Source organism: Gossypium raimondii, chromosome 13 (genome assembly GCF_025698545.1).
Source record: "Gossypium raimondii isolate GPD5lz chromosome 13, ASM2569854v1, whole genome shotgun sequence".
Classification (NCBI taxonomy): domain Eukaryota; kingdom Viridiplantae; phylum Streptophyta; class Magnoliopsida; order Malvales; family Malvaceae; genus Gossypium; species Gossypium raimondii.
The window spans coordinates 46,769,788-46,913,259 of record NC_068577.1 but is presented as its reverse complement, the minus strand read 5'-3'; the positions used below and the strand labels follow the sequence as shown (position 1 = coordinate 46,913,259).

The following is a 143,472-nucleotide window of genomic DNA, read 5'->3' as shown; positions in this document are numbered from 1 at the left end:
GATGGTAACCATGTGGATTGAATTTTGTTTGGCTATTTCCATTTGTGGCAATTATAGTGATGATATCTTGGTATGGGGTCATGCAGTACTGAATGAGGTTTACCCGATTAGGTTTGGTTATAATTAGGCTCGTTCTTAATTTGTTGGGGGCATGACACACATGGGGCTTACTATAAGGAAATTTGTACCCTACCCAAGATCAAGTTATTTGGATGGATAGAGCCATGAGATTCTTTTGGCAGCTGTGAAGTGCGTCCCTTTCTCTTTGGCTAATGAACACCAGTGTAGGAGATGTGGTGGCTTGAAAGAGGATCTTATTCATGCCATTTGTGATTGTCCTTTTATTAAATGCCTCTTTTTGCAGAGCGATGATAGGTTGGAGTTTGCTATGAGAAAGCTCGACAAGGAGGCTTTCAAAAGCCTTTTGGTGGTTCTATGGCAGCTATAGGGGGCGAGGAACTTGGAGATCATCCAAGGAAAGACTATAACCTGGCAAGATGCTTTGATTCTCGCTTGGACCCTCCATAGAGACTTCAAGGTTCACAACCTCTTATGTGTACCCTTTTTGCCTAGGGGATCGAGGATCGAGAGGTGAGAGGCCCCGTACGGTGTGCAATTGAAGATCAATATTGATGCGGCATGGCAAGCTAGAGAACGATTGAGGACCTTCGAAATAGTGGTTCGTGACTCGATGGAGGCACATGCTATTGTTAATGTCCTCAAGATGGCTAGGGAGTTGGACTTTCACACATGATTGTTGAGTCAAATTGTTTAGCAATTGTTAACAAACTTAATAGTAGTAGTTTGGATTTGTTTGTTTATACCCAAAACATTGAGGCACGTACTTTGTGATATTAATTTGCAGTTATTTCCTTTCATTGTGCTCATTGATTATTGAAAATGTGAATATTTCGTCTGATTTGGATTATTCAAAAATTATCCACCAAATTGTGTTAGATACGCTTTAGTTTGGGTTATGATATTTCACTCTTACGGTTTTTCTCTTTAAAAATATCATTTAAAGAGGGAAAAACAAAACATAAAAAAAATACCAACTCTTCCTATCCTTTGACTCTGGTTTTTATGTCAATTCACCACTAAAAATAGTTTGATTGGTATCGACATTATTGTCAGTGTAGGAGAGTGTGGGTTCAACTGCGTTGAAGCGCATTATCCTCCTATTTAAGGGTTGGGAGGGACTATAAGTAATTTTAAGCATTGTATAAAAAAAGAACAAATATAATAAAAACCTACAATGAGATTAATTTTAAAAAAATAATTTTATTTTTTTATATTGCATAAATAAATAATTATGTGATTTCTAATATACACTTGAGAAATTAAAAAATTAAAAATATATATTTGATTTATTTTTAAAAATTTGAATAAAATCTTTTATTAATTTGAAAATTTTCAAACTATACATGCGCAATATGTCGAATTAAAAGGTACGGTTTATCATATTCTTTTTCATCCATGATTAGATAAAATTAAGATAATGGTGACTAAACTTTCACGAGTTTCATTTTGAGCATCAAAACTAAAAATTTTCATTTTAAATATTCCGGTAAAATTTGTTTTTATTTTAGGTATTATCGTTAAAAAATATTTTCATTTTAATTATCTGCGTGACTTCATTGTTATTGTATACTCATTTTAGTCACCTAACTTTAATAAATATTTTTATTTTGATCACTCATTTTTAAAATTAATTATAAAGAATTGAGTTATTCAACTGAAGAGATCAAACCTAAGTTTTTCCTATAACTCAATTCCTTATAAAAGCTCAGGCTTTTTCATGTAAAAACTAGTATTTTTCCGGTAAAAGCCTATAATTTTCCATGTTTTTGGAAAAAAACTAAAATTATTTTTAAAATAGGGATAAAAGAAAATGAAAAAGATAAAATGCTTTTCATGTAAAAACCCAATTTTTCCCTATAAAACAAAGATAATTCCTTATAAACCCTCCCCAAAATTTTCCTTTTACCGGGAAAAGTTTAAAATTAATTCTAGAAAATGAAAAAATTAAATAATTTTAAAAATAAAATTATTTTTCTTGTAAAGATCCAAGTTTTCTATAAAACCCTATTAACACCCTGTACAATCGTAAGTTTTTTTCTTTTATTGGAAAAAAAACTAAAACTAATTTTGAAAAAGGAAAAATGAAGGAAATTAAAGGTAAATAAAATTTTAATGTAAAATCAAGTTTTTCCATGTAAATAAACTCAAGTTTTTTACTAAATAAACTAAAATTAATTCTAAAATGATAAGTAACTTAAAAGTTAAAAAAAAGTGACCAAAATAAAAACTTGCTAAGTGAATGTACAATAACATTGAATTAACGACATGTAACTGAAATGAAAATTGACTTTAACATTGAATTAACGACATGTAACTGAAATGAAAATTGACTTTAATAGCATAGTAATGCCTAAAATGAAAATAGTTTTTAACGATAGTGTTTAAAGTGAAAATTTTTATTTTTTGACACCCAAAATGAAAATTTTTGAAAATTGAGTAACCAACTATGCAATTTACCCATGGTAAAAACGTAGCCTTTTAATGATCAAAAGAAAATTATTAAATGAAAAAGGAAAACACACTAACACCCATGCCCCCATGGGGAACCAGAAAGAGAACCCAACACAACACTCTGCAAAAGACAAAACAACATTTCGTCATCTTCCATTAAACCCTCTCTTCCTTCATTTCATTTCATTTGCTTTGCTTTCATCTCTCTCTCTCTTCCATTAATCTTTTCTATCTGTCAAGCTTTGCAGTTTGCAGCCCACCACTTCGACTATCAAACAACCAAATAACTCCCCCCTTTCTCCTAATTCATTGACCATCCACCCACACACACACACCAGAAAAGGAATCTGTAGATCAAGCAAAAAAGTAATAATGGATCCTGAGAGGCCCCATCGAAGTACTAGCATCAACAACAGTAGCACTAGTGGCAACAACACAACAAGTGAGCTCTTCATTTGTTTCACTTCACGCCTTTCTTCTTCTTCATCCATGAAAATCTCTTCCAAGTCCATCCTTAGTCCTGGTCGCTCTAGGGAATCTTCTTCACATATCTCTCTCTCTTCATCACTCAGTAGGAGGTTGAGAAATAATGGTAGCATGAAAGGTGGTCAAGCTTCACCAATGTTCGCTACAAATAGTGGCAAAAAGAGAGGCTCCGGTTTTGACAACCCTGAGCCTTCTTCACCTAAGGTTACTTGCATAGGTCAAGTTAGAGTGAAGACCAAGAAACAGGGCAAAAAGTTTAGAGCTTGTAGATCTAAAAGAAGGGGAGAAGTTAGTTTCAGAAAAGTGGATCATAACAATGGAGGCAACAGTCTTGATTCAAGTAGCTCTCAGGATTACAACATGGGTCATTTTTTGAGCAGTAATAGCAGCCATCATCAGCAGCAGCAAGAGTGCAAGAAATGGGTGCATTTGCCATTGACTATTTGTGAAGCATTGAGGGCATTTGGGGCTGAGTTTAATTGTTTTCTACCTTGCAGGTCTTCTTGTATGGCTAACCAAAGGGATAAAGAAGGGAAAACAAGAGGATCTAGTGCTAATGTTGGGAATGGGAATAAGAATGGAAATGGGAGGTCTTCTTGTGGGGCTGTTTTTACAAGGTGGCTTGTGGCAGTTCAAGAAGGGGAAGGGAAAGAGAGGGAGATTGAGTTGGTTGTTGGTGGTGGGGAAGATGATGAGAGAAGGGAAAGTAGTGAGATGATGATGATGCGAAGTAGTCAAAGGAGACATGTCTTTGAAGATATTGAAATAAATGATTTTGCTAATGAAAATAAGGGTGGTGATGATGATGATGAAGCAGCTGCTAGAGTGAGCATATGTATACCACCTAAGAATGCATTGTTGTTGATGAGATGTAGATCTGATCCTGTTAAAATGGCTGCCCTTGCTAATAAGTTTTGGGAAACTCCAGTGCCTAAAGATGAACATGACGATGAAGGAGAGGAGGATGGAAATGAAAGGGAAGGGGAGGTGGAAGAACATGAGCTGGTCCAAGAGGATACTTTGGAAGTTGAAAGAGAAGAAAGGGAAGTAAAATTTGAGCAAGAAATTGAACATCAAGTAAGTGAAGTTAGTGACATGTATGTGTATTGTGAAGCAAATGAAGAACAAGAAGAAATCCCAGAAACTGAAGCAGCAGCAGAAGCTGAAACAGAGGTTGAATCCGTTTTGGTGAAGAATGGAAGTACTGGAGTTGCAGAAGAAACAAGTATAGAGTATCAAGATCAAGAACATGAACATGAAGATGAACATGAAGTGGAAGAAGACCCGCAAGAATCAACATCAAAAGAACAAACTTTGACTGAAGTTCCATTGAGTCTTGAGAATGAAGCTGCCATTGAAGAGCTGCACCTAGCTGAAGAGGAAAATGTTAATGGAAATGGAGAGGAAGAAAGGGAAGAACAAACAAAAGCTGAAGAGGATGAAGAAGAGGATTCAACAGTGGAGGAGGAAGAAGAAGGTGAGACAAGCCAAGAAAGATCCGAACTTGAATACCCGGAAACCGACCCGGAAAACGAGTCAAAGGAGAGTGAGAGTCAAGATAAGTTATTGCCAGATTGTTTACTATTAATGATGTGCGAACCAAAGCTGTCAATGGAGGTATCCAAGGAGACTTGGGTGTGCAGCACAGATTTCATCAGATGGTTACCAGAGAAGAGAAAGCAACAAGTAGTCAAACCAAAGGACAGTGGAGATGAGCCCAAAAGAAGAATCAGCGTTGACTCCAATCCTCTCCCTATTTTTTTACAGCCACCTCGCTCTTCTTGCTCTTTCCCGGCTGCTCCGCCTATGGATACGGCGGGTGCAGAAGCTGTCAATGGAGCTGGCAGCGGCGGATCAAAGACTACAATGATGGAGCACAAGCTTGTTGGAGGTAAAGGGTATGAGCCGTTTCCGCTCACGCGCTGCAAGTCTGAGCCGAGGAGGTCATCGGCTAAGCTAGCACCTGATGCTTGCTTTTGGAAGAATAGGAAGCTGGAGCCGACTTCAGTTGGAGTTGGCGGGGTTTTGATGAGCCGAGTTGGGTAAAAAGTAGTCAAAGGTTAAAAAAGTGTTTGTGGTAAACTGGTAAGTTGTAGGAGTAAATGATGTAGGGGTTTTTTGTCCAATTTGAACAGTATCTTCTATGCTCTGTAAATAAGTTGTATTTGTTTGTTTTCCATAGTATTTAATTGATCCCAATTTGGGTAGCACAGTAAGTATGATTTTGGTTTTTGATGAATTATTGGCAACCTGAAGATGATGGATGAAAGAATTGCATGTTACCAATAGGCTGGCAGAGGCTCCACCAGATGTCAATTTTGAGCCGTTACATTGCTTTCATGGTGGAGGCAATGAAAATAATGGTTTAACAGATGATTTGACAGTCCAATTCATGACTTCTTTGTAATTTGGGTTTGTTTAAAAGATGTCAATCTTGGTCCTTCAAGCTCCACAATTGCTCTAATCAAGAAATTAAAATTAACCCCTTCAAAATCAACTTGAGAAATGATGAAAACTAGAAAATTGCTTTGAAATTCACTATCATTAAGCTAAGGAGCACATGATTTCTCATAAAAAACTTCAACAACTACTTAAAAAAAGTAAGGTATCTCACATGTTAATCATGCCATGCATTGTCATCATCATCAAATTTCAAGACAACGAAGTTAGTGGCTTAGTGCTTACCTTTTTCTTTTTTTTTTTGGTTAGTAACAGAGATTTTCAGCCTTTTCACAGACCATGTTTTTCATCTCACCATGGGCCTCCCTACTTATTCTTTTTAAGGTAAAGACAATGACAAAGTTTTATTAAAGAAAACCCAAAAAGAAGTTAAAAGTGAAACTACCGCATTTTATTTTACCTGGGTATTGAAGAAGTTGTGAACTGCAATCATGTTAATTGTGCTTGGAATTGCCTGACTGCAGTAGCCAAGGCTCCCTCGACAGTTGTGATTATTGGTGAATGCTTGTAAGCAAGAGTCATTCTCCTCAATTACCGGCCATGGGTTTGATCAAACTTGTGATAACCATCAAGTGTATCTGACCGCTAGCAATCATATCAGCCGCATGTGGTTGCCCTTGGTACAATTTCAGCGCCCCTTCCACTGGGATACCCTTTGAGTTCAACCAAATGAGCTGTCCTAATTGTTAGAAACAATTTTAAATCCCAGTCTCAAGAATGAATTCGCTATTCTTTCAAGATGGGATTTGGTTAAGTCACTGAAGCTGAGGGCCTAATACATGTTTCGGTGTCACCTCTTTTGTAAAACCTAAATCATTGAGCGACTTCCCAGGCATAACAAGAGCAGCATATTTATCCAATGGGTACCCAATTGCCTTGGAAACAAATGTTACAGTACGAGAAGCTAGGGGATTTTCCTGAAAACCCCACCAGATGCTGGGATCGCATAGTGGCAGTTCATGAGCCCAGATACATTTAGACTCTTAGCCAATTTTGTAGTCGATGACCTTATGGTATCTAAGCAAGAAGGTGGGATAGTTTGAGTGGGAATCGAGTAGGCAGAGTCACCAGAATAGACACTGGCCTGCTTCATGTCGTCCATTATCCCTCCAATCACTACGTTACCATGTGAATCAGCAAGCTACATCAATCCCGGTTGCATCAGATAAATTGGTGGGTCCAAGTCTAATAAAAATAAACTTTTACTTAAAAATATTAAATTTGTATGTAGTAATCAGCATGGTTGAATTCAGATAGAGGTTTGGTAATTATATTTCTTTGGTAAAACAAGTTAGTAAAAATGAAAGGGGATTTTAAAATTAAAATTTAAAACTAAAACTTCAAAAGGTTGCAAATAGAATTTATAAAATAAAAAAAAAACAATACGATGAGAATCTAATCACATGAGTTTGATCATCAATGTAAAAATAAGTTCCATACTCTTTGATAAATCAATTAGATACCAACATCACACATAACGTGGAGGCAAATATTTTCTTTTTTGGTGGATTTGAGGCAAGTTTTTTACGTGACCTGTTAAGTGTCAATCAAAAGTGATCATTTTCATCACTACGATAGGATGTCACTTGTCATATTTGAAGTTACAATTTATTGAAACCAAATAATATGTATGGAACCTCGACTTTGAAGACTAATTCATTTAAAGCAATTGCCCTTGAAGATTGGATTGGTTCAAAATCAAGTAATTAAACCCTTTGGATTGTGGAGAACAAATCGATATCGCATTGAAGATATCATTGAAGAAAGAATCTACAACAATCCACTTTTCTTATGTATTTATTAGTGTATTGTTTTTGACTATTTTGTAGTTTCTATAATTAAGAGGTTCTATTGTAATTGGTCTCTAATATGTTAGCAAGTCTCAAAAAAAATTTTCTATTGAAAGACTTGTATAGGTTTTAGATAAGAGCATAGAGAACACTTCAATATTCATTGATGAACATATTTATGTGAGTGCATTTGAGAGTAAGCAGTTTGTGTTTACAACCTAAATTCTTAGGGGGTGAGTGTTCTAGTCTTTATTTTTGGAGAGTAAAAAAACATGGGTTCACTTGTTGTATTTTGGATTAAAGATAATGGCATCCAAAGTAGCCATTAGAGCCTAGCACTTCCGTTCAACACATAAGTTTAAACCAATTAGCAACTATGTGTTTCAACACATACCACCCAGTCTCTCATTACCTTTTTAATAATCAAGCTTGTCGAAATTATTTCCTTTATTAACAAAATAACTCTATAACAAAGTGCTTAAAATTAATTTATTAATAGCATTAGAAATTAGAGAGATCTAATTATAACCAACAAACACACGCACATGGGGTTTATTTAGGCTAAGATTACATATCCACACAACATGGATTGCATATATAGCCTATACTCATTAATGCTATTTGCCACAAGTATTAGAATAATTAAACAATTACAATTTTAAAAATCCTAATTGACAAGGTAAATATTCTAAATCGAGTCAAGTTCAGGCCGAGCCTAAGCATGATATTAATATAATTTATGCTTGCCCAAGCCCGGCTCGACCCAAAATATGGGCCTAAAATTTAGCCCAAGTCCACCCTGTAATAGCCCGATTTTAGGCCTAGTCGGAACAGTGGTTTCGGGACCACAAATCCGACGAGAGAAAAAAAACTGTAATGGCCTGAATTTTCAGAGGTGTCGGAACGGTGATTCGAGATCACTAAATTCGACAAATGAGTAGAAAATATTATTAATTTAGTAAGTATAAGTTAAATATGAAGTTAGGAAAATTTTTGAAATAGTGAATAGTGCATTAGAAATAAATATTAAAATAATTAGAATCGAAATGAGGTATCAAGACCTCGGGGATTTTAAACTGAGCCACAAATATTTTTATAAATATTTATGGAGTGTTAAAAAGTTAGTATTAAAGTTTCGTTAAGAAATTTTAAAGTTCCGATAATTAATTGAACAAAAAGGACTAAATTGTAACAAATGCAAAATTTTGGGAAATGATTAAATAGCTTAAATGATAAAAGAAAGAGGGCTTAAAAGGAAAATAGACCCAAGGTCTATTTGGGCTGGACGGCAGAGGCATGAAATCAGCAAGAAAGTAAGGAGAATTAAGGGCAAAATTGGAAAATTGCAAAATTTGCTTAATAAAGTTAGGACCCAAGTGGAATTATCTAGATTTCTCTTCATTTTTCTGAATTCTCATCAGCTAAAACACCATGGAAGGGCTTCTTCAAGCTGGTTATTCATATTTTTACTACAAGTAAGTTCAATTCTTGACTATTTCTTGAAATTTTTGTATTTTTATGACTTTTACAACTAGGCTCACTTGTTAAATTCATTAGTTTTTGATTTTATGAAAGAAGTTGAAAGTTGATATGAATATGTGCTGAAAGTATATGATGATTTAGCATGGATTAGAGCTTTAAATTGTTCATATGCTGATTTTATCGAAAGAATTGAATAGAAAGTGAATGTTTGGGACCTAATAGTAAAAGAGTTTTAAGATAGAGTTGTATGTGGAAATTCTGAATTTCAATAGTTGTGTAACAACTTATAATGTCTAGGTAAAGTATTAATTGAGAAAATTAGATTAATTTAGGGGTTAATTGAGAAAGGACCGAATTGTATAAACTGTGAAATTTGGGGCAAAATGGAAATCTACATTTTGCACTAAAGCAGTTTTGGACAGCAGCAGTAGTGTAACTTTGAAAAATCACAAAAAATTGTAGAGATTGAATTAGAGTATGAATAAAATATGAAATTAAAGCTTATTGAGTCTAGTTTCTTATAAAAGAAACGGTGTGAGCAATGGAATTGTAAATCATGAGATATAATAGATTTTGTGAGACAAGGTCAGAATGAATTCGGGTTCCCCTGTTCTGACTTTGGAAAATCATTAAAAATTGTAAAAAAATGATTATGAGTTATAATTTATATGGTTATAATCCTTAATGAGTCTATTTTTAGAAGAAACAAACGAAAATATCATCTGAATTCTGTACAATGAGATAATTAATTTTTAGTGAAGAGTGGTCGAAACTGTCAGACAGCGAAACAGGGGAAACTTTAAAGAATAAACTGTATTATTTGGCTCAACCAAAAATTCTGAAAATTTTATTCTATGAATATATGTGAGTCTAGTTTCAGGGAAAATTAACGGATCTTAATTTGGAGCTCTGTAGCTCTGGGTAAAAATAATTTAGTGACTCTGACTCGGATAAATAGCTTTGAATATACATGTTAGTGAATATTGAAATTATGGTTAATGTTGTTTAAGTGTGTTATACACATTAAGGATGTGGAATGGAGAGGAGGAGGAGGAAAATTGGGAAATATATGAATGATTCGTGTATAAATGGTCATATGTTTGATTATAACTGATAAACGATGAAATATGAATGATGCTTATTTTTGTGCATTATTGGTCATGGTTTAAGCTCATGTGTGAAAATAAAGTTTCATAGTATGTGTGTATGGTATATTCAGTATATGATTTGGCATGAAATAATACCATGAATGGTTTATGAATTAACACATGTTGGTAAGCCTGATATATGAATAAATGATCAAATTGAGCGGAACGCCGGATTTGAGTACTTCTGATCAAGTGACAAAGTGATAAGTGGTAGCTTTAGCTACACTTATCTGATCAAGTGACAAGTGGAAAGTGATAAGTAATAGCTTCGGCTATACTTATCTGATCAAGTGACAAAGTGATAAGTGATAGCTTCGGCTATACTTATCTGATCAAGTGACAAAGTGATAAGTGATAGCTTCGGCTATACTTATCTGATCAAGAGACAAAGTGATAAGTGGCTACACTTATCTGATCAAGAAACAAAGTGATAAGTGGCTACACTTATCTGATCAGGGACAAGTGATAAGTGATCATACGTAAGACCATAGTTATACTATGGCAAAGTGAAAGTGAAGTACTCAATTTTCCGTAACCGTTCCCTAATTTGACTAAGGATGGTAAGTGACAAATGGGCCCAAAAGAATTAAAGCAATTGGATAAGTGGTAGTGTATTTATACCAGGATGATGTTGTTATTTAAGTTAAAGTGATATCTTCATTGCAAAATTCAGAATTTCATAAATGTGTTAGTGAATGGTATAATCGATAAACGTTGAGTTAAATGGTAAATACGTATTAGTGTTAAACTTAGTGACATTGAATTGTACGTGAATTAAATGGAAATTGCTAGTGATATGATCTAAATTGTGAGTATGAGAAATTGCGAATTGAATGAAATGGAAATGAAGCATTGAATTGCATGAGTATGTGACGGGTCTCGTAGGCCCTAATTATTATGATTATAATATTTCGAGGATATATTGTGAAAAGTTATAGAAGCATGTTAATTATTTTGAAAGTTTTTATTTAGATGAAATTTTATAACTCGGTTAAATACGCTTACAAGTGTATGTGTTTTGGTGATACCTCGTACCCTATTCCGGTGTTGGATACAGGTAAGGGGTGTTACACACCCATATTTGTAAAAGACTAACTCAAGCCCATTTTAAGCCTGCCCGTATTATTTTTATTATTTTTTTAAAAATATTTATATTATTTTAATTTAATATTTAATATTTGTTTATTTATTGACATTTTTATATAGTCATCTTAACATTATTTTAATATTTACATTAGAGTAGTATTATATATTTAGTAGATGTTTATTTTTTTAATGTGTTATAAATTACATAATATATAAAAATAATATAATATAAAGTATTATAAACTTAAAAACGGGCCTATTTTTATTGCCTATTTTTTAGGCCTAATATTTTTACTCAAACCCTCTCAAATTTCAAGCGGGCCCTCGAGCCTAGGCGAGTAATTCAGCCCATGAATAGGTCTCACTATGACCTATTAAAATTTTCTTCTAATATAAGTTGTATTATGCATTACAAAATAAATTTTGTTACGAAACTTTATATTAATTAAACTTTAAGTAATTAATGAGCCATTCCCTTTTCATGTAAAACCAGTGAGGACGTGAAACAAAGAGTAATGATAAACATGTAAAATTTTTATTAATTAATTAATCTGTACAAACTTCCCACTCTTAAGACTTCCTCAAGGACTTGCAGGATTTGAATTACTCAAAACAACCTCGTACCTATCAATGGTTTGCAAGTTGGGGCAGTCGAGTAATCAGATTCACAAGCTTGGCCGATGGCAATTGGATTGGGCCAATTATTGTTAGCAGTAATAATATTTTATTAGGTAAAAAGATTTAATAAATTATAATTGTTGATATGTAAAGTTATTTTATAAAACAAACGATATAAAGAATTTTTGTATTAGTCATTTTTTAAGTTTGGTTTGAAATATTGAAGTTGGAAGTATTTTAAAAATTTAAAGCAATCATATTTTAGTAACTTCCCTTTGTTTCAAATTTTATTTTTTATTTGTCTACCAAGTATCATGTTCGTTCTTTTATCCTTTTCTTCTACGTTTGGAGTAGAATAGGCTTCAATAAGACGATGCTGTCTCACTGTCGTATGAGAGAGTTGCCATTGCAAAGGCCAAGAGATGAAATTGGAATATTTGTGGTTTGGTTCTGGGGTGGAATCAAAACAGAAGAAAGAAGGGAAGCTGAAGGATTTGGAAAGCAAAGAAATGAGAAGTGGAAGGAAAAGAGAAGGTTTTGCATGAAGTCATCGTTGAGTTTTCGTGTTTGTTTTTTTAGAGAAATATAGTAATTCAATTAATTCAAATGGAGATAAAATGTGGTATGACAATGCAACCACCTAAACAATAACAGTAAAGTACAAACAAGAAAATAAATCAAACTAAAAATAACATTTAGAACAACTTGTTTCCATTGTTTTAACAGTTGTTGAATGAGAGATATACACAATAAAGACCATCAAACTAGCAACATCAAAAAACCGCCAGAGACGCACCATCATGATCAACCACTAATTCTAGCATTTTAGTCTCGCCACCGTTAGAGTACACCAATAATGAACTCCGACTAAAAACAACAATGCTAGTGGTCCCCAAGAGACTTTTCAATATTAGCAATATCCTAAAACTAAATCAACAGATGTTAGGTTAGTCCAACCTCCTTTCAAACTTCTCGAAAATAAAACTAAAACTATAATTAAGAAAATCACTAAAAACTACAATTGCTAACACCATCACCATTTTCAAAGAAAACAGAATAGGCTATTATCATCGCCACCACTTTAAAAGAAAACGAAACGAATATTATTCATTCACAACCTTTTATACATGAGCTCAATTAACATATCATTACTATTAATCATTCAATTAACATCATTGTTATTGCAATAATTTGATAGTTGTGAATTTGAATGCTTTTAAATATGCAATATCTTTCCATTTAAGGTTCAAAATTATAAATAATTTAGAAATTGTAAATAAAAAATTCCATTAAAACATTTGGCATGTATGATTGTATATTAATTTTTATTTTATAAACTTTTTACATGATGCATGAGATATTTATCGATATTTTAAAATATTTTTCATATATATTTATAATAAAATATTAGTTTTTAATAACATATATGTTAATATACAAATGCAAATATTAAAATTTCTAATGTAACTTGATAAGTGCTAAAAGTAGCATGTTTTAACCTTATTCTTAACGCGCTTTTGAATGATTATTCAATGTTAATCGTGAATTTTGGATGATTATCCGATGCTAATTGTGAATTTTATACTCTTAATCCTTTAAATTCATGTTTTAATGCTTAATAGAGCACTTAGGGGCAAAAGGAGCGAAAATCGGAGCGTCGTAGCAAGTTGAAGGAGCCACACGGGCTACACTTTTTTACATGGTTGTATGACCCACACGGGCATGTGGTAGGCCATGTCAATTTCATGGGATTGTGCACTTAACAGCAGAAAATCGTGATTTTTAGGTTTTTTGGGCATTATAAGACGTATATATGACAAAAATAAGAAGATTGGAGGGAGCCGTCACAAAATATTGAAGAAAACAACTCGAAAAACACCATTGAAGCGGATTTTGAAGTAGAGTTTCGTCAAGATTGAAGATTTCCAGTTGATTTCTTAAGAAATTATCATGAGTTTCTTTATTTTTTTCGGTTATACTATATCTTGGATGTTTCTATTTTCGAGCATGAACTAATTTTCTAAATACCTAGGGGAGATGAACCCTATGATGGATTCTGTCGTTTGATTTTTATTTTACGCAAGAAATACTTAGTTTCTTGTTCTCAATTATGTATGCTTAATTCATGGTTTCATATTTCTAAAGTATTGACCCATGTTCGAAGTGCTTAAATCGGTGGTTAAATAGACCCTATTTAAGATTAGATTTTGCGTAATTGAGTGGAGTTGCATGCAACCCTAGAAATAGGATGACATAAATCTACCGAATTAGAGTCAAATCTAATAGTGGAATCCATAACACGAGTTAATGTGATAATAGGGGTTTTAATTAGAAAGAAATTTCAATTAATCAACCTAGAGTCAGTTGCTCTTATGCTCAAAAGAGATATTAACATAATTTAGGGATTTCTACGGGCCAAGGTGCTAAGTAAAGAAATTGCGTAATTTAGATTAATAGTGGCAGATGAAATCTAGATGGATTCTTTCCTGAGTATTGTTTTGTTTCTTGGTTGTTATTCGATTATTTTCGTAATTTGTTCTTTGTCACGTTCGTTAGTTAATTTTAGGTGTTAGTCAATCACTTGAATTATTTTGTTAAATAATAGAAAGATGGTAATTACTAGCACTTGTAGTCCTTGAGGGAACAATAAATTTGCTCACCGTAGCTATACTATTAATTAATAAGTGCACTTGCCTTAGTCAAATTTTTAGTTAGTTTTGTAACCATAATAATTATAAAAAAATAGAAATATTTAAAGAAATTAAAACTTATTTAAAATATCAAAAATTTGATATTTTAAATATCAAAATTAAAATTATTTAAAATATCAAGATATTGGTGAAAATACACTAAAACCCAAAAATAGTCAAAATGGATTGAAATTTTAACCAACACAGCTCAAATGATTTGATACTAATTAAAAACGGAAATGATATGTACTAACTGTTATTGATATAGTATTGGCTACCAACTTTTTGTCTTGGTTAGGGTAGATTGTTGTAACAACTACAGTAAAATTACAAATACAGGTCAAAGTAATCGTAAACATCAAACTATTACAAACGGGTTATGTTCCAAACTAAAGAAAACTACCATGCATGATGTGTAGGGTTGGTATTTTTTGCTGGAGAATTTATTAAAATAAATTAAAGTAGTTTAAACAAAAGTGTAGCAGAAAATTAAAAAAAAAAACAACTCCAGCTTAGATATGGATACACGTGTAGACCGTGGGAGGCTCCAAACAATAGGAGCAGTTTAATCCCTACTCTAAAAAAATCCAATCGTCCTTTTCACCCTCAGAAAAATCCCCCTTCACCAAAATCCCTTTTGAAGCCATTGCAACACTTGCTTCATCGTCTTCGCTAACGCCTCTACAGTTCAGAGCTACCATCTCTTCCAGGTAACTATGCTCTAGATTTAGACCATCTCCCCTACTCCATCCCTCTTGCACTAGTAAATAAGTCGATTTGTTCGCCTCTTGGGAGACATAAACAAACTCACACTCTCTGAGCCTCCGTTGTTCAGTTCTAATGTCTTGAATATACGCCTCGATGGCCAATCTATCTACACAACTCAAGTTTGCTTTATTTATCACAGAAAGATAATCCCCTTCCACCACCACCCTTTTAAAATTGAGATCTACCCCTAATCTGAGAGCTTGAAGGCATGCAATGGCTTCAACCGTAAAAGCCGACAATATGCTTTCATTAACAGTTACTTTTTCAGCAATAGTTCTAGATCTACCATATCTAACGATTATCCCTGAACAAGATTTTGAAATATGAACATAAAACGCCGTATCAACATTTATCTTGATGTAAGGTTCTTCCGGTGGCCTCCACCTTTCAAAACCTACCTTTCAAATCTTACTTGCAATATGTTGTGGCGAGGCAAATGATCTGTCATGCACCCATTTATTCCTCTCTGACCAAAGGAACTAGATCGTACATGCAATCTGCCTATAGGTATATTCTGATGAATTATAAAACATGTTGTGCAGCTAATCTTGAAAACTTTTTCCACCTTCCTCACCATCCCATTTAATGTTCAACAGATCCTAAACTACAACAACAAATGGACAGTCCTCAAATCCATGCTCCAAATCCTCCACTCCCTTTATGCACTTTGGGCAAATCACGGATCCCACTAAACAGCTGTTATAAAGATTGTGTGAATTAGAGATTAGGTTCTTAAAAAAAATGCCAGACTGTGATTTTGACCTTTTCTGGGAATTTTTGTTTCCACAACTTCTTGTAAAAAAGATTGTCACTATCCACTTCATTGTCATTTATCTCTCTATTTCCCTGTAATAATCTGTAATTGCTCCAAACGGTATACTCACCTGAGGGTTCAACCTGCCAAACCACTTTATCCGGCTATGGGTGCAAGGCTAGAAGAGTACATTAAATCCTACTTGCCATATTAGGATCAAAACTACTAGTAATTTTTACCACACCCTACACCCGTTCATGATGTACAATTAAATCACAGATTGTTTTATAATGCACATTAGCATTAGAAGCCTGAATTTTTCGCGTAGGAAGACTAAAGACCCAGATATCCTCCCAGATGTCAATACTTGTGCCCGTGCCCACCTGCCAGCTTAGACCCTCCAGAAGCAAACCTTTTGTTGACCATATACTCCTCTAGGTATAAGATGGGTAGGCTTCTAAACTTGTTCGCAAGAAATCTGAATTTGGATAATATTTAGCTTTTAGCGATCTCGCCAATAACGAACTCTGATATTTCATTAAATGCCATCCCTACTTGGCCAAAAGAGCAATATTAAATTTACTAAGATCTTAGAAGCCCATCCACCGTGGTCTTTCAATGTGCACAACATAGACCATGCATACCAATGAATCCCTCACTTACCCCTAAATTTTTGCCACCAATAACGAGAGATAATATGTTCTAATTCCTTACATAACGAAGTTGGTAATAAAAAACAAGACGTCGTAAAAATGGGAATAGCTTGTAGGTAACTTTTTATAAAAACTTCATTTCCCCCTTGGGACAACGGTTTCACGTACCAACTGTTAATGCAACACCGCATTCAGTCATTCAACCCCTGAAACTCCCTCCTTTTGCTCCTTCAACCATATTAGGTAAGCCCAAATAGCGTTCAGGATCTGTTGAAATATGAACCCCTAAACACATTGATATCCCATGCCTTACATCATCCCCTACATTCGAACTGAAATAGATAACAAATTTTTCATAATTTACACATTGGCCTAACGACTTTTCATACTCCTTAAGAATCTATTTTAGAATCGTTGCTTCCTTCACCGTAGCCCCCCGAATAGGATACAATCATCAGCAAATAGAAGATGAGAAATTTTTGGTCCCTCTACAGATTCTTGCACCCTTAATTGATCTACTCTAGCTTACCATACGCATCAATGAGGATAAACCTTCACTATATATTAATAACAAATACGGGCTAAGTGGATCTCCTTGACGAAGCACTCATCCAAGTGAGAACCTTTGTCCCGCCTCTCCGTTGAGAATTACAGAATAGGTTACTGAGCTCACATAATAATGAATAAAATTGACCCATTTTTCCACAAAACCCATATTTAAAAACATATTTTTCAAGAAATCCCATTCCACCCTATCATATGCTTTACTCATATAAAGTTTAAGGGCAAAGTGACCCTTCTTACCATTCCTTTTCCGTTTAAACACCTCCAAGGTCTCATAAGCAAGCAAAATATTATTTGTAATTAACCTTCTAGGAACGAAAGCGCTTTGTGCTTCATCAATACAACAACTTAAAACTTTTTGGAAACAGTTAACCACTATTTTTGAGATAATCTTATACAAAACCGAACAGAGGCTTATAGGACGAAAATTTTTCATATTATTCAGATTTGACATTTTCGTATTAACACAATATGAGTAAAGTTTATATCTGCTAAGGACATACCTTCATTTAACACCTCAAGACAGTAAGTTTCGACCTCCTCCTCTAAGATATGCTAGTAATTCTGAAAGAATAGAGCAGGAACACCATTCGATCCCAATGCCTTTGTGGGCGCCATTGCTTTCAGTGATACAAGAATCTCATCTCTTTCATATCAAGCCGTGAAGCGTCTATTCATGTCCTCCGAAATACACCCGTTAACACCCCTCAAAATATAGTCAGAATCACACAAGCTCTGAGAGGTAAATAACTCCATAAAATACTCCCTAACAATTTTATTTACCTCTCCTGCATCACTATTACATGTTCATCACCCTTATCTAACCCTTTCACCCTGTTTGTCCTTTTATTTTGAAACGTTATACGATGAAAGAAACTCGTATTTCGACCACCCTACTTTAACTAATTCACACGCTCTTTGCTCTCAATTCATCTTTCCTTCTCCAATTCCAAAGTCAAATCAATTTTACTTTCCATAGGATTGAAAATATTCTCATCATCCCGTTCACCCAAATTAAATTCCTCGATCTTTTTAAATAAATGCCTCTATTTTCTGCCCTTCTCCTTTCTAAACCTATCTGCCCAAGATTTCAAACCCTGCCCTAACAACTCTAGCCGCTGTGGAATAGTACCCCTACTCTGCTCCCAGAGTCGATGAACTTCAATTTCACACGAATCTTCTAGCATCCAAGATGCTTCAAACCGAAAACGATTGCTCCGAAGACACCCATCCCCTTTATCCGTTACCAGCATTAGAGGACAGTGGTCCCAAAACGAGTGAGGCAAAAGGAGCACCACAAAATTTGGAAAATTTACCCACCATGCAGAATTGGTAACTCCATATCCAACCTTTTCTTAATGTTATTATGCTCAAAGTTACCCCGCTCCCAGGTAAACCAAGGGCCTTCAAAACCTAAATCCTCCAATTGGCAATCCTCCATAACCCTTTGAAATTCTTCCATCCTTCTATCATCATGCAAAATACTCATTTCTTCTCAAAAGAGTAAAGAATCTCATTAAAATCCCTACATACCAACCACAGCAAGTTCTGATCTCTCCCTAAGCTTCGAAGGAGACGCCAAGATTCACTACGATTTTCTAGATCAGGGAACCATAAAACCCTGTCAGCCTCCAATTTATACCATCATCAGGCCCACGTATATCCAAATCAACATGGCTACTCGAATAACTCTGCAAATTAACATCAATATCAATCTTCCACCCAAACTAAAATCTCCCATTGTACCCTCGGCTGAAACATCAATATCATGCACAAACCTACCCCATCAACGCACTCTCTCCATTTTAACTGAATCCAACTTTGTCTCCATAAAGAAGACAACTTGGGGATTGTGAAGTTTCAACATCTGTTGAAGCCTCCTTAATGCTCGTGGACTCTCCAATCCACGAACATTCCAACTCATGATCTTCATTGCTGCCAGCCAACCTGCCCTCTAGCGGTCGCCGATAAATTGGTTTGGGAAGCTAGACACTGCTCACCTCCTTTTTACTCAGAATCCAAAGTCTCAGAAACTTTACTAGAGAAAACATTCGTTCTTTGTCTTTTTTTACCATCCACTCCTCCAATCGGTTCTTCTTCCAAGTCATGTATCATCGGATCTTGATCCAACCCTACAAAGGAACTTCCCTCCCAACCAAAACCAACCTTTGATTTTCCATCCAGATTAACACCCAGCACTCGATTTAAATTGTTTAAAGCATCAAATCCTCGATCCTCAATACAACTGTTTCTTAGCCAAACACTCACTATCATAGTGGCACGCCTTCCTGGAAGAGCCCTTAATGATATATCCCATCCCAACTCCACCAAATCCACATCCATTCGTAAATGGATCGGGCAAAACTGTCACTGTGCTCCAGACAGCCGCACATGAAACAAAACAAGGTCAACTTTTCATATTTAAATCGTGTTGATTTTGCTATTTGTCTTATGTTAATGTTTAAATAATTATAATTATGTTTAACTAATTCAAGTCGTGGTAGCCCAAATTCTAAATATCTTTTCCCGAATTAAACAGTTATGGATCGTCGATTTTGTTTAGTTTGTCCCTACTGGGCTTATCATTTAAAATTTTGGGTTGTGTAGAATCGATTTATTAAGCTATTCTTCCAACAAGTTTCCTATAAATTCTTGTTTTTGAGGAGTCAAATTTGGTTGATTTTAAGTTAGGTAAAATAAAACTGCAATTTTTAATGCAGAAAAGCTGCATTTTAATCCAAATAAAGACAATGTCCCACAGAAGCAGAGCTTTATTAGTTGAACTAATCCATTGTGAAATTAATAGCAAAAGCTTATTAATACTCAACCTGGATTTGATTTGAATGACAAAAAAGAAATTATGGGTTGGAGCAAGGAATACTTGGATATAGTTTTGGTCCCAGCTGGTTTATTCATCTTGTCTATTTACCATGTTTTTCTTCTTTATAAATACCTCAAATTCCCTGAAACTACTGCCATTGGCTTTGAAAACCATTTCAGGAAAGCTTGGGTCGAAAGGATGTTGCAGGTCGAGGCTAAAGATAGAGGATTATCATTGACAACGATCAACAGCACAATATCAGCATCAACTTTCTTGGCAACAACATCGCTAGCATTGAGTTCGCTAATCGGAACATTGTTAGCGGATTCATCACACCAAAAGCTCTTCAAAAACAGTCTTATATATGGCAACACAAGCTCATATATCAATTCGGTCAAATACATAACACTTCTCATATGTTTCTTGGTGGCTTTCGGCTCTTTTCTTCAATGTGTACGCAGCTTTGTTCATGCTTGTTTCTTGATTAGCATGCCCAATGCAGTTATCCCAATGAGTTACGCCCAGAAAGCGGTGATAAGAGGCAGTGCTTGCTGGTCCATTGGCTTACGAGCTATTTATTATGCCACTGTTTTGCTGCTTTGGATATTTGGGCCAATCCCAATGTTTGCTGGCTCTTTGATTATGGTGCTGGTTTTGCATTTGCTTGATACAAATGTGACCCCTTTGCATCAGTTTGAAGAAGATAACAAGTCTTGTAACGTGGTTACCGAGACCAATTAAGAAGTTTCATGCAATAGTTGGTCCAGTTATTGTGCATCATGATATATCAAACTCCATTGCAATGTGATGTTACGATAGTTATTGAAGTAATAACTTTGGATCATCTTTTGAAAATAAAGCTTCTAATTTTTTTTTTATTTGGTATGCATTATTGTTAAAAATTACTGGATTAAAACTCCCATATATGACTTCACACTTTATTATTACTAGCCTTTAATGTCATATGTATTGCATGTAATTTTGAATTACAGTAATTAATGTAAAACAATATCTTTTATTTGAATATAATTAAATTATATTAATTTATCAATTCAAATATTATCTTATGAATACATAATAAAAAATTAAAATCATAATTAAAATATTTTAACTTATTCAACATAAAATATAAATAATGCAAAAGTAAAATTATTCCAAAAAAATAGTTTATTAATATAATTAACTCTAATATATTAATTAAGTGATAATTAATATGCTTAGAATTTTATTCAAGTAATAGCTCCAGTTTAATTTTAAATTATCACAACTTCAATTCAATTATAATTATTTTAAAACGTGAATTTAATAATATAATGAAAAATAAAGAAATATTTTTATCCTTCGTACTTATATATTATAGATTATAGATAGATAAGAATGGTGAATACAAACCCATTGATACATCACCAAATAAAACAATTATGGGAACCTAAACAAAATTATTTGACAAAGCGATGGGGAAGTTGATTCTCTAATATTTGAAACACCACTTTATCAAAATAAGCACATTAAAACTTGATCTCATTTATTAGATTCTCCAAGTTGACATAATCAGACCATTGTTTGTAAGGTATCCAACAATCAGACAAGAATCACTTTCAATCTCCACGAAATTCACATTTAACCCCGAACACCACCGCCCATTGCAAAAATATCCATGCTATCCTCTTTTATCCAGCGTCTCTCTCATGCCAACCCTGGCTCCTTCATTAAAGCCAATATAGAGGCGGAGTTTGCAAGTAAACTATATTAAGTTAGCTTATATATAAGCTTTCTAGACGTGGGGTTGCTACTTGGTAGAGGAATTGTTTTTTATTTAGTGCAAACTTTGTAAGTAAATTAAATTGAGTCAGCTTCCAAGGAAAAAAGTTTTAGAGGGAGAATTATCTAAAGTGAGTATAGTTGATGAGTGAGTGAAACTTAGATCATAATTTGTATTTTGAGCATAGTAGATTAATTTTCTAGGCAATACCCCTATAGATGTGGGAAGTTTTCGAACTACATGAACAAACTTTTGGTGTCCGTCTCTATTTTTCCTACACTAGTTACTTAATCTAGTTGCAATTGAATGTATACCTAGACTAATATTTGACCGGCAAAAATCAACATTATTTCAATTAGTATTAAAACTAGATACTTGACTCACTAAATGGTGATATTGCATTGATTTTTGTTTGAGATACAAAGTTTTTCAATAACTAGACCCTTGGGTGTTGGATGACTTCAATTATACTTATTGGAAAGCCAAGATGAAAGTTTTAGTAAGCCCATGGATGAAAAGGCTTGGCATTCAATTTTTACTAGTTAAAAACCTCCTCCTGTTGATGTTTTAGGCATGAAGACTCCCAAACATGCGACAACCTAGAGGAGTGAAGATGAGAAGCTTGGAAGTGGTAATTCCAAGGCCCTAAATGCTTATTTTCTGTGGAATTGGTGAACAAAAATTCAAGAAAACTTCAAAGTGCACCACGTATAACAATCAAAACTTCAAATGCTGACTACTAAATTTAAGACTTTAAAAATATAGGAATATAAAACCTTTAAAAGAGTTTGATATTTCAGATCAAATCTGTGCATTAGGAAGGGAGTATTCAAACTCCAATATTGGAAGAAAAATTCTTCGTTTTTTTGTGATCAAAATGAAAACACCCTAAAAATGAGGTGACTAACTAGGTAGTTTATCCCAATAATTTTACAGATTCTAAGTCAACATTCTTAATAAATAAAAAAATGGTTATAAATATTTAAATCTGTTTTGTGATTATGAGTAAACCAGGTTAAAAAAAATGAAAATGAAGGAACCCAACAATGTTAACGTTGCGTATCCAATGAGATGACAGAAATTAAGTTCAAGTGGTACAAGTATTTTCTAACAAGATTTCTTTCAGGTACACGTAGGGTAATAAATAAAGACAAAATCCATCACGTGGGTTACATTTGTTGGTCAATTGTAATCCAATGAATTTCTTTTCTTTTCTCCTCTCCAATAAATTTAAAAATTAACTAAAAAGGATTAATAAAATCCATTTTGATTAGATCGTATCAATGAATTGATTAAATTGAAAATTGATGATAAAATTAATTAAAACTGGATTGAATCCATAAAAAATCTAATTGAATCCAAATAAAATTTGTTTAAATATTTAATTTGTTATAATTTATAAAATAATTTATTTATATTTCTATTATTATTTTTTATATTTTTGAATTTTTTATTTTATCATGATGAACCAACTGAATTTTGAATTACTGGTTTGAATTGATCCTTAGTTTGATTTTTACAACATTATAACAAATATTAGTTTGGATGATATGAATATTAATTCAATTATAAAACCTGTAAGTTTCAAAAAGATTGAAATTAATTAAGTCTTAGCTTGATTAATATTAATATTATTGTCAATGCAACAGGATGTGAGTTCGAATGTGAAGAAGTATATTTGTCCCATTAATTACTATTGTTATAAAACAAGCTCATATTTTATGTCCGTTACCCTTTCTTAATAATGAGAAACAGTTTGAAAGAAGCGAATCGACCACCAGAACTACTGTTCTTAGAATCAGAAATAAACAGGCTTACTCCTTCAAAAGAATCGAATCCGGTTGGGGAAGAAAAAGAATTTTTTTTATTGAGCGTCTTCGCTCATCTTGTTTTGATAACCTATTCAGAATCTTCTATTTAAGGGTTGGAAAGATGTTATGGATAATTCTAAGCATTATATATAGGCTTTTTTACCCAAATATTATAAAATAAAATAAAAAATTCGAAAATGGCATCCACCCTGATTAATTACAGGAATGGGTTATTTGGGGGGTGGAGGGTGGTGCAGAGGCGGCACCACCCATTTTTTTTATAGTAACCAAAATCAGTCAACCAAAAAAAATATTATATTGATGGAGGATAACTAATAGGCGGCACCAAAAAAAATTAGTGGTGTCTACCTGATAGGCGACACCAAAGGCACCAAAAGTGCTTTGTATTTTTTTTGTTCTTTTTTTTAAATAAAAAATATTGTTGTTTGGCTTCTACGGTTTCCTCTTACTATATTTTAAGACTTTCTCTATATTCGGTTTCAGTATCTCTCTTCAATATTCGGGTTAGTTTTCTTTCTTTTTCCCCTTTGATTTTCATTTTTTTGGTGCATTACTGATAATTTTGTTACTCCGGAGAAATAATGAAATCGGATTTTTTTCTGTTTTCATTTAATTTTAATATTTTGGGATACATATTTTAAACCAAAAATTAACCTCTGTAGTAGACCTTTCTCGCAAAATTGGATGTTTCCTCAAAATCCGAATATTACTATTATTTGCTCTACAGCAGTTTTAAGACACTGATTTGTAGCTCAAAAAATACAAAAAAAAAATACAAAGCACTTTTGGAGCCTTTGGTGCTACCTGTCAGGTAGGCACTTTTGGTGCCGCTTTTCAGGTAGACATCACCAAATTTTTTTGGTGCCACCTATTAGTTATTCTCCATCAATATAATTTTTTTAATTAACTGATTTTTGTCACTGTCAGAAAAAATGGGTGGTGCCGCCTCTGCACCACCCTCCACCCCCAAACAACCCATTCCTGTAATTAAACGGGGTGGGATACCATTTTCAAATTTTTTATTTTATTTTATAATATTTGGGTAAAAAAGCCCATTGTATATAAAAAAAAATTGAAACTTAATTTTATTTTTCAAAGGGGAAGGACATTGGTGTAAAACTATTTGAGTTTTACACACTTCCATAACTTTTTGTATAATTAATATTTTAACAATTCGACAATCATATTTCACAATTCATCCATATTGTACAGGCCCATTTTGACCTAACCCAAACTGGGCCCAATTAACCTAAACCTACCTAACAGACCCAATACACCAAAACTAAAGCCCAAATCAGCAACCCAATTAAGCCCAACAACAACAATTTCACAAACTAAAAAGTCACAAGAAACCCTAGCCCTCCTAAGCCTCCTAGTGCCGTACGCCCCTATCATGCCTGGCTACCACCGCCGTTTTCCCCATACGTCACATCGGCCACTTGCTCTGCCACCGCCGCGCCTCACGTCCCCTCACCCACTTGCGCTTGCCACCTGCAATAAGGAACCAAACACGCAAAGCAGAAAAAAATAGCGCAACAGTGGAAAATACAAGAAATTTTTGTAACATTAGCTATAAAAAGTCGAATCTAATACTTGTAAGGGGTCTTCTTTTCACGATTTAAAAAAAAAACAGAACTAATAAAAAAGGTTGAACATTTTTTTACTCAGTTTTCTCTTTTCTTTTGCTTACTGTTTTTATTGTTTTTTTAAGTTTATTTTTTTTCTTTTCTTTAACTCGAAAGCACAAAAAAAAAATAAAAAGGAGAAGTCTTTTTACCCTTTTTTTACCTGCGTCGCTCCGGAAGAGGAGGAGGCGAAAGGTTTCGTCTAGTTTTCGGGCCTTTGGCTTTGCCTTTCGAGGGATTCGGCCTTGGATCCGTGTCTTAGAGGTGACCGGCTTTAAAAGGGACCAAAAAGGGTCCGATTTTGTGCCTCCGACCACCGTGTGCTGTGGCCGACGGACGGCGACCGACGGCCAGCCTCCTTGGTCGGACGTTGGTCTTTCATCGACCGAGAGAGTGAGGAGAGAGAGTTTCTCTGCTTTTAAAAAATGATGTTGATCTTGTTTTTTAGTTTATTTTTTAGTATTTATATTAAGTTTAAAACGGCGCCGTTTTAGCCTCTTCGACCCGCGCGGTGACCCGACCCAGGGGGAGGATCCGCGTGTTTCTTTGAAGGGTATAATTGCGCTCGCAGTCCTTCGACTCTGTAGCACGCTTCAATCAAGCCCTTTTCGCTATTTTCTTTTATTTTAATCTAGCCCCATAGTTTTATTTTGTATTAATTTAATCCACTGCAAAGGTCTTTGCGTTTTGGGAGTCTTAGTTTATTTACTCTTTTGGTCCCTCTCCTTTTGGCTCTTGTTGCAATCTAATCCTTTTTAATTTTAAATTTGCTCTACAGCAGTTTTAAGACACTGATTTGTAGCTCAAAAAATACAAAAAAAAAATACAAAGCACTTTTGGAGCCTTTGGTGCTGCCTGTCAGGTAGGCACTTTTGGTGCCGCTTGTCAGGTAAACATCACCAAATTTTTTTGGTGCCACCTATTAGTTATTCTCCATCAATATAATTTTTTTTAATTAACTGATTTTTGTCACTGTCAGAAAAAATGGGTGGTGCCGCCTCGCACCACCCTCCACCCCAAACAACCCATTCTCGTAATTAAACGGGTGGGATACCATTTTCAAATTTTTATTTCATTTTATAATATTTGGGTAAAAAAGCCCATTGTATATAAAAAATTTGAAACTTAATTTTATTTTTCAAAGGGAAGGACATTGGTGTAAAACTATTTGAGTTTTACACACTTCCATAACTTTTGTATAATTAATATTTTAACAATTCGACAATCATATTTTACTTTTCATCCATATAAATCATGCATGTCAAGTTTTGAATAAATTAAAGACACAATGTCAAATTTAGCCTTTGGCGTTTACATTTTTGGTATTTTGGCCCTTATTTTGTTTAACTAAATTTGACCCTCAACTTTTTAGAAAGAGTTAAATTTGACCATTAATCTTTTGAAAAAAAGAGGTCAAAATGATTTTTTTAACAAGAATACTAACTAAAATGTTAAATTTTAAACATGACAATCCACATATACTCCATGCTAAGTTTTTTGAACTTGTATATTTTAAATTTTTAATTTTATAATTTTGAATTATTTGTTAACGTAACATATAAAACAAATGGTGTTATGCAAGCACTATGTGCACATAGATTGCCATGTGAGTTGTCACACTAACAAGATTAAAATTAATGTTCTAGTTAGCATTTCAGCTAAAAAATTATTTGATTCTTTTTGAAAGGTTAAGGGCGATTTAATTCAAAAAGAACAAGGATCAAATTGATAGAAATGTAAACGTTAAGAGTTAATTTTATCATTATGCCTAAATAAAAATATCTAACTATTTAATTTTGATAGATCAGAAAAAGAATAGCCTTAAATTTTAATAACACTATTTAATTGGTGTTCACATATTAAAAATTTATGTAGGTATTTTAAATATATTATAAAATCAATTTAAGTTGATATTTAATGTTAAAATCATGATAGGCTGATATAAAAAGTCAATTAATATAATATTAATACTTGAATGACTCAATTAAAATATTTTAAAATTTAGAGATGTGTTTAGTAAAATTTACCTTAATGTCAATTTTATTTTTGCCTAAAAATGTCTTAAAATTGAATTCAAGCTATAATTATGTAAAGAAGCACCGATTTTGGCTTACAAATAGCTATGCTGGCAATGCTATCTGAAAAGAGAAGAAAAACACAAACAAACTTGGATTCATCTTTTATATTCATTGATAAGGACCCTCTTCCCATCATTTATTTTTTATAGAAAAAAATATCAAAAGGTTTATTGCTTGCTGCAAATAATTAGGTTCCCATACAATTCACCATTAATTTATTTTCTCAACAAATTCTTTCAAATCTTATTTCTAAAATTCTTGAGTGAGTTAGTGTCACAGGTTAACCAGATGCCAACCCGGTTAGGAAAACACAGAAAAATATGCATATGGTGGGGTTTGAACTCATGTCAATTAGATTAGTAAAATTTTAAGTTTACCACTTAACCAAAGTATTAATAATATTATTAGTTGAGTTGATGTAATAAGTTAACTCAACAGTAGCTTCCAATTGATGACAAAATCATAATAAATAATTATAGTGCATTTAGTATCGGTTATCGATATATTTATGCTTAAATTTCGCTTTACTTATAATTTAATAATCTTTTTTAATATAGTACATATTTAATGTGCTATTATGATTAATTAGTTTCAAACTATACGTTTCATTGTTTATTTATATTACTTTTAAACACACATTTATATTTTAAATCTATAATAGTATATAGGGTTTCTAATTTTAATAAAAAAGTAGGCAAGATTAATAAAATATAATTAATTTAGGCCTATTTTATTAATCATGTCCACGACCACACCCTGTACATCATAAAATCTTGAATGAAGAAATTAGGTATTGCTAACTTTGATTTCAGCCCAAGCTAAAATATAAAATCTAATGCCCAAATTAACCTTTCAAGTCGCATAGCTTTATTCAACAGAAGATGAGATGAATTGATGGTAAAGGCTGAGCTCTTGACGGAGCTCGCAGAGGTGGGGTTTGAACTTGGTAGGAAATTGAGTAGCGTTGAAGAAGATGGGGATAGAGTCAGGAATTTGGCGATGGTTTGATTGTTTTAGTGGATGATTTTGGTTTGGACTTGGAATGAGAGGTGAGGACACCCATTACCAATTCACTTGTTGTTTTCGTTTGCCCATGTTTCAGAAAACCTATCCACGAAAACTCTCTGGCCACAATAATTTTTGAATAAATGTAGTCAAGCAATAGGGGTAAAGCTCACGCTTGCCACATATACACGGTATTAGCGGAGGTGGAGAAAAAAGGAGTGGGTTGTAATCAGTTCACCCATTCTAAGGTTGAAAGCCAGACAAATAGAGGGACTCAATATAAATACTTAACATATTAGGTTTTTAATGGAAATAAGTCCCCTTACAATGTGAATACCTTTGAATATTTATAGAATGAAAGTTCATATATAATTATTCCTCTAAGTGAGGCTTTCAATGACCCAACGATGAGCTCAATTGAGTTGATGTCGAATTGATTCATGATACCAACTCAATCAATCACTTTATATATGGTATAAATATATAATTTATGGAGATAATAAATTGTACATATTAAAATAAAATTATATAAAATACATTAAAATAATACTTTGGTATTAATCGGTTTAAATTCTATCATAAACATATTATCTTATTTATTTAGTAGTATATATAATTACTTTATGTTTCATGCAAAGGACCATATGAGTTTTAACGTGTGGTGAAGGAACTGAGCGATTCTTCTATTACCTATCTTCATCTCTAAAATCGTGTCTCTCCCTCTCTCCCTTTATGTGTCTCCATCTCTCTGACTTTCTGCAATTCCCTTAGTTCCATTGAAGAACCCAAAACAAAGTGTTCTTTATTTTTATTTTTTTTAAAAAAAAGAGGGTATTTTAAAGATTTGAAAAACAATGGAGAATGGAAGTGTGAACCATGAAATGGAAACAGCTTCAACAATCACAATCAAAGGCATCCTTAGTTTATTAATGCAAAATCTTGATGAAAACAATTGCAAGAGGTTGATTCCTTTGGGTATGGGTGACCCTACCCTTTATTCTTGTTTTCATACTACTCATGTTGCTGGACAAGCTGTTGTTGAAGCTCTTCAATCTGATAAGTTCAATGGCTATTCACCCACTGTTGGTCTTCCCCAAACCAGAAGGTTCAAAAACTTCCCATCTTTTGTTAATTATTTTCTTTGCTTAATGCCTGAATTTCTTCAATTTTAGTATGAATATCTTCAGCTCCATCAAAATCTGCTTCTTCTTCTTCTTCTTCTTTTTAATGTTTCATTCACTCTGAAAGTTATCTGAAATCCTGTTGATGCTTCGTATTTCAGCTTTTATGGTCAAAGAAGGTTTTTTTTTAATAATCTAATAATTTATTTTAAATTTTCATGGTTACTCAAAATAATTTATTTCTTTTAGTTCGTCAAATCCTGCAATTGATGAAGTTGAGGACTTGGAAATTATCGATTTGTTTTCTTAAGTTTTGGCTTTATTTTGTCTTCTTTTGCTCTCATGGTTTCAGGTAACATGGTGGTTCATTAAATCTAGATTTCATTTCTACATTTAAAAATCTAAGTGACCCAAAGTAGAAATCTGGGGTTTCTGCAATCCTAAGTTCTTTGTTTTAAACATTTACAGTAAAAAAAGAAATTACGATAGATTGATAATTTCAACTTTCAAGTACTTACCTGGATATAGGCATAATGAAGTCTAGCTTTAGTTCGTATTGTTTTGGATTTAATGCGATATAGAGCATTTATTTATGTCAAATTCAGTATTTCCTTTTTCCTCCCCTAAGTTGGAGTTTCCTAAACAAATCAAAAAGTTTATATTTGATATGTGCTCGGACTCGGGTGTGATTGTTCATACGGTTATGCTTCGGATACCATTACTTCCAACAAAATAAAAGTGGGATCAACAGAGATTTTCTCTACTCATTTTTGCATTTTTTTAAAACTTTTTAACAGGGCAATTGCAGAATATCTATCATGTGATCTTCCCTACAAACTATCATGTGATGATGTTTTCATCACATCTGGCTGCACACAGGCTATTGATGTTGCATTGGCAATGCTAGCTCGACCCGGAGCAAACGTCTTGATTCCAAGGCCAGGGTTCCCAATTTATGAACTCTGTGCTACCTTTAGACGTCTAGAAATTCGATATTACGATCTTCTCCCTGAGAATGGCTGGGAAGTTGATCTTGATTCTGTTGAAGCACTAGCAGATCAGAACACTGTCGGTTTCGTAATCATAAACCCTGGTAATCCTTGTGGCAATGTGTACTCCTATCAGCATTTGAAAAAGGTTGGTAGCATCAGTAAAATGGAACTTTTTATATGACTATGTCTGTGAGCCGAGACTCGAGTGCACAGACTGTGCCATGCAGTAGTCTAGTGGGGAACCGGGCGTAATTTAATTGTTTGTTTATTGTAATTAGATTGCAGAAACTGCAGAGAAGCTTAAAATTCCTGTTATTGCTGATGAAGTCTACGGGCACCTTGTTTTCGGGGACAATCCATTTGTACCAATGGGAGTTTTTGGATCAATGGTTCCAGTTCTAACTCTTGGCTCTCTATCAAAGAGATGGATCGTGCCTGGTTGGCGACTCGGTTGGTTTGTAATAAATGACCCCTCTTACATGTTTAAGAATCCTAAGGTCATTTTCTTTCTCTTGGACATTGTCTGTGGTACTAGTCTATTTCGAAAATAATGATGCACATGAAGTCTGCAAGCATTGTCTATTTCAACAATAATGATGCTATACAAAAGGTGTGCTATGCATGTTTATATTCACCTTCAACATTTGCCAACTACTTAATTCCAAACTCAAGTTGTGCGGACTTTTGTTCTATGGATAATAGCTTTCTTGAGCTCTATTTTGCTTGTTCTGCGGATTTGCTTTTCTTACGTCTTATATGCTTATATTTTCATGTATTTTCATTTTTACCAGATTATCGAGCGTATCAAGAAGTATTTTGATATTTTAGGAGGACCTGCAACTTTTATCCAGGTATGTATTTATGGTGCCGGCTTGTTTACTAACTAATGAAATGTGAGCATCCTATTGTTGTTCATAAGTATAGGTACCAACTGGTCCTTGAAAAAGACCTGGATTTGAAAGTTTCCATTTCTGATTCAAATCTTTATGCCATTACCAAACGTATTGAGTGCATTGTTTTCATGGCTTTCTGGTGGGTGTCATAGGCAGCAGTTCCCCGTATAATCGAGCAAACTGACAACGTTTTCTTCAAGAAAACTATCAACACACTGAAGCAGACATCGGATATTTGTTGGGATATGATAAAGGAAATCCCTTGCCTTACTTGTCCCCAAAAGCCTCAGGGGTCAATGGCTGCAATGGTAATGGAGCAATATAATTCGCAATCTCTGTTTGAAACTCGGACGGATTCATAAACATGTTTGAGTTTATATTGTTCATGTATTTCACAGATTAAACTAAATATTTCCAGTCTGGAAGACATCAGCGACGACATCGACTTCTGTTTCAGGCTAGCCAAAGAAGAATCCGTTATTATTCTTCCTGGTAACTAACAAATCAAATCAAACATTTATGAACATTATATGTTATCATAAGCATGATTCCTCTTGTTAGATTAGGGAACAATGACAAGCAAAGTCGAATACCGTCTTATCCTAGAAGACTAAGCAATCACTCTTAAGAAGTAGCACCAACTAGGTTTAGGGTTCGAATCATGGCATCTATGGCCCCTTCTATGCACCTGAGAAGCAAATTTCTGATGCAGGTACCGCGGTGGGGTTAAAAAATTGGCTCCGAATCACTTTTGCTGCAGATCCACAGTCTCTGAAGGAAGCATTAGGGAGGTTAAAATCATTCTGCAAAAGGCACACCAAGCTAATGCTGCAGCAGCAGCAGTAGCAATATTAGAAAAGTTGAAGCTATACAAACATGGCGTCAAGCCTCATACAGTATACCAGCAACCCTTACTGCTGCTCCACATCTTCGATGCTTTTTAATATATTGTAAACAACACTTAAAAGATGTTAGATATGGTTCGTTTAATGGAAAATACAATGTTCTTAGATCCATCTGCAAAGTAGTCTTCCGTATGTGATAAAATGTCCCCAAGAATCGAAGTATATGTCCGACACGGGTAGTTATGTTTCAATTTTTTTAAAAGTTTTTCACGGTGATACGAGCATGTATCTCTTAAAGACAACTATATAATTTCGACAAGTGGACCTGCTTGTAGACAGTCTTAAATGGTGAAACTTCAGAACACAGTCTTAAAACATGTTTCTGTAGCTAAAATCCAGTCTGAGGATGAAGGATATTTTGAATAGCATCAATTTGTTGTTGAGATTCTTTTTTGTCACAGTAATCTTCTTAGAGCTACCTTTGTCCCATATAGATTCCAAGCCAAATATAATATATACTAGAAAATTTCCCTTTCAAGTAAGTAAAAGAGACAAGCGATAGGATAATAGAGTGGGAAGTATGTATTATTTTTTCATCAATAACATATTGATAAACATAAGATTAATGAATAATATAAAATTCTAAACCCACGTCTTTCTGATGGTTGAATAAAAAACTTTTTCTTTCCCTTTTCAGCCGTCTGATTTGTGATTGACGACCAAAGGCCAATTAGCCTGCAATCATTTGTAGCAATACTGACCTTTAAAGATGAGTTCTCAAGGATTGTCCAATGTGGGAGTTAGTGCTGATACGGGGGATCTGGGGCAGGAGAATCGGGTCACGTTTAAGGACATGCTTCTTGGTGATGGTAGGACCAGGAAGGAGGCCTAGGAAGACGGCGAGATGGTGATGTAATAACTGCGGTCGTAGATGGTATTCCGTCTATATGCTTTTAGGAGAGGGTGCATTCGTTGATTGAAAAAGTATGTGCTTCACCCTGATCATTAAGTTGATAGGAAGAAGAGTAGGTTTAATGCTTTATTGAGTAAGGTGTATGCCTTTTGGAAACCAAAATCCTCGAAAATTTGCTCGCATGGTGGATCTTGGGAAACCACTAATTCGAAGATTCGAGTTGATGGCGTCTTGCAACATGTAAAGTATGAAGCCCTTCCCAGTGTTGGTTTTGGATGCGGGAGGTATGGACACATCCAAGACTTGTGCCCATCGCGGGAAGAAAACGGTAATGCTCTTGAACCAAGAGATAAAGAAGAAGTTCCGACGCCACATAGATCGGAGAGTGGAGTCAGAGCGTTCTGGTGGCTTAAGATTTATTGTTTTATTGGACAGCCATGAATTAATAGAGAATCGTACGTGCGTTTCGATAGATCAAAATCCATCCATTCCATTGAATTCTGGTTCAACTTTTGGCGCTAGGAATAATGGTCAACATAAGGAACCCACTAGCAATTTAAAAGGGAAAGAAAAAGCAATGGGGCCAAATGGGCCAAGGTTTCGGTCAAGGCTTTAAGGAATGTGGCTGCCAATGATGCGGCTAATTTGGTGGGCGGGGTTTGACCTGGGTTGATGATGGGTCTAAGATGGGGGTCCAGTTGGCACCCAGGAAAATGAATTGGATAGGTATCGGTCGGTTCTCTTGGATACTACTGTAGACAAGGGTAATAATCGGGTTATTGGATTTGATGAAAACTTGGACCCGTTGGGGACAGCAATACATTCTGGGATAAGCTGTAACGCAGCATCGTCGTCCAATGAGCGTATTCCTGCAACAAAACCAATGAAGTCGGGAGCTCAAGTATGGAGGAAGGTGGTGCCTGTGTCAGTTGCTATGGATGTAATAATCTCAGGCATTGAACCATATTCTGATGATGGAGGCTCGAACCCATTGTCATGGGAGGTGAGCAGGCACATTCAATGGAGGACTTTGCATGATGCGGGTCTCCCTTCTCCATTTTCTCTTAATGGTAAGGCTTCTTGTATGGAATTTCCAAAGGTGTGGGTTTAATAAGATATTGAAAGAGATGGAGTTTAATCTTGTTGCGCTTCAGGATAAAGTAATTAGGAAGCGTAATTGAGGCTAGCGGATATTCATTTTAATCAGACACAGTTTGCTCACTTGCAGCTGAAGTGGGGGATTGTTCCAAGGAGGTACTTTGTACAATTGTTTAGGCTCGTAAAATTCTGTGGGATTATCTGATTGCTGCTGTGGATCATCATGGGGGATTTTAACTCAATTATTGCGATTAATGAAAGAAGGGGTGTTGTTTTCGTTAGGCCGTCTTGTTTTTGCCAGATAATCCAAGCAAATGATAGAATTTTTTTCAATGAAAACTGTGAAAAATATTGAGTAGATAATGAATTATTTATCACTTAATACACTTTTTTTTTTAAAATTTTTATTTTATTTTTTTAAAATCATCTTTATTTTTTTAAAGTTACATTTATGAAACAATTTAATTGTATTGTACTTCATTTTAAGAAATATACCGAACACATTTATAACTTAAATTTGGTACTTAAATTTTCAGTTTATTATATTTATATATGAAAGTAGTTATCGATTTATTGGAGCTAGAAGAGATAAATGAAGTGAAGTATGATTTAAACAAGTATTCATATTATATTAACATATTCATATTTTATATTATAAAAAATTATTATTAGATATTTATAAAGTGTAGTGTGTTTTTATTATTGAAATTTTAATATAAATATTTTTCAATGAAATATTAAGAATATTATTTAAATTTTTAAATTATTACTAATGCTAAAATTTATTATTAAAATATTAGATAAATTTTTAAATTAATGAAGTATATTAATAATTCATTATATTATTAAATATAAATATATATATGTTTAATAATATTGAAATTATAATATTTGATATCAATATTTTAATATTCTTATTTAAAAATAAAAATTTATTATTACAATATTAGGTTTGATTCAAGTTAAATTTTTATATAAAAATCAAGTTAATTGTAAGGATTTTTTCCTAAAAATGATTTATGTTTTTCAAAAGGAGAATTTAATGTTCATAAATTATTTTTCGTTAATCAAGTTATTTTTACAAAATAAATATAAAAAGTATTCTTCGTGATTGTTTTAAACAAACGCATCCTCAATAATAATAAAAGATTACATTTAACAGTTGGTGACAAAAAAAATATCGAATAATTAAATTACTATTTTATAATATTTTATAGTGAAGGTAGTAAAAAATAACTTAAACTATAAATATATAAAATAATGATTAGTAAATTATTGTAAATTCTGGTGTAATTATAATGGGAAAAAGGTTTGGACATTGGTTTATTGGAATTTACATAAAATATGCTAAAGGAGAAACATAGGGGCAGTGATTGGTTTGGATTTCAAAGAAGATTAGAGGAGGAGCCGTAAACGCCAACACCTGAAGCTACCTACTTAGCTCAGCTACCTACGTCCTACGCCTCACGTTTTCCTCCTCCCAATGGGTATTTGTACTTCATTCCATTAACTTTTTTAGTAGTAAAAATAATTGACCATTGCAATATCATATTCAAAACATAATAACATATTTATTACTAGAAAATGAAGTATTTTCTGGGTTCTTTTTATATAAGGGAAGAAAATAGAGAATGTATATACAGAAACAGTAGTGAAAAGCTTGTGAGGATGGCCAAAAATGGGATTCTCTTAAAACTTGGTGACTGTTTTTTGGGTAAAGTAGTGTTGAAGAAGCCTTGACAACTACAACCAAGAAAGCTTACAATTGGATATCATAAATGAAAACATGAATAACAATCTTTTTGAAGGAACAAAAACAAAAACAAAAACAAAAGGAAGACCTAAGCATGCAGCATGCAGCATGCAGCATGCAGATTGAAGAGATGATTTGATGTAAAGGCTGTTAACAATCTCAAAATCCGATAATGACGCGTCAAAATCTCATTACATCGACGCCTTCTTTCCCATTGGTGATGGATGGATGGGATTGCTTGAATTGATGCATGCATGTTCTTTATCTAATCATCCATCATATATATATTTTTGCTTTTCTAATTAAAAAGTTTATTTTCTTTTTCAAGTTCCTTTTAGTTTAAATCACATCAAAATTCATTATACTGACATTATTTTTTAAATATGTAAACATGTTTTTAAATAAAGTAGTAGGTTTTTGGGGAGATTATAAGTATAAATAAATAATTATAACAAGAATTAAATCAATATCAAATATAGTCATAATGGCTTATTTCACCTTCTAATTGTACTAAAAAAGTCATTTTAGTTCTTCTTTTAACACTTAAATTTGTATTGTTTATCAAATCATGCACCCAAAAATAATGGAAAAGTTAACGTTAAAATTTTGCAGATATGACATCCATGTGGTAGTTCACATATATGTCACATTAGTCATTAATTAATTTTTAAAGATTAAAAGTCTTTTAATTTTTAATTTTAAAATTTTAAAATTAATTAATTGTTTATGTGATATCCACATTAACAAACGTTAACTTTTTGTCATTTCAAAGTGATTAACAAATAATTCAAGTTTAAAAGTTAAAAGAGGTGAAAAGAATAAATGACTAAAATAATTTTTTATAAAATTGAAGAGCCAAATAAATCATTATGTCAAAAATATAATTAAACTGAAAATTGAAATATATTCAACGTTAGACTTGAATAAATTTGTACATAAACAACTCACATGGTGAGTGCAATCCTTGATAATCCTCTACACCTATACTTTATAAATTAGTATTTTTTAAGGATAGTTATTTGTTAAAATCTAAAAAAAAAGTTTAAATGTATATTTTGAAGGAAAAAGTTATAAATGAGTAACAATGGGTGGAAAGTTATAGAAAACCCAAAAATGTTTGAAATGAAGGTTTTAAAGAGTTATAAAATATTATATTTAGAAAAAACTAACGAAAAACGAAAAGGAAATAAAGTTTCAAAATAAATTCATTGGTATTAGGAATTAACTTGGGAAACGGCTTGTTAGTTGAGAGAATTTTTTTTCTTTTGAGTTTTATAAATTTATAGATGGAAATGTCTCTATTTTAAAAGGTAAAAGCTTTTATTAGGAATTTTGAGGATTAAATTAATAGAATTTGTAAATGTAGTGGGTTAAATTTATTTAATTGTTCAGAATTAGGATCAAATTGATAAAATGAGTAAGTGTTGAGGACTAAATGTGTTATTATACCAGTTAGAAAAGGTTTTCCGTTATGAATTTAATTGCGAGTGGCCAAAACAAAAACGACTTCAAATGTTAGTGCCTAAATTTAAAAAAAATTAAAATTGGGTGACCAAAATAAAAACGCAAAGATAATTGAGTGATATTTATATAATTAATTTTTTATTATTTTGAATAAGAGCATGGTTAATTTTTTACTAGTATCAATATCAGATGAGGTTGAGTATCGATACCTGTTGTAGAATAATTTATTAGTTGATGACTTTTAAGTGGAAAGCGAAAATAATAAATAATAAAGAGAAAGGGGGAAAAAAGGACTGTCTGAATATGAAATGTCGTCTGCCTATAATATCAACATGTCTAATTCACCAACGACTCTCAGCTTTATTTAGTTTCTCTTTATTATTAATTTTTTAAATTATTAACTTTCAACCAACTTTATTATTATTATTATTATTATAATGGGATTTGGCGAAAAAGCTAAGAATTTGGAGGGGGGAGTTGGCACGTTTTTTCTTATTATTTTTATTGAAAAATATTATAAAAATTTAAATTCTAATTTTTCATTAATTGAATTTGATAATTTTTTATTTGTGCAAGAAGTAGGGTGTAATGGTGTTGAGGAGGATTGTTCACCTTGAGAGGCTGATAGTTGAGAAATGCAAGAGGATAAAGAGAAAGGTGGAAAGTAGGCCGTGGAGGATAAATGTTTAATGGCTCAAAATATCCCTTTCTTGTTGTTTGGAAGGGTATTTATTAAAGAGGTTCTCCTATTTACTAATGTGACGTGGCAGATACTAGCAAAAAGGTTGTTATGTTTAGATGAGACCCAATGATCTTCAAGACTTACAAGTATGTTCAAAGCTTGTGGCTAGCAAGGATGTTTGCCTAAGCAGGTGGATTGTCTCTAGAAGCGGGAGGTTTAGGTCTTTCAAGAAGACGCATGCAGTCCAAGTCTCTTGCTGAGATAGAGGGTCAAACGAAGAGTAAGAATCTGGGAGAGACAGCCACCAAGGCGTTCGAGTAGAGTCAAAGGATTGGTTTCGATTATTTCTCAGATGGCTTGTCACGCTGGCACATGTCCACCTGTACTGGAAGTATAATAATTTACGGTTTATTTTTTTTCTGATTATCTAACCTTTTAATAAATACATATTGATCAGATCGAGTGTTATTAATGTTATTCAATGGTTATTATTGCAGAAATAAATAACTTGCATTACTTAAAACCTGATTGGTGTTGGATTTCAAGTTTAAGAATTTAATTCGAGTCTAAATTTAATTAATGTTTAATGTAATTATTTTTTTGTTGGTAGCTTTCATGTTTATTTCACGGTTCATATTCAACAAACAAAAGATGATTTTTTCTAGCACCGAAATATCGAAAAAAAATAAGGAGCCTACTTTTTCGTATTTTTGGGCATGACTAGTTTGAACCATTTTGAACATTTCGCGTTGCCCACGTCGTACAATGCACCCCAACCCCGATAGATTTGGACTTGCACCCCGCTATGCAAGAGGTAAGGTTCCAAACTTAGTCATTCAATTATTTTTCAAGAGGGTTCCCATATATAAACACATCTCACACTTGGTGTTTAACCAATGTGGGATCTAAGCTTTTCTTTTCCTCAACAAATATTTTCTACTAGCTTACTTTAAGCATCAATTTCTCATTCATCGCTAAACCATTTTGAGCATATAATATACCGTTGTAAAGGTCTCATGGAGTATAATATGAAACCATAATTTTATGATTCAACTCTGTACCTTTACCTATTGAGAATATGCCTCAAAGTTCCGTAAAATGCAATTTTTCCAACAACGGGTATGTTCAAAGCTTGTGGATAGCAAGGATGTTTGCCAAGCAGATAAATTGTCTCTAAAAGCGGGAGGTTTAGGTCTTTCAAGAAGACGCGTGCAGTCCAAGTCCCTTGCTGAGATAGAGGGTCAAACGGAGAGTAAGAATATGGGAGAGACAGTCACCAAGGCGTCCGAGTAGAGCCGAAGGATTGGTTACGATTATTTCTCAGATGGCTTGTCACGCTAGCACGTGTCCACCTGTAGTGGAAGTATAATAATTTACGATTTATTTTTTGTCTAATTATCTAACCTTTTAATAAATACATATTAATCAAATCGAGTGTTATTAATGCTATTCAATGGTTATTATTGCAGAAATAGATAACTTGCGTTACTTAAAACCTGATTGGTGTTGGATTTCGAGTTTAAGAATTTGATTCGAGTCTAAATTTAATTTATGTTTAATGTAATTATTTTTTTGTTAGTAGCTTTCATGTTTATTTCACGGTTCATATTCAACGAACAAAAAATGATTTTTTCTATCACCGAAATATCGAAAAAAAAATAAGGAGCCTACTTTTTCGTATTTTTGGGCATGACTAGTTTGAACATTCTAAACATTTCGCGTTGCGCACGTCGTACAAGTGCACCCCAACCCCGATAGATTTGGACTTGCACCCCCTATGCAAGAGGTAAGGTTCCAAACTTAGTCATTCAATTATTTTTCAAGAGGGTTCCCATATATAAACACATCTCACACTTGGTGTTTAACCAATGTGGGATCTAAGCTTTTCTTTTTCCTCAACAAATATTTTCAACTAGCTTACTTTAAGCATCAATTTCTCATTCATCGCTAAACCATTTTTAGCATATAATATACCGTTGTAAAGGTCTCATGGAGTAGAATATGAAACCATAATTTTATGATTCAACTCTGTACCTTTACCTATTGAGAATATGCCTTAAAGTTCCGTAAAATGCAATTTTTCCAACAACGGGTATGTTCAAAGCTTGTGGCTAGCAAGAATGTTTGCCAAGCAGGTAGATTGTCTCTAAAAGCGGGAGGTTTAGGTCTTTCAAGAAGACGCGTGCAGTCCAAGTCCCTTGCTAAGATAGAGGGTCAAATGGAGAGTAAGAATACGGGAGCGACAGTCACCAAGGCGTTCGAGTAGAGTCAAAGGATTGGTTACGATTATTTCTCAGATGGCTTGTCACGCTGGCACGTGTCCACCTGCAGTGGAAGTATAATAATTTACGGTTTATTTTTTGTCTGATTATCTAACCTTTTAACAAAAACATATTAATCAAATCGAGTGTTATTAATGCTATTCAATGGTTATTATTGCAGAAATAAATAACTTGCGTTACTTAAAACTTGATTGGTGTTGGATTTCGAGTTTAAGAATTTGATTCGAGTCTAAATTTAATTTATGTTTAATGTAATTATTTTTTTGTTGGTAGCTTTCATGTTTATTTCACGGTTCATATTCAACAAACAAAAGATGATTTTTTCTATCACCGAAATATCGAAAAAAAATTAAGAGCCTACTTTTTCGTATTTTTGGGCATGACTAGTTTGAACATTTTGAACATTTCGCGTTGCCCACGTTGTACAAGTGCACCCCAACCCCGATAGATTTGGACTTGCACCCTCTATGCAAGAGGTAAGGTTCCAAACTTAGTCATTCAATTATTTTTCAAGAGGGTTCCCATATATAAACACATCTCACACTTGGTATTTAACCAATGTGAGATCTAAGCTTTTCTTTTCCTCAACAAATATTTTCAACTAGCTTACTTTAAGTATCAATTTCTCATTCATCGCTAAACCATTTTGAGCATATAATATACCGTTGTAAAGGTCTCATGGAGTATAATATGAAACCATAATTTTATGATTCAACTCTGTACCTTCACCTGTTGAGAATATGCCTCAAATTTCCGTAAAATGTAATTTTTCCAACAACGGGTATGTTCAAAGCTTGTGGCTAGCAAGGATGCTTGCCAAGCAGGTAGATTGTCTCTAAAAGAGAGAGGTTTAGGTCTTTCAAGAAGACGCGTGCAGTCCAAGTCCCTTGCTAAGATAGAGGGTCAAACGGAGAGTAAGAATATAGGAGAGACAATCACCAAGGCGTTCGAGTAGAGCCGAAGGATTGGTTACGATTATTTCTCAGATGGCTTGTCATGCTGGCACGTGTCCACCTGTAGTGGAAGTATAATAATTTACGGTTTATTTTTTGTCTGATTATCTAACCTTTTAATAAATACATATTAATCAAATCGAGTGTTATTAATGCTATTCAATGGTTATTATTGCAGAAATAAATAACTTGCGTTACTTAAAACCTGATTGGTGTTGGATTTCGAGTTTAAGAATTTGATTCGAGTCTAAATTTAATTTATGTTTAATGTAATTATTTTTTTGTTAGTAGCTTTCATGTTTATTTCACGGTTCATATTCAACGAACAAAAAATGATTTTTTCTATCACCGAAATATCGAAAAAAAATAAGGAGCCTACTTTTTCAAATTTTTGGGCATGACTAGTTTGAACATTCTAAACATTTCGCGTTGCGCACGTCGTACAAGTGCACCCCAACCCTGATAGATTTGGACTTGCACCCCCTATGCAAGAGGTAAGGTTCCAAACTTAGTCATTCAATTATCTTTCAAGAGGGTTCCCATATATAAACACATATCACACTTGGTGTTTAACCAATGTGAGATCTGAGCTTTTCTTTTCCTCAACAAATATTTTCAACTAGCTTACTTTAAGCATCAATTTCTCATTCATCGCTAAACCATTTTTAGCATATAATATACCGTTCTAAAGGTCTCATGGAGTAGAATATGAAACCATAATTTTATGATTCAACTCTGTACCTTTACCTATTGAGAATATGCCTCAAAGTTCCGTAAAATGTAATTTTTCTAACAATGGGTATGTTCAAAGCTTGTGGCTAGCAAGGATGTTTGCCAAGCAGGTAGATTGTCTCTAAAAGAGGGAGGTTTAGGTCTTTCAAGAAAACGCATGCAGTCCAAGTCCCTTGCTGAGATAGAGGGTCAAACAGAGAGTAAGAATATGGGAGAGACAGTCACCAAGGCGTTCGAGGAGAGCCGAATGATTGGTTACGGTTATTTCTCAGATGGCTTATCACGCTAGCACGTGTCCACCTGTAGTGGAAGTATAATAATTTACGGTTTATTTTTTGTTTGATTATCTAACCTTTTAATAAATACATATTGATCAAATCGAGTGTTATTAATGCTATTCAATGGTTATTATTGCAGAAATAAATAACTTGCGTTACTTAAAATCTGATTGGTGTTGGATTTTGGGTTTAAGAATTTGATTCGAGTCTATATTTAATTGATGTTTAATGTAATCATTTTTTTGTTGGTAGCTTTCATGTTTCTTTCACGGTCCATATTCAACGAACAAAAATGTTTTTTTCTATCACCGAAATGTTGAAAAAAAAGGAGCCCATTTTTTAGTGTTGGGCTAAAATATCTACAAGCCCATTTTGAGCATGACCAGTTTAAACATTCCAAATATTTTTCGCGTTGCAGACGTAGTGCGGGTGCACCCCAACCCTAACGAGTTTGGACTTGCACCCCTGTGCGCAAGGCAAGGTTCCAAACTTAGTCATTCAATCATTTTTCAAAAGGATTCACATATAGAAACACATCTCACACTTGGTATTTAACCAATGTGAGATTTAAGCTTTTCTTTTCCTCAACAAATATTTCCAAGTAGCTTACTTTGAGCATCAATTTCTCATTCATCAGTCAGCCATTTTGAGCATATGATATACCGTTATAAAGGTCTTATGGAGTAGAATATGAAAACATAGTTTTATGATTCAACTCTTCACCTTTACCTATTGAGATTATGCCTCAAAGTTCCTATAAAATACATTTTTTCCAACAACGGTATGTTCAAAACTTGTGGCTAGCAAGGATGTTTGCCAAGCAAGTGGATTATCTCTAGAAGCGGGAGGTTTAACTCTTTCAAGAAGACGCATGCAGTCCAAGTCTCTTGCTGAGATAGAGGGTCAAACGGAGAGTAAGAATCTGGGAGAGACAGTCACCAAGGCGTTCTAGTAGAGCCAAATGATTGGTTACGATTATTTCTCAGATGGTTTGTCACGCTGGCACGTGTCCACCTGTAGTGGAAGTATAATAATTTACGGTTTATTTTTTGTCCGATTGTCTAACATTCTAATAAATACATATTGATCAAATCGAGTGTTATTAATGCTATTCAATGGTTATTATTGCAGAAGTAAATAACTTGCATTACTTAAAATTTGATTGGTGTTGGATTTCAAGTTTAAGAATTTGATTTGAGTCTAAATTTAATTGATGGTTAATGTAATTATTTTTTTGTTGGTAGCTTTCATGTCTATTTAACGGTTCATATTTAAGCTTCATGACCGCTACTTCCAATAATATCATTTATAAAGTTTAAGTTTGCAATCTTTTTTTAAAAGTATGATGCATTTTACAATTGCATCCAAGACTCACAAGAATTGCACAATCTCAAACTCATACACCTACTTAAACTACCACATAATTAATCTTACAACCTTAAAAACATATTAAACATCCTTAATGAATGAATAGATGTAATATTGAAAAATCTGGTATAAAAAAACGAAACTTAGCAAGACTAGTTGAATAATTTGCGTTACTTAAAATTTGTTTTTTTTTTTGGTTAAAAAGAAAAAGGAATGGAGGAGAAGAAGGCTTAGGTAATTACAACGTCACTGTCAAGTGCTGACAATGGAGATATGAAACAGCTTTATCGATTCATGGTGAAAAATCTTTTCTTTCTTTTCCCTTTTCCTCCCTCCTCTTTAAAATCCCCCCTCCTAAAGACTTTACTCTCATAAAAGTTTCTTTCTGTTTCCTACCCTTTCATTTTCTCCCTTCACTGACAGTGAGAAACCTGCACTGCACTGCACTGCACTGCACCCTTTTCTCACGCACGCACGCATACTCAAAAACTCAACCCTTTTTCCCTTCACACACAAGGGAAAGGCAATTTGAGAGATTTCAGAACACTTCTGAGCCTCTGATAAAAACAAACACACATCTCATCACCTTCAGATCATGCCCTTCCTTACTATATAATTGTTTGCCCTTTTGGCCCCTCTCTCCATTCTTCAAATCCACCCCAATATAACACCCTCTCTTCATTCCTTTCCTCTTCAGTTTCAAACCCTTTTTTTCTTCACTTCTTGCTGATCAACTTTGTCTTTTGAAGTCCAGGGTTTTCGGCTATGGATAGTTACCATCATTTTGACAATGGTGAAACGCATTTACCTCCAGGTTTTCGTTTCCATCCAACTGATGAAGAGCTCATTACATACTATCTGGTGAAGAAAGTTCTTGATAGGAGCTTTACTGGTAGAGCCATAGCTGAAGTTGACCTCAACAAGTGTGAGCCTTGGGAACTTCCTGGTCAGTAATCATTAACATTTTCTGCAACTGCCCTTCTCTTTGTTGCACATAAACCGATGTAATGATGATGTTGTTATTTAAACTCTTTATGTTTTTTGTATTGTTCATGGGATTGTTTTTGCAGACAGGGCAAAGATGGGAGAGAAAGAGTGGTACTTTTTTAGCCTAAGAGATAGGAAGTACCCAACTGGGTTGAGAACTAACCGAGCTACTGAAGCTGGTTACTGGAAAGCTACTGGGAAAGATAGGGAGATTTATAGTTCAAAGACTTGTGCACTTGTTGGAATGAAGAAAACTCTGGTTTTCTATAGAGGAAGAGCTCCTAAAGGAGAGAAAAGCAACTGGGTCATGCATGAATATCGCCTTGAAGGCAAATTTGCTTACCATTATCTCTCTAGAAGCTCCAAGGTTTCTCTCTATCCTTCCCTTTTCCTCTCACTTGACTGCTTCTTTTAGTATGATAAACTTGTTGATCAGTCTAATGTTTTGTTGAAGTTTTTCATCTAACTGATCAATCTTTGGATAGTACTCTAACCTAAATGAGGAATGATAAGATGAGGTTAGCCTTATTATAAGGCAATTGTGTGTGGATTGTAAGTTAATTGTAGTCATGGTTTTGCTTACAAAGGCAAACTATTAATCTGGCATATGAAATTATAAACTTCAAGTTTTTTCTCACTCATTCCAATCGTGAAAACCTTTGCCATTTCCCATTTTGCTGCTGAAAATCTAGGTTTTTTCAGTAACATTGCCTGTTAAAGCAATGGTTCTTTGAACAATGAACTGAAACTCATTAATCTGTGTCATAGCCAACCCTTGTTACTGTTCTTTTCTTCTTTTTTTCCCATAAAAAGCTTTCTAGCCTTGCTTTTCAGATTAACACTGAAAATGTAAGATTAACAGTAATATGGTCTCTTAAAAAGGTGTTTTTAGTCTTTGGACTTCTAGCAGTGAACTGAATCTCTCTAATCTGTAAGTTAAAAAGCAAATGTTATCTTTCTGATTTTCACGTTTTTACAATTGAATGGCTTTCCCTGAATCCATGTTAAGATTACCATTTAACACGCAAGAACTCAGTACCATACAGTTTCCCATTTTCACTCTTCTTTTAACACGAAATCCAATGAAAAACACCCCCTCAAATCTCGTTTATGAAGTATTTGGCCATTGTACCATTATCTTCCATTTTCATGGTAATTTGGAACCTCTAGATGTTGTTTCACTGTTGCGTTAACTTCTAGTTGCTTGGATGAAAAGAGAACTATTAACTATTTGATGCAACACTAAGGTTTTTTTTTTAAAGTTATTCCAGGATGAGTGGGTAATATCCAGGGTCTTTCAGAAGAGCAGCGGAGGAGCCAAGAAGGCCCCCATGAGCGCCGCTTCCATGGTGCTCTACCAAGAACCAAGCTCACCTTCCTCGGTCTCTCTTCCACCGCTCCTGGATACCACCAATGCTACTGGCAGTGGTACCGCTACCGGTGCTTCCCTCACTGACCGTGACAGCTGCTCTTACGACAGCCATAACCAATCCGAGCACGTGTCCTGTTTCTCCACCATTGCTGCCACCTCGTCAGCCACCCTTCCTGGCTACCACAGCGGATTCGACCTTGCATTGCCAACCCCACCCCAGATGAATAACAGTTTTGATTCAATTGCAAGGTACACAAGAAATGTGGGTGTTCCAGTGTTTCCAAGCTTGAGGTCTCTCGAGGAGAATTTGCAGCTCCCTTTCTATTTCTCGGAGCCAACATTGGCGGGGGCGGCACCACCACTTGACGGTGGTTCATCAGCGAACTGGGGAGCTGTTTCTGAGGAAGGAAACAGTGGTTCTGTTGCTGATGGCAAGATGTCCAATATAGGTCCTACTGAGCTTGATTGCATGTGGACTTACTAAGTAGGAAGTTGAGGAAGGAATTTCCATTTATGTGTTTGAAAAAGACTGCTGTCTAATGCTAGCTATAATGTAGTTAGATTTCAATTTCATGACTCTTTACTTTTAATGAATCCTAGTATTTGCTGCCTAATGTTTTACATCTTTTTCCTTTAACAAATTATTCAATGCATTTGTAAGTCAAATTATATTCATTTCTCTTATGCCTCTGTCATTTTGGGATGAAACAAGTAAAACCCTTAAATAACCTAATCCCATTTCCATATGCAAAAGATCATTAAATGGGCTGTTTGAATCAAGTGTTTTTGTGTGAAAATTATGCCATTATATATAAAATATTACTACAACATGATATAAAAATTTGAAAATTAAATTTAATAATAATAAATTAATATTAACATGATATAAATATAAAAATTATCAAATTTCAGTTTTTTTATTTTAATTTTAACATAAATTAATTTTTATTTTTATAATATTATTAATTAATTCCAGTAATTAATGTCCTCATTTTTTGTTAATTTATTATGTGATTATATATAATTTGAATATACTAAGAGATTTGCTGAAATTTGATATTTAATTTATATGCTTTAATTTTTATTTTGGTTCTATAACATCATAAATTAGTCTAAATAGTGATTGCTAACTATTTCAATCAAAATGTTAATATCAATTTTTCTTAAAACACTACTTCAATGAAAAAATATTTTATCATGAGTTTGAATGAGTGTTTTAAGAAAAAAATCATTATTTAGTATTTTCATCATTATTTTATTATTAAATGATTTTCTTTTTAAAAATTCAAATGCAAACCAATGAATTTAATAAAAGAATCTTAACAACGGTGACAATTGAACCTAAATTTTGAAATTCAAAAGTAGATGGATCTGTATTCTTGAAAATAGAAGTAGGAGACTAAATTAATTTTAAATGTACAAAATTTAAAGAGACTTAAAAGATATTTTAACCTTTAATTTAATACAAATAAATAATCCATGTGAGTAAAACCATACTAGTAATTTATAAATATAAATATTTAAATAAAAATAAAATTAGATACAAACATTTAAATAAAGAAAATTAACTCACTTCATGATTTGGTAAAACTTTAAACATTTAAACACCAACAAGATTTGATACAGAATTTTATTGAAATTATTTTCACTGATTGAATATAATTTTACTATTCCAAAAACTTTTCCCAATTTTTTTAGGCTATCTATTCTCTATCTTTTTCCTGCTATTACCAATCAGAATTTTCTTTTGGTCACAAGTGGTACTTAATTTTCTTTTCAACTTGGTACTTTTATTACTTAAACCGTTACATCTAATTTTTAAAAAAAAGTTTAATCTACAAATTGATACCTAAATTATTTTTTTCCCACTTTAATACCCAAAACTTATTTTTTTTATCACAAGTGGTACCTAAACCACCTTTTTTTACCCAAGTTGGTACATCTGTTAGCTTTTGAGAAGTTTAACCAGTTCTTTCTTGCTTTTGAGAAGTGCTTTTGAGAAATTTGAGTGTTTGACATTGCTGTCAAAAAGTGCTTTTGAAGAATAAAATGTCCATTAATATTATGATATTTTAGCAAAAATATAAAAAAATAATTTATTATAACTTATTGTTAATATTTTAATATATAATACTAATTTTAAAAATTTCTAAGTAATTAATATTAATTATTTATAAAATTAATTAGAATATATAAACTATATTTAAATATAAAAATTAAATATTTGTAATTAGATATTGACACGATTATATTATTATAAAATTATTTTTTATTTTTAATTAATGTTTTAACACATTTTATTATTTTATTTTAAAGTGTATTTGAATATATACCTCATATATATACTAACATAACATAGAAAACATAAATCTAACGAATTAAAATATTATATATATTTGGATAAAAGTTTTAAAAAGGGATAATATTTATATATCAAATATAAATACTAAAAATTTTACAATAACATTTACAATTTAAAGTGAATTTATTAAACTAGAAGCTATAGCATCTCTTGTTAATTCCATTTTAAAACCACTTGAATTGTTTAATTCACTGTCATCATCACCATCGTCGTCGTCGTCGTCGTCATCATCACTTTTTCGACCATGCGCATTTTCTGAATCAATAATATTCTCATATGCCCAGTTAATATCTTCGTATTCCATAAAATCTGCATCATTTCGACCAACATGTTTTCGGATAAAATTGTGTATCGTCATTGTAGCAACAACGATCATCGTTTGCTTCTCAAAACTATAACTTGGCATATCCCTTAAAATGGCCCATTTTTTTTTCAAAACACCAAAAGTTCGTTCAATCACGCTACGTAATGATGAATGTGAATGATTGAATATATCTTCTTTACCAGATACCGGTCTACCTCTACGAAAGTCAGGTAAATGATATCGCTGACCTCTATATGGTCCAAGATAACCTTTCATTTGAGGATATCCAGAATCAATAAGATAATATTTTCTTAGAAGTCATAATATAACAAACAATTAATCATATTACTTTATTAACAAACTGAATTAAAGAACTTATACTTTATTATTTAAAAAATCACATATAAAAAAATATCTAACCATTTGGTGGGTGCGGAAATTTATATTTCGGATCTCGAATTACATCAAGAAATATTCTAGTGTCATGTGTCGATCCTTCCCATCCAGCCATGACAAAGGTGAAACACATATTAAAATCACATACTGCCATAACATTTTGAGTCGGGATACCTTTTCTTCCAATATAGGGAATTTTTTCATTTGGTGGAAGAATAGCGGCAATGTGAGTACCATCAATTACACCAATGCAATCCTGAACAAATAATCATATTACTCTCGTGAATATTTTTAATCAACCAAAAATATTAAAATATAATAATATAAAATTAAATTTTAACCTTAAAATGCGGTACATATCTAGAATCATTACGTATTTGTTCGGGTATTGAGCTAAAAAAAGGATCTTCGGGTGCAATTAGATCAGTGGCCATCCTTGAAACTTTCTCAAGCACAGTTGCAAAGTGTCGACTTATTGTTGATCCATACCTCTGAAATCTTTCTCGACATTGGGAAACTTTTGCGGCGGTGCCCAAGATGTATAAAAAAATTCCCAACATTTCAGTAGAAGATATGTTTCTTGAAGTTTGCAAGTTGTATCTTGTCTCCAAAACTCTCAACAAACTTGTGAATACCGTTTTAGACATCCTAAAATTAATCATACAACGTGATTCATGACCGTCGAGGATCTCTCGGATCCATGTCTCACCTGACTATTTTGAATCCATGCATGGTTGCCTCGATATATACTTCTCGTAATATAATTGCACGGAAGAAGATGCAGCAACAAATAATCGATTAAAACATTCCATGCGTTGTAAAATCTCTTTCTTTTCCCTTTCATCATCATTTTCATCACCGCTGTAATTCTCAACTATACTCATTACCTGTGAATAAATTTTATATCCAAAATCATATTTAAACAACTATTGATAAAACTAATTTAGTATAAATTAAGTAGAACATAAATTCAATATCCAAAGACCTAAACAACTATTAATAAAGCTACATTACACATAAATAAATAGAACATAAATTCAATATCCGAAAACCAAACATAAATAACTATTGATAAAACTAGTTTAGCATTGTTGTTTAGTCACATAATAGATATCTCTGAACCCTAGAAGATCAGAAAATGTTCAACTATCCTCCATTTCTGAATTAAACCACAAAGCTCTAATCTTGGGATTAATTGATAAAAACATAATTTGCTTGTCCTTATTGAGCAATAATTTAAGTGCGAAAAAGTATAGCGGACTAGCTTTTGGAACTTCCTCCGACATGCTGTCAAGCACTTTGACTGCTTGCGGAATATCATATGGATCCATACCAGGAGTCAAACTAGATGTGGCTTGACTCATATTATCAGTTGCATTGCATAATTTTTCTATTTGACTGGACAATTTTGCAGCCCCTCCAATTTGCTTTGAGGATTTCTTTCTTCCAGTTTTAAAATGTGAACTTGATATCTCCGGGTTTTTTCTTTTTTGACCGTTCCCATCAATTTGAACATCATTTGACATGTGAACATCATTTGAAATGTAAACATCATTCAAAATGTGAACATCATTTCTCATATTCTCTTCTTCATTCTCTTTAGGTATTTCGTTGGTAACATCCTCAAAAAAATCACTCCGGAGTGTACCAGAAGAAGGTGCCCATGCTTTATCTCCTGTTGCAACTATCTCCATGAACATTTGATCTAACTTCCCTTCAAATTCGGGATCAATGCCCGAAGTTCGAAATTTTTGAGCTTTAGGCACAACCTACATATAAAATGATAGTTTAATAACAGTAATTATCAATAACCTCATAAATAAGAAAAAAACAAAAATATTCAGAATTATTAATGTACCTGTAGCCTACTCTCCCACCAATCATCCGATGCATCAACAGTTCTTTTTATAGGATTCCACCCTAGACCAGTATCTTCGCCTTTAAGTTTCTTCCAAGCTTTCGATTCTTTTTTAAGGGCATCCCACCTATTTTTAAGTTGTCTTTGTGAAAAACCTTTTCCCGTTTCTTTCTCAAAGTTGGTCATTATTTTCAACCATCCATCTTTTATAAAATGAGTACCAGGCCTATTGCCTTTCAATATCTCTTTAATACAAATATCACAAAATATTTCTGTCAATCTCTTATCCCACATTGCTTTCACCTTTTCACCACTAACTTCAACCGCCGAAGTACTCATCTATTGTGTATACGAACATATTCATTGAAGGCAGTAAAGCAATCAAGAAAATCAAATGTCACATAAGTATATTTGTTTACATGTGTATGAAAATACATATTCTAATATTAATTTTACCAAAAAATGGACCCGGCCGTAAATATTTTCCTCTAATATTAATTTTACATGTTAAATGTGTATGAAAATATTTTCCTCTAATAGAATTTTGCAAAATGATACATCAATGTTAACTGCATCCAACTATTCAGAATCCAAGGCAAAAGCAATAAAAGAAACGTAATAAGCTCACAAACTTGGGATTTACTTTGTCAAGCCCAAGAACCAAGGAATTCCAGAATAGGTTGATTGAGAATAAGCTGAAAATAGTGAAGGGGAAATAAATTTAAAAATAATATATTGTAAATCAATCATATTAAACTTAAATATATTGTAAATCATTTACAAAATATATTGTAAACCATATTAAACTTTTTTAACCTTAAGAGAAAACTTTGATAAAACTTTAACTTATTGCATAATAAACCAAGAATTCAAGAATTTTAACAGATGAAATTAACCTTTTTTTAACTATGCAAACAACAATGCCAAATAATGAAGCTTTTCATGCTACAATAATTTACTGCGAAAAAGGGAAGATAAATAAATAAACTTAAAGCATGCAGTCATCATGCTACCATATTTGTCATACTACAGTGATCCTTTCTGGCCATCAGGATATCTATAAATTTCTTTGTAGGCACATTATTTCTAAAACTTATTTCTGGTTAGAACAAAACCTAGTACAGCATGCCACAACACCAGTCCTAGGCTAGAACCCACATGGATGCCAAACTCATTTCAATATAAGATTAATTGAAACAACTTTAACCACATTGTTTTCAGTCAAAAGATAACCTCATAAACTAACGAAAAATAGTTTGAATAAACCACGCATCAAAAAAATTCAAAATTTACAGTAATATCAAGCATTCAACATTAATCATAAAAATTCAGTCACAAAATTTGTCCTAATGGATACATGGGAAGCGAAACTTGCTACTTTTCATAAAAATTATACCAGTTAAAGTTAGTAGTTTTGAATGTATTACTTAAGGTAGTTTTGGTTGTTTTAAGCATTAGGGTTATAATTATCATCTTGTTCTTGCCCTCGTACATTTGTAATTAAGTTAGAACGTGTGGGGTAATAGTATAATTGGTTTGAAGTTTGGGTAGGTGAGTTTACTCTTGGGACAAAATTAATGGCCAGGAAGAAAAAGCTTTACAATCTTCTTTCTTATTTTCTCCATTTATAATTTCTACCTTAAGAATTCCATTCATTCTATTCAGAAGAAAAGCTTCAGAAAAAAGACGGAATATTTTATAATGTATATCATCCACTCAGGCATTTATACAAAATCACAATATCACAAGGCATATTTCTAATTTTTTTTCATTCGACACTGTAATGCAACATAAATTCATGCAGAAACTGAACCATTGAGACTTGAAAACAGCTCATACAGGGACAAGATATTTAGGAAATCAGAGTCACAGGCCAGGAAGGACCCCCATTAATAACCAAATCAACAGACCACCACAAAATAGGGAAACCTTTTAAGATTAAATGACATAAAACTTAAAGAGGCCATTCAAAACAATCTCAATGTATAAATTTTTTGCAGACAATTAAAATATATTGCATCATAGAACTTATTTAACATGAATGAGTTAGCCAAGCGCTAGAACTTTTACTAGTACGTACGCCAACATTGCTAAAGAACTGGATTAAAACAGATTAGGAGGAAAAAAAATTAGAACTTGGTATCCCATGAGTAATGACCGTATATTCTAGCAATAGATTCCAAGGAGTATGACTTAAGCTGTTGTTGCCTATATAAATCTATAATTATAAAATTCAAGAATTGTTCACCTTTAACACTTGTATTAATCTTCAAATTTAAAAAAAAAAAAAAAGGAAAAGAAAAGAAAAGAAATATCCAAGTTCCAAAGAACAACTACTAGGAAATTTGAATGTAAGAATTTTCATCTTGTTGAGGTCATAAGTTTTTGCTGTCATCGTTTCTGAATTTTTGCAAATAAGTGAATCCTTATGCCAGCCACTTCCTCAAGCATGATATAACAAACATAGAGGTACAAAAATGGGTCATGTTGAGTATGCATCGCTTCATAATAAAATTTAAGAACAGGTAAATGAAAGACAGTTAAACAAGACAGGTAAATGAAAGAAACAAAACATCAACAGCAACAGACCCTTTATGCTAACCGCAAAAGACAAGCTTTTTCTCTTATCAGGGTACACAACAAACATTCCCACATTTCTTAAGAAAAAAGAAGAAGCAACAAATGGAATTGATTATTGGGGAAGATCAACAAACAGAAGGAGAGCAAAATAAGACAATGAGAGAAAGGAAGATTGAAACAAGAAAAGAAGCCATAGGTGAAATCATTTGTCTCAAGAAATACCAGCAAATCAACAGCTTCAAACTCTTAATCAACAGCAAATCAACAGCTTCAAAATATTAAACAGAAGAGGAACTAATTAAACAAAAGAAGAAATATAAAAGAAACTCTCACCTGCTGCGGAAGAGGAACAACAGAAAATATATCTTTGAAAGTCAAAAATGGGGAAAAGAAATCGGGTATAAAGCTCCAATTTCACCAGCAGAGGGGAAAGAACATTTGGGGAACCAGCAGAGGGGAAAAACGTTTGGGGGAGAAGACAGGTTAATTTGGTCAATTTTCATCCAAAAACAGTTCCAGCAGAAGGGGAGAATTTTTTAGCTTCTCCATCTAGCGAGAAGCACTTTTCTGATGGAGAAATTTTAAGAGAAAAGGAGGTTGTTCTTGGTTCCTTTTAAGAGAAAAGCACTTTTGGGTGAAAAAGTCATTCTTCAAACGGGATAAAGAACGGGGCCTAACCATTAGTTAAACAATTAAGTCTATTAAAAATATATAAACAATTAAAATTGCCAAGTGGCCAAATAAAAGATAAAATATTAATTTTCACTTATATATATTCTTTTTATTTTTTATTTTTTCATAATCAAATCAATAGTTGAATCAGTTAGGCCACTAGTTCTTAGTTTGACCAGTTCGTTCGATCAAATAAATTATTAAAAAAGTTCATAAATATTAAAAAAAATAGAGAAAATCGGTCCAACGATCTGTATTGGATCGATTCAACCACTATCTTTGAACTAGTACCCCGATTGATTCTCGATCTGATCAACTGATTCGATTTGGTTCTGAAAACATTTGTTTTGATTGATGGAATAACTTATAAATCTTGTTAAGCAGGCAGTGAAGTTCGAAAACAAAACTAACCATCAGTGTCTTGACCTTGGGAGGATGAATTTGTAGCATTGTTGGTATTACTAGACATTATAAAGGAAGAAAAAAAGGAAACATTATAAGCAATCATTATGATAAGTAAACATTTTCGAGTCTTATACAAGCTTACAAATGCTATAATATTAACTCGAGGTTGAATTAGGACTAAATTGAAAATTTTCAAAATATAGCAAGTGGGAATTGCAATATCCAGGGCTTGGTATCGCGATTTCAAAGATAATGGCCAAACTTCCCAACCTGAGTACTAAATTGCAAAGTTTTCAAAATAACTCAGGGCTGATATCATAATATCAAGGGTGTGGTATCGTGATACCAGAAACAAACCACTAGGTCCTTATTTTTGGCAAAAATGCACACTTCAAAACCTTAATATTTCATATCAATTTCAAGTCACCTATCCATACCAAATCAAGACCAATTCAATATGATGACAAAGTAACATAAATCATTCATTTAGAACTTACATATTCATACCAATTTCACCAAACCCTAAAAATTCAACCTTTCATTACATATAGAACTTATATGCAAAAGATTTAAAGACATACCATAATTATATTGCCATTACATGTATCATACTCAAATCAATCTAAGTTGCATATATAAATACTAACAAGCATATAACATCTTTAAAACACCAATTTCATCAAGACTCAATCTATTAGGTACATGCCAACTAACAACGGAAATCAAAATGAACAAACATTGCCAAGTCCAGGACCATTGATTCGAATGCTGAAGTCAATGCTCGAGATTCACGAATTGAACCTAACTTGTGCACGAAAAACGAATCGCATGCTGAGCAAATCACTCAATGATAAATCTATGATCCAAGACAATGTAAGTTAACTTATGAAACATGCATACATTCAATATTTAATCTAATACTATACAATTCTATAAAAACACTTCCATTTTCACATGGCAAGTATATACTAATATCATTTGCTAACTCATTAGATTTACATATAACTTATCACTTTCTTAACAATTTTATATACTATTTGGTTCATTTCAATTGCTATATCTAGTTACAAATATACTCATCATTTTTCTCATCTTTAGCATGCATATATATACTTCTCATCACATACCACATTTTATGCTATTACCGAGCTTATTGGCTCATTAATACCCAATCGACCCCAAGGCTCACTTTTGATTCATTTTGAATATTGTATTTTCATTACATTTCATATTATTTCCATTTAACCAATTCAGGTATTTTAACCCTATTAACCAGACACAATCTCGATACGGATATGCTGATCCGTCACCCCTGGTTGCCCGGCAACGATGACATTATAACGATGTATCATCCCAGATTAGCCAGAAACAATGGTTTTCTCAACTTAATCAATTTTTCAGCTCAGATTTTTTGGCAACGATGGTTTTACTTAATACTCTGACCCTATGGCATGCCAACTATATCTGACACAGTTTAAACTGCTAATAGGGTAACCAATTTTCGCTTCATTATATATAGATCAATTCAGATTCTTTTATCCTCAATTCATCATCAAAATATCAATTTATCATATATTACAACATGCTTTGATTCAACTTCATACCAACTATCTAATATCAATCAAGTCAAGAAATTTTTATTCTATTAAATTTAATCCTTATCTAGATAATCATTAGCAAATATACCAAATCAACCCAAATAGTCATCAATGACTTACCTCAAAAATATATAATGCAATATGACATGAAAATACAGTAAATAAACTGGTCCTGATTCATAGAAATACAAACCGAAAATTCTGAGCTATTCGTCGATGACTTTGGATTTTCCTTTCCCTCTCAATGAATCTGAGTCGGCGTTAGCTACGGATTAACATAAAACATATAGTACTATTAAAAATCATCCAATTTTCAATCAATAATCAATTTATAAAAAAAATCAATTTATTCAATTTAGTCCCTAAAATCGGGACTAACCTAACTTTCAATTTAAAGCTCCAATTTCAAATCTGATTTCACTATTATTCATTAGGGACCTCCTATTTACTATTATTACTTTAAATTTTAAAATTTATTCAATTTAATCCATAATGTATGAAACTATCAATTAAGATTTATAATTTAGTCCTTTTTCACATCTAAGCTTAAAATCTATCAATTTAACACCTAAAACTTCAAGAACACAACAACAACATCTTTCAAAAATTTATCATTTTCACAAATTGGTAAATGGGCTAGCTAAATCAGACTCCCATGACCTTAAAAACATAAAAATTATATAAATGACTTAATTGCATTAACCAATTTGTTAATTAAAAGCGTGAATATTCGACCATGGAGTTTCTTATTCTTCTTCTTTCTTTGGCTGGATGGAGAGGATGATAATTCCCTCTTTCCATCCTCCAATTTAGTATTTATAGCTAGATTATGTGTTAATTAATAAGTTAATCATGTTTTATGCTAATTAAATCAAGATTTGTTTAATCAATCTTTTACAATTTCCATGGTCTAATTTCTATCTTAGACCTCTATTTAATTACAATTTAAGCCTTCAATTCATTTTTTAATTAAAAATCTATAACGATTGGAGTTTACAATTAAATGTAGTTACGGCATAGGAAATCAAAGTTGTTCCATGTTTCGACAATGTTAAAGGTGGTAATAGCATCCTCCTCATTCTCTCTAAAAATAGGAGGATCATTCTTCAGAAATTGTCATATTCAACATGGTCAAATAGAACAATATTTTCTATTGCCATGTTTTAAAATTCTCTCTAGTGATATTCGTGTGCTTTTCATTGTGACTCATAGTCACAGGTAACGTTTGGCTCGTAGCCTGAGCTTGAGTAGCGGCAATCGGCTCAGCCTTTGAATTGGATGAGTTGTTTTACGTATAAGACATTTTTCTGTATTCAGAATGAAGAACCAAAATCCGTAAATAAATTAAAAATTGAAACAAAAGTATAAATCAACCTAAATAAGTTACAATGGTAATCTGTACGCCTTAGATTAAAATTACAACAAATCATCTATCTTAAGATTGTAAGAAAATATAATATTGTATGTAGTATTAATATGCCAGTAACAATAATAGTGCAATACAATGCAGTAGTAGTAACTCAACAGCATACCTGTAATCGGACAGGGTTGAAAATTAGAAGAAGAATTTTGTTGAGGCCTGTATAAACAATTTTCTTAATACAGATTCGACCTTTCCTCGGTGTTTTGAGTAACGTTGGACGTCTGTCTCCCAGGATACAACAACACATGATCACAGTTGTATCACAACAACAGTGATCAATCGAACACAATCTTACCTTTCTCTATCACCAGGAGGAATGAACTTAGAAAGAATTTTTGATATTGATGGTTTTTGATGATGTGTTTTAGTAGTCTCCTAACTTGGCTTTATATAGAGGAGAGGAAATGAATGAATAGATTTAGACCGATTCATGACGAGTTTTGTTGAAAAGTTAATAGATATAAGTGAATAGACACAATGACTGAAAAGATGCAATATTAAACCAAAAGTAATGAATCTATTCACCAAGAGATACAATTGTTCAAAAGATACAACTATTCATTAAGAGACAGAACTATTGTTTAATTTAAGCATCAATTTATCATCCACCACTCAACAATTTTGAGCATATTATATAGAACATAAATCCATAATTTATTATTCAAACCTTCAATTTTATCAATAAAATAATATGCCTTAAAGTTCCAAAATATCCATTATTTTCCAACAAAGATGCCATCCAATTTCTTTAGGGGCCCTTTCTGGCTAATAGCAATAATAATGCATGTCATAGTGTAACAAGATGCCAACACGAAGGAGAAAGGATTATATGAAACTGTGATTCCATATCATCCCTATCCCTTTCCAATAGGAGAATGATAAATTAGATTTTTCCTCTTATTTTCAACTTATTTTTCTCCTGCAAAAATTCAAATTCAACTAAAAAAGGATAAAAATCAAGAGGAAAATTCTGATTTGTCATTCTCTTGTTCGAAATGAATAGAGATGAGTGGAATCACAGTATCATAAAGATTACTGTCCACCAGGTTCAAACCATTTATTACTCTTTATATTGTTTCTAATTATAAGATGTTTTTTCTTGTCGGAAGATCTCCATTTGTACTTGTGAATTACCGCAATGAATAAGAGGGTGAGCAACACCAAGAGATCAACAGCAGAAGACACCCCCTTGAGAACGTGCAGTGTGGACAATGAATCTCAGCCATTGGAAGATAACAAGACTAGATGTTATCTCCTCCGAGGACTCAATCATGGAATTTGAATATGAAAAACAAGTTAACCAAGACATATTCACTCACATTTAACGTCAAATCATACACATATACTTATATATGATATTTAATCAATAAAATAAGGAGTTTAAATAAGATAATGAAAGGAAATAGCAATGACGATTTGGTGCAAATACTGTGCGAGGATTGAATTGAACCCAAAAGCAAAATGGTGATATCCCAAAAGGAACGGTGAAATAAATAGTGAGCAAATACCATCAAAGACACCAAATTAATCACACCAAAAATATAACTTTGAGCTTGAATAATAAATCCCAAAAACCAAAAAAAAATGTAAAAATAAAGAATTCAGCTAAAATAACATACCGTTATACTAAAAAGGCCCATTTTCTACTTTATTTAAGGAAATGGGTCACTTTAAATTTTATTTATTGGAATTGGTTAAAAAAACCAAAACGTGCCTATGTGGAAGCGTTTTAGGAGAAATTTCATAAAAGCGCGTTGACGGGGACTGCTTTACCCTGTGTTAACAAAAACACGCTGACATGGATGCGTTTTTGCCTGTTCTCAGACTAAATTTTCAAAAAAGGTCAATTTTTTTAAAATATTATAAAAATAGACCAATTTTTTTAAAATTTATAAGAATAAGCCTTTATAAAGACCCAAAGTGACAAAACCAATTTTTTTTTATTTTAAGGTGACACCAATTAATATGGAAATAAAACTTACAAAATAGATTTTTATATAGATCCAAAGTCTCATTTCCCTTGTTTTCTTAAGTAATATTGTAACAAACAGTTTTTTAAGTAGTGTCAGAAATAGTGATATCAGGGCCACCAAATCCGACGAGTAAATTCGTAAATATTATCATTTAATATTTACGAGTCAAATGTGATTTTTAAAAAGGTTTTTGATTTGATAATTTATGTTATATAAGTGATTTATTAAGTTCAAGTGGTTTTAGAAAATAAGGTATCGGGACCTTGTTTTTATAAACTGAGCCGTAAATATTTTTATAAATATTTACGGAGTGTCATTAAGGTGGTATTAAAGTTTCGTTAAGAAATTTTAATATTTCGATAGTTAATTAATTAAAATGGATCAAATTAAAAAAAAGTGCATTCCCAGGACTCCATTCCCGTAAATCGAACTCGTAAATATTTATTAATTAGGTTTCGATTAAGTTAATTTGCTTGAATTAAAAATAATTAGGTATAAGGACTAAATTGCATATAGGTTGAAAGTTGAATTATAAATTAAAGAAAAATTTAAGGGACTAAATAAGCAATCATGCCATTGGCATTAAATGAGACGGCATAAGGATGAAGATATTTATAAAATTTAATTCTATGTTTAAGTGTTCATGAACTAGGCAAATTGATTTAGATCTGGTATGTTTATAATTGGGATTAAAATAATGCTTTGATCATTTGTTTTGATGATATGAAATGTTTGAAATTTCTGTTTGTTTGATCTGTAAACTCCGGTAATGCTCCGTAATCCGGTTTCGACGATGGATACGGGTTGGGGGTTTTACATTTAGTGGTATCAAAGCTTTATAGGTTTAGCCGATTCTCAGACTAAATCGAGCTCAGAATTGAGTCTAAAGGTACATACCATAATTGAGTCGAATTGAGTTGGGATTTAGATGTTGATATATTTGTTTTTGTTTTATAGTTGAAAATGTTGAATAATTATAATGATTATGTTGATGATAAATGTTATGTTATACGTGTGTATATATGAGAGTCAAATTTTGAGGCTTTACGACCTTCACCCCCTCACTTGTAAAGTATTATACAATGGAATTTACAATATTTATATTCATTAAGCTTACAAGTGTGAAACTGAAGAGTTCAATAGCTGAATGAATAATAATGCGACCAGAGCTGAGGATGGGTTAGCAAGTAAAGAGAGTTCTAAAAGAGATATCAGATTTTTCTGAAGATTATTCGAGATACGCAATGTCACTATTAAGGAAAAAGTTATTCACGAGTAATCGACTTATTCAGGTATGGTATTTAAAGAACGGGTTAACTAGAATTTCTTCTGAATTGGTTTTTTTAGTGATTTGGATAATGTGGGATCATTGATGACTGTAGTGGTCAATGGGATAGTGTTGAAATTGCAAAGATATCTGAATGCAACTGTTATAGTCAAGTATCTTATAGTGATCTCTTCTGGGTATTTTATATGTTCTTTTATTCTCAGAGATATATGTAACTGTTCATTTTCAAACGTGATTCTTATCGTAAGAAAACGTTAGCTAATCATAATGTTAGCTGGAATTCTTATTAGTCTGGTTGATTCATGATCGGCATTGCTCTATCTTTCTTTAGTTTTCTAATCCATTATGTTTGATAGAAGATTTGATGATAAGACTCATATGATGCTATTTTCTATTTCTACTGGTTGATGTCCTGAATTACATATAAGCAATTTACATTATCTCTATCACAACTGAGTGATATTCTTCTTCTGGACTTTCTCCGGGATATCATCGATCTATTTATCATTCAATGTGGTTTTTATTATCAGAAATTCAATATAGCTTCACATCTTGGATTTTATTATCTCGGGTTTTCTTATCATTCTTATTGTTTAATTTATCAAACACGATTATCTGTAAAAGGTATTCATTGGTCGGAGGTAATTATATTTATTACTGTTATAAATCCTGGTTCGATCATGGGAGCTTGGTGATATAGATATCAGATTATAAAAGTTGTATTACTGCACTGATTGTTATTGGGACTACTTTCGATTTTCCTCTTCTATTTTGGAGTGCACTATTGATGTTGAGGTATTGTTCTATCTATACAGTTGAAACGTTGGTCCTATTATAGCACTATGGTTTTTAACCTATCTGATAGTTGTGGCTTTGGTATAGTTCAAAGCTTTGATGTTAATAATTAAAATAGCTTTATTATATATAATCACTTTCTAGCTTTTGTGAAAGGGTTGACATTGGCAAAAGAGTAGACTGTGGAAGATTGAGCTCAAACTTGTATATTGGTTTTTATTCCTCAAGTAATCTTGATTAATGTCAACAAGTTAAAACAAGATGTTATGTTTTGTTTAAGTTAATGCAATTTTTAAGGATCATTGATTAGTATTCTGAGGGAATTGTGATAAATTGTATGTCTGGGTTGTATTGACAATAAGAAGAAGGGATTATTCTGAAATGTTATTTTCTGATAGAAAAAATCGATTCAGTTGTTTTAATCAAAGTGGGTTATTTATTGAAAAGTTAATTAGTTATACTCATTTGAGTCTATCCTCAGGTCTGGGAATAAATTTTGTGCATTTATAGGTAAATAGACGGACGGTTAGAATAAGAACTTCAGATTCTAGAATACTTGATACAGAAATATATCTATCAGGTCAGTTCTAATCGGAAAATGTTATTATAGGTTAAAGCCATCCCGATTGTTGAAGTTATTGCAGTTGTGTAAAATGATATTGTTTGCCACTTTCCTGGAAAAAGGGGAACAAATATCAGTTGAAAGTTACAGATGCAACCATGTCAGAAACATCAGTTAGAGTTTGATAATCCGAGTTTCTCAATTATGTTTCGACAGACGATTACTGGGAATTTCTCGGTAGTTATACTACTAGTGATAAAGTGATGACAGGAGAACATCAGAGCTACTTAGTTAAGTTCAGGTCTAGTATCAAGTTCTAAAATGAGTTTTGATATAAGTTCGGAAATGATATGAGTTATGATTGATTTTTATGGACTTCGATTGAAAAGGTGGAAGGAACACTTGACTTAATAGCTTGTACCAAGTAAGAAATTTCGAGGACGAAATTTTTGTAAGGGGGAAGAGTTGTAACATCCCGATTTTTAGTGGTGTCAGAAACTGTGGTTTCAGGGCCATCAAATCTAACGAGTAAGTTCGTAAATATTATTATTTAATATTTACGAGTCAAAAGTGATTTTAAAAAAAGATTTTTGATTTGATAATTTATATTATATAAGTGATTTATTAAGTTCAAGTGGTTTTAGAAAATAAGGTATCGAGACCTTGTTTTTATAAATATTTATGGGTAAATAGACGGAGAGTCAGAATGAGAAATTTAGATTCTAGAAGACTTGATACAAAAATATATCTATCAGGTCAGTTCTAATCGGGAAATGTTATTATGGGTTAAAGTTGTCTCAATTGTTGAAGTTATCGCAGTTGTGTAAAATGATATTGCTTGACGCTTTCTTGGAAAAAAGGGAACAAATATCAGTTGAAAGTTACAGATGCAACCACTTCAGAAACATCAGTCAGAGTTTGATAATCCGAGTTTCTCGGTTATGTTTCAACAGACGATTACTGGGAATTTCTCGGTAGTTATACTACTAGTGATAAAGTGATGACAGGAGAACATCAGAGCTACTTAGTTAAGTTCAGGTCTAGTATCAAGTTCTAAAATGAGTACTGATATGAGTTCGGAAATGATATGAGTTATGATTGATTTTTATGGACTTCGATTGAAAATGTGGAAGGAATACTTGACTTAATAGCTTGTACCAAGTAAGAAATTTCGAGGACGAAATTTTTGTAAGGGGGCAGAGTTGTAACAGCCCTTTTTTTAGTAGTGTCGAAAATAGTGATTTCGGGGCCACCAAATCTTACGAGTAAGTTCGTAAATATTATTATTTAATATTTACGAGTCAAAAGTAATTTTTAAAAAGATTTTTAATTTGATAATTTATGTTATATAAGTGATTTATTAAGTTCAAGTGGTTTTAGAAAATAAAGTATCGGGACATTATTTTTATAAACTGAGCCGTAAATATTTTTATAAATATTTACAGAATGTCATTAAGGTGGTATTAAAGTTTTGTTAAGAAATTTTAACGTTTCGATGGTTAATTAATTAAAAAGGATCAAATTAAAAAAAATTTGCATTCCCGGGACTCTGTTCCCGTAAATCAGACTTGACGAAGCTAGTTGTGTAGTTAATTAGGTTTCGATTAAGTGAATTTGCTTGAATTAAAAGTAATTAAATATAAAGACTAAATTGCATATAGGGTGAAAGTTGAATTATAGATTAAAAAAAAATTTAAGAGACTAAATAAGCAATATATGTCATTGGCATTAAATGAAGCGACATAAGGATGAAGATATTTATAAAATTTAAAGTTAAAATATATATATAAATATTATAATAATAAACCTTAATGTTTAAGCATATATATTATATTATATTATATTATATTATAATAAAAAATAAAGAAAAAGAGAAAGAAATAGACGAAGGGCCTTAGGGTTTCAAAAGTTCTAAATTCAATTGCTAACGTCCACTACACCAAAACAGGCTTTTAGCGGCACTTTTAGCGGCGTTTGGACAAAAAACGCCGGTAAAAATCAAGCATTAGCGGCGCTTTATGGAAATCGCCACTAAAGATTGAGCATTAGTGGCGTTTTTAAAAAAATGCCGCTAAAAATAAGCATTAGCGGCGTTTTTCAAAAAAACGCCGCAAAAAACCTAAGCCCAACGGCTTCGTTTTCTGACATTTCGTGGCTTTAGCGGCGATTTTCGAAAAGCGCCGCTAATGCGTGGGTCTTTAGCGGCGTTTTTGGAAAAGCGCCGCTAATGGTAGGGGCTTTAGCGGCGTTTTTGATAAAGCGCCGCTAAAAACATTTTATCTTACTTGGTTTATTTATATTAATTAAATAAAATTCAATTTATTTCTAATTGAATATTTAAAATCTTCAGAAAAAAATAATAACACGTAGAAATAATTTGAAAATAGAACACATGGAACAATTAAAATACCATTATTTAAAATAATTTTAAAGTTTTTTGGGTATATGATTAATTTAAGATTTAAGGCCGGTTTAGGAGTTACTGTTTTAAGGTTTAGGGAGTATGGATTTAAGGATTATGGATTAGGGATTGTGGTTTAAGGGTTGAGATTTAAGGTTTAGGGGGTTAGTGGTTAGGGGTTTAGGGGTTAGATGTTATGGGGTTAAGAGTTAGGGATTTAGGGTTTATGAGTTCATGGGTCAGGTTAGGGTTTTGGGTTTAGATTAATTATTTTTTAATTTATTTTTAAATATTTTTTTTAATTTATATATTAAATAATTTCATATATAATTGAAAAAGATAAGATAGTATTAATTTTAAAATAATTAATTAATTATTATTATAGTTTAGGGTTGATATGGTTTACGGTATATGGTTAATTTAATATTTAAGGCAAGTTTAGGAGTTACTATTTTAAGGTTTGGGGATTATATATGGATTTAGGGATTATAGTTTAAGTGTTAGGATTTAAGGTTTAGGGATTAAGAGTTAGGGTTAGGGGTTAAGAGTTAGGATTTAGGGTTTCAAGGATCAAATTAAGGTTTAAGGTTTAGATTAATTAGTTTTTAATTTATATATTAAATATGTTATTATATAATTGTAAAAGAGATAATAATAAATTTAATATATAGAAATTATGAGTATAGTTTATATTATTTAAGAGATATATAATAGATAGACTTTATATATATTGAATGGTTAATTTAGGGTTTAAGGTTTATTTGAGATTTGTTAAATGATACAATTTTATACAATTAATTAATGTTTTTATATTTAAAATATTTAATTTAAACCATTTGATATATTTGATATGGATATATAGGTAATTATTTAATTTGGATAGGACCAAATTATAAGAAAAAATACAAAAATAAAAATGAAATAAAAAACTAAAATTTATAATATTATCTAATTCTTGTAAATATTACTTAAAATTTTAATAATTCTTTATGTAAAATTTATATAAAAGATACACTAATTGAATATAAAAAATATACGAGCTTTAGCGGCGTTTTCAACAAAAAAATGCCATTACTATGTATTAAAATTTCCCAACTTTTCAATAGAATAATTTAAATTTTTTAGTGGCGTTTTCAAGAAAAACGCCGGAAAATGTAAACATTACCTGCGTTTTGATAAAAAACGCCGCAAACATGTATTGTAATTTTTCAATACAGTGTCGTTTTGATAAATTTTTTAGTGGAGTTTTTTCTTAAAACGCCGCAAATGTGGAAGGAAATAAAAGGTAAAATCCCGCTCACTCCCAAAAAATGATTTTTGGTTACCCGCTCATTACTCCCTCTTCTTCTCATCTCTGTCGGTCGCCCTAAATCCCCCAAATAAGAGTTTGTTTTTCTTCAGCTGAAATCCCCCAAATAGAAATCGGACCGAGCAGCTTTGCATCAAGGAAGAAGAAGAGTCGGGAAAGCACAAGCAGTTAAGTTGCCCTCATGGCTTGTGAAGGCGAGTATTTTTGGCATGTAATTCAGCTACAAAATTTTCAGTATTATGGAACCATTTATGTTGGGTTGATTTATTGGGATTAACTCTTGCGCTTCACGGTGGTCGTAGGTAAGCAGGCAGTAAACAGGAAAAATTATTTTGAGTCCCGCGGTTCCCGTCAAAGGTCCTCAAGCTTTAAGCTTTGTTAATCTTTTCCTTCTCTCGCGCAAGAATAAATAAATAAATATATTGCTACAGTATAGTCGTTTTAGATGTTATGTGTAGCAGTGTTCTCTATATATAGATATTTACATTTTGTGATTCCTAGCAGCTCAAGCTAAAGGATAAAGTGTAGTCCTAAAGCTTCTTGGTGTATCCTTGTGTGTTCCTTATTCAGCTAAAGGCTAAACCCTCTTCTTGATTATTTAAGGAGGATTTCTGCTTCTTCCCTAGTTATGATGACATAAAATTCCCAAACAAACTTGAAGGTGATTTATATATCCTCACTTTTGCAGCATCTACTTCGACTGCATTCCATCCAAAGCATGTCTGGAGAATCTTCTAAGCAGCTGAAGAAAAGAGGTCGACCAAATCATTTTCCAACCGGCAACCAAAAGACGAACAAGAGAATCACGGATCAAAAAGCTCGACTGGAAAACAGGGTTAGAGCCTTTTGCTTTCAGGTTTCAGCTATGAATAAATGTATGACTAAAAAATCTTTACTCTCAGGAAATTGTAGTGAAACTTACAGAAGCAGGCCCAATTGTTAAGCAGCTCTTGGAACCCTTTAGCAGCATCAATGAAGGCAACTTGCTGCAGACAGTTACATATATACGGGTAAGTCATGATGCCTTATAGGTTTCTATATGTTACTGAATTTGCAGCTTGGTAATATTATTTTTGATGAACCATACAATACAACAACATCAAGTTTCAAGTATGGGATTTAGGAAAGTTATCGTTAATAAATCTGAAATAGCAGCTGATGTAGTTTATACAAATGGAGTTCAATTTAATTTATTGAATCATTGAAATTTGCCTTAATCCTTTTACTTAAAATTGAATCATTGAATTTCATTTTTGATCCTATAGTTATCTGGTTGGCCTGCTTGCATTGGCATCCTATATATTTTGAGCTCAATATTCCCACTTTGCAGCACCAGCTAGTCTACTATATATTTGATTATTGACAGCGAATATGATGGGTGGATGGAGATTGATTTTGCCTTTTTAGCCCCGACCCTTGCTTCAAGCTCCACTACTGGGGTCTGGCTTCCAAAACTATGATTTCGTCATTCTTGATTCTTGAAGCAATGTTGTTGAAGATTCTTTGCATCCTAAAGACATTTGTTTTAGATTCTTATTTACTGATTCCTTTCTATTTAATGGATGTTTAATTATGTATGCTTGAAAACATATAACTAGTATATCTTTTAACTCTTACCGTGTGTTAGGAAAGAAGATTTGCTGTCTTGGTATCATCATTACTATCTAGCCAAACCAAAGATCATGTTACTCATGGTAACTCCCTAATCTTTTAGTTTAGTTTACAGTTATATATCAATTCAACTAATCATCTTCTTGAAGTATTAGACATTCTAGTTATAATTTGCAACAGTAGGAAATTGGGGCATCTAGTGCTTGTTTTGCTTGGGGGCTGTAAAAAGTTTTGCATCATAAAGTTCTTAAGCATTATACTTTCATGACTGTTTATGATGAAAAAGTTTTCTTCAAAGTATATCATGGTTATGCTTACTTTTAATATATATTTTTCATAATCTAAATTCTTATAAAATCTCAGTCAGGGATTTTTAATGTTCTCATTTCCCTTTTTCTACTGGATCTGTAAGAAGTTTTTTTCATGTTTTTATTTTTGGCGAAGAAGTTTATCATGGATGAAACTTGATGTAATGATGAAATAAGTTGTTCATTGTGGTTGCTTGGTTGGTGACTTTCTATCCTAACATCTAGATACTTGAAAATAAGTATATGCTTTTTAATTTAATGCGTGCCTTAAGAGTTTGTGCTTGTAATCTTAACTGCGAAAGGGAATGATATGGAGAAATGTTTAAAAGCTTATATAACTGTAGCTCAACATGAACATGAAAATTCTTAAATAGCTGATAGTTATGGGCACTCGAAGTAGGACAAGGACATTACCAAATCAAATTAGTTTATGATTTTTTTCCATTACTTTCAACCAGACTTATTTTTCTTAATGTTGTTAAGTGAATTTAAAATCCCCCATATAGTTTGCTTTATGACCCCTCGGTTTTTAAAGTTTCACAATTTACTTCATATTCGTTATTTTAACCCTGTTTATAAAATCTAAAAACTCTATTATATAAATCAGAAAATGCCCCTCCCCAGCACAAAAATAATTAGAATCATGTTAATGAGTTGATATGTAGGGATTTCTTTGACTGGTTAGAGCAATTCTTATGAAATACAAAAATTACAAATGATTCTTTTTAGTAAAAAACAAAGGAAGATTAGTTGATGATGACAAGCTAACAATTAGTTTATGATGATAAGATTGATATTGTGAGCTATTAGGAGTGGTTTTATTTTTAGTGATTTGAACTTCATCTAGTGTAGCCAAGCTAACAACTAGTTATCTTTTTTGTGAAAAGAAAATTCTTTGCTCTGTTCTTATTTTATTTAAGATGTTATATGTTAGAAAATATTGACCATTGTAGATGAGCAAAAGAGGCAATGGCTATGGCCAGAGGAAGGCAGAAAATCTTTCTGGTTTTGAATTTGTGAAAAAACTGATGCATAGTTGACTGCTTACGTGTGTCAGAGGAAATTAGAATCCTAACACAGATATTTTCTGCCTTATGCTGTCTATACGGTACCACATCCCAAAGGCCGTTTATTTGCTAATGCTTGTGGTATTTTCTTTCAGCTATGTTTTTGATGGGCAGCCTCCAGATTTGAAAAAACAAGAGCTTGCTAAGCGGTACTTTATTGCAAATTATTCAAATTGTTTTTTTGATGGTTTCCTTCAATATGACCGGAGCTTGATGAGTAGAATGTTGATTTTTCATAATTTTTATACTAAATTTGTTATGTAGTTACTCAAAGAGGGCAGATGCTACTGAGGATTTGCAAGAAGCCATGTTGGTATTTTTCTTTGGTCAAACATGGAGTGATAAGTAAAGTTTTCTTTTGTTGTTTCACCACTACGGAAATTAAGGTGCTATTGTTTTTATTATTAGACTGGAAATAAGGAGAACATTGAAAAATTAAATATGTAGCCAAAATTTTGTCAGCTGTCAGTAGTAGATACTCGTAGAGTTCAATCAATTCAACGCTGCAAGAAAACGGAAGCGTATCTATAATAACCGTATTTGTAGTAGTACTAATTTTTGTTATATAATAATGAAAGGAATATATGTTCTTTTCCCATATAATGAAATTTATTTATTTATTTTTTGTTAGGAAATTTAATTGTTTATGTTAATTTATTTATTTATTATAGGTGAATGTTGAAATTTATTACTATAATTTATTTTACTTTTATTGTTAATGAAAAGTAATACATTCAAAATAAAATTTGACCTTTCCATTTGTTATTACAAAAATTTATTTAATAAAAATGTTTAGCGGAATGGCACTTTTAGCGGTGTTTGTGAAAAAAGCGTCGCTAAAAGTCATGATCTATAGCGGCGTTTATAAAAAAAAACGCCGCTAAAGATCTTGATCTATAACGGCGTTTGTGTAAAAGCACCGCTAAAGGTCTTGATCTATAGCGGCGTTTGTGTAAAAGCGCCGCTAAAGGTCCTGATCTATAGCGGCGTTTGTGGGAAAAGCGCCGCTAAAGATCATGGTCTTTAGAGGCGTTTGTGGGAAAAGTGCCGCTAAAGTTAGCGACGCTGTCATTAGCGGCGTTTTTGGCGGCGCTTCTCAAAGAAGCGCCGCTAAAGGCCTAAAAAAGCGCCGCTAAAAGCCTATTTTGGTGTAGTGGTCGTACCGGAATCCTCGACTAAAAAGGGAAAAGATAAAGTCGACGTGAAATAGCTCAGAATTTCTGGTTTGTATTTCTATAATCTGAATTTAGTTGTTAATTGTTATAATTTAATTTAATGTATATGGTAAGTGTTGAGGTGAGAACTATTGTGTTTTGCAATTGAAATGGATTGTTTAGTATGTGATGAATTTATTGAATTTATATTGATTGAATTGGTATATATATATTGAATATATTGATTTTTTGAATTGAAATGAATATTGGTTGTATCTGAAAAGTGAATTGAAACCATATTAACTGTATCGGGCTGAGTCGAATATAGATAGGATGCCATAGGATTGGAAGAGTTCAGGGATTTCTTTGACTTCGAGTCGATGAGACACTAGATGTCAATTTACTACTTCGGATTAATTCGATGAGGCACTGGGTGCCAATTTACTTCGATTTAACCGATGAGACCTGGGTGTCAAGTTATTACTTCGAATTATCCAATGAGGCACTGGGTGCCAAACTGGTGTGTTTGGTTGGATCCGTGTATCTGTCTGAGTCTGAGTCGTGCTAATAGGGGTAAATGAATAATAAAGTTTTATAATTGATATTGAAATGGTATGGTATAAGAAATGGAAGTGAAATAATGAATTCAAAACAAAATATGAAATATGTTGCAAATATAAGGAATATATGAGTTATATACCCATGAAATGACTATGGAATGAATATTGCAATTGTATAATAAAATGTGAAATAAATTTTGAAAAGCTATTTATATAGCAAGTATGAGAATTAAGATATTTGTGAAACAAAAAAAATGATATGGTTGTTGTAATAATTAAATATAAATGTGTTTATATTTCAATTGTATATTTATAATTTCTTATCTTTAAATATTCTGATTATAGAAATACCACTGAGTTTTGATTGCCGATTCAGTATCCAACAACGATCCTGAACTCAAATGTAGTGATGTTTATCCTTTGTGCGGCACGTACCTAGGGTGTCTAAATAATAGTTATTTTGTGGTTTGATTGTAAATGAGGTTATAAGTTTAATTTTGGTTGGTTTTATACATATAAATATGTGTTTATTTTTCAATCCATATTATGGCCTAGTAAATTGAACTAAATCTAGATAGGTGTATGTGAATTTAATTCTATGTTTAAGTGCTCACGAACTAGGCAAATTAATTTAGATTTGGTATGTTTATAATTTGGATTAAAATGATGCTTTGATGACTTGTTTTGATGATATGAAATGTTTGAAATTTCTGTCTGTTTGATCTGTAAGCTCCGGTAATGCTCCGTAACCCAATTTCGGTGAGGAATACGGGTTGGGGGTGTTACAAATATGAGATGTGAGATATATGTATATATAGAACCATGAATAGGTTTACAACTTGTTCCTAGACAATGTGAGATTCCTTTCTCTTTTAACTAAAAACATAAGATTAAAGGCTACACTATATTTTATAAATTTTTTACAAAACAATTACTATACTTTTTTTATATTTTGTTAACATTTTCTCATATTATAAAATTATCTTTTGATATCTTTAATCTCGTTGCATTTTAGAATTGTTAGCATATACAAAAGGACTATTAAAAAAGAAGAATAAATTGCACATATGAAACTTGTACATACAATACTCTTCTATTCAATTTTAAATGTTTGAAGTTAATATCCATGCAATTCTAATTTTAAAAATAATTTTCTATTATTTAAATTTAGAAGTTATACTTTTAATTAATTAATTATTTTATATTATGAATGTTTGATTAATAAATAAATGGTGAGTATTTGGTACTCAAATAGTATATTTTTTGTAATTTTAAAAAATGGTATATCTTTTTAAATATTTATTTATTTTAATATTTTACTGTATTCATTAATTTTTAATCCTAATTTTAATTTAATTTTCATCACCTAATGAATGCTGATAAATTTATTTCAGATGTATTTTGACTAGATATATAATCTATTTAAACATAGTATATAATTATGTTAAATAAGTTTTTTTATAGAAATATATAATATACATAAAATATAATAATTATTTTTCATATTTTTATATCTAGAGTAAATTATATTAGTAGTCACTTAACTATGATTTTTTGGCTATCGAAATATAAAACTTACAAAATGATCACTCAATTATTAGTAATTTTTAAATATTTAATTTTAATATTTTACCATACTCATTTTATATTTTATATTTTTTACTTATAGAGTTTAAAAGTTTTATTTATAATGTAACAAATGTTAACTTTTGTAAAAATTTAAACTCTATAAGTAAAAAAATATAAAATATAGTGTAGCTTTTAGCCTTATATTATTAGTTAAAAGAGGAAGGAATCCCACATTATTTAGGAGCAGGTTGCAAACCTATTCATAAGTCTATATATACATATATCTCATATCCCACAATACTTAAGAAAACAAGGAAAATAAGAATTTAGGTCTATATAAAGATCTGCTTTATAAGTTTTATTTCTAAATTAATTGGTGACACCTTAAAATTAAAAAAATTGGTGTTGCCATTTTGGGACTTTATAAAAGCTTGTTTTTGTAAATTTTCAAAAAAAATTAGTCTACTTTTATAATATTTAAAAAAATGGCCTTTTTTGAAAATTTAATCTTAGAACGGGCAAAAACACGCCCACTCGTTTATTATTAATATTTTCTCTTTTTCTCTCTATTTTCTATCAATAAAATTGTGATACTGCCATCTGTTCCTGATACCCATATAAAATTATAAAATTATCGTCAAAGCTCTGATATCAAACACATTGTCTCATTCACTGCTGTGCTCTCTAAATAAGCTTATGAAACACTTCCCATCTTTCACAATTCCCCGTTTACTGCCACTGTTGTTGATATAGCCATTGCAAAAAACAAAGGCTCTTCCTTTATATATTGCTAGAGCCAACCTGTTCAATATGGACAAGACAAACTGTTATCGTACAATTTTTTGCGTTCTTTATTATCTCCCAAAATGTTGCTTTCCATTTTCATTGATTTTTTTCAACCTTTTTAACCATAATTATTAATTAACGAAAGAATATTAAATTAGTCTCTGTATTGTGATCTCCATCAATGACTTCATGTTGGCTTCGCAGGACGCAGTCATTCAAAACCGTAGAAGCATCGCTTCGTGTTGATGCTCTTGCTAGTGCACGATTTAAGATTTCTAGATCTAAACTAGTTAATTTGACAAGGTATATTCTCGGGTTGATGCTCTAGCTTAATCTCTTCTTGACTTTGGGTCTATTTTACTCTGACTCTAGATTTCTTGAGTGCCTGTGCATGACACCCATGTCTGAAGAATATTCTGATATGAGCATGATGATATGACTCTCAAAGAACACTTTCAATAAAGGAAAGAACTTGGAAAAGAGAACTGAACATACCCATGTTCAACATATACCCACATCTCAGAATCACATTTGAGTCCGAGTAACATAGCTTTTAGTTGCAAAATGCATGAAAGATTGAGCTGATGGACGTTTGTTTTTCTATTTTGTTTTGGTCTTATAGCAACGGAGATGTACGCGTAAATTGGACAACTGTCACAAAAAATGGAACAACTCTCAAGACCGGTGACATTGTCTCTGTTAGTGGGAAAGGAAGACTAAAGGTGAGTGAGTGTTCGGTTTGAGAAATCTTTGCCGTCTAGTAATATGTTTAGCATATATTACTTTGACATTTCATTTCCCTCGAGTGCTTGAATCCGACTCCAACGCATAGATGTAGGGTACAATCCTCCAAATACATGAAAAAAACATAATAATAATAAAAAAGCATCTGATATTACTTGGGAGTCCGAGTAAGGTAGGTTTAGCAAACTGATACATTGCAGTTTGGTTTTGTACAGATTGGAGAAATTAACAGTACAAAGAAGGGAAAGTTTTCTGTGGAACTCATTCGGTATTTGTAGGGTTTTAGAAGACAAGCAATTGAGTAAAAGGATGATTTGGAGTTTAGGCAATTGAGGATACACATTGTGATGTTTCTAACTAAACAAGGGATTCTCAAATATCAGAAGCCATAGAAAAGAAAAAAAGGAATTGCATTACAAGGAGTCTGGCTCATGTATCAAAGCTGTGAATTCCAAGACAAATGCCAGCTTCTTGCATGGCATCTGAGGGTCATAGGAAAACTCAACACTTGAGTGCATTAGAGGCATCCAGAATATTCATATAATTTCTTTTAATAATCAATCATTTTGGTTTTATGTATTTAGTATTAATTGTATTGTTAAAATATTGGAATTTGAATAATATATGATGATTCAAAAAAACAATATTTTATTAATAAATATTGAAAATAATTAAAATTTCAATATCTATTACTAGAAAATAACAAATAGTAACAAATAGAAAATAACATCTAGGGATGAAGCATGCACTGCAACTCGTATCATTATGTGGACGTTTTACCTCCGAGTGAAATATGCCAATTATTTCAAATGCATTTTGTTAAGGAAGAATGAATGCTTGTTAACCTCAGCTCGATATCAAAATATATTGCCATCCTTAATGAATGCACACCTAGGGCATTGACCACAATTCCAATTCAACTTTTTATTATTCCTAGAACTAGAGTTTATACGCAAGGCAACTTATAGTAGTAGTTGTTTCTTAGAATTATCAATTTATCACAAAGTTATTGCACATTAAACATATGCAATAGCCACCATTACCATGGCTGCTGAACCTGTACTTTAGCATTGTTAGTAAGCTGTAGGATTAACTTCTGCAAAGTCCAGCTTCTTCAACTTTTCAGTTGTTTTTTGCCATATGTACATGTTTCAGCAAATGGGACGTATGCATATACGACAGTGCTGATTTTCTAGTCAAGTAACATCCTATTTAAAATTTTGAAATGCACACACAGGGTTATGTCACATTGCCCAAGTTATAAAGGGGGATAACGATGTTTTACTTAAAGGAGTAGGAGATAAGAGTGCTATCGAAGAAGTGAAACATATACTTGATACGGTATTCTCATTGCCCTTTTTCCATATCTTCCTTTAGTAGCCTATTGTTTCTTTGGTTTGGTCCTTGCCTTTTGTACCTAGTCAAATTCATCTGATTCTCTAATTAATTTTGTTTCTTTGCTATAGATAACTGGTAGAAAAGTTCCTAGCTCTGTCTGTTTAACTTCTCTTCTATTTGGAATTTATTTTATGCGCTTTTAGGCTAGACGTGCAGCAACCAGAAGAGAGGTATTCCATACAGATTTTCTAACCCCACCAGTATTAAAGGAATCCATGATTGTTCTGCAAAAACTGGCTGATGTTAAGGCAGTTGCACAGGGGGGGTATCCTCAGGTCAACCAAATGGATTCAGTTTACTTCTCCTTCATTGATTTCTTTGGTTATACAAGTTGATGAATCTCCGTGATCCTTTAGGCTGAGCGTTGCCGTCTTTCTATTGGACATTCAGAAGTATTGACCAATGATCCTAATGTAGTTGCAGCAATAAAGTAAGTAATATCCTTCATTGTCAAGAGCTGGTAACGATTAGTGCTAGAATCAAATACAATTAAATACAATATGCATATTTGGTTTTTTCTTTGTCAGTATCTCGGGAAACTTCAGCTTTCAACCTTGTTCTCATGGTGACTTCCTTGGTGCAATTCTTGGTAAAGGTATTGCTAGGGAGAAGCTTGGGGATATTATCTTGCAGGTATTCAGATGGTCAATTGCAGATTAGGCAATTTAGAACTTGGGTTTACTTTAAAAGCCCCGGTTTAATTTCTTTCATTAAGATAATTTATACCTGCCTCCTAAACCAGCAAAGAAGTTTTCTCTGCATCTAATATATTACCAGGCTGTAACCTATGTTGACTGTTAACTAGGGAGAAAAGGGAGCTCATGTCGTGATTGTTCCTGAACTCGTTGACTTTCTTATGTCGACACTGGACAAGGTGAACTTTTTTCCCCTTGGATACGCTCAATGACTGCCATAATTTTAAATTTAAATCTTTTTCCACTTTTTCGGGTAACAGTAACAGCATTATTTCTGGCTGTCTATTATCACAGTAACCTTGCAGTGAAATTTTTATTCTTGCACACTGTTAGTATCACATTAAAATCAATATATTGTCTGTCATGTTTGTTTGTTTTTAGTGGTAAATAACACTCATATTCTTGTAATGTCTGTAACGGTTAGGGAGTCTCCAAAGGCATGAGCTAATCTTGCCGTATTGCAGTAAAAAGAATTGTGGGTGAAATCCTCTCCAACTCTTTTTGTTATGTGTTTCCTTTTGCAGGTTGCTAATGTATCAGTATCATGTACACAGATACCTCTGCTTGCACTTGAATATGAGCCACCAAGGTGCAATCACTCATGATGCTCATCAGTTTTTATCTCAATCTTATGGTACCTATTGCTGTGATATCCATCAATGACTTCATGTTGGCTTTGCAGGACGCAGTCATTCAAAACCGTAGAAGCATCACTTCGTGTTGATGCTCTTGCTAGTGCAGGATTTAAGATTTCTAGATCTAAACTAGTTAATTTGATAAGGTATATTCTCGGGTTGATGCTCTAGCTTAATCTCTTCTTGACTTTGGGCCTATGTTACTCTGACTCTTGATTTCTTGAGTGCCTGTGCATGACACCCATGTCTGAAGAATATTCTGATATGAGCATGATGATATGACTCTCAAAGAACACTTTCAATAAAGGAAAGAACTTGGAAAAGAGAACTGAACATACCCATGTTCAACATATACCCACATCTCAGAATCACATTTGAGTCCGAGTAACATAGCTTTTAGTTGCAAAATGCATGAAAGATTGAGCTGATGGACGTTTGTTTTTCTATTTTGTTTTGGTCTTATAGCAACGGAGATGTACGCGTAAATTGGACAACTGTCACAAAAAATGGAACAACTCTCAAGACCGGTGACATTGTCTCTGTTAGTGGGAAAGGAAGACTAAAGGTGAGTGAGTGTTCGGTTTGAGAAATCTTTGCCGTCTAGTAATATGTTTAGCATATATTACTTTGACATTTCATTTCCCTCGAGTGCTTGAATCCGACTCCAACGCATAGATGTAGGGTACAATCCTCCAAATACATGAAAAAAACATAATAATAATAAAAAAGCATCTGATATTACTTGGGAGTCCGAGTAAGGTAGGTTTAGCAAACTGATACATTGCAGTTTGGTTTTGTACAGATTGGAGAAATTAACAGTACAAAGAAGGGAAAGTTTTCTGTGGAACTCATTCGGTATTTGTAGGGTTTTAGAAGACAAGCAATTGAGTAAAAGGATGATTTGGAGTTTAGGCAATTGAGGATACACATTGTGATGTTTCTAACTAAACAAGGGATTCTCAAATATCAGAAGCCATAGAAAAGAAAAAAAGGAATTGCATTACAAGGAGTCTTGTTGAGAATAATTCAAAATAATATTGGTGGGATGTTTAGAAAATCTTGGTAGTATCTTGGTAGTTTCAGATTTTCTAGTTTGACTAAATAATTTGTTAGCTATTTTTATCTTAAGTTAGTTTTCATGTAAGCCTATAAATATAGGCATTTATTCTTTGTTTTTTACTCATTCAGAATTCATTAATAAGAGAGCAACTTTCCTACATATTATTCTATCTTTCTCACGTTTTATTCTCCAACAATTTTGGCATCGGAGCTAGGTTGGATCCTTTAGGCAATTGAGTGAAAGTGAGGTTTGGGTCCATTAGGGTCTTTGGGAAACACGAGAGAAAAGAGTGAGTGTTTTTGGAATGGCATCAGCTGGTTTTTCTTCCTCTGAACCACTCATACCCATTTTCAATGGTGAGAAATATGAGTGGTGGAGCATCAAGGTGAGGACATTGCTCAAATCGCAAGAGCTATGGGACTTGGTGGAGTACGGGTTCGTTGACATACTTGAACCGATGAAGAAGAAGATAGGAGGTTGAAAGAAGTCGGAAAAATGATGCTAAGGCATTGTTCATTATCCAAAAAGCGCTTCATGACTCTATTTTCTCTCGAATTGCAAAGACAACCACATCGAATGAAGCATGGTCAATCTTGCGAAAGAATATCAAGGTGATTCAAGAGTCATAGTAGTGAAATTACAATCACTACGACGTGATTTTGAGACCTTAATGATGAAGAATGGTGAATCAATTGCTGATTTTTTGTCACGAACAAGGACAATAGTCGGTCAATTGCGCTCCTATGGTGAGAAAATTTCAGACGAGACAATTGTAGCAAAAGTCTTATGAAGCTTAACGACAAAATTTGATCATTTTGTGGCTGCTATAGAAGAGTCCAAAGATCTGTCAGTTCTTTCCGTTGATGAACTGATGGGATCTCTTCAATCTCATGAGGCGAGAATCAATAGATCAGCAGAAAGGAGTGAAGAGAAGAGTGAAGAGAAGGCATTTCAAGTGAAAGGTGACAATAACCGTTCAACAAATAGAGGACGAGGAAGAGGAGGATTTCGTAGAGGTCGTAGCGGTGGCTATGGCAGAAGCAGAGGCAAAGGAAGGTATGATGGACAAAGGCAATCGAATGAGCAAGGTAACACAAAAAATGGCATTCAATGTTACCATTGCAATAGATATGGGCATGTAAAAGCTGATTGTTGGTATAAAGATCAAAAAATGAATTTTGCATCAGAAAGTGAGGAAGAAAACAAGCTTTTTATGGCTTGTATTGATACTAACCATAAGTCAAGTGATTGGTGGTTTGTGGACAGCGGTTGTTCGAATCACATGACGGGTACCAAATCCTTATTCAAGGAGCTCGACGAGTCACAAAAGCTAAAGGTGCAACTTGGAAACAAAAGGGAGATGCAAGCTGAAGGAAAAGGCACTGTGGAAATCGTTAATAGCCATGGAGAAGGAAAAATGTTGGACAATGTTCAGTTTGTTCCTGATTTAGGATACAATTTATTGAGTGTTGGACAACTAATGGCTGGTGGATATGCTGTCGTATTTGATGATGATGCATGTATCATCAAAACAAAAATCGAGCAAATGAGTCCATGTCAACATGACACCAAACAAGATGTTTCCGTTGGATGTTTCAAACATGGAGAACTTTGTTCTTGCTGCAAGTACAAAGGATGACTCGAAGCTATGGCATTTGAGGTATGGTCATCTCAATATTAAAGGCCTGAAATTACTGAGTGATAAAGGTATGGTTCTTGGACTACCGAAAATTGTCTCTCTTGATTTATGTGAGGGGTGCATTTATGGAAAGCAAACTAGGAAGCCATTTCCTGTTGGAAAAGCATGGAGAGCTACTGAATGTTTAGAATTAATTCATGCTGATCTATGTGGTCCTATGCAAACCGAGTCCTTGGGTGGGAGCCGTTACTTCTTGCTGTTTACTGATGATTATAGTCGCATGAGCTGGGTGTATTTTTTGGAAAACAAGTCAGAAACTTTTGAAAAGTTCCAGAAATTCAAGGTTATGGTGGAGAATCAAAGTGGCTGCCATATCAAAGTTCTTCGCACAGATCGAGGTGGAGAGTTCATGTCCAAAGAGTTTAATATGTTTTGTGAGGACAGTGGCATCCATAGGGAGTTAACAATTCCTTACACTCCGAAAGCGAAATAATTGTCATTGAGCGGAAGAACCGAACTGTTGTGGAGATGGCAAGAAGCATGTTACAAGCGAAGGACTCTCAAATCGGTTTTAAGCGGAAGTGTGGCAACATCTGTCTATCTACTGAATCTCTCACCAACAAGGGCTGTCATGAACAAAACTCCATATGAAGCTTGGTGTGGTAGGAAACCTAATGTAAGTCATTTAAGAATTTTTGGGTGTGTTGCATACGCTTTATTAAATTCTCATGCTCGTAAAAAGCTTGATGAAAAGTCTGAAAAATGCATTTTCATTGGTTATTGTACTCAATCCAAAGCATATAGATTGTATAACCCTCATAGTGGAAAATTTACAAGTAGAAGAGATGTAGTGTTTGATGAAAATGCAAGCTGGGATATGAGTGTAGAACAGGTACAACAGGAGATTTCTTTTCCCATCAAAGATTCTATAGATAAAAAGGAGGAGCCTGCACCAGCAATATCTACAACACTTGAAGAATCTTCTGACGAGCCAATTCCACTAAGGAGATCAACAAGGGTCAAAAAGCCAAATCCGAAATATGCTGATGACACTTATGCATCCTGCCAATTTGCCCTAGCCGTTTGAGATCCTCAGTATTATGAAGAAGCTGCGATAAGGAAGAATGGAAAAGGCAATGATGGAGGAGATACAATCCATCGAAAAGAATAGAACTTGGGAGATGGTCGACTTGCCGGAAGATAAAAATGCAATTGGTTTGAAGTGGGTGTTCAAGACAAAATTCGGTGCAGATGGAAGCATCCAAAAGCACAAAGCTCGTCTTGTAGCGAAAGGTTATGCACAAAGAATATGGTATTGATTTCAAGAAACTTTCTCTCCAATGGCTTCGGTTCAAACGGTGAGGCTTGTTCTAGCAATAGCTGCACAATTGCAATGGCTGCTTTACCGGTTTGATGTCAAATCGCGTTCCTCAATGGAGATCTACAAGAGGAAGTTTACGTAACACAACCGAAGGTTTCATAGAGAAGGAAATGAAACAAAAGTTTACAAGCTGAAAAAGGCGTTGTACGGATTGAAGCAGGCCCCTCGAGCATGGTACAACAAGATCGATGGGTATTTTCAGAAGAAAGGGTACATGAGAAGTGAGAACGAGCCCACCTTGTATGTGAAAAAGGAAGGTAAAAATGATTTCATCATTGTTTGTCTTTACGTTGATGATATCATTTATACTAGTTCCTCTAACTTACTTGTTGATGAATTTAAGTCTCAAATGATGAATGAATTTGAGATGTCCGATATGGGTTTATTACATTATTTCCTCGGTCTTGAAATTCATCAAGCTGATGATGGAATTTTTATCTCACAAAGGAAATATGCCAAGGATCTTCTCAGTAAATTTAGTATGCTTAATTGCAAGCCTGCAGCTACACCCATGAATATCAATGAAAAATTGCAGCAAGAGGATGGAGAAGAAATGGTAGATGCAAGGAGGTTTAGAAGCTTGGTTGGAGGTTTAATCTATTTGACTCACACTAGACCCGATATTGCATTTCCTGTTGGTGTTATTTCCAGGTTTATGCAGCAACCTTCAAAGGTTCATTATGGAACAGCAAAACGAGTCTTGCGATACATTGCTGGAACTTCGGAGTATGGCATATGGTACTCAAAAACTTTAGATTTCAGATTGTGTGGGTTCACAGACAGTGATTGGGCAAGTTCTCTAGATGATAGAAGAAGTGTATCAGCATTTGTTTTTACTCTAGGTTCTGGGGTGATCACATGGAGTTCTAAGAAGCAAGCTACAACAGCATTGTCAACCTCAGAGGCTGAATATGTAGCAGCAACTGCAACAGCTTGTCAAGCCATTTGGCTAAGGAGAATGTTAACCGATCTCCAACAAGAGCAGAAATGTGCAACTACCATATTTTGTGACAACAAATCCACTATCTCTATGACAAAGAATCCAACATTTCATAGTAGAACAAAGCACATAGATATTCGTTATCATTTCATTCGAGATTTGGTAGCAAAAGAGGAGATATCTTTGGAATATTGCAACACTGAAGAGCAGCTGGCAGATATGTTAACAAAAGCATTATCAAAAGAGAAGTTTTGCTATTTTAGAAGTTTACTTGGTGTCTGCAACTTTGAATTAAGGGGGAGTGTTGAGAATAATTCAAAATAATATTGGTGGGATGTTTAGAAAATCTTGGTAGTATCTTGGTAGTTTCAGATTTTCTAGTTTGACTAAATAATTTGTTAGCTATTTTTATCTTAAGTTAGTTTTCATGTAAGCCTATAAATATAGGCATTTATTCTTTGTTTTTTACTCATTCAGAATTCATTAATAAGAGAGCAACTTTCCTACATATTATTTTATCTTTCTCACGTTTTATTCTCCAACAAGTCTGGCTCATGTATCAAAGCTGTGAATTCCAAGACAAATGCCAGCTTCTTGCATGGCATCTGAGCGTCATAGGAAAACTCAACACTTGAGTGCATTAGAGGCATCCAGAATATTCATATAATTTCTTTTAATAATCAATCATTTTGGTTTTATGTATTTAGTATTAATTGTATTGTTAAAATATTGGAATTTGAATAATATATGATGATTCAAAAAAACAATATTTTATTAATAAATATTGAAAATAATTAAAATTTCAATATCTATTACTAGAAAATAACAAATAGTAAAAAATACTTTTCATTGACTTATCTAAATATTAGAAAATATCTTCTTCTTTTTTTTGGGGGATGTTTATAGTTTTAGAAATTATACGAAAAATAATTTGAGATTTATTGTAGTGATCTTTTACTTTGTTTTAGTGATCTGAAAGGAAATGAATTGATTTATGGTAGTGATCTTTTATAATTATTACATTTTCACAAAATAATTTATATAAAAAGGAAAAAAAAGAAAAGAAAAGAAAGGAACTTGGATGAATTTAACCGATCCAAACATGTAAAAAAAGACTTTGTATCCAACATTCACAGGTGACGATCAATACAGGGTTGCTACAAAATCATGATTTATTGCATCCAAAAGTTACTTATTACAAGTGCATGGAAGGCCGATATTATTACAGAAATGCCAAACTTCTATCAGATCTCCAGGAAAGAGTTGATAGTCTTGAATCCATGGTTCTCCGGAAGAGGACCGTTTCCCGATCTGATGGAGATTACAACCTCCAAACCTACCAAATGGATAACATGAAAAACAGTAATTGATAAACAAAGGGTATGCAAGGATGTGCAGAGTAAAATTTAGAATTGTTCTTATACTAATTCGTAACGGTCTAAGCTGTCGGGTTGTGATTCTGAAAGCAAAATAAGTCTAAAACACGAGCCAGAATCAGCAGGATTAGAATACGGACACCGGCAAAGAAAAAAAGATCAGTACACTACCTGCAGCTTTTGCAGCCGTGGCTTCTTGATAGACATCGGTCACAAATAGTATATCGGATGGCTTATCAACTCCCAATGACTCAGTGATTTCGACATAACTTCGTGTTTCTCTTTTATATCTGCAAGCAAGGCAAGGTGAAATGGAGTGTCACTTTGAGTTAAAATTTTGTGATAAGCATAAAGCAAAACAAAGTAAAAAGACTTACCCTACTGCGGTGTCGAAAAATCCAGATAAATACTTCCTCAAATCACCGTAGTTTGTATTTCCGAATATAAGCCTCTGAGCCAATCTGCTACCACTAGAATATATGTATACCTGTGATGAAAGAGGAAGCAAAGATAAGCATTGAAAATTGAACTTTCTATAAGTAACCGAGAACTTAGCTGAGTAAGATCCTGTCCATAAACCAATCCCAATGATAATGTTTCGGTTTTACCTCATGGATATACATGACTTCTAGTAAAAAAGAGAAAATGGCAGCTGTATGCCAAGGGATGATACAGCTTCATGACAACACGATAGGACATGAACATACATTAACTTGAGCTTAGATCTAGACTAGGTCCGAGTGGACACCTATGCGGGAGCAAATGCACAGAAACATATTCAAAACGTAGACCAAATACCGTATCCAGAACTACATTCAAAAAATGAAATTGTAAAGGAGTAAAGGAAATTCGTAATAATACCTTTATACCCAGTGCATGCCACTTTTCGAGAGCTTCTGGTACATCATCAAAAACTACTCCTTCAAGCTCGTTATTCTCAAATCCAGTACGCCATATATGACCCTATTTAACTTCATATTAGTCCTTTCTCGAAGGTAAGCTCCAAAAATGTATTATCTTTCAATTCATGTTCGCTTACTTGCAATTGCTTTAAGGCAGTAATTTTTCGATCAGCTTTTATCATTGCTTCGACATTAGCCACCAAAGAAGCAATCACCTTCTCTTTTCCTGCATCTTCCGAGGGGATAGGTACAGCACCAAGAACACCTTGCTTCAAGTCATCTTCAACCTGTGGAAAACATGTTATAGGCGGATAATTTAGGAGTCAATCAGGACTTCCTTGGTTGCTAATTTGTAAGATACACAATCTCACTACCTTAAACACAGAAAACGAGCTGAAGAAGTATCCTTAAATTCCTTCAGGTTTTCTAATTCTATACACATGCCTCAAATGCATGTCAAGCAAACAGATACTCCAGCAAAAAGCCCGGGCTTTCACATATAAATCAACAGTAAAATAACAGATGATTAATGATGATAATAGATGGTAATTTCATATATACTACAAAGGTTCCAAGTATTGTTGAAATTAAAAAGGTTCTGAATTCACAGATAATGATGGTTCAAGAGTAAATGCATTATATCACACAAACTAGACCATTGTATGTTCTTATTTCAGGTATATCACACGAGTTCGAAGCATATGATTTGAGGGAAAGAAAATGAGTGTTGATTGAATTTTGTCTAGGCATCAAGACAAAAGGTTGGCCAATCCTCATACATCCGACCATCAATTTTATCTAGGCATCAGTAGGCAGTTCACTAGTAAGAAGCAATGAATTGTAGTTCACTGCTAGAGCTTAACCAAGGAAGCAGGCACATAATTACCGGTCAGAAGCATTCTGTGATCCTAGTGAATGGGCCATACAATCTCAATTCTCCGAGAAGTAAAGTTCATACGGTCATTTGTGCCTAACTCTTAAAATTAATTCTTTAATGTATTAAAAGGTAATTGCCTTGAGGAAGCAAAGCAAACAATTTGCATCGGATTTGCAGCAGAAGATCATAAAAGGTCAAAAGATCCAAAGAAAAATCTTACTTGAGAACGTAACAACTTAATATCATCTTGAGTTTCAGCACTATCGTAAGTTGCAGACAAATGCCTCCCAACATTGTCTCGGGCATAGGGAAAGAGAACATCTGTTACAAATGAAATAGGAGTTGTAGTTCCTTCAATGTCAAGCACAACGCAGCGCTGCAACGGTAAAAAAAACAATGTACAGTGAGAGAGTGTTTGATAAATGAAAGTAACAATTTTCTTGTTAAGCAATAAAACAATCAAGAGTCTACAACAATGTTATCCCAACATTAGAGATTTTTGTTAGAAGGAAACACACGTCTAGAAAACCCAGAATTTGTCCGATTTTAGAGAAAATATGTGCTTACTGGATATGGCTGGAGTTTAAAATTCGAATCCACTGTCCCAGCCTTCGTAGCCACCCTTTTTATCACGCTATTGATGCTTGAAAATCCTTTAACATTCTGAATGGGGCCATGATCTGGAGTAGACCAGTCTAAGCCTAGATGATGGTGTTTGATAGCAGCAGCATCAAAGAGGTAATGATAACATTCAGCCTGAAATAGTATGTCACTGCTGAAGTAAGAAACACATACGACCAACGCAACATGTAAGAATCTGTATTACTGGGAAGGAGCATTGGAAAAGCCAAAAGAGAGAAACCAAGATGCATATTCTGAAATTTCAAGTTTCACATACCTGAGTTTTAGCACTGATCCATGAGTCACCCCATACGTATATGCCATGATGGCGAACAAGCACAGCAGTTGTCTTAGGATACACTTCAATCTGAAAATCAATAAAGTGAACTTCAATATAGTGAAGACAACATTGTAATTGGACAAAGTCAAGCATAACGAATGATTTAGCATATGCAAGATGAATTTCTAGTGAGCTTCAATTCAGAGACTCAAGAAAGGTTGTTGATAACTATGTTGCTCTGACTTGGGGGAAAGTATTGGATATAGGCGTGTGTCCAATACGGGCATGCTCAAATTTTTCAATGTTTTTCTATATATTTGAAGTATAATACACCCATAACCGTGTCTGAATCCATGTTGGACATGGATACTTCAAGAAAATGAAGAATTGAAGTAATAAAGGTGAATCAAGTGCAACCAGGAAATAGACTCATATACTGCTTGTTGATATAGAATACTCATTAATATTTTTCAGCCACATGAAAATCTATGATCATCATGAAAGTCAATCTCATAGTTCCTATTGACGAGATGAACACAAAAGAAACATACAGCTTTGGCAAGGGAATCCGTGAGATCATTTTCATAGGCTGTGTTCTCAATTATTGGGATTACAAGTTCGTCATAGTAACCATGCCCCTGAATTCCTTTTATCATTTCCATATGAGTGATCTGCAAATGTCCAAAAGGGAATAAGTAAATCAATCGCTGAAAGAGAAAGAACAAAGAGAAGACACTGGAGAAGGAAATTAAAAGCAAGGGAAAGACAGAAAGCTCACTTTAGCAAAATATTTCGGTCAGGGAAAAACTTACGCGAAACTCTTTTGAAAGTGAATTTATCATTGTTACAAGACATGATTCCATTCCATGACTGTGGATAACCGGTCCACCATCACGCATATCATATGTCTGAGATACTTACACTATAAGCACTCGTTTTCTCGTAAAAACTTATCAAAGGTCATGCTGAAAAGAAATATTATGTTTAAAAGTAAAGCATATCACAAGAGCATACTATCCTAACAAATGCTATAACATCAAAAATAGGATCATTATCACCTCAGTAAATTCCAGATTACAATTTCAAAAAAAAAAAAAATACTCGGTAAAATAAACTACAGGTTTGATTAAACAATGCCAAATAATAGTTTTCAGAAAAGCAGATATAATAGTTGCCTTCATGAAAAGAGGAGCACAATTGGAGCACTTGGGAGGCTTATGAGGATATGGCTTTGGCGAAGGTGAAGATATGATAGACCAGTCTCCTGATAACACATACATGACTAGAAGCGTGTCAAAAAAGGAGACTCCCGGACTTTACTTTGGCCTGAATCAGAACGGAAAAAAAAACCCATATACAAGAATAGAACTTTAGCAAACAGATAAAAAGAACTTTAACATTTAATCGTGATAATTTATGGGATTTTTAACATACCTGTCTTCTTTGGAGTCGATTCGCTTATATGAAGATGATGATGCTGGGGTTTTTTTGCAGAGAACGAAATACAGAGGCAAAGGTAAGGTAAGGACGGTAAATGAGAAGGGAAAAAAGGGATAAATGGGGAAGAAAATAAAGGGGATATGAGTGTCTGCCTAAGAACGAAAAAAAAAAAGTTAATGTATTATATAGTTATAAATTTACTAGATGTTTGGTTGGGTGTAATGGGTTTGCCATTACAGTCCTATTCCTATTCCGTGTGTCCCACCTATTCCGTCGTTTGGTTGGGTGTAATGTCCTATTACGTACTTATTACATTACGCCCCTATTCCTAAAATTTGCTGCTTTCTATTCCCTTCCAAAAGCTCAGTTTTGCTTCCCCATTACAGCTCCCGATTTCATCTACCCTGTTTTACCCTCCCAACTCGAAAGCCACCTCCACCCTCTCCCTCCTAACATCAAACAGAAGCTGCCAGCAAATCTTTTGTTCCTGAAGGTAACTGGAAAAAAAAACTGGAGGACCGGCCACACCATCAACAGACTGCAAAAAGAAAGTGAGTTTTTCTCAGATCTAATTCCATAACTTTTTCCTTCCTTTCAGCCTCCACAACTGCTTCTTCTTCATCACTCATCAGCAGACTGCTTCTTCTTCTGCATCCGCTCGCCGGCCGCCAGTCATCCGTGTCCATTTTCAGACAACGGTGTCTTGACGGTTCGTATTCCGTAGGACACCAGTACGAGAGGGGAAGATCCATGTCGGTGCTTCTCCATTGCCTGACATCCTTATACAAGAAAGGTTTTTTATTTGCTAACATTTTACATCTCATTCTGTTCTCTGAAAAAGAATTGAATTTTGATTCATTCCCATATGACTCATCCCTTGAAGCAATATAAACTACAAACTGTGTGGCTTTATATTCAATCTCAACCTTAGCTAGGTTTACCTTCTTGTTGTGGTTCAAACAAGGGAGCAACTATATATGAAAAATCAAGTTTTATCTTTTTACAGAGGTTCACCATCGTTTTCACTAAAACTAACGACATTCTTCTGGTTTTTTTAGTTTGTTAGTAATATTGTTTTACCATTTTTATTTTCAGCTTGACATAACTGCAATCATAGCCGAGATTTACATTTGAAGCTTCAATGGCGATTTCATCTCTCCCTTGTATTCAACCTGTAAGAGTTCCTTTCAAAGCTTGTAGCTTCTTTCCTGCTGGTGTTTGTGGTGGATTCAACAATAAGAAAAGGATAAATGCGGTTGTTTTTTCTTCGTTGAGGAAAATTTCCAACGATATCAACATTGAATCCAAGGTACTTTTTTCTTTAATGTGCATTTGCTTGATGAAGCAGCCAACTGTTTTTAGTAATTATCTGCTTGTCTTTTACTCCATCAAGGCATTGGCTGATTAAATAGTTTGCAAGCATGGATTTTATATGGCTTTACCCCTTATCCTTGAAGAAGAAGTGTTAAAATACTATCTAATAAAGTATATCTTTCCCAAATGAAGACATAAGGACAAGCTAGATTGATTAGCTATTAACGAATGGAGATGTCAGATAGAAGAAAAGGATTATCGAACTTCGAATTTGTTTAAGTAGTCTTGCACTAATAACTTGCTTTGCCTTAGCCATGAATCCAGGCTTCTTTGCCACAACTCATGCCCATTTGATGCTGATATTATTACTGGTAAGTTAGCCCGGCATTTCCTGAAACAGCTAATAATGTTATTAGTATTCCTCTAACCCTATTTTCATCTATGTGTTTTGACTAGTGCTTAAGAATTAACTGGACTATGGGAGGTCCCAATCTTATCCATTATGGTATGAATTGTTACATATCTGGAAAATAAAATATAGGATTAATGGTAACCATCTCTGAAAGGAGTCCAATGTTGCCTGGTACTATGAGTTGAGGTACTAAGCCATTGAGGGCTTAGTGGTGATTGGCAAAACCCCTTTGCTTTCGAACCCCTTGTCCTCTGTCTCTATGGTTTTCTGATTTCAGTTCTTTATTCTTAAAAATCAGATCTCTAATTTGTTTAAATTATATTGATTGTGGAAATTTGTTTTATTACTAGTGAAAATACAATATGGTAGTTCTTTGCACTATGTAGACGCATGGTTATAGTGAAGTTGTTATTCTTGTATGGTATCTCATTGATTTTGTATATATATTCTCTTAGACTTCTATATATTTTGAAAAACCGCACAGGACCTAAATATCTAAAAGTTTTAATTTTAGGTTGATACATTGTTGGACAGTATCAAATGGGATGACAAAGTCAAAATGTTGACACTGGAGCCATATTAATGAAGGCTTTGTCAACAGGGATGCACTAGCTACAACTATCACTTCTAGGAAGGCAACGTTCTTCAGTCGATCACAGGCAACATTGTGGACAAAAGGAGAAACTTCCAACAATTTCATCAACATTTATGACAAAAGGAGAAACAAGTTATGCGTGCAATTTAGTTGGAGAGGTTTTTTGTTAGGTCATGTAAGACTTTTGTTGGTTAAACTATTAGAAATTCAAGAGCAAATTGGGTCCTCTAATATAAAAATGAGGAATTTAGTCCTTATATAATTCGTTTTGAAGCAAACAAGTAACTTTTGAATAGTTTTAATATTTTTTTATCTAAATGCTCGTGGAAAAAATTGAAAATAAACATGTCTAAAAGTTTAATCATAAAAAATCTATCTTTCTACAGAAAATACAAAAAAAGAAAAAAAAGTTAACATGAAAGAAGAAAACAACATTGAAGACCAAAATTGCTGCAATTCAAAACTAGAAACAAAAATGAAATTGAGAAAATAAAATTTACGTTCTAAATTTTAGAATTCGAAATTGTTGATGCATAAACAATAGAATCCTAATTTGTCAATGGACAGAAAATCACTGATGAGATTAGTTGAAAGGTGTTTTACGGTCAGAAATGGAATACATAATTGGGAATATGAAGAAAAATCATAATTCATTATGTTGTTAAGCAAATTGAACTTGGGTTGTTGGTGGTAAAGTAACAATCATAAAATCATTATTCAAAGTCAAGTTCAAATATTTTAATATTTGATACAAGAAATTGATGAAGTTAGTTGATACAATCATAAGAATATTTAACACTAAGAATTTTATTAAATTATATATTTTTGTTAAATTATATTTAATAATAATTATTTCAAATTATATTTTATAGTATTATATATTATGATTTTAGTAAATTCATATAAGAATATTTAATACTAAGAATTTTATTAAATTATATATTTTGTTAAATTATATTTAATAATAATTATTTTAAATTATATTTTATAGTATTATATATTATGATTTTAGTAAATTCAGTATATTTTATTAAATTATATTTAATAATAATTATGTTAAAATATGATTAAATTATTTATTATTTATATTAATAATCTTATTAAAATTTAATAACAATAACAATAATCATCTACCTAAAAAAAATTCTGCTAAGGGTATTCTAGTCATTTTAGTTTTTTTCCTTATGTTATTACAACATCATTCCATTCAACCAAACACAAGAATACTATTACAGTTCTATTCTATTCCATTCAACCAAACAAAAGGATTACATATTACGTCTCTATTCCATTACAGCGAACCAAACGTGCTCTTATAATGGGGTAAGAAAGTAAAAACAAATTATAGTAGTATAAAAATAGTGAAATTAAGTATACTAAAAATATGTGAGACCCATATAAATTAGATTTAAAATATTTTTTAAAATTTTATTTTAATTATAAATTAATAAATGTATGTGTTACCCAAATTCTTATTAAATAAAGTAAGACATTATTTACAAGTCAAGTTAAACAAAATATATTTTTTTCTCGTAGATTTAGTATTTATTAGTATAATATATTTTAACATAAAATATATATATATAATAAAAATATTTTTTATTGCCGTATCTTACCATACTCGTGTCCTTATTTTTTAAAAATTACCGTGTTGCCGTATTCGTATCGTGTCATACCCGTATTACGTGTCCGTGTCCATGCTCCATTCTCTCCGTTTGAACACACCTATCAAAGTACCAAATCACAAGCCTGTAATTAAGCTATGCTCGAAAAGATCTTCTAGTAATTGGCAAAGGAATAAACAAACATGCAGTGGAAGAAGAACGACAATATATGTAATAAAAGACAAGTTCTATACGCAGCAACTGTCAACTGAACCGAGTATTATAATCCATAACCCTTTCAAAAGAGGACGTAAGAAAACACAACCAGACTCGTATATGGCAGCGTAAAACCAAACAGAAAAATAGCAAGGGCATGCCATACCAATGGAAAAGCAAATTTGGCTTGAAAGGCACATAACATCTAACCAAAAGCCATAAAAAATTTCTCTTTTTAAGTAGATTTACCATTGCCTTGCATTCAAAACATACAAATATATGATCATAAAGCAGCAACACCTAAGATATCAAACACTTATATAAATATAAGAAAAGACAACTTAGAGCTGCAAAGAAATGCACCATAAGCAAAATGAACAATCAAACTAAAAATTCCAGCTAGATTAACAATAAATCATGTAGATGACTTTCTAGATTATGGATTGAGAGTTTACTTATAGCAGTTTTATCAGCTCCTTTGGATATATAAAATAATTAGTTATCTAAAAAAAGTTTCAGATTAATACACAAACATTGAATTGAGCCCAAAAGTAAAATGGTGATATGCCAAAAAGGAACCATAAAATAAATAGTGGAGCAAATACCATCAAAAACACCAAATTAATCACAATATATATATGTATATATATAAAACTTTAAGCTTGAATAATAAAGCCCAGGAACCAAAAACAAAACGTAAAAATAAAGAATTCAGCTGAAATAACATCAACCCAAGATCAAAAATGGCTTGAGAAATAAGTACCAGAAGGGGACATGGGGATAAGTTGCTGAGGCTTAGGGATACAACTATCATGGACTTTTACGGTGATACTGTCACCTGTTCCTGATACCCATCTAAGGTTATAAAACTGTCGGGAAAGCTCTGATATCAAACACCTTGTCTCCATTTACTGCCATCTTCCACAATTTCCCATTTATTTCCACTGGTGTTGGTACAGCCATTGCAAAAAACAAAGGCTCCCCCTTTATATATCGCTAGAGCCAGCCTTTTTTGCTTTCTTTATTATCTTCAATCTTTGTTCAATATGGGACAAGACAAATTGCTGTTGTACATTTTTTGTTTTGATTTGGTTGAGATAAGAATGAATGTACTTGGAGTACCTCACCTTGGACTTAGGATTGAAGTTATACTTATTCACAATCTTGTGTTATATCTCTAGTTGCTGCCTTTTAAGCTTTGCCTATCACATTTGTCAAAGTTAAGATGTTGCTTTCCATTTTCATTCATTTTTTTTCGAACCTTTTTAACCATAGTTATTAACATATTAACAAAAGAACATTAAATTAATAAAAAAATTATTGTTTAATAAAATTTTTATAAATTTTTTATTTAAATTTGAAATTAAATTGAAAATAAAAATTTCAAGATATTTTCATATAATAATTATTAATTTTATTACAAATTTAAACTTTTTAATATATAAAAATATATGTACTTTAACAAAAATATATATATATATATATATGTATTAATGAAAAAAAAGAAAAAAACTGGTGTGGAGCTAAACCAATGTAAGCCTGAAATTGGTCCATTATAACAGCCATTACCGATGGTGGGTTCTAAGCCTACAATAACAACCCAAAACCAAGAAACATTTGTCTTTCTCAAATCTAAAACCCTAAATCTTTGCCCCCAAATGAAATCAAATAAACTCTGAAAACCAAAGAACGGGAAAACACTTGGATACTAACCATTTTGTTTGGAAGCCATGAAAAGGGTTTTGTTCAGAGGCATTTCACTCACTACTCGCAATTTTCTTCACTCTTATACCAAAACCAACCAAAACCCAGTTCACTCGTTCAACCCACTCTCCGCTTCAACTCGGTCTCGACTCAGGTTCTACTCATCCGAATCGGATTCTCCCGTTGAAAAGAAGCCTGACCCTGTTATAGAATCTGCTTCAGTAGCTGAAGCCCATGTCAAGGATGTAGCTTTGCCCGTTGAGGATGTGAGTAATAAAGGTAAAAATGGGTTAAAAAATATTGGATTTGGGTTTCTTTTTGGCAATTTGTTTATTGTGCTTTTGTTTAGATGATGAGAAAGGAAAGTCAAGATGAATGAACAAGTTTGATTTTTATTTGATTGGTTTGTTATGTTCATGTTAGTCTGGTAAAAAGTCTTAAACTGGGTCTGAGGATTTAATCTGAGCTTCTTCTTTGCTGGAATTTACTTTTTTTTATTTGGAAATTATTTGTTTGGTTGTTGAGAAAGGAAGGAAACTAAATCATGATATATGTATATATATATATATATATATATATATGTTTTTGTTTGGATAATGAGAAAAGCAAGTGATAGTTTGTTTTTTTGTTATGTTGTTTAACTTTGTTAGTTCTTTGGTGCCAGAGCTGAAAACCCGAATCAAGAAGTACTTTGAAGGGGATGAAGAGGCACTCCCTTCAGTTCTTGAGGCCATTTTGCGGAGAAAGTTGGCTGGGAAGCATGAGGAGACGGATGATGAATTGATGGATGAATTGGAGGTGCAACCACGAGACAATGTGGATGATGAAGAGTTCGAGTCAGATTTTGATAATTTGTACTCGACTGATGAAGAGATCGAAAATTTGTATAGTGCCCGGGATATAGTCGTGAAGAGAATGGTCAAGGATGAGTACTTTAACATGGATGATCAGAAGTGGGATGAAATGATTAAGGAAGCTGTTCAGCATGGATATCTTAAAGACACAAAGGAGTGCGAGGAAATTCTAGAGGACATGCTTAGCTGGGACAAACTCCTCCCAGGTTTTTCTTGATTTTAATATCATATATGTTCTTTTCTATGTGAGGCTTTCTGGTTCTATTATACTGGATTGCTTTACTTTCTATCGTGGACCTGTAGATCTCTGCCAATTCTAGCTTATCCTCTGCAATACTGATGGATGTTTAGATTATCAATCTATTTTCTTGTGAAATGATCGAATGCAATATTTTCAGGGTGTCTTTGTGTAGTGAAATGAGTGGTAGACTCGGTAAACTTGCATGTGTTACAAAATTGAATCTAGAGATCCACTTCCCAGTCTTGACTTGAGCAACTTACTTCCAATCTTCCTCCAAAGTAGTTTCCTAATCAATTTGGCTTTATGTATGCACTTTCTGAAGAATCTGAACTATTAGCCTATGATGCTCCGACTTTTCATTTTTCTTGAAGTACCTGTGTCCAGCGTATATATAGACATCACTATGGGGATATGACCTGACATTGATCCTTGAAATATATGAAAGAAGTTAGAGAAGATTCAACACACCTGTATGCTGCACTCACACCCTAGTCTGAGTAATATAGCTATTAGCCCCCATTTAGTTTTTGATGAAATAAAGTGTGGATAGAAAACCTGTCAATACTTGCAATGTTTGTCCATAATGTTTGTAAATGAGAAATGACCCTAGTCTACTTCATTTCTCAAAGCCAATTGCTTGCGATTGCATGTAAATGTCACTAGAAGACTGTTGCTAAGGCTTAAGAATCTGTTTTATGAGTCAGTGTTGGTTGTTTCAAGTTCACTTTAATGTCACTCTGTTTACTGCTTTCTAGTTTAACTTTTGTATGGTAAGTGACTTGTATACTAGTTGTTTCTCTTGAATATGCATGCAGAACTTACATATTAGTAGTTACAAACACAGATTTGCTGCTTGATAACAGATAGATCTTTTTTTTCATAGTTTACCATGGTTGCTTTATGCCTATATGATTTGCTTTCGAAAACACAGCTTGTATGATTAAAGGGAAGCAAATTCATAGCTCTAGTATAATATTTGACACTTCTGATAATATTCCAATTATCTTTTCGCCCTCTAGACTCTAGACCTTCATTTGAACTTTACGTATTCTCTTAACTAAGAACTGCATGGAGCTTGTACAATATGACAATAGGTGCAGTTTCACTCAACATGGACTGTGTTAAGGGGGGGGGGGGGGATAATTGGGTGACCATTTGAAGTGGCTTGGATCAAGGGATTACTAGGGTGGTGTTGCAGCTTCATGCTATTCCAACTCTTTAAACTTAGGCTTGTTATAATTCATAATTTTATGTAAATGATAATCGTATAGCATTATGCTGGCATGATCAGATGAGATGAAGAAAAAGGTGGAAGAAAGGTTTAATGAGCTAGGCGATATGTGTGAACGAGGCGAGCTTGAAGTTGAAGAAGCTTATGAGCAATTCAAGGAATTCGAGGATCAGATGGTAATGGAATACGGAAAGATGATGGAAGCTGAGGGCCCACCAAAATTTGATGAGACGGCTGTACCGGACTTAAAAAAGAACTTGGATGATCCACCTGGTGAGGGTCCAATCCTTAGGTGGCAAACTCGGGCGGTGTTTGCTCCTGGTGGTGATGCATGGCATCCCAAAAACAGAAAAGTAAAGATGTCTGTTACAGTGAAGGAGCTCGGGCTTTCAAAGCATCAATTCCGCCGGTTACGAGAGCTTGTTGGAAAGAGATACCATCCAGGCAAAGATGAACTTACAATTACTAGTGAGAGGTAAAGATATTTCTTTTTTGCTTTCCATATGACTCGTGCTAAGCTCCGGGTTCATGAACTTGTGGGTAAATTTATTTGTTTATTCTTCATTTTTAAAGGTTTGAACACCGTGAAGAGAACAGAAAAGATTGCCTCAGAACACTCTTTTCTCTCATTGAGGAAGCCGGAAAAGCTAACAAAATGGTGGAGGAGGCTCGTACTAAATATGTCAAGAACAGGCTTCGAGCCAATCCAGCATTCATGGAGAGATTGCGTGCAAAGACGATGAAATTGCAAGAATCTACTACATTCCCATAAATGAACTCTTTTAAGGAAATTTATTTGTTTCTTTTATTTGCAAATTTTGCTAACCAAATCTTCAAGGAAAAGAAAAATAAAAAAAATGTAACTCTTTTAGTTCTTTTCATTTGATGGTGGATTTTTATTATTGAATCATTTTTAGTTTTGAGACAACGTCGAAAAGATTGCTCTGAAAGAATTAATTATCATTAAATGTAAAATGTATATGAAAAATTAGACATAAAATTATGTATATTATATTTTTTATAATTCAGAATCAAGTTTTATTTTTATCGTTATCGAGTTTTCGACTTCTTTTATATTAAAAGAAATTAAAGATTATTGAATCATTATTATTTTTATTTAATAAACTTCTTAAAATTTCTTAATATCCTAATTTCCAACATTTAAAATTAATGATTCAAATAGCAAAAACTAAATCTTCATTTTTTTCTCACCAAAAGAAAAATTTCCATAAGAATTTTGAGGGAAGGATGATATCAAAGGATTATAACAACATTGGATGATTACAATTATTATTATTATTATTTCTATTTCTATTTTAAATTTAGTTATAAAATATATAAATAATGATTTATTTATTTATTTATAATTTTTTAAGTCAATGTCAAGGTATCTATCATTGGTATTAGTAATTAATCCTTTCACCTTGAGTGCTCACCGAAAAAATAAACGATTAGTTATAAAATATGTTTTGTTTCTATAAACGGGAATGAAACCCACAACCACCTCATTAAAATATCTTTGTTTACCACTTCTTATTTACTTATTTATTTTGGCAATGTATCACTTTATAGGTTATCGTTTTCATACATATCAAATTTATGAAAATGATTTGAGTGTGAAATTATTTATCAATAGTATAGAATTGTATGGTGTAAATGTATCACTTTTTAACAAAAGGCCCACGCACTTGGCTAAGGGCTAACTAAAGCATTAGGGGCAAGAGAATCTAACTACACACATAGTTGCCTCCTGCCTTTTTAACAAAGAGTTTAGGGATATTAACCTATGGTATAATTTTATGAGTTGGAGACCAATTGACTTTTAACAAGTAATGGCTCTTTACATGGAAGTTATATTCTTTAAGAATATGGGAAAACACTGGGTTATTGAAATGAAGTGTATTCCATGTGTTTAAACACCATGGAGTCTAAAAACTATTATGAGTTTAGGTTAAGTTTTTGTTTATTGGGTTGTTTATGATCTTACAATTTTTGCTTTCAAATTCATAAAGTTATTTGAATCTGAGTCCATTGGTTAAAAACGATCAAGTTATATCCACATTATGAGATTGAGTTGTAGAAATTACATACTAATGATGTGTGGTGTGTGGGTTAATTCAATAATTCATTTTTAATTTAATGTTTTAGATTTCTTGTATTAGAGTTATGATTTTAAAATAAGAAGTAATTGTAATTTACTAGTTTAATAAATATTAATAATGATTCAAATTAATCTCAAAACCTGTACAAATAAAGTTAATTCAATAATAAATGTCTATACAATCTCACTATCTATATGGACCCAAGCGTGCATATTACTATTGAACTTGTAAAAGATAGGAGTCGATTTTAATTGCAATTTGCCCACACTTTGATATGGGTATTTTAATATTCTTTTAATGTATTTTAAGTCCATTTGAATGTGTTTTAGATATACCAATTACCATATACAAGCAGGGATGAAGTTAGGATTTTGAAGTCGAAATTAAATTGTATATCCTTTATGAGAATTAAAATGTAAATTTCTAGTTTTAATACCTTATATGTTTTTAATTGTTAGAGGACTAAATCAAAATTTTATCATATTTAAAAGGTTAGAGTAGTACTAATTTAAAATTCAATTTCCCATTCATATATATAAGCACATAAGAGAAGAAAAACGTATAGTCTTAGTTACACAAGGAAAACATGATTAAGTATTCTTCCAAAAATCAGTCATATTCTACACAGGGAATGATTGACGTGGTGGAGTTTGGAATTTATGGATATTGACAAATGTAGTTGAGCTTATTTCTTCCAAGTTTACTCTTTCAAGTCTTACCAACGAAATGCACCAGCGACAGGGTTTGAATACGAGATATATTGGTATCTATTTCTGAGTAAATGTGGGGGCAAGAAGAGGCTTGGCGTTGAAGATGATGATTGACAATGAAGTGGGTTGAACCACCTTGACTTGACCTCAACGTTTCTATATACTGCACTCTAAAATAATTTTAAAAAATAAACATATTTTAAATATCTATATACAAGTACGAACTGATGAGAATATCATTTAAATTAACTTTAAAAATGATTATAATTATAATTTAGAAATATTATTAGTTAAAATTTTGTGCTAATTTTAAGATAGATTTATTACTTGTATAGAACTCTAAGCATAAAATATAATAAGATTTGTAATATTTATAATTATTAGTTTAAAATATTTTTTATTTATTTTTAATTGTGCTTATTAAGGTAAAATAGAATTATTACTTGAATAAAACTTTAACTATATTAATTATCACTTAATTAATATTAGAGTTATATACCAATTAAAACTTGGTATTCAATAAATAAGCCCTTTCAATCAAGTAGCATCTAAGAGGCAATATCGAATCATATTCGAATAACAATGTAATTAAAGAGTAATTGAAGATTATATTAAATTATGATGATGATGTAATATGATATTATTTTTAATTTTTTTCTATTAGTTTATACTATGTGAAACAAATGCTTTTATCTGTTATTTGTTTGGTGTAGGTGAAATTTTTTTGTGGGTTTGTTTTGAAAAAAGTTAAATTATAGAAATTATTTTTAATCACTATTATTAAATATGTTTATTAATTTAGTTTAAATATTTTTCATATTTAGCATGAACTATTGTTATAATTACTGCATGTTCTTTTACCTTTTTTATTTATTTTCAAATTAACATTATAGCTTATTTTCTTATATAATTTTAAATTTTATATTATTTAAAATTAAGAGAAATTATCATGATAGATAAAAATAATTAAAAATATTTTATTTAAAACTAATAAAAATTAAACACGTAAATTTACATGCAACACATCGAACATTAGAAACTAGTATATATAAAGACACAATTTAAAAAAAAAAACTTTTGAACCAACTAGAATACTTTGTATTTTTCATCATATTACTAAGTAATAGTAATTTAATTTATTATTATTTAAAAGATTAACATAAAATAGAAATTGTAATAATTAACATTTAAAGATAATTATAGTTTAACTTGAATAAAACTCTAAGCTTAAAATAAATAAAATTGATCTATTAATTATCACATAATTAATATTAAAATTATATATCAAATAAAATTTAAATTTAACATTTAGTAGGTACACTATTCATTCCCCAATATGGAGCTTGTAAGCACTAAAGCAATAATTTTGGGAAGCAGCAAATATTTAACGTCAATTTAAAAAAAAAAAAAGGCTTTAACCTAAATCAATTTAGAAATTAAAATTTGTTATATGCTAATTTTATAATTTGATAAAAGGACTTTCTAAATAATAGTTTAGCCCTTAATATTTAATTTTTATCAAATTAGCCTTAATTTTTTAGTTAAATTTTATCCTCAACCTTTTAAAAAAATTCAATTTGGCCATCAATCTTTCAAAAAAAATTTAAATTGATGTTTTTTTAACAGAAATACTGACTAAAACTTTATATTTTTAAACATGGTAGACCACAGGGGCAAAGCCAGAAATTTTATTTAGGGGGGCCGAAATTAAATTGTATATTTTTACGATAGTAAAAATGCAATTTCACCATTTTAACTTTATAATTTAAAAAGAATTAAATCAAATTTTTATCTTTTTTAGGGGGTCAAAGTGTAATTCTACATTTATTAATTTAAATTTTATAAACTTTAAAGGGGCCTAAATGGAAAATTTTCCATTTTAAGGGGGGTCGGGGCCCCTGCTAGCCCCCCTGGCTACACCCTTGGCAGACCACATGACACTTCACATATATTTCATGCTTATTTTTTATTTTTGATTTTTGATTAACTTTTTATATATTTTTTAAATAACTTGTTAACATAACATATAAAATAAATAGTTTTATCTCAGTAAGAAGCACATATGAACTCTCACACGGGTTGTCACACCAACACCGTTAGAAATTAATATTTTAGTCAATATTTTGATTTAAACAAAAGATTTAACTCTTTTTAAAAAGTTAATGGTCAAATTTAACTAAAAAATAAAAACACAAATTAAAGTTATCCCATTGGTTAAGAAGGCAAGACATTAAAATTTTTAATGTGGTAGGGGTAATTAAGTGAAGTAAAATGATTTTTATTTTTGGGTAAATTATAAAGGATAGCGTATCCTCTAATAAAGATTTGGTTTGAAGAGGTTACACAAAAACAGTCCACCTCATTCAAGTCATTTTCCACTGTTAATTTTGCCGACACTCTTTATTTCTCTATTGAATCAATTTTTTAAATTTACAATTGTTAATATACCGACGATTATGACAAATATGATAATTGTATTATTAAGTTGTAGCTCTCAGCTTTTGTACTTGTCAAAAGGACATGTCTTTTTGTTTGATGTGTAGGGTTTACGTGGATAATCGAGTGTTATCAACATTTGCTTTTGTCTATTCATCCCCACATACGTGGCATTTCATTACAATATCTATATTTTTGTAATATTATTTTTAACTTGTTTTTCTTTTTTTCTCAGGACACATCACATGAAGAACTGCAAAATTCTAATTCTATTTTTTTTTTTAATTTCGTAAACTTGACGTTCGAATATTCAATGTGATCATAATTGTTTTTTCCCAACAGATAAGATTCAAAGTTTACGAAATTAAGACAAGGAGATATGTAATAATTTTTAAAATTTATTTTGGCTGTTAAGTATGCCAACACGACAAAAGTTGCGGTCCTCAATTCCAAAGACTTAAACTCCCTTTGAATGCAAAATAAACCATGGTGAGATAGAATGTTAAGAGAATATTCCTTTTCACAGCATTGTTTTGATGTTTGATAACTAATGATGAGGTGCGGTTAAAAATTCTCAACTCACTGCTGATTTCATTTTGGATCGAAGCTAACTGGTGGGAAAAAAAGCACTTGCACTGGAAAGCTATTTTTCCACTATAACCTTCTTGTTCTTAAATGTTATAACTATCATTTAAATAAATACAAATATGATAATTTATAGTATAATAAATAAAATATCAAAAGTTACATTTTAATATTTTATTAAATAAATTTATAAATTCACATATTTTAATAATTTTATAAAAGTAAAATAATTTTAAAAACTTTTGATATATATATCAATTTTAATATGATGTCCTTAAAAGTCATTTTTTATTCTCGCCTCACCGCTACAGCTGCGTTTGAATCCAAACACACACTCCACCGCTGTTTCTAATCTCACCACTACAATATCCAATCACACCACTATAGTAACTAATCTCACCACCACCGTTGTTTTTAACATCACCGGGTGTAAACACACCGCTCATCCAAACTAAGGGTGAGTTTGGATGAGCGGTGTGTTTACCTGCGGTTAGTATAAAAACAGCAGTGGCAGTTAGATTAGATACTGTAGTGATATTGTAGCGTGAGACAAAAAGTAGTTAAACGCACCGCACCGCACCGCACCCAATCGCCCATCCAAACTCACCTTAAGCCTTAAAGGATAAATACAATCTCTTGTCACTTAATGTTGAAATTCTCAAGTGTTTTAAATGTTTGTTACCCTACATTTTTCAATCGTTATAATATTGAATAAAGTATAAAAAAATAACATAATTACAATAAAATAAAATATCAAAATCATATTTATAAAATTTTAATTCAATTGATACTATAGCCATTGAAATAATTAAGAAGATGTAAATTTGAGTATATTTAAATGTATTATCTTTCTATTCATGAATTTAGGAAGTACAAATAATAAAAAATATTAATTTATCAAAATTTTATAATTATAAAGTAAATTAAATCGTCTTTCAAATAAATTAAACCATTAAACTTGATTAATCTAATATGAATATACCAATCCAATGAATTATTCTATTCCTTTTTAAATGTAACACCCCACACTCGATCTAGTTGATGGATTTGAGTGTGAGATGTCACGACACGTTGGCAGAGCAACTCGAACATCATTCATCAACAATAGATGTGACGACACCTATGGTGTATGTGGTCCCAAAAGCTTCATTGTCGTTTAATTGTGACTAATATTCCAAGTCCTTGATCGGAGATTACGCAAAAATCGGGTTAGGGCAAACATGCCTCCTCAACCTAGATATATAGGAAGAAATTCCAATAGTTTGTTGACTCTCTAGGTGTGATTGCAAAGGCTATCTTTGGTTGACCGAAGTTCAAATAAAAACCATTAACTGAGTGCTGTGCAAAGGTCCTACCACCAAACCCTAGCTATTCAGTGTTCTGGCTGTCGCAGTTGAAATCTAAAGCAGAAACAGATGAGTGTCTTCCATTGGTGATTTTGGGGTATCATAATGGGAACTTTCTAACAGAGCGGTGAACCTACCACACAACTGTGTCATTTCACTCTTAGTTTGTTCTTCCGTTCCGACCTCTCTAACAAGAACATATGTCAACCTCCGAGGACCTTCATCTGTCCTTGCAAACTCAACATATAACTCAAGAAATGGTGATCCATTGCCAATATACGTTTGTACCATCACCTCCAACCCCCTCACACCTCTGATTTCGAAAGTGTCACATCTAATAGGGTCGATCGAACCACAAAATCAATACTTAAGGGATGTTACTCTCATATGGTTGGATCCGATAATTTTTCGCCTAATTCTTTTTCGAAGTTTTAACAATTCAATGTTCTGATTAAAATCCAACCGAAATATGTTTTTTGATAAAAAAAACGACACCATTCTTGATGTCATGCACTTCACTATCGTAGTAAACAATGACATTAATTCATCCACTCATTTTCAGATCTAGATAACTTGTTCCACATGTTCGAAACAAAAACATCATGCTAAGAAATAGTTTTGTAATTAAATATGAACAAGAAAAATCAATGCTTACTTTAAACAAATAGGTTGCACTAACTTATGTCTTATATGCAAACTTCTCCTCTTTGATCTTCTTACACTTTTTCTTTGCTCGTAAATGGATTATGCCACTCAATGCTGAATTAAGTTGTTTTATAGACCAAAGGTGACTCGTAGTTGGTTCAGAAAATCCCCTAGGTCCACTGGGGAATTGAAAATTGTAGAGAGAAAACACTTCAAGTAGGACGCACTATCAGCAAAAGCATTGAAAGAGCATCTAGCTAGAAGCGTTTTCAGTACCATGTCAGCTGAAAAAGCTTCCAGGTGGACGCACTTTCAATGCTTCTGATGATAGTGCATCCTACTTGAAGCGTTTTCTCTCTATAGATTTCAACCCCGGCCTTATTTCAAGGAACTCATCATATATCTCAAGATTCTCGAGATATATTTTTCGAACCTCGTTATTCAAAAATAATAGATGAGAGAATAAATAATTTACTAAAAAATCAAACTAATATTAAGAAAACGAAAAAAATTAATAACTAATATTTCACCCCTACCGAGTAGATCGAGTTTCGATTACGAATCCAATTCAAATTTTTAGTTCGAATATACGATTGGTGTAAATATGATTTTTCTTTCTCTTTAAACGGATTATGCCACTCGATGCTGAATTAAGTTGGTTTTATAGATTAGAGGTGACTCGCAGGTGGTTCAAAAAATTCCCCAGGCCAACTGGGGAATTGAAAATTTTAAAGAGAAAATGCTAAGTAGGACGTACTGTTAGCAGAAGCACTGAAAGTGTGTCCACCTGGAAGCTTCTAATTCAATTTTCTAATTCGAATATACGGTTGGTGTAAATACGATATGTAATAGCCCATTTCGCCCGGGCTTTTGAATATAATAAAATTAAAATGCAATGTCCATTAAAACAGTCCATTTACAACATAAAAGTCCAGTTACAAAAATAGGCCCAAATAATATAAGGCTCAATCAGCCCAAGTTAAACTAGACCAAATTCTAGCCAGAAACCCAAAATTCGGTGGCTCAAGTTCAGGTTTCCAGAAACCCTAAGGGTTTCTGGAATCATCCGTGCCACTGCTGGAGCCAGACCCCTCTCACGCACGCCGCGTCAAGTCCACGCACGCCTCTTCCAGGCTGGCCTTCACACCTACGAAAAAAGCGGATCCAAGCAGTGAATATACAGTATACAGCGCAGCAATAACAGAAGATAAGGATTTTTGTATTTTATCTTTATCTTTTTCCATTATTTCGGTTATATAAACCGATTGTAAAAAACGATTGAGAGGATCTGATGAATACGGTACCAAAAAGATACTGAAAAAAGATACGAAGAAAAAAACAATAAAAATACATCAGTTATTTTAAAGAGGTGATTCTCCAGTTTTTCTTATTTTCTTTATCTAATTTGCTTTTTTATATGTGAAACAAAAAAAAACAAAAAAAAGAAGAGAGGAAAAGGAAAGAATCGCGCCTTATCGTTGAAAAATACGTTGAACTTGAATGATAGCACGATAGTTGAGGTCTGTAATTAATTCAAAATCAGGCACCATGATTCATCACTGTATCGCCCAGAAATGAATATTAAAAAGACTACGAGAAAAATGACGGAGACTTACAAAGACTGGTATGAGAAATTACCTTTTGCCCTCATTACTTGTCGAACATCTATCAAGACTTTCACTGGGGCAACACCTTTCTCTTTGGTTACGGGATGAATGTAGTTTTACCCATTGAAGTAGAAATCTCTTCTCTCCGGGTATTAGTTGAGCTAGAGTTGGATGAAGCAGAATAGGATCCAGTCACGATATAATCAGTTGAACCTGATAAAATGAAAAAGGCTAAAAGTTATTCATCATGATTAGATATACCATAAACGAATGATGCGGGCCTATAACAAACAGGTTCATCCCCGAGAATTCCACGAGGGAGACCTAATGTTGAAAAAGATCTTTCCTATACAAAAGGATTTTAGAGAAAAATGAATGCCAAATTGGGAAGGTCCTTACGTTGTAAAGAAGGCCTTTTCAGGAGGAACTTTGATCTTGAGTGAGATGGATGGTAAAATCTTGCCAAACCTTGTAAAATCAGATTCAGTCAAGAAGTACTTCACCTAAAGAAGGAAAAAGACCAGGGTGAAAACCCGCAAAGGGCGCCTTAGATCCCCAAAAAAAAAGATCAAGGTGAAAACCTGCAAAGGGCACTTTGACTTCAAAAAATAAAATAAAAAATAATAAAGAAAAAAATGGAGAGGCCAAAGTGAAAACCCGCAAAGGGCGCCTTGAGACCAAAGGGGATTTGAGTTGAAAACCCGAAAAAGGTAGCTCAAATATTGATTAAAATGGGGCATGTGATGGTCAAGGTAGCTCAAATATTGATTAGAATAGGGCATGTAGTGGTCTTGCTATACTTGAATCAGCAGGAAAGGGTATTCGACATCTTGAGGCATTGACAGAGTACTGTAGATCTTCTTAACACATGTCAAACTCAGAATGATTTTCAGAAAGTTTGTACAGAGAAGTTCTAGCTGCGATATCTGGGGCACCTAGTCTTCATACTATTTATATTGAATTTTTTGTTCTTGGAATACTTTATTCTTTTCTAATATATGTGTTCCCAACTAATTTCTTTGTTATCTTTCTTCACTATCTTTGATAATTTCGGAGCCATGCTCTAAATCAAATTCTATTCTTACCTATTGTTATGATCTCTTGCAAGCATGTTGCATTGGAATAATGATTAATGAACTAATAAAACTTTCACAAGAGAAGTTTTACATATGACTCTAGAAGTTTTTAAATAATACGGGAATCTGAAACAGGACTATTGTTTAGAACGCACCAAGCTTAAAGGTTGGAAATCTGATAAGGAAGAGTCTAAATTAAGACTTTCTCTTTAGATTTTGTTGTCAAAAACATTGATTGAACAAAATGGTAAGATATCAGGTTGGTGACAAAGCTTAAATGAACAAGCAAGCAATGACCACCAAGCAATAAGTAGAGGTTTTCTCAGAGAAAAAAATTCTTCATTTGTGCATGAGCATTAGATATGACACCCTGGGAATAGTGTAAGAGACCAAAGAGTTTCACATTCTGTATCCTTGAATTGTGATAGCAGAGGATTGAGAAAATGCCAGATCTTTTTACCCTTGGGTTACAATAGGAGAAAGATGGTACAAATTTTGCATTCCAGTGGATCGAACTTGGAGGTTTACAGTGGGGGACAATATGATCAAGTGTTTCTTTGGAGATGCCAGCCGAGCAAGAAGGCATAGTAGCACGTCAGTGATAAAGCCTTAATAAACTTTGAGCAACAACAACCTAAGAGATAAGGAAAGATCATTCTCGAAAAATAACATTCTGCATTCATACAAACATCATTCATACGCGTCTAGTTAGGAGCATTTGATTCATTTTGATCATGACATCCTAATCACTAAGCATAATTAGGTTCATAAAATGAATTATACAGGTCATGTTCCCCAGAGAACATATCGGTAAAACCACAAAGCCTTATCTCCCTTAGTAGCAGTGAAGTAGGTTAAAAAAATAGTAGATCTTGTCTTCCTGTATTGGCAGTGAAGTAGATCGAAGATAGCAGATCTTGTCTTCCTGTATTGGCAGCGAAGTAGATCGAAGATAGCATATCTTGTCTTCCTGTATTGGCAGCGAAGTAGATCGAAGATAACAGATCTTATCTTCCTGTATTGGCAGCAAAGTAGATCAAAGATAGAAAATCTTGTCTTCCTGTATTGGCAGCGAAGTAGATCGAAGATAGTAGATCTTGTCTTCCTGTAAAGGCAGCGAAATAGATCGAAGATAGCAGATCTTGTCTTCCTGTATTGGTAGCGAAGTAGATCGAAGATAGCAGATCTTGTCTTCCTGTACTGGCAGCGAAGTAGATCGAAGATACCAGCCTTATTTCCCTGAGCAGCAGCAGAGTAGGTTAAAAATAACAGATCTTATCTTCTGTATTGGTAAGCGAAGTAGATCGAAGATAGCGGATCTTGTCTTCTTATATTGGCAGCGAAGTAGATCAAAGATAGCAGATCTTGTCTTCCTTTATTGGTAGCGAAATAGATCGAAGATAGCAGATCTTATCTTCCTGTACTAGCAGCGAGTAAATCGAATATAGCAAATCTTGTCTTTCTGTATTGGCAGTGATATAGATCGAAGATAGTAGATCTAGTCTTCCTGTACTGGCAGTAAAGTAGATCGAAGATAGCAGATCTTGTCTTCTTGTAATGGCAGCGAAGTAAATCGAAGATAGCAGATCTTGTCTTCCTGTAATAGCAACGAAGTAGATCGAAAATAGCAGATATTGTCTTCCTATACTGGCAGCAAAGTAGATCGAAGACACAAGTCTTGCCTCCCTAACTTTGCAGTGGAGCAGACTGAAGATAAAATATTTCGCCTTCCTGTACTGGCAGTGAAGTAGATCAAAGACACCAGCCTGACCTCCTTGAGTTTGCAGCGGAGTAGACTGAAGATAATAGATCTTGTCTTCCTGTACTGGCAGCGAAGCAGATCGACAACACCAACCTTGCCTCTCTGAGTTGGCAATGGAATATATTGAAGCTACGATAGTGAATCTTACTTCCCTAGTGTTGCAGTGGAACAGATTAAAGCTAAAGGTAGCGAATCTTGTTTCCCTGGCGTTGCAGCGGAGTAGATAAAAGCTGAGGGCAGCGAATCTTATCTCCCTAGCGTTAAGACTTGGAATAGATGAAGTGGAACAGATTAAAACTGTGGGTAGTAAATCCTATCTCTTTGGCATTACAGTGGAACAGATTAAAGCTAAAAGTAGCTAATCTGGTTTCCCTAGCGTTGTAGCGAAGCAGATTAAAACTGAAGGCAGCGAATCTCATCTCCCTGGCGTTAAAATTGAAGATAGCAAGTCTTATCCCCTAAAGTTGCAGTGGGGCAAACTGAAGATGGCGAATCTTATCTCCTTGAAGTTACAATGGAGCAGATTAAAACCAATAATCCTATCTCCCTGAAGTTGCAGTGGAGTAGACTGAATAAATAAATCTAATCCCCCTGAAGTTGCAGTGGGGCAGATTCAAGATGGCGAATCTTATCTCCCTGAAATTGCAGTGGAGCAGATTAAAAGTTAATAATCATATCTCCCTAAAGTTGTAGCAGAGCGGATTAAAATAATAGATCTTATCTCTTTGAAGTTGTAGAGAGTAGATCGTATCTAGGCTTATCTCCCTGAAATTACGGCAGAACAGATTGAAGATAGCAAATTTTGTTCTCTTGAAAAGTTACGAGTTACAAATCCTATCTCCCTGATGTTGTAGTGGAGTGGATTGAAACACAAATTTCTATAACTCTGAAGATGCAGTAGGATGGAATGAGGCTACTTGAAGAAGAAGAGCACCAAGGTTCAGCACGACCGGGCAAAATTGACCATTTTTAAAGTCTTTGCTTCATTCTCGTTTCACGACAATGAGCAAAGAGGGGCAGCTATAATATCTCATTTCGCCCGGGCTTTTGAAAATAATAAAATTAAAATGCAATGTCCATTAAAACAATCCATTTACAACATAAAAGTCCAGTTACAAAAATAGGCCCAAATAATATAAGGCCCAATCAGCCCAAGTTAAACTAGACCCAATTCTAGCCCGAAACCCAAAATTCGGTGGCCCAAGTTCAGGTTTCCAGAAACCCTTAGGGTTTTTGGAATCATCCGCGCCGCTGTTGGAGCCAGACCCCTCCCACATACGCCGCGTCAAGTCCACGCACGCCTCCTCCAGGCTGGCCTTCACACCTACGAAAAAAGCGGATCCAAGCAGTGAATATACAATATACAGAGCAACAATAACAGAAGATAAGGATTTTTGTATTTTATCTTTATCCTTTTCCATTATTTCGGTTATATAAACCGATTGTAAAAAACGATTGAGGGGATCTGATGAATACAGTACCAAAAAGATACTGAAAAAAAGATACGAAGAAAAATCAATAAAAATACATCAGTTATTTTATATGCGAAACAAAAAAAAGAGAGAAAAATGAAAGAATCGCACCTTATCATAGGAAGCCGCCGGATCTCTGACTATCTTCGTCGTAATCGGAGTCTTTGTAGAGGTCGAAGGCGCAAGAACGGCGCAGCTTGGGGGCTGGTACCTAGGGTTCATTGTGGAAAGGGGTAATGAATTAGATATTTTAGGTTTTTAAGGTTTTATAACGTTTGTAAAACGGTGTCGTTTGGTTTGTTTCAATAAATCCAAATACGGCGTCGTTTAGAGGTGAGACTCGAGATCCGACCCAAACCAAGGCCAAATCCGCGCGTTTCCTCCAAGTGGGCTATTTGCGCTTTTGATCCGCCAAATTTGTTTCATTGTTTTAATTTGGTTTTTTATTTTCTGAATTTGCCCCTGTTTGTTTCCAATTTTATTGTTTTAATCCCTTTAAACGCAGTGTTTGAATGTTTTGGATAATTTCTTGATTAGCCCTTCAGGTTACGCGCATCTTGCAAAGTTTGTCCTCTATTTTAATTTGTTTTTGTTTTTAATTCTGTTTTGATTATAATTTAATCCTTTGCATTTGTTTTACTAATTAAATTTAACATTAGTTTTTTTAATATAATTATTGTTATTACTAATTTTTCGTTATTATTGTTATTATATTTTATATTACTATTATTTTTAGTATTTTAGATTACTATCATATTTATTTATATTTTCATTTATTCTTCAAAAATATATATTATTTTACTACATACTATTTTAAAATTACTTTGTATATAGTTTTATTCCAAGTTGTTTTATATAGTAAATATTTTAAAATTATCTTATATGCTATTTATCTAAATAAATATATATTATTTTATATAATTTATTCTTAATTTTCTTCATTTTCGATTTATTTCAAATTTTCCTACTTATTATTTGTATTAAATATTTTATATTGTTAATATATCAATAATTTTCAATTTCCTTTCTTTCATGCCATTTTTAGTTATTTCAAAACTTATACATTGGATTTGTGTTTGTGTTAATTTTCTTACTTTTTAGGTTTTACTAGCTTTTAAATATGGGTGATATTAGTTGCATAATGTATAATATAGGATTGCTGCCCTATTGTATGTTGTATTGTTTATTTGTATTTTATTGATTCTTTGTTGCTAATTAGCTTATATTTAGCTTACGATTTTTTTCTTTCGCGATATACATTGTAATCCCCTTGCGTTTTACTCGTCAAAAAGATTATGTTCTAACCAAATACTCGGTATTTGGGATCTTCGAGAGGATTGAACCCTAAAGTATTGGGTTCCAATTTTCCTCGTTGAATCCAAATAATCAAGGATATTCTTTAATCAAAACAAATAAATAAAAAGCTCATTCTCGAGAATTCGATACGTTGTGTCCTAATGTATTGGATATGACATGTTGTTTTCTCGAGATGAGGATTTTCCTAAAAAATAATGAAGGCAATATTCAATGTTTGAGATTTTGAGAAATTGTACCCTAACGTATTGGGCTTCGATTTATTCATTTGACTTAAACAATTAAATATCCTTTTAAATTTCATTGCATGAGTTTTAAAAGTCAAAAGACAAACTTAATTTCAAAGATTAGAAATGCTGCACCCTAACTTACTGGGTGTGACATTTCACTTCTTCGAAATAAGGGGGTCTTATCATCTAAGTTAATTTACTCAAATTTTCTTTAAAATCTTTTCAAATTTTCGACACCAAGACATTAAACAATCAATTCGGTACCAATTTTGGGCGTTACGAGGGTGCTAACCCTCATCGTGCGTAACTGACTCCCGAACCTGTTTTCTCAAATTTTGCAGACCAAAATCGTTTTCATGGTGAGCCGATCACACCTCAATAAAGGATCGGTGGCGACTCCAATTTTCGTTTTTAAAGTTGACAACTATATTTTTGTTCTCAAAAAATAGTTTCGACACGATGTTTTTAATTTTTGAAAAAATTTATTATTATTTAACATCTCAAAAAATTATTATAAAATAAATAATTAAAAATCTCAAAAAAATCCTAAACCATAATTTTAAATACCCCAAACCCTAAAAATCAATAACTCAAATTTTAAAATAAAATATATAGCACTGAAAAAATTCTATATTATTAATATTATTTATATATTATTAATATATTTTAATTTATATATATTTAAATTATATATTTAAATGATAAATAATAATAAAATAAACAAACCAAATCCTATTTATTATATTAATTCTATAATTTGAATTTCCAAAATAGGATTTTAGAAATAGAGATAGGGATAGGATTCTTTTTAGAAATAAGGAATAAAGAAATCATGGATAAATCCAAGCGACTCTTCCTTGAATCCAAGCGATCTTTTCGTAGGCGTTTGCCCCCGATCCAATCGGGGGATCGAATTGATTATAGAAACATGAGTTTAATTAGTCGATTTATTAGTGAACAAGGAAAAATATTATCTATCAGGGGAAAACGCTTCCAGCTAGAAGTGTTTTTCAAAAATAACCTATTCCCGCAATTTTTTTCTAAAATTAACCTATTCACATAATTTTTGCCTGACATTTATTGGTAAATTAGTCTTCTAATATAATATAAAAAATTTAATTTACCTATTCTTTTTAATATACGAGACAAAATGGTATCCACAGGATAGAAGAACCTGGTACTTTTACCCAAAAGTAGGGGTGAGCAAAACTCGATTCGACTCGAAAAAATCGAAAAAAAATCGAATTTCGAGTTAAACGAATCGAGTTATTCGAGTTAATTGAGTTATTCGAAACAACTCGAATTTTTTTTTCAAATTTTGAGTTCGAATCGAGTTGAGTTTTTGAATTCAAATAACTCGAATAATTCGAATATCAAACTATAATATTTTACATTTTTACCCCAAACTCCCAAACCTTTTTACTTTTACCTCAAAATTTTTACTCCTTTCTTTTTCCCCAAAACTTTTACTCCCCTCCCCTCCCCTCCCAACCCCCCAATCTACCCAAAATCAATTTCCCACCAAAATTTTACTCTCTCATTTACTTTTCTCAAAATTTTATTTCCAAAAACCCTCAAAACCTTTTATTTTCCCCCAAAATTTTTACTCCCTCCTACTTTTCCCCTAAAACTTTTATTCTCTTCCCATCTCACCTCCCATCTATCCCAAACCATCCCCCCTCCAATCTTTTTTTAATATTTTCCCTCCAAAATTTTACTCTCTCTATTTACTTTCCCTCAAACTTTTATTCCTCAAAACTTTTTATTTTCCCCCTAAACTTTTACTTCTCACCCTGTACTCTCAAATAAAAAATTAAAATTATCCAAAAAAAATCACTAAACATAAATAGTAATAATTTTATTTATATCTACTATTTATATTATTAAATTAAATTTCACATTTTATATTATTTATATTATTGAATTGTTTAGTCATATTGAATATTTATATTAAAATTACATTATTAATTATGCCATAAAATATTCATGTTAAAATTTTATATTGGTATCAATTTCACATTTTATTTTTAAAATAACTTTTATTAAAAATCATATTTTTACATTTAATATATTTTTAATTCCAAAATACATAGTGACAAGAATCTGAAGATAATTGAAACAACTAAGCAAGCAAAGAAGCTAAGCAATATATAAAAAATTAATAAATAAATTATGAGGCGATGAAAGTTAATAAAAAATTTGATTAAGGCGGACAAATTTTATTACGATAGGTGGCAGTAGTTACAAGGACCAAAAATTATTTTTTAAAATTTAACTCGAACAAATATATTCGATTCGATTCGATTCGAATTCCATCTCACTCGACTCGATTCGAAAAAACTTCAAATAAAATTAGGATGATAAAATAAGATTCGAAAACTCGATTAACTCGAAAATTTTCGATTCAATTCGATCGAATGCTCACCCCTACCCAAAAGGCTGATCAACCATCAATGGCAGTTGTGAGTACATGAATTGAGAAGAAAAATTAGGCTGGACATGCAATTTCAAGTAATAAATAGCTCTATTTATTTAATTTGTAATAATGGAATTTTTATTTTAAACAAAAGAATTGTTGATCAAAAAGGATTTATTTATAAGATGAAACAAAATGGAAAGGGCATAGTTAAAGAATCAGTTGTTACCAATAAATTTGAAATTATAAATACACTCACACATTAAATATTTTTAAATAATTATCACCAATATTAATTTTAAATGCTTGAATCAAAATAAAAAAAGTTTACACTTACCATGCACTTAAATACAAATACAGAACCATTGAAATATTTACATATAAATATGTCTAAATAATTGAAAAATTCAAATTAAACTTACACATGACATTAGTACATGGTGAGAGTCATCTAATTGAACTAAAACCCACATATAATATTAGTAAATGGTGGGGTTTTGAAACCCACATATATAAAAGAACTTAAGACTCACTTAACAACTATTAAATAATAAACCTAAATCTAATAAAATAATTTTAACAGTGATACTAATTAAACTTAAATTTTGAAATCTGAAAAATAAAAAAATTAAATTTATGAAAAATACACGTAGGATATATTTTAACGTGTAGTAAAATGTAAAATCTAAAAGTTTAGAACTTATAAGACCTCTACTTAAAAGAAAGGAGGACCTCAACATGTTGATCATGACTTTCTTTTTCTTGGCATTTCTAAAGGAATAGGTGTCAAAATACAATAAAGTCTAAATAACGATAAATTCAAATTAAATGTGGCTAAGAAACTTGTCCCTATTGGAAAGCTCAATATCCCAGAATCATTAAAGATATGGAAATTTAACTTATATATTTTAAAATTTTATTTAAATAATCAAAATTAAGATTAATATCTTTCGACGAGTAAATATAAGAGAAAATATTATTTAGATTTTAGTCTCTATGTTCCTAATATTTAAAGTTATTTCTTAAAATAAAGTATAAAAAATAAAAAAAATATTTAATTGGACAATAACAAATTAAATAAAATTTTGAATAATTTAATAAAATTTTAAAGTTAAGTGGTAAATTATCATTGCATTTTCACAAATACTGTACCTTTCACGTCAATGCTTTGTTTATTTTGAAATTGAAGACATGGAAATATAGACGGCAAATCAGATGAAACACAAACTCAAATATGGATCATTAAACATCATAACAATAAAAAGAAGAAGAGTAAACAATCTAAAATTAAAAATCAACTATAAAAATTCCCATACCAAAACATTAGATATTTCTAAAACCCACACGTTAAACTACCGAATACCATATTGAACAAGAGGCTAGCTGCAAGAACCACTGTACTTGAATAAATTGAAGTGGCAGATGACTTGGGAGGGGAACCGCCGGGTGGAGTGCTGGTCTGAGTCTGAGAACCAGCTGGAGGAGGAGAAGAAGAAGAAGAAGAAGGCGAAGGACCCTGTGGTGGTGCCGGTGGGCCTGAAACCGGTGCCTCACCAGGAGGGGAAGAAACAGGAGTAGTTGGAGCTTGGGGTGATGGAGGTGTTGCAATAGGGCCTTCAGCCGTTGGCGACGGTGAAGGACCATGATGGGTGGGAGAGAGCGCTGGGCCTGAATAAGGTGCTGGTGATGATGCAGTGGGGGGATTTGATATGGGGCCATGGTGATAAGGAGACTGTGCTGGACCTGGAGTTAATGCTGTAGGAGACTTCGCAATAGGACCAGGAGCCAGAGCAGGAACCGGAGATGATCCTGTGGGAGGCTTTGCAATAGGACCAGGAGCCAGAGCAGGAACCGGAGATGATCCTGTGGGTGGCTTTGCAACTGGACCATGGTGATAGGGGGAGTGCGCCGGCCCTGGAGTTACAGGGCCATGGTGCTTGGGAGAAGGTGCTGTGGGTGGATGAATGGATGGAGTCCCATGTCTCACAGCCATAACAACAGTGATCATTTTCTGACCCTTTTGGCAATGCCCCTCTTTCCCACTAATGAAATAAAATGGACCGGAATGAGGATACTTAAACTCAGAGCTTCCATTGTTCATTTCCATCAAAGGTTGCTTCCTTTCACACTTATCATAATCATCTTTTTGAACCAAGAGAACCGAGTCTGATCCTTTTTCATATTTGAAAACTGCCAAAAACCAGAAATACATAAATCAATAAACAATTTAACAAGAAGGAACGAAAACCCCCAAAAAGCATGAACAACTTACTGATAGTGTCATTCACTTGAAACCTCATTTTACCAGCCCAGTCATTGTACTTCTCTTTAGGGTGCAAAACCCAGTCAACATAGAAAGTATAGCAATTAGATGAAGAAAGAAAAGAAACAAATAGAACTAGAAATAGGGTAAGTAATATATGAAATTTCATAATTGAAACTTTATTTCTCTTTTGGTTCAAAAAGAAGGGCAAGTTTATGAATATATAGAGAGAAACACATGTAGCTTCAAAGAAAGCACTAGAAACCCATTTTTGAAAATTAAGACTTTTGGGATTTAATTAAGAAAAAAAAAGTGCAAAATTTCCAAGTATCATTGGAAGAAATGAAGTCATTTAAGGAGTGTATATTACGTGTTTCTTTTTTGGTTTTTTTTCCTCCCAAGTCTTTATTCATATATGAGATTATGAGGCTCCAAATACGTGGCAAAATAATGGGAAAGAAGTGGACATATTTGGAATTTAACGTATGGAATGGTTGAATTTTCTTTTCCCTGGGTAATTTGAAGTTTATCTGTTAGTATTTTTATTTATTAATCACATTTTTCAGTCATTATGTTCATTTTTCTTAACGTAGATATTTGTGTTTGGTAATAAAAATGAACTAGATGCTCGATCATACCCTTATTCTCTTACTAGTTACGTATATAACACAATTTCATAATTATGATAACTAATTTGGTACCATTATTATTTGGGTTAAGCTCAGGTCTAGCCCAAGAACCCAACATGATGTTTTTTTTAAGTAGAAAATGGTGGATTTTGTTTGGTCTTAATTAATTTGTTTCAGACTTTAAATCCCTTGCTGCCTGCTTCAGACCAATGGTGTGTCGGCAATGGAATTGTGACTTGTGCTGTCAACAAAGACCGCTTGTCGTTGCCTTACTTGGATTTTGCTTTCCATAATTAAATTCTTCTAAAATAACACCATATTTTTCAAATTTATATTAATTCGAAATTAACATATGCACCTCTTCAAAATGATGAGAAAGAGTTGAATTCTATTTTTAGCGTAAATTATGGATTTAATCACTATTTTAATTTAATTACTTTTAATCATTGTATTTTTTGAGGGTAAACATATTGTTACATGTAAAATATCGTGTGAAATTATTATTATCACGTATTACTAGCTAAAAAATCAACTAATAAATTTAATTGATGTTGTTTGTGTCAATATTGGAATCTTGAAATTCGATTAAGAATGATTTAAATGGGGAGCATAGACAAAAATTAAATTTTGATTAAATTAAATTACAGATACATAACTTACGCATAAAATTATGTCCATCTCTTGAGCAACTGATTTGATTAGCTTAAGAACAATGAAGAGTAGAAGAGTGAAGCAAGCCATACTGTTGCCTGGTTCTTCTCTGCATTAATCTACAGAGTTTTCCTCATCTCTTTCTGCTGAAATATCAATCTTTGACCATCTCCTATGAAATGTGATCACCAGTAGAATGGCAAATTGGCTTAACAATCCACATATTAAGCCTATCCATAGACCCTACTCACAAGATACATAAGGACTAATAAGTAGACCTATTAAAGAATTAAATTATTATTATTTGTTTAAATTCGAAGGTCGGTCCAAAATTTAAGAGGAGTTGAAAATTCCCTCACCTTAGCATACAGCTTAAACTTGAAACCAGCAATAGCTGCAATCGGCATGCCAACAACATAATAAGATGCCAAGTTAACAACTACAACCATGTGCTGCCAACCAAGACCTCTTGCCACCCCTTCCAACATTAAAAGAAAAGGCATTCATGTTATGAACTTAGAAATCTATAAAGAAAGATTGGATGGTTTTCAAACCTGATAAGACACTTTGAAATGAATCAACTGCTATGGAGATTGCAAGAAATGGGGTCATTGTAGCAAAGTCTTCAATGATTGAAGGACTGTCACTGAAGAAACCAGCCCAAGTATCATGACCAAACACTAAAGCAAGGACAACTATAAGAGCAAGGAGGACCACAAGTTGGAGTGTCACAGCCATGGCTTTCTTAGCTTTCTCTGGTTTTTCAGCTCCCAATTCATTTGACACTCTTGTGCTGGTTTAAAAACAGGGTTTCAATGTCTCAATATCAATGGCTTCAGAAATCAATTAAATCAAAAAAGAAGCAAATATTATGCAAACTGACCTTGCTGCAGCACTAAGGCCATAAGTAAAATTGAAAGCAATGGCTTCAGTGTTTACACTGGTAAATTGCAGCAGAAAGAATCAACCATTTGAAAACTAAAATAAAGTGAAAAAAGAAGGAAAGAAATAGAAATAAATATCCTACCACATTGCTACCAGTGAAGTAGTTATTTCTGAATTTGGCATCAATCCTGCTAGCAAGACAAGAATTTCAAAAGCCCAGTACTCCAAACTGGCAAAAAATATACAAGGAAGAAAGGGGTTAATAAGATAATGTTGTCATGACTGTAATAATATATGTTACTATAAAATGATCAAGATTTGGAGGAACTCACCACACCATTGCTGCAGAGGGTAAGGCTAATTTCAAGTCTGGAATGATATAACCAAATGATTCAAACGAAAACCCTTCCCAAGTGTGCTCAAACTTGTTTGAGAAAGCAACATAGGTTATCAAAAGGAGAAAAGATATCCAAAAAGAGATAGAAACTGCCATTGAAGCTCCCTCGAGACCAAGACTTGACCAATAAACCAAAGTATAAGCAATGCCAAAGTGAAGTACCAATGGCAGCCCTGAGAACAAGACTAAGGGCATGACAATGCTTTGTGTTTGAAGAAATCTCAGAACATTTTGTATCAAACCAAATGCAAACACAGCTGGGATTTGATACTTGAGGTAAGCATCAGCTTTTTTTGCAATATCAGGCTGTTGATGAAAAAATATTAGTATTGGCTCAGTAAAGAACCATAAAATGGATATAATGATTGAGAAAAGGAAAGAAATGATGCAAGAAGCTTGTAAGTAGATTCCCAGCATGTTATAAGTTTTTGCACCAAATCCTTGACCACAAAGAGTCTCCAGTGCTCCACTTAGTCCCAACTGAAAAACAAACAAACAAACAGAAAGGAAAGGACTGTTCAGATAGCCAACTTTCAATGCACACAACTACAAGGCTTTGACATTACATCAGATACATGGAGATCTCAGAATTATATACACATCAGCAAAAAAAAAAAAAATCTATGAAAGATCCCTTAAATCATAGATGAAACCTATAATCAAGTAGGTAAAAGATTGCAGAAGGTTGGTAATCTTCTTTGGGGTAAGAAAGGAGACGTTAGTGTTAAAATTGCAAGGGATAATTTGTTTCTTCTACAATTTACAAATGCTGAAGCTAGAGAAAAGGTCCACGGCATTTTCAGAATAAGCAGGTGATACTACGCAAATGGGAGCCTAATCTGAAGTGTTTGGAGTTCTAACTGGAAGTACTTCATCTATTCCTTGATGATAATTGCTGTAAGGAATATTAGAGGGTTTAATAACCCTTTTAAGAGGATGAAAGTAGTCAATAGAATTCATAAACTGAACATTGATGTTGTATTACATTGGTATTTATATAGTTGGCACCAAATAAATTCGCTCTATTAAAAAATTTACTTTTTTTTTTTACCAGCTAATGATTAGTTGATGTAACAAGTTGATGGCGTTATTCTCTTTAGCTCCACCAACTGTATTCATTTACTTATATAATCATTAATTAGAATTTTTAAGTTATTTTTATAAAAAAGCCAAACCTGTCTAAGTCCGGTCCGACTTGACTTGGGCCAAGCTTGAATAAGTATTTTTGCATCTCGACCTTGTCCGAATTCAATTTAAATAGTAAAAAAATTTAAATTTAAATTTAAATTAAATTATAAAAATATATAAAATATCAATAAACATATATTTTTAATATTTTATTAATTTTTGAATAATTTAACGATTTTTTTGAGTGAACCGACCCAAAAACAGGTCTGGATAGCTTGTTCATTCAACTGATTAGAAGCATATTGGCAAGTCTAAGGCTCTTTATGGATAGCCTGGTCGAAGGATTACATGCTAAAAAATCCATATTTTTGCAAGTTTCACTGAGAAGAAATTCTAGCTAGAGCTGGAGGAAGATTCTAAAACTCGGAAGAAGCTGCATCTGTGTTGGCTAACTTGGACGTCAGTAACAATAAAATAACTATTTCTGCAATTTGGAATGAAATTGGAGAAAAGGAGAGGAAAGTCAGATGATTTGGTTTCCAGTTCATATACCAAAGCATTCCTTTCTAACTTGAACGGTTGTCCTTCCCACAAAAGATAAAGCCTTACTGGAAGGGGGATGAGCATTGAGGGCTATTGTTCGCTATGTCAAGGGAAATAGGAAACAAGAGATCGTCCTTTTGCAAATTGTATGTTTGTTAGTGTCTTACGACCTTAGGAGAAGCTGGGGGATGGAATCAGGAGATTCATTGACTTTGCACAAGACTTAAAGGCAAAGCTCTTGTTGTTTATATTTGAAGTTAGCATGGAATTCTTTCATTTACTTGGTCTGGCGAGAAAGAAATAGAAGACAGTTTCAAAGGTTTGAGTATTGGTGAGCAGGATATTGTAGGTTGAAGGCTTTCTTGGATAAATAAAAAACTCATCAAAAAAAAGAAAGAAGAAGCTATAATCAATGAGACCCAATCTTTTATTTTCTTCTATAACCCTTCCCAACAAATTTCTTCACCTAACAGTCAAGACAACAGTAATCACAAAGCTATAACCCAGTATACCAGTCTATAAATGTGAGGATACAATAAGCTTTTAAAGAGCTTTATTTTCCCCAAATAAGACGGAGTCATGACCTATGGTGTTATAAAGATGGGATGAGAGTAAATATAGAGTTACCATGAAAGCGTAGCCAGTGACATTGGCCCATGAATTGGCAAGCGTAGCACCAGCAAGGTCAAGCTCTCCAAGGTGACCAGCAAACATGACAGAAACCAAAGCAATGGCATAGTAAAAGACATTGGTAAGGATCATGGGCAGTGAAAATAAGATTTGTGTCTTCGCTTCTTCTACATCTAAAACATTCCTCAAACTCAAACACCTTGTTTCTGTACTTTGGTCTTGTCCTTGGGAAGCTTCACTCAAGAGAGCTGTAGTATCTAAGCTTGAGTTTGATGGCTCCATAACTCAGATATTCTTGGGATGAACTTTTTTCTTTTTGAAGGATTATTGGGATGTTCTTGTTCGTTATTATTGCTTACCAAATTGGCAAAGAAATTGGAATGACGGATGGGATTCTTTATTGTGGCAGTCTGGTAGATGGAATTTGATTGGTCGTACTCAATGCAAAAACAAATATATGGATGCAATTATACTGACTTTTTTTCGCATATGTTTTTATTTTGGATACCATTTGTTATTTAAATAGGAGGAAAGGAAGAGGGGAGATTAAATCATCCTTAATTAACTTATAGATTAGTGTTAAATCATTCCTATTGCTATTAAACTTATTTAACCCCTACAAAGTCTGTAATTTCATGAACTTAGGTTTCTGCTGTTGATATAAAAACATCTTCGAATGCAACCCATAGAACAAGTGTAAAATAACTAGAAATAATCAAAATAAAAACGATTTTTAATGACAATGACAAAAATATAAGTTTTTTCCGTACCAAAAATAAAAACTTGTAGGTTAAATGAGGAACTATGAAATTTGATCTTTGTTATGAAAGTTGAAATATAGAGATTTTATGGGGACTAACACTCAATTGGCAAGTAAAATAGACAGGCTGGAGGGTGGAGCCTCACTTCTCTTAAACGCTGTCAGGCTTTGATCGATGTGCCCCTGAAAGGAAGGAAATTTTACAGATTTATCTTTCAAGATATGATTGTGCCCCAGATTTTAAACGTGGTACACATGCTATATCATTAGTTGATTAAATTTGAAACATCAATAAATACATTAAAATTTAAACATTACTAAAAGTATGTAAAATTTATAAAAAATAAAAAAGTAAACTATACCATGGTCGGCCTTTTCTTTTGGAATTGGTCCAATTTTTTTTATTAATTACGAAAATGAATCATTTGCAAAATTATGTATAAAAATAACCTCACTATAGCAAAATAGACTTTTAGCGGCGTTTTTTTAGGCCTTTAGCGGTGCTTTTAAGCGCCATTAAAAGTATTAACGGTGCTTTCACAAGCGCCGCAAAAAGTACTGCTATAGACAACGCTGTTAAAAGCCTGTTTTGCTGTAGTGCCTATTTGCTACAGTAAATTTTGGTGTCGTCGTTGCCATTGACGGCACGACCCCTAATAAGTACTCAATCATTGACCATTTTAAAAATAATAATTTCCTTGGGTGTTGCCGCTGCCATTGGCGGTACTAGTAAAAATAAGTGTACATGTCATGCTAAAATACTCATATTCTGAGGGAAAAAGAAAAGGAAAATATTAATAGAAAGCATGTTAGATATTTTTTTGGTGTCGTTGTTCTCTTTGGTGACATCGGTGCTTTTTTTTAAAAATAATTTTTTAATGGGTGTCGCTGGCCTCTATGATGGCATCAGAGAAATTATAAAAAAGTTGTAATTCATTTTCTAAAACGAAGACTTAGATCTAGAGCAACAACAAAAAAAATTGAAACCTTAATGAGGACAAAGAAGGAAAAAATGATATATATATCTAGATAAAACAGAAGCTCCAATAGTGAGAAAAATGAGAAAGAAAATTGAAAAACTTTTGAGAAAAATAAAAATTATGGGGGAGATTGAAGAAAAGTTGAAATAATAAATAAAAGTTTTCCAATTTTCTTTCTCATCTTTCTCACTATTGGAGCTTCTCTTTTTAGCCAGGTATATATCATTTTCTCTTCTTCTTCTTTTTCCTCATACTTCTTCACTTACGATGAAGGTATCAATTTTTTTGCTGCACCAGATCCAGGTCTTCATTTTAGAGAATGGATAACAATTTTTTTTTAAATTTCCCTGATGCCGCTATAGAGGCCAGCGATACCTATTAAAAAAAGCAATTAAAAAAACACATTTGTGCAGTCAAAGAGAATGATGACACCTATTAAAAATACTATTTTTAATAAAAACACCAATGCCGCTAATGCAAACGGTGACACTTGTTAAAATATATATTTTTTTCTTTTTCCCTCATAATACGAGTATTTAGCATGACGTGTATTTTTACTGGTGCCACTAATGGCAACGGTGACACTCAAGGAAATTATTATTTTTTAAATTGACCAATGATTGGGTACTTATTAGGGGTGGTGCTGCCAATGGCAATGGCGACATCGAGGTTTACTGTAGCAAATGAGTTATTCTCGTACATGATTTTACAAGTGGGTCATTTTTATAATTAATACAAAATTTTGGGCCAATTAAAAAAAGCCCCTATGGTCACTCTAAAATAATGTTTGTCTTATTTTGGTCACTCGTATTTTTTTTATTAATTTAGTCACTCTAAATAAGATAATTATATGAATTAGTCATTACCGTTAAAATTTTCATATTCTTTTAACAAATTGCTGATGTGGCACATAAGTAAATTGAATGGTTGGTATGTGACATTTTTCATTGGCTTTTGACTAAAGTTTATAGACCTCTCTATAATTAGTCTAAAACTTTTCCCTTCTAAACTTCATAGAAAGGCATTAAACTTTAGTCAAAAGTAAAAAAAAAATGCAACATGTTAGTCACTCAATGGGCTAATATATCACGCCAGCAATCTGTTAAAAGAAAATAGAAATTTTTACGGCAGTGACTAATTTGTACAATTATTTTATTTAGAGTGACTAAATTGAGGAAAAAATAGAGTGAACAAAATAGAATAAACCTTATTTTAGAGTGACCATAAGTGTAGTTTACCTAAATAAAAAACATAAAATTGAATTTTTTATGTTTTTTATAAAATTTATAAAACATTAAAAATAAAAAATATTAATATTTTTTTATAAAATACTCAAAATTTTAAGTTTTAAATTTAAATTCGACTTCATAATTATATATTAGGAATTTGGAGCTATCTAAAACATAATTATCATCCAATGTTATAACCATTCTCTAAAAACCTTCAAGCATTCATCAAGGTTTAACTTAAAACATGATTAAGCAATTTCTAAATCTATTGCTTGGCTTGTCATTATCTACTATCCTACACCAATAATCTATCAACAATTTAAAAGGAAAAGTCACGTCACAAATGAGCTCACAGACAATGGAGGTTTGAGATGGAAGAATGGAAGCATTAATTCTCCTTCTTTTCTTCATGTTTCCTTAATCATTAATATTAGTATAATCTAATGGCTATCGTTTATCATCACACAATTTAATGGAAGTGAATGGATAGGATCATGTCAATCCACTAAATGATGTTTAATTAAGGTCTAATTGCATTCAAGGTCATGGCTAAGGACTAGTTTGGCAATGCTTTTGAAAAGTGCTGTGGAGAAGTTTGGTTTAAAATTTGAGTGTTTAGCATTGCTGTCAAAAAGTGCTTTTGAGAAATAAAATGTCCATTTTAGACATGTTATTATCAAGTAATAAATATGTATTTAAATAAAATTTAAATTAGTTAATATTATTATATTTTAGTAAGAATATAAAAAATTTATTATAACTTCTTGTTAATATTTTAATATATGAAATATAAATTTTAAATATTTTTAAGCAATAAATATTAATTATTTATAAAATTTAATTAGAATATATATTTTAAATATTTAAATAAAACCATTAAATATTTTTTTTATTTTTAATTAATGATTTTAACACATTTGTAATTAAGCAAGCACCAAGAAAAGAAAAAGAAAAATACTATGTTATTGGAGGGGTGAAAAAGTAATTAAACACCAAAAGTGCTTTTGGAAGAGGAAAAACTATTTAGCTTCTTCTTTTCAGAAGTGCTTTTGAAAAGTACTTCTGAAAAGTCAAAAATTTCAGCCAAAATCAATTTGTTTAGCACAACTCTTCTTCCAAAAGTGCTTTTTGGAGCCGGAAGTGCTTTTTTTTTAAGAACTACTAAAAAGGCCCTAAATAAATCAATAACGACTTGCTTAATTTCCAATCAATTTTCTCTATTTTAATCACTCCCCAATTTAATCATTGTTTAATAACTTATCTAGTTTAATCATTTACAAATTCAAATTTCTAGTCCTGTATTTGTCTCGTAGCCTTCTTGATTTAAAATTTTCGAATGGCTTAGTTTAATAAATTCAATCTCGAAATTGACTTTTACAATATTGATGAAAATCGGGTTGTTACACTCGACCTCTCTTTCTCTTTCGTCACTAACTTTGTTTGTCATCTCATCTCATCTAATTAGGATCTTGGTGTTGCCCGCTCTTGAGTATGAACACTATCCTTATTAGAATCTTAGAATTGTTTTTGTCTACATCATTAAGTAAACTCTAACCTTGTATTTATAATTTAAAATTTGAAATATAACTAATTAGAATTTAAAATTTACTTGAATGAAATTTTCAAAAAAAAAAATCTATTGTTAACTTGAAGGCAATTATTAAGAACAAGCTAAGTTCTGACAGAACTAATTGAGGAAAGTGACACTTCTTCAAGTTATGTTCTGGTAGAGTTGATTGAAGCAATTGATACTTCTTCAAGCACTACAAAACATAGAATAAAAACAGGGGATATAAAAATTGTTTACCCAATTTGGTTCCCTATGTTTGCAGAGTCTAGCTTAGTGATAAATATTCACTATCTTCAACACTTACAACAAGTGAGAGCCTCACTCTATCACACCTAGTGACAATTTTGGGACAGTCAAGTGTCATACATCTCACCAAAGATCAAATGCATCACAAAAGAAACAAAGCATATAGATATTCAACACCAATTTTTTTGGGAGGTGATCGTTCAAGGAAATGTTTATATTCTCACAATCGACACAAGGAACAACCCAATAGACATGATGACAAAGAGTCTTCTAATTTCCAAGTTTAGGCATTGCTTCAACTTGGTAAACATTCGACGGAGATCAAATTAGGCCCTTGATGGGGCTCGACAAAGGAGTTTCAGAAATACGAATCAAAGTGGAGATTTGTGGAGTGTGCCTTGCATTTTGGATGAAATAGAGCCGACATCGTGATGAGGAAAAGCCAATGTCCCAATGACACGACACACCATGTCCCGACGAGAAGAATCCATCGTCTCGATGACGTGATGCATGGTGTACCGACAAGCCAAACGCAACGTCACGATGTGACGACATGTTCCCCACTTAACCGACAAGCTAATCTTGTTTCCTACCAAACTCTGATTATTTTAGGGATGTTTTAGTCATACTTTCACACGAAATTCTACTTATAAATAGGTCTATTAGCAAACCTAGATAGTTTAGAATAACAACAAAATTTTGAGAGAGTTTGTGAGAATTTCGGGAGAACTTTGTAATTTCGGGTTCGGACTTATTTGTTTTCTCCATCTTATACTCCCAGTTTCGATTTTTGCTGATCTTGTTGAAGTTTTATTTGCCCATAATTTTTTATCCTCTTCGAAAGAATTTTTCCATGTAAATATTTATGTCAAATCTTCTCAATTTTTATTTCTGTGTACGTTGCATAATCAGATTGTACTCAACAATATTCCTTTTCCTTTCATCATTGAACTACTCAAAGTAGTGTTTTATCTCTGCAGGAGATTGAAAATGAAAAAAAAAAAAACACTTAAAGTAGTGTTTATCTGTGTAGGCTAATCTCTAGGTTAGCTTAACAATTAGGGCCATGAATTATAGCCACAGAAAGAGATGGCTCTGTTATTGTATATATATATGGCAACAAAGATGTCATAAATCAGAGTATACAAAAATTTCTGAAGTTTTGAATGTTAGATGGATTGAAGTGGTTGGATATTAGTATAGCTTAGAAACATATGCAAATTTGTCTTGTCCAGGGTAAAGTGGGTTAAAGACAATCTATAATCGAGTGCAGATAGAGAAGGAAAAAAAAAAGGTCAAGAACTATTGAAGATTGTTTTTTTCTTTTTAAATTTGGGTAAATTTAGATGTTCTTCCCTTTTACAGTACATCTTTGTATTTAGTGTTGTTTTATAAAGTTATAAAAAATATAAAATCCCCAACTTTTTATTGTATTTTTTAATTTGTTGGACAATATTTGTTTTAATAATTTTAGTGTATTTAATATATTATATTTTTAAATTTATTTTATATGATAAAATACTTTTTAAAAAAATAATAATACAGGTCGGGCGGGTCAAACTCGAGTTTAGCATCTATAATTCGGACTGGATTTAGACAAAATTTTAGACTAATTTTTTGGGCCGGGCTCGGGCCTATTAAATGTGCCTAAAATTTTATTATGAACCGACCCGACCCACCCCATGATCACCTCTAGTGTGACAGTAACTTTAAAATTCTCTATTAAATCATTCAATTTTCATAATGAATCTGTTTCTTATACTATTTTTATATTTAATTATTTTTTAAGTATTATTTTTATAAAAAAACCCCTTTTTATGTAATTTTCAATCACCCCATTCTTGAAACAAACTCAGTAAAAAAGTAGACCAATTGACTAGAAAAGACCCATTTCCAAAAAAAAAAAGAAAAAAGAAAATGGGTCGCTTTTTAAAAAAATAACGGGAATGGCCAAAATTTACTAAAACGTGCTGAATTGGCATCGTTTTTAGGGGAAAGTAAAAAAAGAGCATCCAACTCAGCGCTTTTTTCTCCTTTAACCTGTAAAACGCGTCCAAGTCAACATGTTTTATTAAAGCGGCAGGTCAGCACTCTTTTGCCCGTGTTCCAACAAAAAAATTTCCAAGAGGCAAAAAAATTTAAAAATATTACAAAAATAGGCCAATCTTTTTGAAAATTTACAAGAATGGGCTTTTGTATATACCTAAAGTGGCAGTACTATTTTTTTTTTTAAATTTTGGTGCCACCAATTAACGTAGAAATAAAACTTACAAAACATGCCTTTATATAAACCCAGTCTTATTTCCCTTGTTTTCTTAAGTATTGTGGGATGTGAGATATATATATATATATATAGACTCATAAATAGGTTTGCAGCTTGTTTTTAGACAATGTGAGATTCCTACCTCTTTTAACTAACAACATAATATTAAAGGCTACACTATATTTTATAATTTTTTTACTTATAGAGTTTAATTTTTTACAAAAATTAACATTTGTTACTTTATAAATAAAAATTTTAAATTCTATAAATAAAAAAATATAAAATATAAAATAATGTGAGATTTGATCTCTTCTTGTTTGAAGATTATATAGTAATTGCCATTAATGCGGTCTTGTTTTGTTGCATTTGTTTTTTAAAGCAATTTCATTTTATATACTTCAATACCAATCTTATTAGATATTCACTAAAAAGTTTATATAAATTTAGATGCAAACAATCAATACAATGTGTAGGTATGAAACTATATATTAATGAATTGATTCATATACATTTGTTTTCTTTTCAAACGAATGAAAGTTATATTGAAACATAAATTATTTTATACATATGTAATATAAAAATTGATTATGAAGTTTTCTATTCTTATATATTTAAGGTAATTTTTTATCACTTAATTATAAAATGTTATAAAATAGTCATTTAATTATTTTTTTGAATCATCTATTTGTGAAAAGTTACAAAATTATCATTCAACTATTCAAATTTGTCTTCTTCTTCTTCTTCTTTTTGTTACATACCTCAAAATTCAAGATAATTAGGTGACAAAAAAATTCTTATAGTTGAGTGATCACTTTGTAAGTTTTATAATTCGATAGCCTAAAAATAATAGTTAAGTGACTACTAATGTAATTTAATCTAGATATAAAAATATGAAAAATAATTATTATATATTTCTATAAAAAACTTATTTAACATAATTATATACTATTTTTAAATGAATTATCTATCTAGTCAAAATACATCTAAAATAAATTTATCACCATTCATTAGGTGATGAAAATTAAATTAAAATTAGAATTAAAAAATTAATGAGTATAGTAAAATATTAAAAAATAAACATTTCAAAAAAGAGATCAATTTTAAAATTACAAAAAAGTATATCATCTTAGTACCAAATACTCACCATTTGTTTATTAATCAAACATTCATAACATAAAATAAAATAAAATAAATAATAAAAAATTAAAAGTATAACTTCTAAATTGAAATAATAAAAATTATTTTAAAAATAAAATTACATAGATATTAACTTCAAACATTTAAAATTGAATAGAAGATTATGGTATGTACAAGTTTCATATGTTCAATTTGTTGTTCTTTTCCTTTTTTATTTTTTATTATGGTAGTTTTGTATATGCTAACAATTCTAAAATGCAACAATATTAAAGACCTCAAAATGTAATTTTATAATATGAGAAAAAGTTAACAAAATATAAAAATAGAAATTGTTTTGTAAAAAATTATAAAATATAGTGTAGCCTTTAATCTTATGTTGTTAGTTAAAAGAGGAAGGAATCTCACATTGTCTAGGAACAAACTGTAAACCTATTCATGAGTCTATATATACACATATCTCACATCCCATATTGCTTAAGAAAATAAGGGAAATGAGACATAAAGGCCTATTTGTAAGTTTTATTTTCACATTAATTGATGGCACCAAAAAATTTTAACAAAAGTAGTGCTGCCACTTTAGGTCCATATAAAGGTTCATTTTTATAAATTTTTAAAAAATTAGTCTATTTTTGTACTTTTTTTAAAATGGTTTTTTTTTGGAAATTTAATTGTTGGAGCATGAGCAAAAGAGTACTGACTTGGAAGCACTTTAATAAAACGTAGTGACCTAGACGCGTTTCACAGGTCAAAGGGGAAAAAAGCATTGAGCTAGGTAACAAATATATTGGATAATTTTAAGAAATATATTGGCTGCACAATTAGCAGTATACTACAATACATATAAAATTGAATCTTCTTGACAGAAAAAGAAAACACAATTTTGAAACATGTACACATGGAGGAAGAAGAAGTATGACATCAAAGCAAGTTTTCTTATTTTCAGTGCATGGAGGATGTAGGTTTGAGTGTGCTGAAGTACATTATCCTCTTATTTATGGATTGAGGAAGGGTTATGGGTAATTTTAGGTATTATATTAAAAAGAACAAATAGGATCCATTGTCATAAATTTAATTGTGCTAAAGTAAATGTTTTTTTTTAAATTAATATAATTAATGTATATATATTAGATATGTCACTACACCAAAACAGGCTTTTAGCGGCGTTTTTTATCCAAATGCCGCTAAAGATTGAGAATTAGCGGCGCTATTCAGAAAATGCCGCTAAAGATCGAACATTAGCGGCGCTTTATGGAAAACGCCGCTAAAAATAAGAATTAGCGGCGTTTTTCAAAAAGCGCCGCAAAAAACCTATGCCCAACAACGCCGTTTTTTGAGCTTTCGGGGTTTTAGCGGTGTTTTTGAGAAAGCGCGGCTAATGCTCTGGGATTTAGCGGCGTTTTTTAGGAAGCGCCGCTAATGCTCTGGGATTTAGCGGCGTTTTTTAGGAAGCGCAGCTATTGCTCAGTGCTTTAGCGGCGTTTTTTAGAAAGCACCGCTAATGCTCGGGGCTTTAGCGGCGTTTTTGAAGTAGCGCCGCTAGTGCTCTATTTTTAGCGGCGTTTTTTAAAAAGCGTCGCTAATGCTCACGGATTTAAAATAATTTAAATTATTTGTTAAAAATGGAAAAATTAAAATAGTATAAGTTCTTTTAAACATAATATATGGCATAACCTTATATATGGAATAAAAGGCGGCATCACGTGTTAAACTAATTCAATTATTATTTAAAAGTTTATATAAATAAAATAGACATAATGATTTATTTATCCTTCTAACTTTACAAAAAATCATTACAACCCTTCATTTAATTTTTATCTTTTAACCCTTATATTTATATTATGTATTAAATCAACTCAAAATAGATGGGAAAAATTATTCTTTATTAACTTTACTAAACATGGAAGCCAAAGGCCCTAAAATGAAAACAATTTTCACCTAAGCGTTTTATAAGCGATACACTTTTAAATTAATAATGGTAAAATTACTTGTTAATCCCCTAAAAATGATAAAAATATTATTTAATCCTTATAAAAATATAATTAAAATGGTAAAATTAAATTTTTAACTATCCTAAAATATACAATTTAATTCCATCTCCTCCAAAAAATAAAAATAAAAGAAAAACATTACCGTTAATCCAGTTCATAGGAAGTTGAAAGTGATACCCGGTTCGATGAAGCTGTTTTACAGTAAGTCCAGTTTTAGATTTTAAATGTGGATGAACCTTATGAAATGCTTCAACGACGCCATTCTTACTTATTATCTCACAAAAACACCCAATTATGAAATAAACTAACAAAATATTTTCTTTAAACTCCATTGAAATTTCGAAAGCCGAATGTTGAAACAGGATGGTGATTCATTTATATAGGACTGAAATTTAACAATTTCAATATATATATATATATTAAAATGTTTAGATAAGATAGATTTTTATTTGAATTTACCAGTAATTTATAATATAAACATTAAATCTACAATTCTTGATTTTTTTAAATAATTAAAATTTTATTCTTATAGTATTTAAATAATTAGGGATTATAGATTATGGTTTATGGTTTAAGGGTTGGGGTTTAAGGTTTAGGGGTTAAGGGTTAGATGTTAGTGGTTAAGGGTTAGGGGTTTAGGGTTTATGTTTTATGATTTAAGGTTTAGGAGATAGGGGTTAGGGTTTAGATTAGTTGGTGTTTTTAATTTATATATTAAATAATTTCTTATATAATTGTAAAAGATATAATATTAACTTTAATATATTAAAATGTGATTATAGTTTAAATTATTTAAGAGATAATAGATCAATTATATATATATTAAATGGTTTGGAATTTTGGTTTTATATGTCAAATTATGAAATTTTATACAATTAATGAATGCTTTTATATTTAAAATATTTAATCTAAACCATTTGATATATTTAATTATCGATTTAAAAAATTAATAAATAAATAAATTAATGTAATAGATAGGACCAAATTATAACAAAATGGCGTCGTTTTATTTAAAATGAAATAATTTTTTGCAGGCAAGCAATAGCGACATTTTCTATAAAAATGCCGTAAAATTACTTTAAAACTACACCGTTTTATCCACAAATTTTCCCTTAAAACCCTAAATTTTCCCCCTAAAATTATAAACTTAAATTTACCGCTTCATTTTAAAGGGTTCCCACCGAACGGAAGAAATAAGAGAGCATGAGAGAAGTAAAGGAAAAGAGGAGATTCCAGCACCGCCGTCCGAAGAGGAGGCACAACCATGAGCAGGGTCAGAGTCAGAATAAGGAGACCTCGTAGGCGATTGTTGCGCTAACTGACGATCTTAAAAACCAGTTCATCAAGCGGGTAAGAGCACAAGTTTCTCTCTCTTGCTTTGAAATCTAAACCCTAGAATATTGCTGCAAATCTTGAGATTTGAAAGAAGTTGGTTTCAGAGTATTAATCTCCGTTGGCTAAAATTTTAAAACCTAAAAGTAAATGGATGAAGCATGATTCGGCTCATTATCAACCAAGGTAACCAGCACTTCCGACAGAAAAAAAATAAAGAAACAAAAGACCCACTTCGACATTCGAATAATACAAATCCTAAATCCAAATAAATACCCCCACGCAACCACAGTTTCTCTACACTTTCTAAAACCATTTCAATCAACGCTAATTTCTTTCATTTCATTCATGAAGGGAAAGAAAAGCAGAGTTGAAAGATGGGGACTTATAGGATGTACGGGTGCTTTGCTAGGAAGTTCAAAATCATTGAGGCGGCACCACCACCGGATGTTATAGTTGCATTCGAGAAGTACGCCGAAGGTGGGCCTCAAATGACGACGGAGCAGTTGCATAGGTTCTTGGTGGATGCGCAGGGGCAAGGCGGTGTGAAGGTCTCCGACGCGGAGGAGATTCTGCTGCAGGGTCTGCAGAAACGACACCATATGGCGAAGTTCAGAAAACACGCACTGGACCTCGATGATTTCCATCATTACTTGTTTTCTGCAAATCTAAATCTACCAATTGATAATAAGGTGACCCGTTTCTTATTTTCGATGATTTGGTTTTTTCATCTGTCCTATTTTGTTATTTATTTTTTTCATTATTTTTATGTTCTTTTAGATAAGCTTTTTTTTTCATTATTTAATTATTTTTGCATTTGTTGATTATAGTTTCATTGTTATAATCGGTTTTTTGCATTTTGTTGGATGCATATGGCATTTGAACAATTTGTTGGATAATTTTTATTTTTTGCAATTTTCTTTGGCTTGTTACTGCAAATCAAATAGATTCTTTTTATAGGCAGGCAGTGGTAGAAATTCAAGTGTTGTGCATTGGTATTAAGTACTATGTTTGGTGTTTCAATTTTCTATATTTTCGGATTGGTTGACACCAATCACTTGGATACATGCAGGCTTCTTTGGCGTTTACAAGCCTGGTCATTGCAGTTATTCGTACACTGTTTGTAAGTGTTCTGACATCATATTTGTAACTTTTGTCGTAGTTTTTATATGCTAATTAACAGTGATGAGTTAGTTCAAGGTTGTTCATGGGGATTTTGTCGTATGCCTACTATATACTTGATATTTTAAACTACCCCTTATGCGATAATTAGGAAGTCTATGTTAGCCTCAATCAAAGAAAGGAATGCTTCAGTTGAGATAAAATTGAGCAAAGGTTTTCAGATTCGATACAATGATTAGGTCTAGTTTGCATTTACAATAAATATTGTTTGGTTGCACGATTTGTATCCTATTTCTGACTGATTTTTTTCCCTCATCATTTTGTTTGCATTGTCTATCCCAAGCAGCACTTGTTTATGTTATTTATGGTGAATAATTTCTGTTTGGGTTGAGGGTATATTGTTTAGACATATAGGCTGCTGAATATGCTGAAATACCTTGGTTAATGCAAAATGTGATTATTTGTTCTTTTATGGGTCGCTAGTTAGTACTTTAACCTTAACATACTTTGAATGTTCAAAGTAGCGATGTTTAGTTGCCTTCTTGTTCACGGCTGTTGTATTTGTATAGTTCTTCCAGATAATGTTGAATAAATTTAGTGACATCAAGAACTGGTCATTTTGATATAAGCTGGCTGCAAGTTTATGCCTTTGTATGTGTTCCAGTAAAAATTGGACAAAAATGTATGACCCGATTCATTACTGCTCTATAAAATGACAAAATAATATTTACAATTTTACAAAATATAAAATTATAACTTAGTTTTCTAACAATATTTTGTAAATACAAAATATAAAATGTATGACTCGATTCATTAATGTATAAATTTGGTTGGTAGATTTTTACAATTTTTCAGTTAGATATATGCTAATGTATTTCCAAGTAACTTTCTCTAATTTGTAATGACAAAAATGGAAGCAATATCGTTAGATATATGCTATTTTTGCCTTTGAAGCCTAACATGTGATCACAAATATCTAATCCAAAGATTTTAAAATGCATGATGGTATCTATTCTTCCACTTCTTGGATTTTCTCATTTTTTATTCGATTTATTACTTTAAAAATATAAGAGATGTGATGAAATGCATTTTGTAGTTGTCCTTGTTTATGAAAGTTTGTAATGCCTTATACGTGTTGGAAGGGATCAGGTTAATTCTCACATGCTTGTTATAGTCAAGTACCTTTTTTATTCTCTTCTTAATTTGACACCCATCTCTTAATATGTTAACAGAGAGAAATTTTGAGCATTAACCAGACAATTATTATATCATGCTTTTCTGCATGTTTAAAGTTTTCCTTAGTGGCTGCGTTTTATTAGGTGATGATATATTAGAAACTTGTAGAAGCCAAAGCTAAAATTAGCAGACCTTGTTTGGAAACTGATTCAGCCCTTAAATGGTGATTGTAAATTGTGTGAAGTTCAAATTACTAATTAGTAATTGGCCTTTGTATGTGAACTGTCCTTTCGGATCTGCACTTTATTGTATGTTTAAATATTATAGACGTTCAAATTACTAATTAGTAATTGGCCTTAGTATGTTCAAATTACTATAGACGTCAGGTGGTCATATTCATTTTCTTTATTAAAATTTTCTTCGCTTCATTTTCTTTGATATTTTATTTTGTTTTTCCAGTATTTTTCCTCTTTATTTTGATTTTAATTTTTTTTTCATATTTGAAGAATCTTCGATTGTTTTCTATATACTCATTTCTTGATCGGAGTTTGGCTTTAATTTATGCCAGTTTGAATGTCCCAGCAGTACTGTGGCTTGTGGTTTTTCATAATTTTATTGTTATAACTCTTCTTCTAATTTCTTTAAAAAATAAAAGAAATGTATAGTATATTTTAGTCGCTGATATTTTGTTTGAAAATTTATCTAATCTCCTTTGTACTTAAGTTTCTTTACTATGCTGCTATGTTTTATCTGGTACTCAATAAAAACCCTAGATAGTTGGCTATGAATTTTCCTGCTTTTTTTCTCAGCATCTAAAAGTATAGTTCTTTTTTTTTATCATTTATTTTAAGTGAACGATTGTAGTAGAAGATCTCATGGGAACTTAGTTTAATTGATGAATGCTACTGTGGTATAACAGCAGAAATTGTGAGAGCGAAGGAGGGGGAAAGAAGATGAAAGCAAAAAGGGAACTTGGTGATAGTGTAGACGGGGAACGGGACTTAAAATGGCAGTGGGTTGTGGATTCACCATCTTCACCTCCTGAAGAGTCACTTGTGCCTTATAATGGCGATGAAGATGATGAAAGGAGAGCATTGAATCTCATAGGCAGCAGAGAAGAAGATGGTCAGAGTTGAAAGTGAAGAAGAAGATGATGAAGATGAAGATGATCCATATCCCTGGAGTTGATTACTGTACATTATGAACTTGTGCATTTTTTTTTGCAATCAATTAGTTGCACTATTTGAACTTGTAATTTTGCAATTTAAATATTAACATGATTTTTCAATATTTTGATTAAAAAAATTAATTTATTATATGATTAAATATTATCTTTTTGACTAAAAGTATATATTTAATACTAATTAATTTTTTATATTAATAATGTTTGATTTTAATATTTAATAGTATTTTTAGCGGCGGTTTGTAATCAAAGCGTCGCTAAAGGTCTTGAGCTATAGTGTCTGGGTCTTTAGAAGCATTTGTGGGAAAATTGCCGCTAAAGGTTTTGGTTTTTAGCAGCGTTTGTGGGAAAAGCGTCGCTAAAGGTCCTGGTCTTTAGCGGCGTTTGTGGGAAAAGCGCCACTAAAGGTCCTGGTCTTTAGCGGCGTTTGTAGGAAAAGCACCGCTAAAGGTCTTGGTATTTAGCGGCGTTTGTGGGAAAAGCGCCGCTAAAGGTCTTGGTCTTTAGTAGCATTTGTTTCTAAAAACGCCGCTAAAGTTAGCGACGCGGTCTTTAGCGGCGTTTTGTCCGGCGCTTCTCAAAGCGCCGCTAAAAGCCTGTTTTGGTGTAGTGTGTAATGAAAAGCATCATCTCAGAAGTAAGATGAGACTTTTCTTTAAACACAATAATGGGATGTCCATTGAATGTATGGGTTCCCAATGGAAGGTGTTGGAAAAAAGTCATGGATTTGGGAGACGTAAATAATGTTTGCAGTGCCAGTGGTGTTATCTAATGTTTTTTACTTCTCAATTACTATGGTTTTTGTCATGTTTGCTGGCTACCTTGGTGAGGTAAAGCTTGCTGGTTCAACGCTTGCCCATTCATGGGCCACTGTTACTGGTTTTGCTTTCATGGTAACCTCCTAGTTTAAACCTTAATCTGCTTTTTCATGTTTTCATCTGAAAGTTTTTGCAACTTCAGACAAGCTTAAGTGGAGCATTGAAGACCCTTTGTGGTCAAGGATTCGGGGCAAAAATGTATAAAATGTTGGGGATTTACCTTCAAGCTTCATGCATTATTTCCTTCTTTTTCTTAATTATCATATCGGTTTTATGGTTTTTCACTGAGCCAATCCTTGTTTTATGGTCATATTTGCTTACGGTTTTCTGCAAAATGTAGGGCCCAAATTTTGCCCGGGCCCAAAAGCACAAACAAAAAATAAACCAAATAATAAAAACCCAAATATAAAATTATAACAGTCCAGTATTACAAGCCCACTAAACGTCAGTCCAAAAACACCTAACCCTAGCCCGATAGCCCAAAACAATTTCAACACAAAAAATCAGCAGCAAACCCTAAATCCCTTGGCGCCGGAAGCTCCCATGCGTGGCCTCTTCCCACGCGCACCTCCCCACGTACGCCGCCCTCCATGTCACCGTACGACCTCCGTACACCTGCAGAAAATCAACACGCAAAGAGCGCAACAAACGAGCAAAAGACAAGCAGAAACAGCACAACAAAAGGAGAAAAAAAATTGTAATAGCGAAGAAAAAACAGAAAGAGGGGCGACTTTTGTATTTTTCTTTTGGCTATATAAAGCCATAACGAAATCTGTAAAATGATGAAAAAAAAGAGAAATAAAAAGATCAATTTTAAGGTGATTCTTTTTCTTTGTGTTTTTCTGTTCTTTCATTTTTTTCTTTTTTGTATACATTTAGATATAAAAAAAAGAAAAGAGTTAAAGGTATAATGATACCTTCGCGCGCCTTTGGAGCCATCCTCTACTCTGTCCGAATCGGAATGAGAGAGAGGAGCGTTCTGGCTTTCAAGGTGGAGATGAGGGAAAAGGCTCACTTGTGTGTCGAAACCATCGAGTCATCGAACCCTAGTCCGTTTAAGCCACTTAGTTTCAGCAACCCGCGCGGTGACCCGACCCGGGGAGGATTCGCGCGTTCTGACTTTTTGGCTTATTTGCGCTTAGAGTCCTTTCATGTTTTGCTTAGTTTCAATCGGATTTCTTTCCATTTTCCTTAATTTGTACCGCCTATTTAATTCTGTATTCATTTAGATCCAAGTTCAAACGGTGCCGTTTTTGCTATTGTTTGGGATTATTTCGATGTTTGTGTTTAATGCGGATTTAGTCCTTTAATTTTGAAACAAGTTTTAATTAAATACTGATTTTTTTTAAATTCAATGTTTTTTAAATTATGATTAATTCTATTTTCATGTATTATAATATCTAATATTCTTTATAATATTTATTTTTGATAGTATTTTAAATTATTATTATATTATTTTAATGTAATAAAGTTATTATCTTGGGTTGTATTTTGTATTTTAAATTTATTATATACTAATATTTTGAAACTACTGTATGTTTATTAAAAATTTTATTGTTATTTTAATTATTAATATTATTTTAACATTGACTTAATATTTTTAAACTTATTATTAATATGATTTCTAAAATATAATACTTTATTCTTACTAATTATTATTATCAATATGTTTTAAATTCATTGACATTGATTTTAAATTCTTTACACATACTCATTTTTTAAAATTTGATACATTATTATTTATTTTGTCACACTTAATATATTTCTAGAATTTGATATATTACTTTATATTTCTCAATAATGTATTTTAGAATATAGTCCCAAATTTTATTTTCACCATGATATCTCGTGATTATTATACTTATATGTATAGTTTATATGGAATTATTTTAATACATGTATATGTGTATAAAATGCATCATAACTTGTAATTTACAAAATGTTATTTTTGTTTTCAAATTTTTATTCATTTCGATTATTTTAAGTGATTTACTTATGATTAAATTATCTTTATATTAATTATTCTCATTTCGTTATTTGTAAGATTGATTATTAGTTTATTTGATTATCAATGTTGATGTATTATATGTTTGGTTGCTCCAAATTGTAAATTTAGCTTGCTATTCACCATTTGATTTGTATATTGATATTTTATTATATTGTTTGTAAAATTACATTTCATTAAAACATTATAATCGTTCTATTTCATAATTTCTAAAAAGGCTTGGTATTCATAGTTCCCGAGAAAATTGTGCCCTAACTTATTGGGCTTCAATTTTTTTTCGATGCATTTAGATAATCAAGTGTTCATTTTATTTAAACCATATGTTTTTAAGAATAAAATTCTTAAGATTCCGAAATGTTGGATCCTAACTTACTGGATACGACATTTTGTTATCTCGTTTTTAAAATAAAGGCAATACCCGAAATTTGGAATCCTCGGGAGAATTGAGCCCTAACGTATTGGGTTTTTATTTTTCTCGTTGAATCTAAATAATCAAGATTTTTTGAAAACATACAAATTTCAAATAAAAACCCATTCTCGGGAATTCGACACGTTGTGTCCTAAAGCATTGGATATGACATGTTATTTTCTCGAGACGAGGATTTTAAAAATAAAAGGCAATGTTCGATATTTAGGAATTTTGTGAAATCGAACCCTAACTTATTGGGTTTTGATTATCTCATTGGACCCAAATAATCGGATATCCTTCTCAAAATGCATAGGTTTTAAAACTCAAAGGACAAGCTTAATTTGGAGGATTTGAAATGTTGCACTCTAACTTACTGAGTGTAACAATTTATTTCTTTAAAATAAATGAGCCTTATCTTCCAATTCATTCAAAATAAAAGGATCGTATTTTAAAATCTTTTCAAAATTTCGACATTAAGACATTAAACAATCAATTCGGTACCAATTTTGGGCGTCACAAGGGTGCTAACCCTTCCTCGTGTGTAACCGACTCCCGAACCTAATTTCTCAAAATTCGCAGACCTAAAATTATTTTCAAGGTGATCCGATCACACCACAATAAAAGATCGGTGGCGACTCCAGTTTTCATTTTAAAAGTCGATCCCCGTTTTTCAAATTTAAAAATGGTTTCGACACAAAACATATTGAGGTTTATTCAGACACAAAGCATTGCTATACCTGATACGGCCACACCCCAAGTCACAAGTAGCTCGAGCAATGATCCTTTGGAGCTGCCCCGATGTCCTATTACTCGATCGCGCGCCAAGCAATTCAAAGGGGCACTAATGGCTTTGATAGACAAAGTGTGGGACGATACCCTAGTTGGACACCTCGAGGAGACTCGAACCAGCCCTAAGAGTCTTCCATGCACCTTGTTGCGAGCTGAACTTAGCTCAATTTCAGCTCAATAATTTTGATTCAGCTCAATATCATATAGACATTAATTTGATTGCTGAAATAATTATTTGCGTTAGTTAATTAGTTATACACAACTCAATTAATTTTCGTTGTTTAATTGGTCTAAAATCTGGACGAATTTAAGTGTGCATGTTAATTGTGTTTTTCTTACATGTTATTAAGTCATCTTAATTCCTACAGGTTATAAATATGTTTTTATTGCATGATTTCAATGTGTCTTGTCTTAACCAAATTAATTGGGTCTTAACTTAATTAATTGTGTCTTGTTCTATTTATGTGAATTTAACTTGTCCAGATTATGTTATTAATTATGTTCAGCTGAATAAAAAATTAATTTAAGTTCATTTGTTCCTTTTGTAGGTTGGCTAAATATGGGAGTGCATTTAAACAAGATACATACATGTTGGATTCAATGTATTTGGCGATACATGCATGGGATGCAATCAAAATGGTGTGCTGATTTTTGAAGTTTCCTATGTGACTATTCGGCCAAGGGAGCTGATGTTTCCTTCTCCAAAGCTGCCCATTTATTTCTTTTACATTGCTGGATACATCTTGGCTGTTCGGTTCATAGTGTTCACACCTAAAGGACTCTTCAAGGCTGACTTTTCACACTTAGTTGGCTATTCAAGTTCTCCTTTAATGCTGGTATTTTTTCAGCCAAGAGTTGTATTTTAATGAGCTCATTGGACGAACCTAGCTTCTGCCATGCACCTTTCCAAGCATTCCAAGTTCATTTGCTTAGTTTAGAAGCTGCCCATTGGAATTCAATTAGCTGAATTTAGCTACAGCAGTTCAATGTTTAATTCTGGAATTTTCCTGCTCATTCTAGCTCCATTTACTTAGCTATGAAGAAGACCATTCGGCTACCTAGTTGAACACTATAAATAGTTGTTCATTTTCATTGTAAAAAGAAATTTTGGCATATTTTTAATGATTTGCTGACGAATTTGTGAGTCATTTTCTCTCAAATTTCGTTCGAGACCCATAAGACTTATCTAGCTTCTAGTGGCGTCTTTTCGAGTCTTTTTTTTCTTAACTTATCACTCCTTAAACCCGAGTGTGGCGTTCACCTTCATACCTTTGGTTCATACTTTCTTAAGTATCGGGTCAAGGTTTCAATTAACCATTTCAAACTCTCTTAGGTCCTATAAGTTTCGGGTCAACACTCTTCTTTAGTGTTGCTTCAATCTTGACCTTTTTGAGCCATTTCGTACCAAAAATCCCATACCATTTCGTACCTATACCCAATTCCAATTCGTACCAAAACCAAAACCATTTTCTAAATAAACCTAAACCGAATTTGACCAAACCTATTCCACATCTTTTCTAGCCTAAACCAAATCCATATCCATCTTTGTTCGAACCTACATGACTTCTTTGAACCCAATCATATTTTTTTCCTTGAATCGTTAAATTCAAATATACTTCTTCATTTTCGATCGGGAACTAAACGACTCGGATTCAACTACTAAATCGAGATCGTATCATTTGGTATCAGAGTTGGTTAAAATGAGAAGTACGAGTGCTCAAAGTCATCCCGAAATAGGTATGTAAAAAAATAAAAAAAAAATCCAAAATTTAAAAAATATATATATACAGACAAAATTTTAAAAAAAAGTGAATTGAAAAAAAATTCGTGAATTAAAAAAAAAGAGAAAAAAAAAGAAAGTGTCTGTGTTTCAAGTGTTGTAAGTTGAGAAAGTTGTTTCGGTTTTTGTAAATCTGGTCATTTCCCTACTCATCTTCTATTCTTTTCACTCCACACTTAGTTTTAAAGCCTTCTTTGTTTCTTTTAGCCTACCTAAAAGCTAACATCAATCCCTTGTAAACCCTTTTGAAACCGACCCTCTGGACTAAGGTAACGCCACAACGAGTCACTTACGAAATCACGAGAGGAAATTGAGTGGAAAATGGCACGAGTGTGTGAGCGCATTAGAGTGGAGGTAAAAGCCGAAAACGAGTGCAAATACAAGTGTGAGTGGCACCAACTTTTCTTTTCGAGAGATTCCTGAGGTTTTTGTTATGAGGTCTTTATTTTCATGTCTCAAAGTCCTGAACAAAACATGGAAGAAGGAGGTGGAAGACAACCAATCTGAAATGTTGCACTCGGAGGAGGTGGAGTGCCGGATTCGGCTCAACAAGCCATGTTGCGAGAATTCCAACGCATACTCCGGAACGAGATGGAATCATTCAATGAGTGATTGGAACGAGTCGAGGAGAGGGTTCAACGAGAACAGACTCCCCAAGGGCCACGAAGAGAACAAGGCCAACTAGAAATCAATCATGAAGACCTCTATGACCCAAGTGAAGTTGAAAGTGATCAAGGGTCGAACCAAAGCGAAAGGCAAAGAGGTCCAAGGAATCGAGGCAATTGGGGACGAGTACGAGTGGATGATGACTTGAAAAATATTAAACTCTCCATTCCAACCTTTCAAGGAAAATTTGATCCGGAAGCCTACTTGGAATGGGAGAAGAAGATTGAATTGGTTTTTGACTGCCACAATTTTTCCGAGATAAAAAAGGTAAAGTTGGCAGCCATTGAGTTCTCCGACTACACAATGATTTGGTAGGACCAACTCACCACGAGCCGGAGAAGGAATGGGGAACGACCAATATCCACTTGGGCCGAAATGAAGGCTGTGATGCGACGACGATTTATCCCATCCTACTATCACCGGGAACTTTATCAAAAACTGCAAAATCTCACTCAAGGTTCAAGGAGTGTTGAAGACTACTTTAAAGAGATGGAGATTGCAATTATTCGAGCCGATGTCCAAGAAGATCGTGAAGCAACGATGGCGCGTTTCCTTGCTGGTCTCAACTGAGACATCGCCAACGTTGTGGAACTTCAACACTATATTGAGATCGTGGACATGGTGCATATGGCCATTAAGGTGGAAAAACAACTCAAACGAAAGGGCACCATTCGAAGCTATTCCACCACGAGCACAACGAAATGGGGTCAATGCACGAGTAAAAGCAATCTACCAAGTCGTGCCAAAGAGCCAATGGTGCCTGCTAAGACTAGTAAACCTATGGGCGACACGAGCAAAGGCAAGGCGATCGATTCATTTGCCAACCGAACGAGGGATATCAAGTGCTGTAAGTGCCTCGGAAGGGGTCATATCGCTAGCTAATGTCCCAATTGTAACAATATGGTAGTTCGTGCGAACGGAGAAATCGAATCGGAGGAAGAAGAACTTGAAGATGAACCTGAAGCAGTTTCTGACAACGAAGAAGAAGTTGAACATGCCCTTGATGGAGAACTCCTTGTAGTTAAAAGGAGCCTAAGCATTCAAAGCGTGGAAGATGAGCAACAACGAGAAAACATCTTCCATACTCGTTGCCAAGTCCAAGGAAAACTTTGTAGCGTTATCATCGACGGCGGAAGTTGTACAAATGTGGCAAGCACTCTCATGGTGGAGAAGTTAAATTGGCCAACCACCAAACATCCAAGTCCATACAAACTCTAATGGCTCAATGATGGAGGAGAGCTAAAAGTGACGAAGCAAGTACGTGTATCGTTTTCCATTGGAAAATATTGCGACAAAGTACTTTGCGACTTCGTTCCAATGTATGCGGGCCATTTTGTACTTGGCCGCCCTTGGTAATTTGATCGACGAGTTTTGCACGATGGCTACTCCAACCGCTATTCGTTCAAGCACATGGGAAGGAATGTGACATTAGCTCCGTTGACACCAAAGCAAGTTTACGAGGACCAACTTAAGTTGAAAAATTCTGTAGAGCAAATGAGGGAAAAGAAAAGAGTGAAAACACAAAAGAAAAGAAAAATGAGAAGAAGAAAGAAAATTAAAAAAAGAGTGAAAAGAATGCGAGAAAAGAGAGTGATGAAAAAGAAAAAGCAAGTAAAAAATTGAATGTATTTACGAGAATTAGTGATGTACGGAAGGCATTTTTGGTGAGGCAACCAATCCTTGTACTTATGTATAAGGAAAACTTTTTTAACACTAATGACTTAACCGAAAATCCCCCTTCTTCTGTTTTGTCTCTCTTGCAGGATTTCAAAGACGTGTTTCTAGATGATGTGCCAAGTGGGTTGCCACCCCTTCTTGGGATTGAGCACCAAATCGATTTTGTGCCCGGAGCTGTTATTCCGAACTGACTAGCATACCAAACCAATCCCGAAGAAACCAAAGAACTGCAACGACAAGTCAATGAACTCATGGAAAAGGGCTACATTCGAGAGAGCCTTAGCCCTTGCGCTGTTCCAGTTTTGTTGGTACCAAAGAAGGACGAGACTTGACGCATGCGTGTCGATCGCCGCGCTGTAAACAAAATCACCATTAAGTATAGGCATCCCATACCGCGTTTAGATGACATGCTTGGCGAGTTAAGTGGTGCCAAACTATTTTCGAAAATTGATCTCAAAAGCGGGTACCATCAGATTCGAATGCGAGAA

At 32.7% G+C, this 143,472-nt stretch overlaps 12 protein-coding genes, 2 long non-coding RNA genes and 1 pseudogene across 29 annotated transcripts; 10 read left to right on the top strand and 5 right to left on the bottom strand.

Annotated features, from left to right (window-relative positions):
- Positions 1-2,648: 2,648 nt before the first annotated feature.
- Positions 2,649-5,234, top strand: LOC105782331 (uncharacterized). Its single transcript, XM_012607011.2, has one exon. It carries the CDS (start codon positions 2,905-2,907, stop codon positions 5,062-5,064), a length of 2,160 nt encoding a protein of 719 aa, XP_012462465.1. The 5' UTR covers positions 2,649-2,904; the 3' UTR covers positions 5,065-5,234.
- Positions 5,235-6,075: 841 nt separating this feature from the next.
- LOC128036206 (carbamoyl-phosphate synthase large chain, chloroplastic-like) lies at positions 6,076-7,677 on the bottom strand (annotated as a pseudogene).
- A 7,179-nt stretch (positions 7,678-14,856) lies between these two features.
- On the top strand, positions 14,857-20,730 carry LOC105782333 (uncharacterized). Its single transcript, XM_012607013.2, has 2 exons — positions 14,857-15,002; positions 20,032-20,730. Exon 2 carries the CDS (start codon positions 20,051-20,053, stop codon positions 20,591-20,593), a length of 543 nt encoding a protein of 180 aa, XP_012462467.1. The 5' UTR covers positions 14,857-15,002; positions 20,032-20,050; the 3' UTR covers positions 20,594-20,730.
- Positions 20,731-28,786: 8,056 nt separating this feature from the next.
- Positions 28,787-32,176, top strand: LOC105782332 (probable aminotransferase TAT2). Its single transcript, XM_012607012.2, has 7 exons — positions 28,787-29,259; positions 30,073-30,412; positions 30,546-30,764; positions 31,059-31,118; positions 31,313-31,468; positions 31,559-31,652; positions 31,873-32,176. Exons 1-7 carry the CDS (start codon positions 29,009-29,011, stop codon positions 32,004-32,006), a joined length of 1,254 nt encoding a protein of 417 aa, XP_012462466.1. The 5' UTR covers positions 28,787-29,008; the 3' UTR covers positions 32,007-32,176.
- An 11,762-nt stretch (positions 32,177-43,938) lies between these two features.
- LOC105782845 (protein CUP-SHAPED COTYLEDON 2) lies at positions 43,939-46,497 on the top strand. Of its 2 annotated transcripts, none has more exons than XM_012607885.2 (3): positions 43,939-44,474; positions 44,599-44,882; positions 45,787-46,497. In XM_012607885.2, the coding sequence occupies exons 1-3, from the start codon at positions 44,294-44,296 to the stop codon at positions 46,369-46,371; spliced, it is 1,050 nt and encodes a 349-aa protein (XP_012463339.1). In that variant the 5' UTR covers positions 43,939-44,293; the 3' UTR covers positions 46,372-46,497. The 2 variants fall into 2 exon arrangements, with proteins under 2 accessions (XP_012463339.1, XP_012463338.1); XM_012607884.2 differs by having other exon boundaries at positions 45,778-46,497.
- Positions 46,498-50,014: 3,517 nt separating this feature from the next.
- LOC105782846 (L10-interacting MYB domain-containing protein) lies at positions 50,015-51,583 on the bottom strand. The gene is made up of 2 exons (XM_052626976.1): positions 50,808-51,583; positions 50,015-50,718 (listed from the first exon to the last, which is right to left on the bottom strand). The coding sequence occupies exons 1-2, from the start codon at positions 51,144-51,146 to the stop codon at positions 50,092-50,094; spliced, it is 966 nt and encodes a 321-aa protein (XP_052482936.1). The 5' UTR covers positions 51,147-51,583; the 3' UTR covers positions 50,015-50,091.
- Positions 51,584-65,790: 14,207 nt separating this feature from the next.
- On the top strand, positions 65,791-69,434 carry LOC105782847 (uncharacterized). Of its 10 annotated transcripts, none has more exons than XR_008192891.1 (7): positions 65,791-66,115; positions 66,502-66,648; positions 66,716-66,823; positions 67,144-67,252; positions 67,446-67,507; positions 68,895-68,948; positions 69,064-69,434. XR_008192891.1 is itself a non-coding variant. In XM_052626791.1 (6 exons), exons 3-6 carry the CDS (start codon positions 66,532-66,534, stop codon positions 69,146-69,148), a joined length of 345 nt encoding a protein of 114 aa, XP_052482751.1. In that variant the 5' UTR covers positions 65,793-66,007; positions 66,124-66,170; positions 66,502-66,531; the 3' UTR covers positions 69,149-69,434. The 10 variants fall into 10 exon arrangements, 6 of the variants coding, with proteins under 6 accessions (XP_052482751.1, XP_052482750.1, XP_052482753.1 ...); XR_008192890.1 differs by having other exon boundaries at positions 67,441-67,507; XR_008192888.1 differs by having other exon boundaries at positions 67,144-67,507.
- Positions 69,435-73,245: 3,811 nt separating this feature from the next.
- Positions 73,246-74,295, top strand: LOC105782850 (uncharacterized). The gene is made up of 2 exons (XR_001129930.2): positions 73,246-73,590; positions 73,828-74,295. It is a non-coding gene; the product is annotated as an uncharacterized LOC105782850 (long non-coding RNA).
- Positions 74,296-74,765: 470 nt separating this feature from the next.
- Positions 74,766-77,559, top strand: LOC105782849 (uncharacterized). The gene is made up of 9 exons (XM_012607894.2): positions 74,766-74,953; positions 75,154-75,285; positions 75,367-75,440; positions 75,538-75,643; positions 75,816-75,884; positions 76,230-76,294; positions 76,388-76,486; positions 76,806-76,905; positions 77,143-77,559. The coding sequence occupies exons 2-9, from the start codon at positions 75,226-75,228 to the stop codon at positions 77,203-77,205; spliced, it is 636 nt and encodes a 211-aa protein (XP_012463348.2). The 5' UTR covers positions 74,766-74,953; positions 75,154-75,225; the 3' UTR covers positions 77,206-77,559.
- Positions 77,560-82,442: 4,883 nt separating this feature from the next.
- Positions 82,443-87,023, bottom strand: LOC105783073 (probable bifunctional methylthioribulose-1-phosphate dehydratase/enolase-phosphatase E1). Of its 4 annotated transcripts, XM_012608258.2 has the most exons (12): positions 86,851-87,023; positions 86,592-86,742; positions 86,229-86,324; positions 85,968-86,087; positions 85,414-85,503; positions 85,083-85,271; positions 84,736-84,891; positions 83,776-83,925; positions 83,598-83,699; positions 83,114-83,223; positions 82,908-83,026; positions 82,443-82,696 (listed from the first exon to the last, which is right to left on the bottom strand). In XM_012608258.2, exons 2-12 carry the CDS (start codon positions 86,694-86,696, stop codon positions 82,605-82,607), a joined length of 1,329 nt encoding a protein of 442 aa, XP_012463712.1. In that variant the 5' UTR covers positions 86,697-86,742; positions 86,851-87,023; the 3' UTR covers positions 82,443-82,604. The 4 variants fall into 4 exon arrangements, with proteins under 4 accessions (XP_012463712.1, XP_012463713.1, XP_052482358.1 ...); XM_012608259.2 differs by lacking the exon at positions 86,229-86,324 and having other exon boundaries at positions 86,851-87,022; XM_052626398.1 differs by lacking the exon at positions 86,851-87,023 and having other exon boundaries at positions 86,229-86,381; positions 86,592-86,728.
- A 99-nt stretch (positions 87,024-87,122) lies between these two features.
- LOC105783075 (uncharacterized) lies at positions 87,123-89,495 on the top strand. Of its 2 annotated transcripts, XR_001129986.2 has the most exons (4): positions 87,123-87,349; positions 87,455-87,649; positions 87,952-88,165; positions 89,097-89,495. It is a non-coding gene; the product is annotated as an uncharacterized LOC105783075 (long non-coding RNA). The 2 variants fall into 2 exon arrangements; XR_001129985.2 differs by having other exon boundaries at positions 87,135-87,649.
- Positions 89,496-92,569: 3,074 nt separating this feature from the next.
- On the top strand, positions 92,570-95,934 carry LOC105783907 (uncharacterized). The gene is made up of 4 exons (XM_012609621.2): positions 92,570-92,980; positions 93,366-93,761; positions 95,088-95,502; positions 95,601-95,934. The coding sequence occupies exons 1-4, from the start codon at positions 92,728-92,730 to the stop codon at positions 95,797-95,799; spliced, it is 1,263 nt and encodes a 420-aa protein (XP_012465075.2). The 5' UTR covers positions 92,570-92,727; the 3' UTR covers positions 95,800-95,934.
- Positions 95,935-113,944: 18,010 nt separating this feature from the next.
- Positions 113,945-115,286, bottom strand: LOC105783930 (early nodulin-like protein 2). The gene is made up of 2 exons (XM_012609643.2): positions 115,001-115,286; positions 113,945-114,918 (listed from the first exon to the last, which is right to left on the bottom strand). The coding sequence occupies exons 1-2, from the start codon at positions 115,158-115,160 to the stop codon at positions 114,062-114,064; spliced, it is 1,017 nt and encodes a 338-aa protein (XP_012465097.1). The 5' UTR covers positions 115,161-115,286; the 3' UTR covers positions 113,945-114,061.
- Positions 115,287-116,232: 946 nt separating this feature from the next.
- LOC105784051 (protein DETOXIFICATION 19) lies at positions 116,233-120,333 on the bottom strand. The gene is made up of 7 exons (XM_012609828.2): positions 119,852-120,333; positions 117,489-118,033; positions 117,299-117,385; positions 117,155-117,211; positions 116,826-117,064; positions 116,631-116,749; positions 116,233-116,514 (listed from the first exon to the last, which is right to left on the bottom strand). Exons 1-7 carry the CDS (start codon positions 120,134-120,136, stop codon positions 116,386-116,388), a joined length of 1,461 nt encoding a protein of 486 aa, XP_012465282.1. The 5' UTR covers positions 120,137-120,333; the 3' UTR covers positions 116,233-116,385.
- Positions 120,334-131,179: 10,846 nt separating this feature from the next.
- LOC105784194 (phosphoinositide phospholipase C 5) lies at positions 131,180-135,003 on the top strand. Of its 2 annotated transcripts, none has more exons than XM_012609995.2 (4): positions 131,180-131,377; positions 131,714-132,051; positions 132,432-132,482; positions 134,580-135,003. In XM_012609995.2, exons 2-4 carry the CDS (start codon positions 131,737-131,739, stop codon positions 134,586-134,588), a joined length of 375 nt encoding a protein of 124 aa, XP_012465449.1. In that variant the 5' UTR covers positions 131,180-131,377; positions 131,714-131,736; the 3' UTR covers positions 134,589-135,003. The 2 variants fall into 2 exon arrangements, with proteins under 2 accessions (XP_012465449.1, XP_012465448.1); XM_012609994.2 differs by having other exon boundaries at positions 134,577-135,003.
- The last annotated feature ends 8,469 nt before the right edge of the window (positions 135,004-143,472 follow it).

Bases quoted from the DNA above. Each gene is read 5' to 3' on its own strand.
- LOC105782846 (XM_052626976.1), bottom strand. From the start codon at position 51,146: ATGAGTACTTCGGCGGTTGAAGTTAGTGGTGAAAAGGTGAAAGCAATG. The intron at 50,719-50,807 runs GTACATTAATAA...TTTTATATGTAG, and splicing joins GGTGGGAGAGTAGGCTACAG to GTTGTGCCTAAAGCTCAAAA.
- LOC105782333 (XM_012607013.2), top strand. From the start codon at position 20,051: ATGTTGCAGGTCGAGGCTAAAGATAGAGGATTATCATTGACAACGATC.
- LOC105782331 (XM_012607011.2), top strand. From the start codon at position 2,905: ATGGATCCTGAGAGGCCCCATCGAAGTACTAGCATCAACAACAGTAGC.
- LOC105782847 (XM_052626791.1), top strand. From the start codon at position 66,532: ATGTCTGGAGAATCTTCTAAGCAGCTGAAGAAAAGAGGTCGACCAAAT. The intron at 66,649-66,715 runs GTTAGAGCCTTT...CTTTACTCTCAG, and splicing joins AAGCTCGACTGGAAAACAGG to GAAATTGTAGTGAAACTTAC. The intron at 66,824-68,913 runs GTAAGTCATGAT...TTTGATGGGCAG, and splicing joins AGACAGTTACATATATACGG to CCTCCAGATTTGAAAAAACA.
- LOC105782332 (XM_012607012.2), top strand. From the start codon at position 29,009: ATGGAGAATGGAAGTGTGAACCATGAAATGGAAACAGCTTCAACAATC. The intron at 30,413-30,545 runs GTTGGTAGCATC...TATTGTAATTAG, and splicing joins CCTATCAGCATTTGAAAAAG to ATTGCAGAAACTGCAGAGAA. The intron at 31,653-31,872 runs GTAACTAACAAA...TTTCTGATGCAG, and splicing joins ATCCGTTATTATTCTTCCTG to GTACCGCGGTGGGGTTAAAA.
- LOC105784051 (XM_012609828.2), bottom strand. From the start codon at position 120,136: ATGGAGCCATCAAACTCAAGCTTAGATACTACAGCTCTCTTGAGTGAA. The intron at 117,386-117,488 runs GTGAGTTCCTCC...ATTTTTTGCCAG, and splicing joins CCCTCTGCAGCAATGGTGTG to TTTGGAGTACTGGGCTTTTG. The intron at 117,212-117,298 runs GTAGGATATTTA...GCAATTTACCAG, and splicing joins ACTTCACTGGTAGCAATGTG to TGTAAACACTGAAGCCATTG.
- LOC105782845 (XM_012607884.2), top strand. From the start codon at position 44,294: ATGGATAGTTACCATCATTTTGACAATGGTGAAACGCATTTACCTCCA. The intron at 44,475-44,598 runs GTCAGTAATCAT...TTGTTTTTGCAG, and splicing joins TGAGCCTTGGGAACTTCCTG to ACAGGGCAAAGATGGGAGAG. The intron at 44,883-45,777 runs GTTTCTCTCTAT...TTTTTTTTAAAG, and splicing joins ATCTCTCTAGAAGCTCCAAG to TTATTCCAGGATGAGTGGGT.
- LOC105784194 (XM_012609994.2), top strand. From the start codon at position 131,737: ATGGGGACTTATAGGATGTACGGGTGCTTTGCTAGGAAGTTCAAAATC. The intron at 132,052-132,431 runs GTGACCCGTTTC...GGATACATGCAG, and splicing joins ATCTACCAATTGATAATAAG to GCTTCTTTGGCGTTTACAAG.
- LOC105783073 (XM_012608258.2), bottom strand. From the start codon at position 86,696: ATGTATGTGTTATCAGGAGACTGGTCTATCATATCTTCACCTTCGCCA. The intron at 86,088-86,228 runs GTAAGTTTTTCC...GGACATTTGCAG, and splicing joins CACTTTCAAAAGAGTTTCGC to ATCACTCATATGGAAATGAT. The intron at 83,224-83,597 runs GTATTATTACGA...CTTTCATCACAG, and splicing joins GGCATGCACTGGGTATAAAG to GTATACATATATTCTAGTGG.
- LOC105783930 (XM_012609643.2), bottom strand. From the start codon at position 115,160: ATGAAATTTCATATATTACTTACCCTATTTCTAGTTCTATTTGTTTCT. The intron at 114,919-115,000 runs GTAAGTTGTTCA...GGTTTTTGGCAG, and splicing joins TCAAGTGAATGACACTATCA to TTTTCAAATATGAAAAAGGA.
- LOC105782849 (XM_012607894.2), top strand. From the start codon at position 75,226: ATGATTGTTCTGCAAAAACTGGCTGATGTTAAGGCAGTTGCACAGGGG. The intron at 75,286-75,366 runs GTCAACCAAATG...GTGATCCTTTAG, and splicing joins CACAGGGGGGGTATCCTCAG to GCTGAGCGTTGCCGTCTTTC. The intron at 76,487-76,805 runs GTATATTCTCGG...TTGGTCTTATAG, and splicing joins AAACTAGTTAATTTGATAAG to CAACGGAGATGTACGCGTAA.
- LOC105783907 (XM_012609621.2), top strand. From the start codon at position 92,728: ATGAAAAGGGTTTTGTTCAGAGGCATTTCACTCACTACTCGCAATTTT. The intron at 93,762-95,087 runs GTTTTTCTTGAT...TGGCATGATCAG, and splicing joins CTGGGACAAACTCCTCCCAG to ATGAGATGAAGAAAAAGGTG. The intron at 95,503-95,600 runs GTAAAGATATTT...TCATTTTTAAAG, and splicing joins CTTACAATTACTAGTGAGAG to GTTTGAACACCGTGAAGAGA.